The sequence below is a fragment of the Amblyomma americanum genome, chromosome 4 (genome assembly GCF_052857255.1).
Source record: "Amblyomma americanum isolate KBUSLIRL-KWMA chromosome 4, ASM5285725v1, whole genome shotgun sequence".
NCBI lineage: Eukaryota > Metazoa > Arthropoda > Arachnida > Ixodida > Ixodidae > Amblyomma > Amblyomma americanum.
Window position 1 is genome coordinate 125,694,058 of NC_135500.1, and position 144,179 is coordinate 125,838,236.

The 144,179-nt window shown below is 49.9% G+C and overlaps 1 protein-coding gene across 1 annotated transcript; it reads right to left on the reverse strand.

Annotated features, from left to right (window-relative positions):
- Positions 1-8,442: 8,442 nt before the first annotated feature.
- On the reverse strand, positions 8,443-105,546 carry Sdc (Syndecan). The gene is made up of 6 exons (XM_077661643.1): positions 105,230-105,546; positions 30,215-30,274; positions 27,875-28,010; positions 26,489-26,565; positions 21,818-22,004; positions 8,443-11,934 (listed from the first exon to the last, which is right to left on the reverse strand). The coding sequence occupies exons 1-6, from the start codon at positions 105,293-105,295 to the stop codon at positions 11,765-11,767; spliced, it is 696 nt and encodes a 231-aa protein (XP_077517769.1). The 5' UTR covers positions 105,296-105,546; the 3' UTR covers positions 8,443-11,764.
- Between the last annotated feature and the right edge of the window lie 38,633 nt (positions 105,547-144,179).

The window sequence follows — 144,179 nt, forward strand, 5'->3', positions numbered from 1 at the left end:
ACACGCGGGGATGATCCTCATCCCGAAATCCGGGAACAACCATATAGTATAGAGGCTTTCAGATCGATATCACTGACATCTTGCGTACGTAAGCTCTTCGAAAGAGTCGTACAAACGAGGCTGAAAAAGCACATTGAAGAACAAGACCTAATGCCTCACACGATGTTCGGGTTCAGAAAAGCCCTATCCACGCAGGACATCACTTTTCTGTTAAATGAAGAGGAAGAGGCCGTCACAAACTTAGAGGATGGACGAGCGATTTATTCGCAAAATCGACCTGAAGGGTGCGTTCGATGGAATTTCGCACGAATCCATCATGAAAGGCCTAAACCAGTTGAGCTAGAGGTAACCGCATCTTCAACTACGTGAAGGCCTTTCTTACAGACCGTACAGCCACGATCGGTTTCGGCGAAACACGATCAGATGCGATACAAATGCAAAACAAAGGAACTCCTCAAGGATCGATAGTCTCGTTGCTTTTATTCCACATAGATATGATGTGTTTAGCAAAAAGACTAGGTCAAATCCCGGGAGTCGGTATTCGCTATACGCGGATGATATAACGATCTGGGTCACCCAAGGGTCCCTAGGCGAAAAAGAAGAAACACTTCAGCATGCGGCCTCGTGTGTGCAGGAGTACGCGAGGAACGCAAGGTCGAAGCGCGCTCCAGGAAACCCAGAGCCCCTGAGAGTTTAGGGACCCTGCTACAAGTATGACAAGCACATCGAAGTGCTAATTTATGGGCACAAAGTACAAAAGTTGGATAAGATGAGGGTGCTAGGCATGTGGCCGCAGGGGGATCGAAAAGCAACCCGTTGCATCCAGATCCTATGAAACCAGGCGGCACAAATATTTAGATATTTGTTTCATAGGATCTGGATGCAACGGGTTGCTTTTCGATCCCCCTGCAGCTATGAAACCAGGCGGCACAAACCAGGCGGCACACCCAGGTGGTCGAAATTTCCGGAGCCCTTCACTACGGCGTCTCTCATAGCCTGAGTCGTTTTGGGACGTTAAACCCCCATAATCCGAGCCGAACCGACTAGGTATGGACCTCCTGCATGTTTGTAAACAAACGAGGTGGCGCTGCAGTCGCTAGCGAGCTCGTGGTAGGCAAAAGGTCGTGGAGTGGCGTCGCGGATAGGTGTTGAGCGCGGGTTTTCAAGGCTTGTAGGCGCATTTCCAGTTTCTGCGAATCATAGCAATGGTCGATGCTTCCAACTTAGTAATTTGTCGATGTACACGAGCTCGCGTTGTCCACGTGCGGCCTATAAAGAGAAATAGTTTGCCACTGTGTATTGTATATATGGTTAGTAGTAAACATGTAGAAAGCGTTCCTGCCGTTTATTTATGCGCTAGGCATTGAATAAAACAAGTTTGACACTCTGCACTAGCCGGAATGATTTTACTTCGGGACAGTAGTGAAGGGAAGTGCTGGCGTTGTTTCGTCGGAGCAGACATGCGCTCATCGTCTGCTGGCATACGTACGTGTCGCGCTGCGCGAAAAGTGGGGACAGCGTCGTGTCCCCGATCTCCTGTCTCGCTTAGCGCTGTTAGCCGCATGACCACGCACCAGCCAGGCCGACTTGTCCTCTTGTTAAGCTGGTCGATTTGGTGAAAATTTTTGATTTCTAGAATTATTTTCTTTCCTAGCCCTGAAGTCTAGTTTCGTGACGAAAAATTATAGCAAAATATTGAGTACAAATTTATAAATTACGCTTTTTAGAAGTGTGGTCGTCAAAAATTGTGAGGTAATTTCTTTGATTTCAGTGCCGCATTTCTTTGACCAAAGCGAAAGCGAAGATGCCATAAACGAGGGAATAAACTTTAAGGTTCGTTTTCTGACCTCTTACATTTTCTGCGACTGGATCACTCACCTTCGTAATTCGCATGAAAATCAAATGATTCCATTTGTCGCAAACTATTCCTGAGACGTTGAGGAGCGTAATAAATCTCTCGATTTTTTTTCCTACACGTGCAGTATTGTGTTAGTTATTTTTTGTAAGAAACGTTTTCATTTAACTATGCATGCATAAGTACTGATCATATAGAAAAAGAACTAATCGCGTCATCATATAGAACAGGGCTTTATGTACATGCTGGCATAAAAAAACTGCGCACTATCTACTCAATTATTTGAGACCTTGGGGGGACTTGACGACGGTGTTAATTATAATTGCCCAGAACTGCACCAGGTATAGCTATAAATAAAAGGAATGACTGAAACTAGCGTAGGAATTTCATATTTGCACCAAGTTTAGTTACATATCGCATGCATGAATAACGAAAACACTTTTCATGCCGCGTCCCCTCTCAATCTCGCCACGTGTCTGTTAGTAGCACGCCTGCGGCTGCTTCTTTCCAAACAAGCTTCGCGATCATGTATTACCCCATAAAACATGACACATGCATGATACAATGAAAAAGCATATGGCGTTTAGCACACTTAAGGTAGGCTATTCTAAGCACACCAACGCGACCGCGCAAGATTGACACAACTTACCAGACTTCTTTCTACTCGAATGAAATAATTACGTCGTCATATCAAGAAACAGTTTCAAGTAAATATTAAATGTCACAAAACGCGCCATTAAAACATGGTGTGCTATTAACAAAAAAAAACGCATTCCTTGGGGGCGAGTGAACCTGTCGGCGCTCCGTGCACCCCGGCTCAAGGTGATAAGTATGTGTGCAACTACATATGTCTTTTTTTCCTTGAGCAATTATCAGCCTACTATCCTGAAGTTCAGGTGAATGAACGCAGTAACTTGCATGTTATTAAGTGCATTGAGTGGCAGTGCCTATCGACTCCCAGACTTCGCGCTTTACTACCGTGGCCCAATACCTGTTAGCCAGTTTCCGCGGCATTTATGCGCGAGAAACCTATCGAGGCAAATTTAATATTTTTTATGCTACTACGCGGATCCAGCAGTGACGCAGCTGGTCAATATATGCTGTTTCTGCAGTGCACAGGCTTGAAGCAGCCGCCGCTAACTGCGGCAGCTGCGGTAGGCACGGGCAAGCGGAACCTGTTTTGCCTACCATGCGAAAGTCGCTGCTAACTTCAGCGCCACCGCATCTTCGTGACGTCGCGGGGTGAAGGAGGTCCATAGGGAGGATTGCCACTGGTGCGAAGACTCGCAGTCCTCGCTAGTCAACATTACGTGGGGATGTTACGGCAAGTCGGATTTAAAAAAAAACGCATATGCACTTTTTGAGAGCAGTGGTAGTCCGTGCTGGCCAGTTCTGACCTCAACGAACAACCCGCCGCGGTGGCTCAGTGGTTAGGGCGCTCGACTACTGATCCGGAGTACCCGGGTTCAATCAAACCCGACCGCGGTGGCAGCGTTCCGATGAAGGCGAAACGCTAAGGCGCCCGTGTGCTGTGCGATGTCAGTGCCCGTTAAAAACCCCAGGTGGTCGAAACTATTCCGGAGCCCTCCACTACAGCACCTCTTTCTTCTTTCCTTCTCTCAGTCCGCCAATATGTGAGACATATACTGCACCATTTCCTTTCTCCAAAGACCAGTTTTCAAATTATTCCGGAGCCCTCCACTACGGCACCTCCTTCTTCCTCTCTTCTTTCACTCCCTTCCTTATCCCTTCCCTTACGGCGCGGTTCAGGTGTCCAACGATATATGAGACAGATACTGCGCCATTTCCTTTCCCCAAAAACCAATTATTATTATTAATTTTACCTCAACGAACAGCTTAAGCTGATTGGAGCGGTCGAGTAGGCTGCAAGGGACAGTGCAGTCCCGGACTAAGGACTTAACCCTGCTCCCTCATGAATACTTTTGCGATTTCCAATAAATGTTTTCAATCAATCAACCCTCTACTACGGCACCTCTTTCTTCCTTTCCTCTTTCAATCCCACCTTCTTCCTATCCATCATGGAGCGGTTGACATGTCCACCAAGAAGTCACACAGTTACTGTATCATTTCCTTCCTTCAAAAACCACTGAAAATAAATTCGCGTTGCAGAAAGGCCATGGCCCACGGATACAGCCGCGGCGGAGCGTTGTGCTCGGAACGCTGCATTTATGCGGGACACCAGAGCAACAAACTTGCGGCAGGCCAAACAAGACGAGCAATCTTGGGACGCTGCTCGCAAACGATCTGCGCAACAATATCCTAGAGATCTTCCTCAGCGTCCCAGGTGCGTGCTTCCTTGTCACCCGGTCGCATAATTGCGGACCCTCGCCTCATTCTCATGTGCTCCGTCCGGAAGGCGCTTCGAACATGGAGTTTCTCAATATTACATGAGGGAAAATGTTAAGGAGTTGCGGTAGTTCAACGGTTTAACTGTTCAATCATCGTGTAGAGGCGCAGCAATGCTGCAGCGCATAGACGTGGCTAGACACTGTTACTGTAACACTGTAGCAATGCCGGGATACGGCTTCATATTTGGCTTGACTTTTGATGGGCACAAAACGCGCATTCAGTTGACAAAACGGCTCTTCTCCAGGAAAAGCTCCGAGAAATGCGTAGTTTCCGCATGAACCTAACACCGAGCATTCATTTGCTTTAATTTTGATGGAGGCGAAATCTAGAGGCCCGTGTACTGTACGATGTCAGTGCACGTTAAAGAACCCCAAGTGGTCGAAATTTGCGGAGCCCGTCACTACGGCGTTCCTCATAGCCTTAGTCGCTTTGAGGCGTTAAGCCCCCAATAAACCATAAACCATAAACCATTTGGTTTCTATATTATGAAAGTGAATACAAGTTATACAATTGGATTGGAAAACATTTATTGTCAGCATTGAGCCCCATGTAGGCGTTATACTAGTCGGCCTCGAGCCCGTGGCTCTCGGCGATCTTGTGAGACCACTCAATGGCCCGGACTTGTGTAAACGGGTCTGAGCTGGCCAGTATAGCCTCCCACTGCTCTAGAGAAGGGACAGGTAGTAGGTCCGCCGGTGGCGGCGCCTTTTTGCAGCCCCATAAAATGTGATCGTATCCGGCTATTTCGCCACGCATTCTTTGCAAGTTGGATTGTATTGTGTTGGGTACACGTGAGCTAGTTTTGACGGGCTAAAGAAGGCTCGCGTCTGGAGCCGACGCCACGTTACCTTCTGCCTTTTGTCGAGCTTCTTGTCTGGTGGCGGATATATCCTCCTCTCCAGTTTAAAGTGATTAGTGTAGTCGTGAAAGGATATGAATGCATCTCTCGTGAAATTGTTTTTAGCCCAAAAAGACGGCAGACAGTCCAATCGAGGACGCATCGACCAGAACTTAACACCGAACAGTAAGCTTAGGTCGGACACGAACACGCTCATGAAGCAGGTTGACGCTCAAGACGCTAGAATAGGTGCCGTTATAGCTAGGGTTGACAAACTAACCGAACGTGTTGATAATCTGACGGCGAAATTCGTCATGGTCAGAGAACAAACCATGGCTTGCTTCCAGCAAATTATGGAACGACTAACAAACACTGATCCAAAGTTCCCGGGTTCGAACCCGACCGCGGCGGCTGCGTTTTTATGGAGGAAAAACGCTAAGGCGCCCGTGTGCTGTGCGAAGTCAGAGCACGTTAAAGATCCCCAGGTGGTCGAAATTATTCCGGAGCCCTCCACTACGCCACCTCTCTCTTCCTTTCACTCCCTCCTTTATCCCTTACCTTACGGCGCGGTTCAGGTGTCCAACGATAAATGAGACAGATACTGCGCAATTCCTTTCCCCAAAAGCCAATTATTATTACTAACAAACAAGGTATACAATAATTTGTGCACAGAGGCTTAACAGTAGCCAAGCCAAATATGAAATGCCCCTTCCCGGCGTTCCCTCAGATTACTCGGTTACCTGGGTTAGCGCGCCATACCTCGAGCGGTTAATTATCGAGTGCGGTGATGCCTATATTCTCTCTCGGTAAGTGTCAGCAACTGTACAGTAATACGACGCTCGCATTACCCGATGACTACTATAATGCTGCACGAGGCGATGGGCTGCGTGATGGGGTGTTCACGCGATCGCGGGTGGGGGCGCGTGCCCCACCAAAATACGACAAAGGCATGTACGTACGTGTGAGGTACGTGTGCGTGTTCACGTGTGCAGACAGACCGAAGCCACGTGGGCTGCAGCGGGAAAAGTACAAGTAGTAGCTATCTCTCACTGCAAACTACTTCGACAGCACGAGCATTCCTTTCGCCAGATTTCGATCTCTAAACACTTATCCTTCCTGAGCCAGGGGTGCGCTAATGGTTTGGTCCGGAAATTCTCTCATCGAGTTCCCATGCATTGAAGGGACAAATGGTGACAGCTACCCACGCGCAGACTGAACTTTTCTCTTTCATGGCATAAATGTGCTGATGCGGATGCGTTGTTAGACACGCCCATAAAAGGTGATAGATGGCCAGGCTCGCACCAGTGTCGCATATATAGAACAGGACACTTGTCACAAATATGAAGCATCATACGATGCCTCGCATTTACCACAAGTTCTGCATGCGACACAGGCGCGAGCACGACCATCTATCACCTTCTATGGGAGTGTGTCTGACTACAACACATCCAAGCCCAGCACATTACCTCGGATATTCTCTGCCCATAGGATTGGATTATGACCGGAACTTTGCTCGCAACAGACATGCTTCTAATCCTTGTGGGCGTTTGTGCGCGCTACCGGCGTCGAAAGCCGCTTGTGACATTCCTCCCAACTACCTTTGCCGATAACGCCACTGAGCCATCCCACACAAGATAATGGGTTTCAACCAAATCTACATGTGCAAGAAACCAGGCCTATACATCTGCCAGCCCACCCTTAGCTTTTGTATTATGATTCCATTCTTGCAACAGTACATTCCCACGGTTTCCGGTTAATTAAGCAACGACGCAAAGCACAAAATAAGAAATTTCATGAGAATGGATAGCAGCACAATTAAAGCATTAACAGGGTATGTTCTGAGTAGCAATAGATTAGTCCTGTTTTTCAACGTGTCAAACAGCAATCAAAGTATGCTTGATGCAAGCAGTTTATAATTCCACCTCGTTCCAGATCTTTAGTTCATTCATATCAGAAGCGAATGGGGATAAGGTGGTCGAGCTGGCACAAGACAAAGTTAATTAGGGGAGAATGGGAGAGGCATGGCCAGGAGAAAAAGGAAGTCTTTCAGCTGGAAAAAAATGCCACTTCCTGCCATATCATGGAACCCAAAATCATGTCTGGCTGGACCCTTTCTAGATTCAGGAGGAAAATTTTCACTTCCAGTTGGAATCGGAACTTTACTCCAGCTGGAAATGCAGCAGGAAAAGTGCTTTTCCAGCTGCAATGGGTACTCTGACCAAACTCTGCTGCCTTTCCAATTTCATTAGGCCTTTGTACTGAAGTGGACATAGACTAGTTCAGCTGCTGATGAATTCCAGCTGGAATAGCTAGCTGGAAATAGCATCATCCATGCGAGGAACTGCTCCGTTCTGCTGCCGCAGCTACAGAGGAACGGTATCGAGGTGGGTGCAACCTGTGCATATAAGCTGGGAATGTAGTGCATCAATAGTCATATGGTCAAGGCGGCTGTGCAAATAGCATGCACCTATAGGGGGGTGCAGGGGAGTGAGCTATCCCGTCACTACTTTGAGCACAAGAAAAGAAAAATCCTTCATTTCAGCTTTAGGGACTTCAGACTACTTTGAAAGCATGAACTGCATGCATTAACATTTGGGCTGCATCAAGAGGGTCAGGAAAATGTGCATGCTCTTGGTTCCAGAGCGATGCTTTACGCGTCAGACATAAAAGCACAAAGCTGCAACTTTGCTGGGTTTACATAAGAATGGCAGTTATAAAAAGCAACCGCCTTTATATACTGTTCATTTCCTTTACCATTTTGTGTGTGCATTGCTGTGCCAGTTTTAAAAAAGAATGTGCCCTTGCATTACAATGGAATGTCAAATTACCTAAACCAGTCCCCTGAACCTGAATTACCTGAACCTTAAATTACCTGTCCGATTACCTGAACTGATCTGAATTCTGCTCCACTGATGCACCTGGTGTTGCAAAGCCCGATCTCCGAGCAATTTTCCCCCCATTTAAGATTATGTGGTACTCCTCAGGTGCACATGCACTGGGGTACCAATGCGTAGCCTGTTGCTGAACACAAAGCGTGGAAGCATTTCCCGATTGCAGGTGAACACGAGCGATAGCCAGCACTCCCTCCATGCAAACAGCACAACAACAAGAATGTATGCTACTTGGACCCACCTCATCACTGACACCTCTCTTAAATTAAGAGAAATCAAGCACACAAGTCTTCACCAACTGTTGTAACTGAAAAGAGTGAAACTCTACACATCTGGAAGGTTATGAAAGTTTTGTAAACAAGTATAAAGGCCCCTCGACTTGGATGTATTCTGGCCCATAGCAAACCTTCAAAGATTTCTTTCCATTGTTCACAGCTGTTTTCAGAGCACTCTATAAACGACTTTTTGGTTCATGAACAACACCGAAGCATTCTTGTAAATCCATCAATTTATTGTATTGACAACTATGAAAAGTTCTGTACAAAAATGTTTTTGCAGCAGTACAAGGTAGACACCAGTGTCTTGAACTGTGCCACTCTCCAGAATCCTTTAGCCCGCATGCCAAAGGACCACCAAGATGACTAATGCAGACACACCACAGATTTGGTACATTTGGAAGCTACTGTTTGGTCTTGATGCAACGACGTCTTAAATTAAACATGTACAAAAAAAAATGCTTTGCAGCAGTTGCATGTGGATGTGAGAACACCTTACAACACTCACTCTTTGCATACAATATATTAAGATTCTAGCAGTGAGCGGGATAAAAAAAAAATGGTCTAAGAAACCGGAATCACGGTTATGCAAAGCAAAGTGTTGCATGCACAAAGACCACTGGTAACAGACCGTAAAAGAACCGCAATAGAACAGAAAGATAGAACAGCAGACTGGCTCTCAGAATATTGTTTAAAGGCAAAAGCAGAACCTTAAAAAGACGCAAGAATAAAACTTGCCTGCATACCTACCCAGCCCCATGCAAGAAAAAACTGGCATAATGAGAAAATGAAAGAAAAGCCTATGACTGCCAGGTGATAGGGGAGATAAAAATTTTAGACAGAGGTCATTCATTGCATGCTTTAAAAACAAACTGCTCGATGACCCCACTTTAATGAAGACATACAAACTGCTAGAACATCCAGTGGTCACACATACAAAAGTTTGATAAAAGAATACTACTCTCGCAATGTTCAAGACACAAGCTTGGGTACCTCTTAAGCAATTTCGGAGAAGTGTACAGTATTTACAGGCCTTTTTTTAAACACTACTTGCTAAAACTGACAACAGGCACAGCACATGAAAAGAAAGTGAAGAGGAAAACAATGAAGTCCAAAGCATTTCATCAAGGCAAAATATGCACGAGGCACGCTAGACTTCGTACCGGACACTCCCACGGCCGTTCAGTTCTTTGCATTCACTTCCTTCGGGACATGTAGGTGACTCGGCTCGCGTGAAGTATGTACAACAAACACAGGACAATAAAGAGCAATGAGGAGGAGGGGAAGACTGTTGCAGACTTACACACCTGAAGCGAGCAGTGCAAAGAAAAAAAAGCATCAGAATGAGAACTGCAAACAATACACGAGCAGCGGTGCTACAAACACAAGCTAGTAGACTCACAACTGCAGGCCCAGGCGGTAAAGACGGGTGGCAGGCTCCATTTGTAAATGGAAATTCTGTCCGCTCTAAGCACACTCCGACATTCCATTCTCCAGTCCCAGATTTTTCGCTACTAGCACAACAGTCTCTTACGAACATAGTGCCGCTTTCCAGTTTTTCAGGATTCATCTCTTATGTGTATAGTGTACACTGCATAGTAAAAAAAAAAGTAGGGGCGATATAAAAACACCACGCATGCATTCGGCGGCAGTCAACGTGAAGAAGGAAGTGACTCCACACCACAACTTGGGCAGCAGAAGAATGCAGATGTAAATGGTCGCGAACCTACAAGGCCCAGCCACCCTGAGCAGAACTGACTGACCGCTACGTTACCCGATCAGTCTCGTCTTCCAGCCCTGTGAGGGCCCGTATGCTTGGTAGTAAAAGGGGACACCAATGTTCCTTGCAATTTACTTGCTTAAATAGCTTTTAGAGACCGGGTTAAGCAAATGTAAAATGCCTCCTACCCTTACTACAGATTGTGTTATAAAACGAATGGAATCAAATTGGCCCATAGGTGACAGCAGTGAAGCTTTCCTTTTAACACCATTCCACAAGCTTTGTTAAGCAAGCACTTCATGTTGCAGGTAAAGAACAGCTCCTAGGTGCTAAACCCAGACAGATGTATGTCAGAACAGTTTCAGTCATTGGAGGCTGGAGGTCCCAGGCCTTCCTTCGGACAACACCACACGTGATACAAAGTTAGGTGGCAAGGAACAGCGAAAAAGAGGAACACTATAATATACTTTGCACTCTGTGGCACACACACCAAAACTTTACACACGCACGTACACTATTGGTCTGTGAACACGTGCAGAGCCACTGGGAGCTTGCCAACGTGCATCCTTGGCAGGGGAGCGAGCATTGGGGCCTTATCTAGAACTCGAGACGCAAAAGCACCAAGTGCTTTCACCAAAAGAAACCTCATGTTCTACACTGGAGTAGTTGGTTCGACAGAGATGAAACACTCTCGCAGATATGGAAAAAAATTGCACATAGGTCAATGACAACTTGCAGCAGCATGTCAGTGCCAGTTTGAGGCAAAAACACCAGAGTGACTGCACAGCTTTAGCTAGCATAAGAAAGGGAGTTGCCAAGAGATGATGGAGGAGATGCAATTCCAACAACGGCTGGAATGTGTACAAAACAGTTTTTCAGCAACGTTCAGAAAGAAAACAGCTGAAACCTGCCATGACAAATCTATTGCAAGAAGGTCAAGTTGGCTCCCATTGCATTGTTTTTTTCTTTCTCTCATCACAACAGGCTTGCTATACTGGGTTCTTCAAGCACCAGGTTTTTTTTTTTTCCCCGACCCCCTTTTGGACTACCCAACAGCTTGCAGCATGTCCAAGAACTCTCCTCATATGCACTAGTGCCTCCTGTCTTTTTACTGCTCAACAGCAGGCATGTGTGTATACAATTAAATAAACTGCAGCAAGGTGTCGGTCTAAGTAAGCCGGCATAAATAAATGGCACAAGAAGGAAGAAAGTCTTTTGCGAGTGCCGGACAAGCAAATGCTACAGCATGCCCAGACAGCCCTCCACCTTCGGCTTGCATTGCACTTCGTGCAATGCTGACTTTGGAGGAGCTGCTGGCTACGTTAGACCAAAAAGAAGTGGGTCGGGGGTGGGAATGGGAGGCATCCAGTGTTAAAAAGTCAACTAATGTAAGAAAAACGTCATTACATTAAGTGACAACTATATAAGGCACAGGAAACTCAACGCAATTAAAAACTTTTCTGGAAAAAACGAATGTTTGACACTAAAACTGTCAAGGAACACGATGTGAGGAATAATCCACGTTAAAATGTTACACTAGTCGGAAGGAGGAAACTAAAGAAAGCAACATGAGAACACGAGCACAAATTCCTCCTTATACATTCTTGTAGCAGCAGCAAGGGACGCTGCTGCTGTCGCTGCTGGTGCTCTTCGACAGTCGGGCGATTGTTTGCGCCTTGCCCTCTGGCGGCTGTGTTGCGCGAACTGTGTAGGTGAAGGGAAAGGCTGGGAAGGAAAGAGGTGGGGAGGGAGAGTTGGTGGAAGGAGGCATAGTATGTCTCGCGCGCACATCCCTAAGCAGTCTCTCGACTTCATCTAAGCGTAGAACTCCTTGTTGCTGCTACGCATGTAAGAGTTGGCCGTCGGTGACCGCTTGGGTTCGTCCAGGGCGTAGCTTCCTTCGTCCTTCTTGCGCATCCGGTAGACGATGAACATGACAAGCAGGATGGCACACAACAGGCCCACGACGGCACCACCGATCACCGCTGCATGGACAAAAAGAGAGAGGGGACACACATGAGACGAAACTGAAGAGGCATTGAAGGCAATGTGCGAACAAATCTGTGGCCTCACTGTAAGACCGCCCCTCTTTTCGAGCTGCATACTTTTGCAGAAAGCAGGACGCCGGCACACGCGGAAACCGCTCCCCAGTATAAGCGAGAGCCCCCGAGTACATACCGGGAAAAAAAATTGTCGCTTGACGCACGGACCCCCCCCACCCCACCCCCCCACCCCCACCCCCTTACGACGTGGGCTATCGCCGGGAAGGCACCCACAGCTTCCCGCCATGCCTCGTGAACAAAAGCGCACTCCCAGGAGGGCCGTGACGGACACCTGTCATGGCGGACAGGCAGTACTCGCCAAGAATGTGGAAAGACAGGCGCTAGTGAACAAAAGCGCATTCCCAGGATGGCCATGACGGACACCTGTCATGGCGGACAGGCAAGACTCGCCAAGAATGTGGGAAGACAGGGGCGACCCTTAATCTGGTTTCCCGGAGCGACAGACGAACCCCTTCATGCTTATTAGCTGTGTTCCGCCGTCGGTAGCGCGGCAGCATCGTGGGCCCTTTCGCCCCCTCCTCTGTTGCTGACGAGCGACGCGGACTGATGGTGGGTGGCGGTATGCATGCCTGAGGCAAGGATTAGCTCCGAAGGGAGAGCCTGTGGATACTCTCACTTGAGAGAGAGTGGTGGCGTTTTTGTTGTTTATTTTGTTTGTATTGTTAACAGACTGGGTTGGAGGCTAAGCCCAACCCAAGGGGTTGTCCCCATCTCGCATGTTATTTGATTGGAGAATTGATGCTTTGGGCGGGCCACTGAAAATGACCGCCCTTAGTCCTTTGTTAATCAAGTGCTTAAAAGCGCATGTAAACGGATGCAGTCGAGTCTAGTTTGAGCTGAGGCTCCATGCTTAGCATGTAATGTGATGCAACTTAGGCTCTAACCTGCCCGGTCGATGAGTAAAGTAGTGCAAAGTTTGTTCTTTTGTAAATGCAGTTCGGCTTTTTCCAGTTTAACTCTGTATATGTATGTTGTAAATATATGCTCTGCTGTCATCATCTACAAGCTCGCCTCCTGTTCATCTTCCAAGCCGAACGACACTAGAGGAAGGGTTTGTGAACCATCCTCAAAGAAACGAACGACCTTTTGAAATTCTACTCTCACAATACTACCTGCTCTTTCTGCTGTCACCATGATGATCATCATCATCATTCTCATCCGCCTGACTTGCTCTCTGCCGCCTCCTGCAACATCTGCCTTCTCTCAGGCAATTCCAGCTGTTGCCACAAGGGACCATCTAGACAAACGTCACTGCTCAATGAATCATAAAAGGAAAGAACTGTGAAAGCAGCTTGAAATCGCAGCCTGGACCACAAGGAATTTCAACTGTATGTATTGCAGCTGATCTACCCAAAACAACTGCTGACAAAAGAGAAACGTTCCTAGCTTTCGTTGGGATTTCCCCAGAAAGCACTGTACAGAAAATGGAGTTTAGAGTGCCCCATGGATCAGATGCAATACAGTGAAAAAGCGTGCGGAACAAGAGAGAAACAACTGCCACTGAACATTTCAACCAGGTGCCACATCAAGCTGAAGTTGCATTTAATTGCTACCAAACTCAGATTTGAAGCATTTTCAGGAGCACTCAAACATTTTGCAGCACTTTGGAGGAGCTGGGGAGCTACTTTGGAGCACTTCAGAGCAGTTAGGCACCACTTCTAGAAGAGACTTCTGGAGGTATGCGTGCTTGTACCTAGTGAATGTAGATGACTACAGATTCTGATGGTTACCCGATTACCTACAATGAGTGTGCTTATCAAAACCACATTCTGTGTTAGCCTTTCCATGTGGAGAGACCAACAGAGCACAAACCAGGGACCAGGGGTGCCACATGTTGTAATGGTTGCGACAAAATCCCAAGAACTCAAACATGCAGTTGTCTGATTCACCACCTTCAGTGGGTTACTACTGCGGGGAATGAGACTTGTCAACAAGATGCTTATTAATCACCCTTTATATTGGGGGGCAAACTGGCAGCCACATACTGCAAAACCTGACGGAGACACCAAGAGAAAATTGCAGAGAAAATTGGATATAAAGCTTGTGCCACTGTACTCAAACAAGACATCAAAACAAAAAAGCACAGGTGATCACCACTTTAAGATCAATATATAGTAGTGCAGCCTTGGACATTGGTGTGAAAAAAACTGAGGATGCTCAAACTTCACTAGAATGAGATAGTGTTGTCCGGTGCCCACAGCTTATCAGCCGCTATCAGCAGCCACCCGCTGGTAGGGGCATGCCGGTTCCATGTGGAGAGATCAAGAGAGCACAAACCAGCCAAGAGATCAGGGGTGCTACGCATTGCAATGAGGTGCCACTGGCGCTCCTGGTATTTATTAACCACGAACGACGCAATGGAACCACGGCAGCCCATGGTCAGCCACGGCAGCCTTAGACTGGCAACGCCGGCTTCCCCACCTTGTAGAGTTCCTTAACGCTGATTAAAACTTCGCACACAGCAGTTTGTTCTCAAAACAGCCAGTGATGGCGGTACCTGTATTTCTTTTCATGTAGCCTGTAAACCGTTCCTTTCAGTGAGAGCAGCATCAGTTGTTAGAATGCTGTACTCTTCACTAGAACGCGACAACTTCCATTTGTCCTCAGTGTCCCTTAAATAATTCATAACCGATTTATTTGAAATATCGGCTATTTAAAAAATTTCAGCAGTCCCAAAGTTTTATCACACCAATTTCACTGCAAAATTTAAGCGAGGAGTGCAATTGTTGATCAAATAGACCACTGCGTGTTTCCCGAATGAGGACTGTGCTGTCAACACAGTGGAAATTTTAAATTGTGGGGTGTAGCATCCCGAAGGGATACTTGGACTATGAGGGACGCCACAATGGAGGGCTCAGTATTAATTTAGACCACCTAGGGTTTTTCTAACGAGTGCTAACATCTCAGTGCATGGGAGCTTTTGCATTTTACCTCAATTAAAAAGAAAATGAACGATAACAAAGATGACCAGAATTCTCTGTCTTCGTGCCGCAGATGAAGTTGATAAAGAACGTACAATGCACAGCACAAGAGTGCGTTTGCAGTTTAACAAGAGGCATCCTCTGCTGCAGCACTAGCCTAGTGCTCTTGAGCACTGGCCAATGAAGCTGACCTGTTCATGCCGCGTTCATGCTGTTCAAACCACACACATCGCAAGATCTTGCTTGGGGTTTACCCATCAGAATACTGCTTTCACACTAATACAGCCGCCGCAGCGGGGATTGTATCTCGCGACCTTGAGACTGGTTCAAAAACCAACAAATTCATGCAGCATTACGACTAGAAATAAGGAACGTTGCACCTAAAAGTAGGCACAAAGCAGTGCCCGACTTTAGAGCTATGAAGTCTGTCTGAAAGCACATCCCTTTCAACGGCATGTTGCTCACATACATAAACCCATTGCACCTTGTGATGTCAAGCAGAGGGAGAAAGCTGGACAAGACCAAAAAAAGAATACAGGTGTCACCCTCACTGGTTGATTTTGCAAGTAAAGTGTGTGTATAGACAAATTTTCGTGTGCGGACCCTACAGAGTATACTAAACAGCCATTCACTTCGACATAGTGGCTACCTGCACTTTTTTGCAAGTTGGGATCGACTAATGGAAAGGTGGTTGAATCCAATTTTCTCACCAATATATGCATCTTTTGCTGCCAGAAAGATGTCAACATAGCCGGTAAGAGCCATGGAATAAATGTTTATCAAATAAAACAAGTGGAGGGAGTTGTCGTCAGCGTCCCTTTGGGACTACTATAATGAGGAGTTCTTGTAGTTGGCGTAAGAAATCCTGTATCTTTAATAGCTCCACAAAGACGCAGACATCTGGATGAGGAATACAATTATATATACAGTAAAAGCTCGTTAATTCAAATTCTACGGGGCCGCCAGGCCACTTCAATTAAACAAAATTTGAACTAATGAAAGTGAGCAAAAATGGACGCGTTTGATTCTCAGAGGGCACGAAAAACATTTATTTAGCAAAACAATCTTATCATCTTCTGCTTCTCTTCTCTCCGAGGGCTACTGTAGTCACTCGGTCTTCTAGAGTGCGAATGCGGCGCAGGGAGTCTTCTTCCCCCTCTTCAAAGCTGAAGAAAAGGCGCGCGACATTCAGCGCTCCCATAACTTCTGCCGCGGACAGACGCACGGGCTCTTGCTCCTCGTCGTCGTCCTCGTCTTCTGCCTCTTCTGGGACAGATTGCTCCCCAACAATTTGAAACACCGAGGCTTCTGTGCCTTTCCGACAACAAAAAGAGGGACCTTCTCCGTCCCGATAATATTAGCAGTGACCAGAACAGTAATCCGCTCTTTGCTTCGCTTGCCGCCAGCGTAGCTGTCCCCTTTAAATGTTACTGTTCTGTCGGGCTGGAGCTTATAAAACAAAGCCGTCTCATCAGCATTGAATATATCTTGTGCCGAGTAGCTTTCTAAGTACTGCTGCAGAGCACCGCTTTGCCACGTGGCACAAGTTTCTGCGTCCACTTCTTTGGCTTCTCCGGACAACACCCGGAAGACAAGATTATGTCTGTCTCGAAAGCAGTGAAATCATCCTTCGGAGGTGACAAAATCTTCCACATACATGCGCAGGACGAAATTGGCCGCCTTCGCCATGATAATTGGGCCGCTCAGTGGAATGTCTGCGCTTTTCATTTCCTTCACCCACGTGATCACAGCGGTTTCAATTTCTGGATACTTGGCTAATCGGAGCCTTTTTCTGTTGCTGGCGAAATCTTCCTACTTCGTAGGCATCCTCAATGGCCTTCCTATTTCGGACGTAGGTCGACAACGTGCTTAGTGGAATCCCGTACTTTTTCGCGATTTCCACTTTGCTGGCCTTCCGTTCGTCCACCTCGCGTAAAATCGCCACTTTCTCCTTCACCGTCTTGGCGCAGTATTTGCCACGTGAACACATCTCGCGGACACAAGCTTATAGCAAGCGGCGTGCAAAACGAGGGCTAAAACACTAAAACGTCGTTCCTCGAAGCAGTCGCGGCAGGAAAGACTGGTTAGTACTTGTTCCAGCACCCTAGCGGCGCCCCGATGGTTGTGCCATCTACCGGTTTGCCGTGAAAGCTTCCAACGATGGTTTTCAACAGTGGCGCTTGGCGGCGCGCAGTTCGAATTATGGGTGGCGGCGGCAATTTTTCGTGAATTAACGAGCTGTTACACGCATAGACTTCTATGCACTGCGGACCGGACCACGATGACTATTTCGAATTATCCAAAATTTCGAATTAACGAGTTATGAATTAACGAGCTTTCACTGTATTATAGCTATATCAGTGAGAGACTACTGAGCGTTGGCTTGAAGACTGAGCACTAGACCCTCTGTCTCGCAAGAGGAGCAGCAGTATGATAAGAGCTACCACCTTTTTATGTGCCAGCCAATCTGGAGTTTGCAAAGGGGTTCATGAACGATCACATTTACCGAGTGTGTGCTATGTGTTTAAAACTGTAGTTAGAGAAAGGCCAATGTGAAGTGACCAACTGCATCAAAACTTCTTCAATCTGGAAGAAGGAGAGATGACCTGCACATTCCCACTGTATACAATGTGTGGGCTGCCATTGACAGAAGGTGGAAAGTCTGCATCTTACAATGGTTTTAGACAGCCATCCAACAAATTCCCCTCTAGGCTGTACCAGTGCCCTCTGTACGATGTTGCCCAGAGTGCATATCATGCGACAAGTCACCACTGTCCACAACCATGTTTTGTTTTATAGGCAATCCCTCTTTTGAAGGTATTTGCAAGAAGTTTTTTCTCCCATTTAGAGTAATCATGAATACTGCATAATTTGAATATTTGTGGTGGAATTAAAGCAGGCTATTTACTGTGGCTTTCGTGCTTTGGCATTTCTTAAATTAGGTTGTCTCCGGAGACCTTACCAGTATCCTGTCCTGTCCAGACTAATATCTGTTCTGCAGCAAGATCAAGAATTTTTACACTTTTTCACTTATCACTAGCCCTTTGATAGCCTTCTATCTTGCTAGTTTTAACTGTTCCCTCTCTGACTCTAGACCAATTTAAGACCTTACTATCCTCTGGCCACTACATCTCATCTTGCTGATGCCAGGATGTGTGCACAATATTAAATTACGAAATATGAAGTACAATGTCACAGCATGAAAGCCTCTAACCTCATGCAGAATCGAATTGTCACAGCACTCAAAATTAATAAGCGTAAGGTAACAGACATAAGAAGCACAATGTGGAGAGAATTTATCATGCTCTAAAATATGGAGGTAGCCTATAAAGAGCAAGAGGAAATAAGCATAAACAAAAATCTGGCACAAAAATCAGACTTTACTGGTAATGGTGTCGACAGGCACTCCATTACTAGTCAAGTGAGGAGTTGTGCAGAGCTCCATACTTTGACCGGTCCTTTTCCTTCTGTATAAATGACCTGAATTGTGACATCAAATCATGCGTCAGACTATTTGTAGATGACCTATTTACTGTGGAATTATAAGCCCTCGTAACAATGACATGTTACAAGGGGTTTTAAATACTGTCTCAGTTTCGTGCAGCAAGTGAGAAATGAAAATTAATACTAGCAATACAAAAGCAATAACAGTCACTACAAAATTCGAGGTCGAGGTATTTAGTACAGCATACGTTTTTAATGGCATTATAATTGATGTATTTTGTATGTCTGAGTGTACCCAATGCTGGACCTAACATGGGACATCCACATTCAGTACATTATTAATAAAGCATCTAGAACCCTTGGTTTTAATGTGGCGGAGAGTTTTAAGGAAACCGAAACTAAACTTCTCATTCTCACTTCCACTAAGCTTGTAAGGTCTCAAATCAAGTACACATCCGTCTTTTGGCACCCCCATCAAACTTAACCATTCATCACTGCAATACAAAGCAGATTCACTGCCCATGAGTACTCACTTGTGTGTAGATTGACAAGCTTGGAATGCCATTAAGATTTATTACACCTTCATAGCAGGCAACATAATGAGCATCTCTTTTATGCACAAACTATTATCGCTCCTTTTCCTTTTGTAGAACTTTTCTTTGCCAAGCATACCATATATCTCCACATGTAAAACATTACAACAAGTTTCAATATTCACCACTATTACTTGCTATTTTAGACTGGAACAACTTGCCCAGTGACGTAGCTATGATCGTTGACCATTAGTCCTTTGTCAACACCACTGAAACACATTGCCATGTTAACAATTGTTTATTCATTGTGAGAATATTCTTAGTGCTACTGCATGTAGAATGTTGACTCCGGAACAATGGTTCTCTTCTTATACCATATTCAGGTACGCTGGTTGTTGACTGCAGTGAAGTATGTTGCGATGAACACAGATTGCGAGTCTAAATTTCTGCATCCCCTCTATGCAATACCCACTGAGGGCCTTTAGGGTACAAATATAAATAAATAAATTAAAGTTATTAGTAATATGGAAAAGGTTTATGGTTTTATGGTGGTTCAACATCCCAAAGCAACTCAGGTTATGCAGGGCACCGGAAATTTCGGCCACCTGGCGTTCTTTAACGTGTACTGATATCGCACAGCACACACCACTGCGGCCGGGATCGAACCTGCGTCTTTCGGGTTAGCAGCAGAGACCCATAACCACTGAGCTACCACGGCGGCTCCAGTAACGGAAGGGTAATGAAAGAAGAAGTAATGAAAACCTTAGGTGCAATGCAAAGAGGGAGAGCAGCTGATGAAGATCGGGTAACAGCAGGTCTGTTGAAGGGTGGTGGTGGTGAGGAGATTGTGCTATAAAAATTAGCCACCCTGTATATGCAATGCCTTGAGACCTTGAGCATACCAGAATCTTGGAAGAATGCTAACATTTTAAGCCATAAGAAAGCAGACGCCAAGTACTTAAAAAATTAGACCATTCAGCTTAGTGTCCGCTGTCTGTAAAGTATTTGATGATGGATTTTTATGGTGCAAGGGCAACTGTGGCCAACGAGTGTCATAGCACAAGGTGTTTTCGATTACTCAAGGTGGGGTCAAAGACCTATTTCCCTAGCATTTCAGAATAAAGAAGCTGAGCACCAGGCAGGGGAAAGCTTGTACCCACTGTATCACCGGTGAGTACCCAGCGGCACTGGGGATCGAACCCCGCACCTCCCGCATGCGAGGCGGATGCTCAAACAATTAGGCCACCACTGTGGTTCAGAGAATAGTGTCTACACAGCTACCATAATCCTTTCGAGGGAAAGTGAAAACACCAATCGGGAAGGGTGGTAGACAATCTGTCCAGTATTATTCACCATGTGCCTACAGATTGGAAGTAGTCCTAATGCTTGTGTAGCATTCTCAGTCCCCTAAGTTGGTGCATTTTGCTTTTTCCTGCTCTTTCTTTGGTTGAGGGAAAACTGTACAAGGTGTCTTTGTCAAACCAAGCTGCATGAATGCTGGCTTTAGTTAAACCAGCAGATGCATGAATGCTGAACTTCAGGGGTCTGCATATGGTCTAGCACTGGAGCAGGTGCGAGATTTTTAAACAATTCACCACTTAATACATATGCGAAGAGACTTGTGAACAAAGGCCACTGCAGAGGTGGCCAAGATTGTGCAAACTGTTTTAGGCTTTGCAAGCGAGCCTTCGTTTATGCTAGCATGTGAAGAACTGGTATTTATGGCACTAGCAACAGGCAAATAAGGAGACATTTCTTTGATAAGGGCTATATAGGGACGGGTGCTCGAACAGCTCCACTACACAACGGAGGCAAACCCCGCAGGCCCTACTTCTGACAAAGGCTGTAACTGCCCCCTCGTTAAATATTCATTTAGAAGTTTACGTCAGTCCACATCTCATCGTGTACTTTTTCTGATGTGCTATGATCAGTCTTCATAAATGGCAGTTATTACCAAAGGAGCATGTTTGGCTTCGTTGGTATTCATGTAGAGCCCCAGATACTACTAAGCACATTATCAGCTATAGAATAGCAGTTTCTTTTGTGTTGTGGAATGAGACATGGTCTAGTTTGCATGTAATGTTAGTGTATGAACAACAGCTGCAGGAAAATACATAAGCACGTGAATGAAATGAATTTTTTGTTAACTAGCCGACCAAGCTAGAGAGCTTCGTCACAACAGATTTTCTTATTCGGGGAAGATAGCCCCGACGAAGAGTAAACTCAGTTTGAGTCAGCTGCATCCCATCAGCGCAGATCATTAGTTTTCTGCATGCACATCCATGCAACAATATTAAGGTGATCCTCTCTATCCATATGCACAGGGCTGCCCACTCTTAGCTTAATTATACGTGTGCTTTGGTGCACACGTATAATGGACACAACTGCGCTCAGGGGAGTGCAACCATGCCACTTGCATGTTCAAGCTAGAAGTGGACGACCCTGTATTCATGTACACAACTTTCGGCAAGGCAAACTTTCATGTACATATATTTACTTAATCACGTACACGCATACGTTGGGGCACATTTTCACGTGTACAGCACACCAATTTGTATGCGGACAAATGGGCCTAAGGAGGATTTCTCACATTCTTACATTCAACTCAAGCACATGGTGTATAATTATCTCAGCACTTCTTTCCACTGTTCCGTCTTACTAGATAGAGGTTCTATAAATGGTGGTAGACTCCGTGCAGGAGGACCCTTACGGTGCAATTCTTCCTACGTTTCCTTTCTTGCTGTGCACAGAGTAGCATGTGCCTATTGGTGTGAAAAAACTTTTCTAAACCACAACCATACTTCTCTCCATGCCACGTCAGAAGTGACAAATTGGATAAAGCTGTACAGAGTGCACAGTGGTGCAGGTGTGCAAGTGTGTGAAACAACAGTGGCCTGCAGTACGCACCTGCCAAGATCCCAGGTTGAGCAAAAAAGGAGGACGGTCGGTCGTCCTGCTTGCGCTCCAAGTAGGGCCTGTTTGCACCCAGCTCGTTGTCTTCGTCATTGCCCGACGGCCCATGGCCCAGGTCAGTGCCAGGGCGCTTGGTTGACGTCGCCGGGGGAGATATGTCTGGAATTTCGTTGCCTTCCGTCTGCAATACATCGAAAGAAAGGTGGCGGCATGTGTTGGAGACAGCCTTTGATCACAGAAGCCGGCATACACAACATTCAAGTCTGGGGCGGTAAATCCCACCCACCATACGAATTGCCAAAGGTGCACACGGGCTACGACAAAAGTAGCGAAGGGCTTCAGATTAATTTTGAGCACATGGGGTTCTTTGACGTGCACCCACATTGTGCAGTAAACAGATTTTTGCATTTCGCCTCCATCAAAATGTGGTCACTGCAACCAGGATTCGATCCTGCATCCCTGTGCTGAGCACTGGAACTGCACAGTCACTAGCCATGATGGCGGATAACATTTAAAGGGGGACGCAGCTTTGAATCTGAAAAAGGGGCAAAAAATCATGAAAATCATTGAATACCATATGCCATGCTTTCTATGATCCCTGGAAGTTCTGTTGCTGAAATCCATTGGAGAAGTAATTGTGAACCGCAGCGGCACTGCATACCGAGGAAATTAAAAAATCTTTCCAATTTCGGACATGCTCACGTTTTTCGGAAGATTTCTTCCCGACTGTTCTGTCTATATTGACCCAGTTTGCTTTGTTGCACTCTCAGAACTCCGCTCAATGCGATGACATCCTTACTTTTTTATTTTGATGGATTGTAGATTTTTGGTGTATAGACATGTTTATACCTACTGCTAAAAACTGAACGTCACCACACGTGCCATATGCATTAAGAAATGCAGTGAATGTTGAACAGTCTTCTGCCACATTTTGTCTAGTCTACAAGATGTAGGAGAGAAAATATTTGTACAAACAAGTTTTCCATATGTGTAATGCTGAAATGTTGTGTACCTGTCCCTGTCTGTTCCCTTCTGCGTCCTCGGTGTTTTAGCGCTTCTGAAAATGTCAAATCTGCACCAACTAGCCCGATCCGCTACCCTTCTGAGTCTAAAAGCATTACTAGCATGCAAAATAAGAAATCAATGAAAAAATGAAGTTGGTGCTGAAAGCCACGTCCCCTTTTAAGTTCGACATTTATGGCCTTTGAAAAGCCCTTGATCTTCATCGCTGGTTTGAAACAACATGTTCGTGGCTGGCACACTGAAATGCAATAGTGCAAGTGCTGCTTGAGCAGTGGCAGATGCTGCAATTGCAATCGAGCTCTTTTACCTGCAATTTTATTGGCTGAACACCAACTGAAGGGTCTCCACGGGCAGGACTGGATCAGACAGGAATATGCTGCCCGACATATTGCCGACCACCAGAAGCTACCAACACTATAAAAACTCCCAAGGACAGAGTGTGCCCAGCCATAGTTGTCACTGGCCATGTGACACGGCTAGCCTCCCTGGCACCGATACTTTCATGTCAGTGGGCAAAAAAAAGAAAAAGCCACTTCCAGCTTCACTACAAAATGACACCAAAGTCTTTGGGAGTAGAGTATGTCGCACGCTCACCACACGGTATAATGACAACTACGGCCATGCTCACAACTTCCTCAAGTCTTTTGACACAAGCAAGTTTGAAAGATGAGAGCAAATCTCTCCCGATCTACAGATGAAACACTAGCACTGGCTGAAGATTGCAGATAAAGAAAATAAACCACATCACCAGCAACTGGGTGACACCAGATGCGCAGTGGGTAAACAAATTTATTTGGCCCAAACAAAACCACTACTGGCCTGCTTTAAACACTGTACAAAGAAGATTCATGGACACTTGATTTCCAAGGATTAAAACTGCCATGCTTTTCAGAGGAATGACATGTGCTATCTAACTGCACTGCAAAATGTTTAACATGCGTACCAGATAATTTATGCCAACTAAAACCACAGATCAATTAAGCCAAGGCATTACAAAAATTAAATCTTTGGCAGTTACAAATGTGAGCAGGCAGTCATTATGTGAACAAGTCGCTGGTGAGCGCCCGCGCAATAAAGTAAGTACATAGTGTCCCGAAGAAGTTGTCAAGTCTGTTCGCAACATGTCGCTGGATCACCGAACCATCAGAAGACCAACATCCACACCATTGACCTTCGATCACCAACACAGACACTTCAAAATTAAAGCACCCAGTACTTTCATAATCTCACTTCGCCAACTGGTTCCCAAAAGAATAGTGGGCATGTCCTGCAAGTTTTAGGCAAAAATAGAAGTACCACAATGCTGGATAGATTGGACGGTGCACACCACTGCATGCTGTGGCAGTGCCCCCAAGACCAGAGGTGGGCATTCGCATGAGGGAGCCCCCAACCTCACCTGAAGGGGATTTCCCTCGGTGAGTACAGGGTGAGGGAGGACGGGCGTATAAAAATTCGTGAGGACGAGGGCAAGGGAGGGAAGACATGATGAGGTGAGGGCAAGGGAGGACAAGATGCACTCTGAGGGCTAGGGTGGTGGTCCAAACCATACTCCAGGCTAACTTGTTTGTCTGTACAGCCAGTTACGAATTCCAGTTTTAGAGCACTAGTTCTTAGGGTGAAGGTTCCTGGGAAGACTTATTTTCTGCAGTCTGGGGGTACACGTGACAAACACGAAAGGCGTGGGAGCCGCACGCCTTCTTGTCAGCGGCGCAGTACATCGTAGCGATGGACTGCACCACTGACAATGGTATGCAGAAGAAGCATTCTAACTCAAAAAGCCCATTTGTAAAAACTGTGAAGTCTTAGGTGAAATACCCTGTATAGTGCGCTAACAAGGGGGCACTGGCCGGGCTGTGCGGGTGGCTGCCAGTTCAACGGGAACCATGGTAAAGCAGTCGACATTTTCATTATCAGCCCCGAGTCTGTCAGATGATCAGTAAAACATGTAGAAATCATACCATGTAAGGCTGTTGAATTCCCAAGTTCTAAGCTTTGTTTCCCGGAACGAAGTCAGATTTCAGTGCAGTGAGGTTTCAAAGAACCGGTTGCATTGCAAAAAATGCTTCTACAAAATTGTGCTGAAATCAAAGCCTGTTGGCTTTTTTCCATTTTGTAATAATTCTTGAGCTTGCACCTGGTGACTCACTTCCAACCATCGTCAGCAATGTGCCGAGTGTTTTTCATGACTGTGCCAATGCACTCAATTTTACCCATGAAATGCCTAGTGACAATGCCATTCGGTTCCTACACTTAACGAAGGCTACATCTGCTGGAGCTACTCACCCAGAACTAATAAAGCGCTATTGCCATATGTTTCATCGCACTCCAAACTGATAAAAAGAGCCATAGCTAGCCTTTGCCTAAGGAATGCCTCGCAGAAGAGCTGCCCACATGCAGTGAATGACTGCTTTCACCAGCAAGTCCGTCTCCTTAGTGACGCGGGTTTACCGGCTGAGGTGCACAGAAAAATGAGAACCACAACACACGAGATTCCGGATATGTTAGACTAGAGGGGAAGAAAGTTGAAGTGATGCCCTATCTTCATGGTGTCTCACATAACCTGAAGAAATGGCACAATGACACGGTGTGACGGCAGTCTTCTCTGCACCTTGTAAGCTGTCTGGTTTATGTTCACAAATCGCGAAGGCCAGTGAGGAGAGGAAGTCCAAGAGCTGCCCTGTGAAGCATGCCAACAAGTTCATTGCTTGTTCGACTCGTGTCGTTTACAAGTTACCCCTGTCATGTGGTGGGTGTACACGGACCAAACTGGCAGATGTGTTAATGACCGGGCACGCGAACATAATTCCCTGAAAAATTTCTGATCAAAATAATCTCGCACGTCACTGCAGGAGTTGTAAAAACTGCATTCCGGCTTTGAAGAACATTTCAGTGAACTGATGAAAGGTGGTAATTTGGGCCTGTCGATTCATCATAGAAAACGAAAATATGCAGCGCAACATTACAGTCATTGGAAAAGGTAAAAACAAGGAAGAGAGGGAAATCCTGGAGGCCTACCATATTAGGTTGCAAGGCAGTGACACATGCGTCAGTGCACAATCTTTGCATCTCACTAACAAGGAATTTAATTTCCTAAGCAGAAGTGTGCGCGTGCAAGTTTGATAGGCAAAGTATGTGTCTTTTGTTGGTTGACAGCTAAGAAGCGTGCATCCACTCCTTGGCGAATCGCCACTTATGTATTTGTTTTTTTAGTGTGATACACATGGGTCTTCTGGTGACCTAGGTTGGCCATTTCTTGATTAAACTTCAGTTGTTAGTCCAGCGTTGTCCTGTGTTCTCCTGGTGTCTCGTGCTTCCACTGGTGAAGTTACGTCTGCTTATAACGGTCTGTTTCACATTAAAGAAAAGATTTAAATCCTGTTCCGAGGGGCTAGATGCCTGCATGTTCTTTTTCGAGTGCAATTTAGTCAAGAAGGGACAAAAGTGAAGGCATGTCCAAGTTCCTCAGCATGTTTTGAGATGTTGGGAGTTGACAATGCCTGCTCTACTGAATGCAGGTCCTGAATGGCTTCACTGGCACGACACACCAACTTGTGATGAAAATACAAAGTGCTCTGCACTGAATTCATGCCAAAGTTTCTCCCAACAATAGAAAGCAGCCAGCCCCCTGATGAGCACACTCACCTCAATTGGAGGAAGAGGCTTCAACTTGACGTCTTGTGTTGTGTCTGTGACAATTCTGATTTTCGGCGTGACGAACTCTGCAACAAGAACAAAACTCAGCTGGGGTAAGAAACAATTAGCACACAGCAAGCGAATTCACGGGAGACAATCCATTTGAGCCATGTCAAGCCAACGGCTACAGGCCAAGACCGCGCTCACAGTGAGCACTAACAAACTTATCCATCATCCATTACACAACTGCTCCCACGTGATGGACGCAAAGCTTATAATGAGGAACTCAAGGTCGAAGTGTTTCATGCACTGCTGCCTCTCAAAGCATATTGTGCCAAAAAAGCATTGAAGGCTGCAGCACATGCACAGAAAAGCAGCTGTGCTAAACAGTTGAGCTGAAATCTGCAATTGCACAATCCCTGCAAATAGTAAAAAGAATATATATAGTGGTGGAAGGGCAAATATTTTTCCTTGTACTTATGCAAAGCATAGCAGCATATGTGAAGAATGATGCAAAAGTTAATTATAAGTTAATTTACATGCCTACATGATTATAAGTTAATTTACATGCTAAACGAAAGTTCAATGAGGCATACAGTAGTGAAGGACTTAACAGGGGCTTGAGCATGCACAAAAATGTCACTAGTCTTGTAAGCTATTCACCCATTGCACCCCTGCAGTACAAAGCAACTAATGATAGTTTATATATTCCGTTGAATAGGCATGATTCATTTCACGAGTCTGACCTGAGCAAACTCTCCATTGTCTATTCGCCAAGAATATTATAAGCTTGATTGACGAACAAAAACTCTGGGGCTCCACAAATGAATGTCTTCAAGATCACAAAAGGGTTTGCGGACATTATTTGAGAATCTCTAATCTGAAGCATTTGTCTGCTGGTTCACAGGCTTACATCACAGAGGAATGCCTTGAGAAGAAGTGGTAGAGAGTTCTTTCGTCATGCCAGAAACAGCTTGTCACTTCTACAAATGAGAGATAGTCGCCTGGTAAGGCAACTAACAAATCCTTATGATGAGAAATGTTTTAATTGTTTGAAGAAACCCGCACTCTGGCTATCCACGAACAGAACGCAATTCTGTAGGTATGCTATTCATGAAAAGGCCTTCATATTGACCGCTCAACTCTTTTCACTTGTGCCATTGTGAGGGCTCCTAGATCGAAAAAAATGTGTCCATCCTCACAAGCAATCACAAGGAACCTGCACACAACTATACACACACAGGCAATATACTGGGCACCTCTGCAAAGGTAACAGCTACAATGAAGTGCAGTTCAATTGTTGCAAGAAGGCTTTGTTTTCCCTGCGGAGGATAGATTAAATATGTGACAATGCCAGAAACACAGGAAGCAAAAAAATAAAGGCATTCCACTCACCTGGACCTGTTGTTCCAGACCCGAGCTCCACTTCATTTGCGGAATGCCCAGAACCCTCAGCATCTTCATCATCTTCTACCCCAGAAGACGAGTCCGTGTCGTCGAAGTCTGCACTGCCCTCCACAGTTTGGTCACTCTGCACCAGAGCAGATTCAAAAAAACACAAATGCCATTTCGAATTTCTCCACAGTTAAATGCAGCAGCAGCAGTAGCAGCAACTACAGCCTAGTAGAGCAGCCAGAACAGAAGTAAGTCTACAGAATGCTGATATAGTATTGTGAGTGACTCCATAATGGCTCACAAGCAACTACCAACGATCACAACAAATGGTCAGCACTTTGCAAGTCTGCAACAAGCAGCACAGATCCAAATCATAGCCAAGAGTGCATGTTTTGCCCATGACTGCAATGAGAAACTTTCATGGGAAGCCTTATTAGAAGCAAGTTATCAGAAATGACTGGGAGATTGGAGCTTTTCATTGCGATGAGAGTACACAAAGTTCAAGCTGTATCACTGGAAATCTCTTTGTAGTAGATACATTTATGCACCCTCAACAGAGCTGGAGCAATGCCACCTTTCACTTGAAATCAGAAATTTAAAACCGATGTGGCCCATTTTGAACAGAGAAAGTGCTTTTTTTTTGTAGTAATGAAGTCATTGCCTAAACTTGTAGCAGAATTGCAGAAGATCCTTATAACTGCTCAATGTACTGAACCATCAGTTCGTGACATTTGGTCATCATACGGGCTGCAAGCACTTTGCCAAAGAGACTGATTTTAAATACATGCTCTGCAGAGCTGCTTGATTACAAGGAATTATGCAGGCACTCAGCGACCCATTTTGGATATGGAAAAAAAGTTTTTGGTCTACTACCAGCACTTGACATATCCAAGAAAAGTTCATTTGGGGGGAAGAAGATAACAAGGGCCTGCATGAGTCAATTCCTTGTCTCATCACAAAAGAGGCACTGTTTTGCACACGAAATGTGTGGCTGTGGAGCGGATAATTTGGAGGTGAAAGGGCAAAACTGCTAGAAGTATATGCAGTTAAACATACATAAGGGAAGTCACTAGAAGCACCGCTCATTCTGGTACAAGTGAGGAAATGCAACAGCTATTTGCTGCAGTGCTGAAAGAAAAATTATAATTTGGGGCGTGCCTTCCATCAAGTTACGTTCGCCGGAACTTTTCATGAACAGGTAAGTAATGTGCACTACTCCACTATTTTGAAGCGTTCAAGGGCTTTTGGTCTGTAGGGTCAGCTGTGCGCAGTATTACATGAACTATGACACTATGAAGAAAAGTCAGGATGAACACGAGTTGGTGTTCGTCTTGTCTTTTCTTAGTGTCCCATACATTGCACGCTGCATAACATGATGCAAGGTCTTGCTCGTAAAATGAACTGCACCCTAATGCACCAGTGTGAGGATATGCAGACATGAAATAGCCACAGAGCTTCGCAGTAAGAGCAGCCACGCACAATTAGTCGCAACACAAATTTGATGCTACTCTCCCATAGGGGCTTGCTTGGGTAGTGGTAGGACGAAGTTAGACTCGGCACTGGAGGAGAAATAAGTTGCTGAAATCTTACACCACAAGTACCAGTGTGGTATGAACTGTAAACTGTATGTGGAGCGTAAAAGGAGGATACAGAGTACGCTCTTTTTTTTTCACTGACCGATCCTAGGTGTATGACAATGAGATGAAGTAAGCCCAATTACACGACTTAGAGGATAAAAGAGCAAACAGGAATCGAGTAGTAATATTTGATGGAGCTAGTTGCTATACTGCCTGAATGCAAAAATGCCTGTGCAAGCGAGGCCAGGAAAAATGACACTGAGGCTATTCAGTGGCAGTAAAAGTCTGGCAACAATAGCCAAGAATTGCTGTGTATTTGTGAAGTACTATCGCAATCAATATTACAGGACGCGTGCTCACAGAAAAAAAGTTTATTGAAGCTCTATCTCGCTACCCAGACACGTAGTATAGTCGCCAGTGGAGAGAGCATGCACATCTCATATCTTGGCACCTATCAGGTGATTTTTTCCGGCATACTCCCGTCCCGTAAACTTCTGATCACGATAGTACGAGTGGTGCAATAATCAAAAGCAAGTGTGCAACCTTCCCAGCCACTTGTGCGCCTTTTCTTTCATGTGCCACACGCCTGCCCTTGTTTTCCAATCGTGAACAGCCTCCATAAAACAGGAGAGGTTTAGCAGTCAAATCAACAGCACACGGGGCATTAATTAAAGCGCATGTGTACGCATTGGAATGGGGCGAAGCCCAAAGCACATGCGCTGCCCATTAAAAGGTTGAAGGTAAGGGTGTTAGAGGGTAGTACCTGGGGATCGTCAATGAAGAACATGCCATTATCGACATTCTTTGGAGACGTGCTTTGCACCTGCAAACAGAAAGAAGCAAAACCAAGTTTAGTCAACAGCCACATTGCAAACTACTTTAACAGATTTATTTAATAGTAAGAATAAACGCAGGACCCAAGAAGGGCTAAATAACATGCAATTTATTGTGCATCCATTCCTGCTAAATGCACCTGTGCTTCCTTTTCCCCACCAATTCCCTATAGCACAACAGAAATGAAGAGCTTTAAAGCAACAGTCTGCCGCTGAAGACTAAATATTAAGTACTAACATATGTATATCCTGCACTACAACAGCAAAAGAGTGCAGAACTAGTAGTTTCGTAGAGAATTTGTATTTTAGACTGGCAAATAGGCTCCGGAGTAGATGGTGGCGCAGTGCTGCTTTCAAACTTTGCGATTCTGAATGCGGTTTGGCTACGTTGCCTGAAGGGGATACACTACTGTACGAGTAAGACTGCAATACAGAGGCTTTTTGACAGAAGAAACATTTCTCTACAAACTTCACTTTTTTTCTGTTTAACACTGCTTTCTCATCGCTTTACGTGCTCTGGAAATGCAGGCTGCCACTTGCTGACAACGGCATTGCCAGTGCTGCTATCTGCAAGAACTTTTTGGCATTGGATTGATATTAGTGAGTGTTATATTAAGAATAGTGTACTTAAAACCACCCAAATACTATCAACTATGATTTTAATAAAACCTATCCATTGCAATTGCGTGCTACCTAGCTGGGCAATCATCACACCCAATGTCAGGGTTTGAAGACGAGAGTATCATGAGAGGTCAAAAATCATTCCCATGTTGAAAAATTGTGCTTTAAATTGTACTGCAGCTGGGCATATTGGGGCAAGAAGCTCTTGATTGCCTTAAAAAATATATTAGTCCGTAAAAGTGAGATGGATGCAACAGCCTTGCTATTGTATGAAATAAGGATGAAAATTTGACCCATTTTGTCACTCCAGCCATACAGGTTCTCAAATCTGCCTAGAGGGAAAAAGTGGTGGCACAGTCCAGCACTTATCCACCATGAGAATGCTGGAAAGATTGTTTTTTTATTTGGCTTTGCTACTGTTAGGCTGAGAACTTTGATCCTGCCTTGAAATCATTACCTGCACCACGATGTTCTCGTCGCTGCACAGATTAAATCAGTTTTATACTAAGTTGTTTGTACTTATAAATTTCATGCTCGTAAATGTTCAGTGTTAAACTGATATGAGAAGTGCACAGCACTTGTTAGAGGTTTGCCTGGATAATAATTATTTTTATGACCAACAATAGCCAAACCGGATACAAAACCACGTCTACCCAGAATTTCTGCACCTCTCCATGGTGGATGAACTATAGCAGTGCCATATTTCCCTCTAGGTATGATATTCAGAAACCAACTATCAAGACCACATGGGAGATGCTAAAACCAAGCTCTGGGAAGATGGTTGCTCCACCACGCTGCCATGCACGTGAGGAAACAATTTCATTTCCGTATGGTTCTCAAGTGTACGTGTCACTGACACTTGCGCAAGTTGCTTGTTGCTCCGAGTGTTAAGAATCGCCTCATGTACGTCGCGCCAATGATGTGTAATGCATCATGACTCGTACCAACGCATTTGTCCCAGGAATTTTAGTGCCAGCCTAATAGAAAAAGCTTGCATGGCCCGTCTTTGTCAGCCAACCAGGCCATCCATGGTCAGAGCTCGGCAAACCAGCTCGGGCCGTGGTTGGGGATTGACATTGGCCTTGCACGAGGCGATCACCGCTTGCCGACGCTGGGCCATGCTCAGCCCTACGATGGTCTAACAATAAATTACCTTTTATACTATAGAGTACACTACAATGACATCTGTACAAAAGACAAAAATATTCGCAAAGCTTAATTTGCATTTCCTGTAATTCCGACATGAAAAAGAAAGGTCTGCAGCTTATCGTGCATAATGGAGTAGTCATTTGGCCCAGTGCCGACATACTGGTAAAATCTGAATTGTAATATCACTCTACCACGAAGACCGATGCCTAACGACAAGCAGATGCGACTCAGATCAAACTATAGAAACACTATACAAAACAGAAAAGGTCATGTAGCATCAACATGCTGAGTATACATCTTCAAAACGAAGAATTTTCACGAGCTTATATACTCGAAATCCAAGACCCTGCTCTTGGAGCTATAGTGACTTGCATGTTAAGCAGGGACCCCGGAACAGGGCCCCCCCTCCCCCTTCCCAAAAAAATTTTTTTCGGAGGGGGCAGCGCCCGCAAGATAAGCCAGATCAGTTGTTATTCACAGATGGAATGCAAACTGCGAAATACACGTGAACACGAAGAACTCCTTCCGGAACGGCTCGGAAACGGGCGTCGCAAACTAAAATGGGACCGAATACACTGCACAGAACTACTCACAATGAGCATCCACAATACAGCACGCACGAGTACACGCACTGCGCAATTAGGGATAAAAGAAGCAAGCTCGTTAAGACTACAATAATGGATGGAAGCACGGGGCGCAGCGGGGGCGGTGCCCGGGCCTTTTTTACTGCACATTATTCTGCCGCCACTGGGAAAATCCACGGAAGCATGTTATGCTCAAGACATGGGGCAATTTCAATAACGATAATCTCGCGGCGCAGCGAGACTGGAGAAAACAAATAGAGGGAGACGTTTTCTAAAACCTGCGGAGTGACTCAATCCCGTTAATTTCAACGGACAGCACACCGCAGAGCAGACGCGTAGCGATCAGCGCGATTACGCATTGTTCGATCTAGAAGCGGCTAGCACACAAAGGCGAAGAGCGCCTAGCGAAGCGTGAAAAAAATTGATCGCGATCCAAAGTCGTAATTTAAATGCAGCTTAGGAAAAATTGGGACTAGGCTCACGATCGCAGAAGACAAAGACGTCGCACAACTAACACCGTTCGACACATCCGGTGCGCACCAACCCGCCACGAAGAAGTGCTTGTCACGTGCGCTTGAAGAACTATAGAGTAGAGGGAGTTTAATTTATTCAGCTTTCGAAAAGATCGTCCAAGATGGACCCGAAGAATAAAACCATAGGAAGCGCCAGTGTACCGCGAGGCCGGTATACCCTGGCGAAATCCTGCCAAAGTTTAACCAGAAGAGAAATCGGCGAGGGCCGTGCGAAAAGTTTAGCGATCTGCACCGCAAACGAGACAGATCCCATATTTCAAGCTACGCACGACAGAATGAAAACGCTTTACAATGACGTACGCATATATACATGAAAAAGTATAGTTTGGGCAGGGATGCTGCGCGGGAAATGATTGAGGAGGAGCTACGGGAGTGGGCGGGGAGGGGGAGAACCGTTTTTGCCGCGAAAAAGAGCCCACAGATCAGTGCACGTTAACGCACGGGGCGCGGAAAAATAAAGAAAAAGAGCGAAGGAACGAAAAGCACGACACGAGAGAAGAAAAGAACCCGGAGACTCCGTGGAAAAGGCAGGAAGAAGACCAAAAAAAAAAAAAAGAAACGAACACCGGAAGTGAAAGTACAAACTGACAACGACGCGCGGTTCTGAGGTGGCCGGGGGAGCGGGAACTGCGGCACGCACAAGAAACTTGGGGCTGGCGAAGAGAAGTAGAAAGGAAATAAAGCGAGACTACAACACACGCTAGATGATGCGGGGAACAAAGCGCGGCAACGGCCGAGTCCGATGCCCTCTGCCACCGCCACTGGGCGGGATGGTCGCAGGGTCGAGGGGGGGGGGGGGGGGGGGTATGGAGGGCAATAGCCGCGAGCCTCTTGCGTCGTCCGCACCCCCGGCTTGTTCCCCCGCCGCAATCGAGCCACTTCCTGCCCCAAAAACTGCCTCCCATCTGAGCAGAGGAGGACGGGGGTGGGGGCGATGAGAGACGAACCCTCAAGCTGCCGCTGTTGATGGCGCTTGCCTGTCCTCTCGTTGGCACGCCAGCCAAAACAACGCCACTGCCATGCGAGAGTGGAGGGTGGAGGGGGCGAAACAGACAGTGCCAAGCTGCTCAGCGCGCTTTGTGGCGTTGCCCGCTGCAAAAGCACGGAAAAAATGCATCGACCGCCAAAAGGCGAGACCGTTGACCGCTCGCTGCTCGACACGGAACCACCACTGAATGAGGTAGGCGTCGATAATGCCGGCGTCACTGTCATTGTTAGCACTGGGCGGGTCGCTCGGTACGAGCTATGATGGTTTGGTTTATGGGGGTTTAGCGTCCCAAAGCGACTCAGGCTATGAGAGACGCCGTAGTGAAGGGCTCCGGAAATTTAGACCACCTGGGGTTCTTTAACGTGCACTGACATCGCACAGTACACGGGCCTCTAGAATTTCGCCTCCATGGAAATTCGACCGCCGCGGCCGGGATCGAACCCGCGTCTTTCGGGCCGGCAGCCGAGCGCCGTAACCACTCGGCCACCGCGGCGGCGGCACGAGCTATATGAGGTATGCTGGATTCGCCCAGATAATTGTAAATAAGCTGTGGTTTGCGATTAACCAGAGAAGAATCACCAGCACACTTACCCGCAAACACCGATACAGCGGCTCCGAAGTAAAACTCATATGGCATGCGTCCAAAACGTGGTGGGTTAGAGTCACGCGCGGGACTTGTAATGTGCCCGGAAAATGATGCTGATTGGGGCGACGCCAGGGTCAAGGCGCTAACGAGCGAAATGAGGAAATGGCACGAAATGCGAGCCTCGTAAACAGCGAGCCTTTCGAGATAAGCGCTGGGGAAAAATAGATTACAGCTCCCATAGGCATTGTGCAACAGTGACAGCAGCGCAGTAATGCAAGGACCGCATGGGCTTAGCGCACCTCGACTGACCATCTGAATTGGCATTGTAAAGACCCCCTTCCCCCACAGCCCACTTGAATCAACAAACGCGGAGACTAGAGAAGCAGTGGCCCCCCTAAGTGGCATGGAGGAGGGGGCGAATACGCCCCCTACTCCTTGACCTTATTGAAATACCCGTGCACGCCTACGCGCAGACGATGTCATATGCAAAGGCTCTGATGTGTAAGAGACAGTGCTCAGTGCCGCTGACTAAGAAGTTTTCTCTGGTTAACCAGTACACGCGTTTCGTTTGCAGTGACGACAGGTGCGGCCGCAGTTACGCACGTTTGGCAGCGACATAGCCGATTGCCCACGTGAAAACCTTCGGCGAGAGCGGTTGAAGTGGTCGTCGTTGTACTGCGCCTCACTCCTCGCAATTGAGCAGGAAAAAAGTTGGCAGTGGTTTAGCTCCGGTTAAACCTAAAGTGACGCGATAGCTACAGCAGGCCGAGAGGAACTTGGTCACGTGACCAACCTCGTGACGAACCACGTGATCAGCCACGGCGCCGCGCCGCCGGCAGCTGCTCCGCACCACCGGCAGCTGCTCCGCACCACGTGACAGCGTGGCGGCACCGCCACGCTGAAGGCTCGAAATACTACCGTAATGTAGCTATCGCTACAATAAAAAAAATACCAATACTAGGTCCCTGAGGGGCGACACCTTGTACGGGCGCCCATGTCGAAGAAATATTACACGCGCATTTTATCGCCGAGACGCATTCCATCGGTATTCCGCAACAATGCAAGCTGACGCGTCAGTGACAGAGTCGCTCTGCCCCACAGGTGATAACGGCTCGGGAGGAGCTCCACTGTACAGGGAACGCTAGAAACGAACCCCGCCCCCAAAGGCGCCGAGTGCGAACAGGCGGCTGAATAGAATGGGTAGAAGAAAGGGGCACATCCAGGAGTCGACGCCAACTTTCAGCGCCTATCGGGTCGGGGGCATCGAGTGAGGAGCGACCGCCGTGCATGCACAACCGAAGAGAGGGCGAGACACCTCGGTGGGAGGGCCCCCAACATGGCCCCAAAGCCTAAAAGGCCGAGCAGCTTTTCGGCCCGCTCCTCCACCCCCTCACGACAGAGCGGAGTCAGGGTGTGATGAACAATGAAACTGAGGATGCGGGGGAGGGAGCCACCGGACGCAGGGCGTCCCTCGCAGGCGCCCCTCCCTTCGCCTTCCTGGATGCGACGAGCCGCAGTTGGTCCTGTGTTGTTTTTTTTAAGTCCTCGCACTGCCAAGCAACGCCCAACGACTGCCGAGGCGAGGTAAGCCATGGCAAGCGTGGTGCTCCGCAAGGCACTGAAAAAGCGGGTGGGGGTGGGGGGGGGGGGGGTACCATGAGCAGAGGCAGAGGACAAGAGCGAGGCAAAAGCACGAAGAAGGCACCGACACAAAGGAAAAGCCCCGCGGCTTTTTCGACGCAGCCAGTGTTTGTTGTCGGTGCGACAGGAGGTGGCCTGCCGCCGCGACGGAGCCAATATAGCGGGATTCCAGGAGCCGCAACGCCACAGCGCCGACGCGACGCGCGCCCGCGTAGTGAAAGCGCGGGAGCTAGACGCGTGTCACCAAGAGGGCGTGGCTCGCGTCAGCAGCCGTGAGCTTCTTTGGCTTTGCTTGCGACCCCCCCCCCCCCCCCCCCTCCTTTCTCCGCGTTAAGGAGAGACAAAAGGCTGCCGCGCTCAGGTTGTCTTTTCTCTGGGCCCTCAGTCGGTACAGGATAAAGAAAAAGTTGGGTTTTGCGTAATACCGTACGGACAGGCAGCAGCAGCTGCTGGTACCAAAGGGTTGTAAGCGTGCGGAAGAAAGAGCGGAGAGGTCGGGGCCTGGAATGCCTCGACGAAGGATCAGAAAACGAACAAAGGCAAGGCTATAACGCTAACCGTTCGACGACTAACAAGCAGCCAGACAGCCACCGCCGCAGCAACAGCAGCAGCAGGAAGAGGAGACAGCTGCTCGCGAATATTCCAGAGGGGAACAAAGGAGGGCCCGAGGTTAAGGCTAACGAGGCCAGAAGCCTCGGGACAGCAATATCGGCCCGTGCCCGGGGCTGACAAGAACCAACGGTGCCCGCTGGGCTTGGCTTGTTTTCGCTGTCACCAGCAGGAGCAGTCACGGCTAATCTCGTATAAGCGTTGCGGGACGCCGGTGTCGTCTCAAAAACACGCCTTGTGCTATAAACGCTGCCTAGGAAAGCAGCGACGGTTTATACGGCGGTGCAAATTTGCCAATTATCGGAGTCCCGCATTAGCAGCAGTAGCAGCGCGCCTCCTACTCCTCGGGGTTTATCGTCTTTGCATCTGCGCCTCCTCCGCTCAATGGTTGAACGTCGTTAAGCAGCTTAACAAATCCTGCTGCTTTCTTTTTAACGTCAAGCGACACGCCACTAAGGAGCGCCCGGCTTGCGACAGAAATCTGTGCAATGCAGGAGGAAGCGCGCTTCTCAGGAAAGCTCATTTCCGAAACTGCGCTGAGCAAGCCATTAGACGCTCTTGCAATCGCCTCATTTGTGGCCCCTCCGGCGCGTCCCGTTTACGCAATCATAATCGCGAGAGCTCGCGGAGCTCAAGGGCACCCGAAATCGATCGAGATCGCTCTCCGCGAAAGAAATAGAGACTAACCTTAAACGCCACTAAATTGGGCTCCCTTGCTTGCCCCGCTGCAGTGCCCGATTCGGAGCGGGCAGTTACATCGCGCACACCGATCAGGAGCTAGGGATACGCCCGCCCGCTGACTCGTCGTCGAAGAACGCTAGGAGAGGAAGGATGGACTCCATGGTCGGGCCGTGCCCTCAGCCACCACTGCAGCGGCGTTGCCCAAGCGCGGCTGACGTCAGCTTCCCCGCGGCACGCAAGGAGGTCGTTGAAGAGCCGATATATAGCGCCGCCTTTGAATCGAGCCGGCGGAGCTAACTTGGTCCTCGGGATGGGCTTCTCTATCACCACTGCGGGACACGTTGCTAGCGGCTCCGTCACGACGACACACCCACGCATGCAGGGCCCACGGTAGCCGAGTGCCATGACCAATCGATATCTATAGAGACGGGCTGTGTGTGCGTGCGCGCGCTCTCGCCACGACCTTCCTCGATCCTTGGGGCACGTATACAACGCACGGTGGACGCTGCATGACACGGGCCCCAAGGCTGCGTGCGGCGGCATGCCGCCGCAACGTGACAGACGCGCTGCGGCCGGCGGCAGACGTCCAGTACCTTGTGGCTGACCGACGCTAGCCTGAGGACAGCTCCAGAAATAGCGCGCAAATCAGCTGAAGAGGTTCTCCAGCTTCGGAATCTGGAAGCCCAGCGCAATGGCGTTACCGTAGCGTGGGATTCAGAAATCACGATTACATCGGTGCACACAAAAGGGTACTTGGTGTATTTTTTAGGGGGGGGGGGGGGGCGTGGGGAGGGGGATGAATCGCGCTTTGCCAGTGCCTTGACCCAAGGCAGGGCGACCAAAGCAATGACAATTTGTGGCGTCTCATCGCGCTGCACCGACACTGCCAGAATACCAGCAGAAAAATATCGCGAACGAGAACGACGCAAATCGCACGTGAAGTGAAAAGTAGAACGCGGACCTCAACACTCCAAGTTGCGCAGCGCTGCAACGCGTCATCGGCCCAGCCAGAGGGCGCCAACGCACGACCGCCAGAGTCCGGCCGTCTCGCGTACACGCGCTCACTGTGTGAGTGATGGATCGGCTGCGCGTGGCAGCCAGCAAATCGGCAGGCAGGCAGGCTCGACGAGCCTGTCTGCCCGCCGGGAACGCATAACGACCGGATGAATTGGCCACAAATTCCCGGCCACGCAACGAGGCACCGAAGCGCGCCGGGAATGACGGGCTCAGCGAACACCCGACGACTCAGCCCGTACGGACGCGAGCGAACGGAGCGTGTAAACACGCGGAGACAGCGACGGTGGCATCTGCGACTCGTCAAGAACCGCGCCGCACAGCGCTACGGCGGGCGGGACGGACTGGCTGGCGGGGGGAGGAGGCAAGGCGTATGTTATTCCTTTTTTAAACACGGCCTGCCACTGACTCGGACGCCGTCGTCGAAGTCTGCGACACGACCGTAGAAATTGTGTAAAATGAAAACGCCCGAAAAGGAGAACAGCCCTCTATACTAACTGACGTATGTATAATATACCAGCTGGTTTTGCACATTACCGAAAGGAGCTAGAAGAGATCGGAAAAATGGTGAATGGAATTGCGCGCACAGGTGGAGCTAACTATAGCTCTGCACCACTGGCGACGCTTAGTAGAGTAGGGAGTAACAACGAAATTAGAGCGTTCTGAGGTTAACAGGCGCGAACACGGGAACGTTAGAACGCAGCAGCAGCAAGAAAACTCGCTTAGTGTTGAGGAATTGTACGTTAAAGTGGCAAGCGAAAAGTGACGTTGGCGCAGCGCCTCGCAATATTCATACATCTCATGGGCTCCATCTGTCTACCGTGATCTGCCGGGTGCATGCCTATGATGTCTTTATGACGGGTCGGCACAAATTCAACTGGCGCCCTTCCCCGTTTACTTCAGAAGGTGTGCATGCGCAATGCCTTGGGTGTAGGTATACGGAAGGAGCGATTTATGCAAAGCTATTGGTACTGTTGAAAAAAATAGACAAAAGGAGACGGGATTACGGGAAAGTGACAAATTAGAATCAATCATGATTAATGCTGCTATATAGATACGAGGCTGGTGACAGCCAACTAAAAAGACAAAAAAAAGATCTACGTGAAATAATAATTGGTTTTTTGGGAAAGGAAATTGCGGAGTATCTGTGTCATATATCGTTGGACACCTGAACCGCGCCGTAAGGGAAGGGATAAAGGAGGGAGTGAAAGAAGAAAGGAAGAATTAGGTACCGTAGTGGAGGGCTCCGGAATAATTTCGACCACCTGGGGATCTTTAACGTGCACTGACATCGCACAGCACACAGGCAGCCGCCGCGGTCGGGTTCGAACCCGGGAACTCCGGATCAGTAGTCGAGCGCCCTAACCACTGAGCCACCGCGGCGGGTCTACGTGAAACTGCCAGGTCTGAATTTCGTACATGCTGCAACTGGGTCATAAGTGCGTAGAATAGCCACTGCTCACGAAGAAACCCAACTTGCAGCAACGCCGGGAAATGCATAATCTGCAGTTTCATGTTAACTCTGCCCACTTGCATAAAAATAGAGTGCACGGCTAAAGGCACGGTTATAGTACAGCATTAAAACCTGGCGCTGTAGTCTGTGTATACGGTCAACATTACAAGGTGTTAACAAATAAGCGTGGGCGAGGCGAGGCGCGGCTCAACCTTTACTTCGAAAGCCAGGCGCCTGTATGTGCGCTAGCGAAGCAGCAGCGTTCCGCGGCCATGCGCTCACCCTGTTTATAGAAGGGCTTCGGGGAAGCCAAGTGCGTCAAGCTTATCTACTCCTGGAAAATGCCCTTGGCGCAGCACGCCGCTCGCAAGCACCGCGTGCTTGCTTGCTAGCCGCTGTGCAACATCGTTTATTTTCTCTTGGTCAGCGGAGTCCGAGCACCGCCACCGTGCTTTGATCAATCCAAACTTTCTGCAAACCCCGAAATCACTAAAGCTTCTTACGAGGAAATCGCGGTTCAATGCATCCGCTAGCGGCCTTGAAACAACGACCCTCGCAGCGTATGCCGTAACTGGCTACTGCATTCAGTGAGCGGACAGCTCACTGATTACATAATAATAATAATAATTGGTTTTGGGGGGAAAGGAAATGGCGCAGTATCTGTCTCATATCGTTGTACACCTGAACCGCGCCGTAAGGGAAGGGTAACGGAGGGAGTGAAAGAAGAAAGGAAGAATTAGGTACCGTAGTGGAGGGCTCCGGAATAATTTCGACCACCTGGGGATCTGTAACGTGCACCGACAACGCACAGTACACGGGCGCCTTAGCGTTTTTCCTCCATAAAAACGCAGCCATAATGGCGAAGTTAATTTTCTGAGGCCGCTAGGAAAAGAAAGCCTGGGTGCCGCCGACAGGGTCGGACACTTCAGGCACACTTGAACATCGCGCAGTAGTGTTGCAACACTGCGTGAATAACGGCGAAACGCGCATAATCACGAGCGGCATATTTTCGTTTCATCTACGCATAACAAGGAGTGTTCAATGAAGCTATATAGTAAACAGAGCGTAACGCCGTACGAACAGCGGCGTCATAAGCGCTGCGCTCTCCTCCGGTGCGGTCATCAGGTGAACTGCGTCCCCTGCAGGACAGCGCTCTTCCACGCATCCCAGTCATGTCCTGCGCCAACCGCTGTCACCATATCCCCGCAAACTTCGAATCTCATCCAAACCCGAGTCGACGACGCCCCCCGCTGCGCCTGCCTTCTCTTGGAATCCACTCTGTTACATTTAACGACCATCGCTCACCTGCTGTCCGCATGTCTGCTTGCAGCTAACGCTGGTTAGATGCTAACACTCTTCCCGTCTCAATCGTCATCCCTAATAATTTGCTTTCTATAGGCCGCTGGTATAGTATTTGTTTAGCATCTAAATAAAGCTGCATATGCATGACTGAGGGACGCCGTAGTGGGGGGGGGGGGGGGGGGGGGGGGGGTCGGATTAATTTTCATTTGCACTACCCGGGATTTTTTAACGCGGATTGACAGCGCGCAGCACACGGGCGTTTTTTTTTATTTCGCTTCCATCGAAATGCGGGCGCCGCAGCCGGGATTCGATCCAGCGACCTTGGGCTGTGCGCTATGTATAGCAGAGTCGCTCCACGTGTAGTGGGCGGGGGCGGTGCCAGGGCGATACAACTTCCGACAACAAGGAGCGAATAACCAGGCGTGTATCCGCCACCGAACGATCCGAAGCTGCGGCAAGCTTCCACGGGCGCAGCCAAGAGTGCCGCCAAGGACGACCTAATCAGGGCGGGCCGCGCAGAGCGGTGGTGCCAAGTCGTGGCACGGAGCGCGATTAGAAGGGCCAGTCTCTTCTCGCCTTTCTCGTGCCGTATACTACGTACGCCGTATATTTACGAGGAAGGAGCGCGAGTTAATCGCGCACTGTCTTGTCTCGAGACGCGACGAACGCCGTACGTGAGAAGGCCGAAAACACCGGGTCGAGTTCCGTACACCGATACTCAACACAGCATCCCATTAATCTACTCTTCACGTTCACAGACGAGTGCACCCAGACGAGTGCACCGAGCTTTCGCTCCGCTTTAAAGAAACCGAACGCGAGCAGCCGCAGAAGACAGCCGAAATCGGACGCGAAGTAAGCAGACAGATTTGAAGCACTTTTCCATCGCAAAGCGGAAGTGCCTATACCGGCATGACAAATGGCGCTCCCGAACAATGGGGAGGCAGAATACGCATCTGCACAGGTGTATTTATGCCGACAGGTAACAGGTGCCGAAGGGTAACGGAGTGGGTTCCAAAAGAAAGTAAGCGTATAGCAGGGGGCGGCAGAAGGTTAGGTGGGCGGATGAGATTAAGAAGTTTGCAGGAAAAGGGTGGATGCAGCTGGCAAAGGACAGGGTTAATTGGAGAGACATGGGAGAGGCCTTTGCCCTGCAGTGGGTGTAGTAAGGCTGATGATGATGATTTATGCCGACAACGTCGGGAGTCGCACCGAGCACTATGCCGGCGAGTGCTTACGGCTATGAAAACGTGAACCGATGCATATGGAGCGAGTAAAGCGTGAAGGCGTGCAAGCGCAAAAGGTAAATCACAGCACTTGTGATAGCGATTTGGCATTGCTGCATTGCTGCCGTGCGGTATATAGCGCTGGGCCCAATTGCGCGGAGTGCAGAAATCAGGTCTCGGACACGTGCTTCCGAGCCCCCCGGCGATTGGCTGCAGCCACAGATTACGCTAGTCTAAAGGTCAGCGACCACAGAGGGGCTCCTTGAGTAAGAAAAGCACTCTCACCGGAAGACGATCAACGAGCCACCTCGAAATTAATTTGAAGTAATCGCACACAATCGCCGCTACAACTCTTTCGGCAGTGAATACAGTCTAATTTGCACAGCCGTAGACAATATATGACCGTAAGGGGAACACTCCTATATTATCTATTACCCCCTGCAAACGCACGAACCTTTCTTTGCTTTCGCCTCCACACCACAGAAGAGCCCTGAAACCTGACTGACCTTCAAGCAACCCCCGGCTGAACCTGATAAGTACCCATCCGGTCTGCTTCGATCAGCGATACGGCGCCGGGAAAAGGCGTCGATCGTCGCCTCTTTCTCGAGGCGGACTAATCGCATCTTCCGGGAACCACTCTTTGGGAGCGCTCAAAGCGAGCCGACGAATTCCAGCGCCGCCAACGAACACTATTAGCCGCGAAGTCCCCTCAAGGAGGATCCAGTGCCTGCAGCTACAAGCCGCGAGCGCAGTGACGCTAACCGCGCAAGGCAATGGCGAGGATAAAATAACAGCGAAACCAGCAACACAGAAGCGCGGCCAATGTGGGATTAGGCTATGGAGCTCGTTAACTTCCTGCCGTCGCCAATAGCAGTTCGTCAACAGCCTGACGCCTTCAAGACGACCGCTTTCCGTATACTATATACAGTGGTAAGAAGCGGCCCGCGCAGCATAAAATATCCATCCCCTAAACTGTGCACGCGACATCGCATCTGACGCTAACGCGCAGACAAAAGGGGTTGAAAAGGAGAGGAGCCCGAAGAATGCTCGGAGTACAACCTTGACTCGGGACGGAACCACGGCATGGCGCACAAGGCGGAGCAGCCCACGAAGGACATTCAAATCGCGCTGAGGCACGAGCAACGCGGCAGCAGACTTCATTCACATACGGCAGGGACGACGGGAAAAAAAGGCCGCCAGGGCGCCGACCGACGGCAATCGATGCAAATAAACGCGAATGACCACCGGAGGACGTGCAGAGAGGTAGGCGGAGGAGAGGATGACGACAAAGGGGGAAACCGTCGAAACACCGCCCGCCTCGTTAGGCAACAAACGCCCACAACTTTACATAAATAAAGACCAGGTCGAGGGCAGATAGAGAGAAGGAATGAATGAGCGTGTTGTGCAGTGAAGGAAGGCAGGCAGGCAGCAGAACAAAGTGGCCGGAAACCGGCACTCTGCGGACTGCACGGGCCAGGGAGAAAAAGGCGCGCCCTTCCATGCGCGAACCAGTCCGATGGCTCGGCCCACTCGAACCTTCCAAGTCGCACCGCACTCGGACGGAGGAGCTCGCGACGCGTGGGACGACGGTGGCGTCCGATAACGAGCGGAGAAAGATGTGCGCGCGCGCGGAGGTCGCGAGAGCGAGACGTTGCTGAATGACCGCGCGCGGGCCGACTGTTCAAGCGCACAGTATACGGGGACGAGCGCGGCGCAGAGATAATGGACGCGCCGCTTTATGCAGGTCCTCTCGGACGAAGAGGAGGGGTCACTGGTCACTGTACCCGCCGTCGCGTGAAAGACTGCGCGGGGGAGGAAAGCGTATAGAAGAGCGGAGCGCGCCACATCCATGAAAGTTAAGAGGGTCGCGGACTTTAGTAAAAGGAAGCATGCACGGCGCGGCCATGCGTGAACCACCGTGTCTTGAGGAAAGGGTGGAAAGAGCGATGATGCGCATAACAAGGAGTCTGGAGATGGCACCGCTCAGTGCTGGTATACTTGCAATACTACGTGCCACCTTCTCTAGAACAACCGCAGCCCTTGCGAGAACGCCGCGATGCGATAGGTAATGACGCGAATCGGCGCAGGAAAGAGGCGAGACAATCAGTTGCGGGAGTGGGAACGTGGGCTTTACGCGGAAGGATTCGCGAAGCGCGACGTTCCTCAACTCTTTAAGTGGAACTCTCCCTGACCGTGACGATTACGCATGCTAAGATTAAACGCAGAGTGGCCACGACGGGACGACGCACATAATAGAGTTGCGGGCATTTATTGTCCAGTGTTAGCGCGATGTTGAATCTTCGGACCGGTATTGGACGAACATATCACTGTTTTGCAAATGGTGCCTCTATAGTGCAGCGGACAGCAATGCGTAGAGCATCCGCGTGTGGATTGCTTTCATAGCCCAATGAAACGTTTCGCGAACGCTTCGCCGTCTGCAACAGCCGCATCTCAAAGCGACTGCATTGAAGCCGATGCGTCAGGTACTGCAGCTACATATTTGAGCGCACTGGATGTCTACAGGACATACAGAGGCTTGATCGTGTCGGTTAAACGTAGCGGAAATTCGAATAGTTTCAAGCGCAGACGACAGCACGGCAAGATATTTATTCTCTTGCTATAGCCTACAACTTTAGCTCTCCTACATTCCGTTGGAGCGAGGCCGGTGAACAGCGGCACGACTAGCGTACGACCGAATTTCCTCCAAACAGATTTGAATGCAACGTACAGCACTAATGGAATTGGGAATGTACTGCATACAACAACAACTGGGTCTGAATGTCCGAACACATTTAACAGTGTAAACCCTTTAAGATAAGCAATGGCGGCTGCAGTGATGCCATGTAAGGTACGCGGTACCTTTAAACATTTCAGGGCACACAGGTGCTGCGCAAGCGATGTAATGAGTGCTGCGGAGAAGGTAAGCACACTATTTTCACTCGTAATACCTGCAACGCAAAAATAAAGCAGCGCGTCTCCAACATCCTGGTAAATACTCCGCACCAAATGGAAGGTTAAGAAAAAGAAAGAACCCTAGTAGTTGTAGTAAAGGAAAGGTCACGGCAGGCCCGGGCACGGGTTATCATTTGCCGGCAGACTGGTTTAACAGTGGGTCTCATCTGCCGCGGAGTTTACAGGCGAAAACAAATTTAAAAAAGGTGGTAACCACCGTCCGTGACGAGGACTTCGCGAAAGGGGCCCGCCGCGTACGGGGTGCGTCCCTAAACGCACATTTCGCGTAATCGCCGCAGGCGTCGAGTTCCTTGAAAACAGCGTCGCCTCTCCGCCCACGCACTACGAGACAGTTAAGCGGCGGAGTTCCGCGCAGTAGCACCGAGGGCCAGGTAGGGGGCGATGACACCGACACAGGGAGACTGAGCATGCGCGTGCAGCAACAACTACCAGTTGCTAAGCAAACTGCCAAATCCGCGGGGGTGCAGGCGTACGAACCATGCCACGCAGCGGAAAATGGAACACTAATCGATCGACGGAGGAATGCAAATGACGTTTCTTTGCCGCTCGATACGCGGAAGCCAGGTAACAGGTCACTGCAGCGAGCAGTGGCGAATGGCGGCGAAGATTTGCAAGGCGCTTCCTTCGCTGGCCTGTAACTGTTGCGCGCGAAAACCCCGTGCTACACGAAACAAAGCCAAGCCAAGCCAAGCGGAATATAATCTACAGTCGGTCACAGCGACAGGGAGAAATTCCCGCAGAACGAGAAATCTGCATCGATCGCAACTGCAAACCGTTATAAGATGCCGACGCAAGGCGCGAAACTGCACGGTACTGGAAGGCACCACCGCAGCGCACCCACCCAGAACGGCCGAGACCGCGCGCCGCGGCGCGAGCCATCGTCGCCCCCTCAGCGGTGGTCTGCTCCGCAGGCCTGGGCAGAGAGAAAGCCACGTCCTCGGAGGGCCATTATCCTCGCATTAAGCCTGTCGCGCTCGCGCGGGTAGCACGGTGACGTCACCAGATGAGTTCCAGGAAGAACGAACACGCAGCTTTTAGTAGGAAAAAAAGCGCACATTTATACTTCGCCGCTGCGCGACGTTATGTGGACACGAGCCGAGCCCGAGCCGCCACCCGGTCCATACGCGACGAAAGAAGCGACCAGCGCGCTTATACTTACACGGCACATCCCGGGATAGTTCCGTGCAGCACCGCCTAAGCTCGAGTGGGCGTGCGGGGGCTCTCCGTTACACGGTATAGACTTACGGGTATAGATACTCGCTAATAGGCGAACGTCCATAACGGGACCTGTCAGCAGCAGCGACTCCGAAGAAACCTGCCGTCAGCTGTGCAGGATTACACGGCAGCTCCGAGCGGATTAAGGAAGAGAGTCGTTCAAAGAATTCGCTCGTGTGTCGCATACTAATCCGTTCCCAGCGTGGATACAGTCACAAGCCGCGAAGCCTCCAAGCGGAACACTGCAAGGAATTATCCGGACAATAGCGAGGAAGGAAAAAGTACGGCGGGGCTCATCGATCGGCTGAGAGCGTATATGCGCGGGTCTTCTGCGTAGCGTCGTAATGGAAGGTTTTTCCCCCGAAGCGCCGCGAATAATTCAGGCTCAAGCGCGGCGGCTGCGGTGAACGCGGCGAAACAAGGCGCGTGCGGACGCTCGCCTGACCGGGCGTCACTGCGCGTTAAACGAGCGTTAAACGACTGCGCAGTTATCTTCGCCGACCTACGCTGCGTTTGCAGAGGATACAGAGCGCTGTTGGTGGGGCTAAATTGGTCATTTCACTTCGCTGCAAGAAACTCATCGAGCACAGCAGAGGGATGACCTTAAGTACAGTACGACAATGTTTCCCAAAGCGTCCGCGTGTTCTCGTCTGCGCACGAGGAATTCGCTAGGCGAACACGAGATCTCGTGCAGATGATCTTGGGAAGAAGTCGGGCGGGATACAGGTCACGATAGGGATAAGTGGAGTCTGCTCATCGGGAACAGCCGCCCCACGCAGAAAAGTAGGATAAGCTGATAAAGGGGAGGGGCAGTGTAAAAAAATGGGTAGATTGAAAACGCAGGAATAAATACACGAGGCGGGTAAGGAGGAGCCGGACGGACGTTCATATTTTAAATTAACCACAGCCCGCCGAACTTGCAACGCAATCGGAGGAAAACGTTCACGGTCACTGCACCTAAACAAATCGAAACTACAGAAAGCCGGGCCCCTGGTGCCATCGAGCATCGCATAATTCAAACGGTTAGCCGCTGACAGCCGGCCAGCCCGCTACGAGGTCACAGCTAGGCAGCCGATACGGCTCTCACGGATGCCTAAACTTGGCTCAGTTGAAAGATTTCTATCGCTGGCCATTCCGGTCGGTGCGCTGCATTACCCAGTGATCGAAGGCATGCGTCTGCCGAAAAAGAAAAGAAAAATCAAAACAAAAGACCGCACGAAATGACACGACCGAAACGAGCTCGCGACCGGTGAAACGGGACTCTGAACTCGGTGCGTGCGCCTGGCACGGACGGGTTGCAAAGGCAGGACACCGAAGCGACGTCAGATAGGCGAAAATTAATCGCGCCAGTGCCGGCGCGCAATCGCGCTCCCCATCGCCGAGCAGCCCGCGCCGCAGGGGAGAAGACGCACAGCCGGACACCCCGGAATGTTTTCCTACGGGTTGGTATATCGCGATGAACCAGGCCACGCCGCAGCAAGAAGCAGCCGCCAGTGGCCCGGAGATGTATAGATTTGCCATTCCGATGCTGCAGGCGAACAGTTTGGGCGAAAAAGAGTTTCGTCCCGGCCGCATATTGGATGACATCGGTTCAGTTTTCCAGTCGATTGGCGTGGACGTGTGTGAGCGCTGGTTTCGCTAACGAATATTCGCCCGCTGCGTTACCCTTTGGCGGGACAGAAGCGCTGTCATAATGCGGCAAGACGGATGAAATCGAACTGCGGCTCCCCATGTCAACCGGCTGGGCATATCAGTTCGTTCCGAGAAAGGCTTCATATATCAATTTAACGTTGGGCATGGAGACTACATTTCATTTCAATTACTAAAATATGTATGATATGCTGGGATAAAGGTCAGGCGCAGGGCTCCGGGCTAATTTGAACAGTCTGAGGATTTTTTTTTTTATCCGCGCCGGCCTCGCACAACACACGGGTATCGGCCGCGATGTATAACACGTCCGAAACAACGTATACGGCAATGGACTGATGTGCTCGCCTCCGAGGCATGCGTTCCGAACGGGCGCGTGCGTTAAAATGAAAACTTCGATAGTACAGACATCCTTTTTGTACCGGGCTATGCGCGACACGAAATAGCGCTCGATATAGTTCCCCTTTCGAAGCTCGGTTGGCTTGCCTTTCCTTCCGACTGTGGAGTTATTTGGTGCATATCGCAAATATACAAACAGGCAATGAGGGACAGCACACAGAAAAGACACGACACAAAGCTGACGCGAAAGTGTTCTTGCCCTGCACTGTGCAGTAGAGCGATCAGAAAACATGGAAGGTGGGGGTTAACGAGTAGACAGGAACAAGACATCGCGAAATCAAAACTAGACTTGATTTCTATTATTATTAATTATTGATTTCTGAATTTTGATTTCGCCCCAGAACGGAATATCTTGCACAGAATAATATAGCGTAGAACGCCATCCTGGTAAATGCAACGTCAGTACGGCGCATCAGATAGCACTGTGCTCTGACCAGACAGCTTACCCCCTTTTTACTCCCATTAGGCGTATTTGTGTTTAGAATGTACACACACACAGTTTAACCTCGTTATAATGAAAGTCAAGGAGCCTGGAAATCACTTCGTTATTGCCGTAAGTTCGTTACAGCCAGTGTTGACCAAGCTTTCAAGATGACTCGTCATTCTTTCGTTATATCCATTATTTTGTTATAACGAGGTTCGAGTAGATACAGGAGGCCACCGCCTTACTGCGAACTTTAAGGTCGAGCTTACCGATCACACGAGGTTCCTTAACGCACGCACATTTAAACCGCACTAACGCAAGCCGGCGCCTTGGCAAGCCCGTCCGCATACGACAGACGACACTGCCAAAAATGGAATTCCACGAGCTCGAGCTCATATGCAAGCAGTATGAACAGGAACGCGCGCGGCCCTACCCGCTGGGTCATATACTTACGGGGCGTGTGCTGCATAACGCCAGTGCGCGCGAAGCTTCAGTATACGCAAGCAAGCATCGACAAGACGTGCACTCGAGCGGACGCGTGGCGCAACATCTTGGCTCGCACGCGCAGACATGCAGGGTCGCAAGATGCAAGCACCTCAACCCCGCGCAGAGGCGGTCGTAACGCGGTTGGCGTCATCGAACTATTGCGATTGCATGGCGAAGAGCTCTTTGCTAATGGGCGAAGCCGCGGAGGATGCTCCGGCTTCCGGTGAAAGCGCGGGACGTCACCCGCGCCCTCCCGTGGCGACAGCCGGCACGCGAGGATTATTAATTAATTGGTTTTTGGGGGAAAGGAAATGGCGCAGTATCCGTCTCATATATCGCTGGACACCTGAACCGCGCCGTAAGGGAAGGGATAAGAGAGGGAGTGAAAGAAGAAAGGAAGTAATAGGCGCCGTAGTGGAGGGCTCCGGATTAATTTCGACCACCTGGGGATCTTTAACGTGCACTGACATCGCACAGCACACGCGCGCCTTAGCGTTTTTCCTCCATAAAAACGCAGCCGCCGCTGTCGGGTTCGAACCCGGGAACTCCGCCGGCACGCGAGGATCGAATACAGATTGGCGACACGCGCCAATGGCGACGCCAGAGAGCGCCGAATAGAAATTTTAATAATAATAATAATAATTGGTTTTCGGGGAAAAGAAATGGCGCAGTATCTGTCTCATATATCGTTGGACACCTGAACCGCGCCGTAAGGGAAGGGATGAGGGAGGGAGTGAAAGAAGAAAGGAAGAAATAGGTGCCGTAGTGGAGGGCTCCGGAATAATTTCGACCACCTGGGGATCTTTAACGTGCACTGACATCGCACAGCACACGGGCGCCTTAGCGTTTTTCCTCCATAAAAACGCAGCCGCCGCGGTCGGGTTCGAACCCGGGAACTCCGGCTCAGTAGTCGAGCGCCCTAACCACTGAGCCACCGCGGCGCCCTGGTGTGCATGCATGGTGTGCAACTCTTGTATGCATGCATGCACGGAGGTGAGGATTGCTGAATAAAGTAGGTCAAAAGCTCACAATCAGTCTGAATAAACGAAATCTGAACATGAGCGAATAACCTTTTTTTCACCATACCATGCCATACTATAACTTCAGTCAAGTATACCATGCACACCTGGAGGTTTAGTTTTTACTGCGTCCGCTACCGGCGCCTTCCCTTCATAATTTAGCCGGGCTCGGAATGCCATGCCGGCGCGAATTACGTGCCACTGCAATTTACAAGTCCTTTCACCGCCAAAAATAAGCTATGTCAATGCCGGATGGAGCAAGTAGCATCGCATCCTCCGAACTGCGACCAGAGCTGCAAGCTCGCCTGTTGCGAAGCAGCCGTTACATTATTGCAACGGTCGGCCCCGAAATGAGTGGTTTATCCCACATGACTCGCTCCAGAGAGTCACCACTGCGTGCAGGCCAGGTAAGAGATGAAAACATCCGCCCAGCACGACCTATAACATAACAGTATGCCCCTTTTGCCACCGTGGATACCGTCTTCATGCACATCCAAGCCACCCGAGCACGGTGAGGCGCAGTTTCAACTCCGCCTGTAGGGTGAGGCAATGAGGAAAGGAAAGACTGCGCAACTCTCGCTCCGGATCGCAGCTATAGCAATTGGGATAGGAGACGACAGCATGACGACATTATAATTTAAGTTGATTAGAGCACTTTGCATGCGGCGTCATTGTAGTCGTCCTGCAGACAGTACAGTTTATCAATATTTAAACATCGTTCAGTTTCGTGTTCCGAGAAGCCTCTAGCAGCGACAGAAAACCTCCAAGACTCCTCCCCGCTTCACAACGATAGCAACGAGAGAAGCCAACAATTAGGAAAACACGAAGGCAACTGGTGATTAGCAGACAATCACACGTGGCAGTCTGCTATGCTACCATCGCATCGGGCCCTGAATATTGGCACATGCCTTATAGACTACAGCCAGCGCCATCTTCCATTTGTCCACACTGCCATGGCCTCGGCGCTTACAGGTCGTCGCTAAGGGACATAAAACATCGTGCTAACGACAGAACTTTGCGCACAATCCGAACATTTCGAGCATGAAAAAAAAGAAAAAAATGTTGCGTGTATGATTACGGAAGAGTCGGGGTTGCACGCGACCAAAGAACCGTAAAAGAAGACCGGAAGGCATGAAAAGGCTGGGCTCGCCTTGGTCGGCGAACTGCGCAACGGACTTGACAATGGACTTCCCCGTACCGAAGGGGAAAAAAAAATCTTCGAACAAAAAGCCAGCTGATGAAATGTCTGCGGCAGTCGGGACGAAAAAAGAAAAAGAAACCACTGATCACGGACGATGCTGCCCGTTGCGGGTCTCCGTCCGAAGCAGCAGACCGCGAAGGCCTGCCCCTGTCTCTCCAACGATACGGCGCAGCATGCAGTCAGTCTCGAGGGGTGCCAGCCAGAAAAGGGAAGGGGGCAGGGAGCGCTGTGCCGCAGCCCTGGAGAGACGCAATCACGACCGCGTGAAAGGGGCAATTCTGACGCGTAAACGACGTCGACCGACGACCATTTGGGCGACGGCGATATATACCAGCAGGGGGGCGAAGATAGTGAGGAGGGATGTTGGAACGGGATGAAGAAAAAAAACACGAAAAGTATGCTCGAGGACAGACTTCGCGCTAGGGCGACGGCTCGCAGTCCGGCCGAACTACCGGCAACTGGTGGGAATAGACAGCACAGACCAGACCGTGCAAGTAAAGGCTGCAGTGGAGACGATGTCAAGGCAACGGCATAAAATAGAAATCGCCGCGAGAGCAAGGAGAGGAGGGGTCGGTTTGGTACGCGTGAAACCACCGTATTTTCGGGCTAGACGTGCGATGTTCTACACGAGAAAGACAGACCACGAAACACCACGGTGCGAGCCGTGTGCGTGCAATGCGACGGAATGCAGGGAAAAAAGATGGAGATTCGGGGGCGGTGGTACGAGATAGCGGCGTGTCGGCAGAGTCGGCCGCCGCAACCGCGGGCTTCCGAATTCAATTCCCTGCTGTGTGAAGGCGCAGTTTCCATGGCGACGAAATGGGGAACCGCCCTCGTTCAGAGATTTATGTACGCGTTGAAAAAACTGCGGGTTACGGTACGGCGCCTGGACTTTCCGTAGCCCGGCAACGGGTAGCGGTGACACTGCACCGTGTACTGGTATGGAGCTTTGAGTTTTGGTTCAATGAAGCACGACCGTCGAGACGAGATATATGCAAGCGACTGTACTTCAGCATCGAGGCAGCTTGGAGGTCAAGTTGCAAGAACGAAGTCGTTCCGACAGACCCAATTAATTTGAAGCGTCGGTCGTGTGTACCTTCTCTCGTGAACGTAGTCCTTTGGCGCTAGCTTTATTATTTTTTCTTTTGCAGCCAAGCATGCATCAAAGGGTCCACCTAGCCACGTTTCTTTAATACCATGTTTGAATTGCTCCAGCCGACTAAAACATGGGGGTTCAGTGAAAAAAGAAAAATTAAACGACGGCCTGAAGCGTACAGGTGTCCGTTCCAAGAACGAAATCTAAGAAAGCAATATGGGAAGGTTGAAGGGAAAAATCACCAGAGAAGAAAACACGAAGAGTGTGCAAAGCGATGAAGAGTTGTGCTCCCGTGCTATATAGCACCGCATGAATATGGACGGACGTTCCGACTACTTCCAGTCGAACTCTACCGGCAGCGTGCGAAAAAAAAAAAATTGCCGCAAGACGTGGCACCCTGCTGAAACGCCCGTGTACGAGGACATCGTCACCCACGTCTGCTGTACTTCGGATATATTTTTTTTTCGCCACTACGAAACCAACCCATGGGTAAATACCTTCCCGCCGAAGTTGATGTCTGGAAAGCAGCACAGCTAACTCTGGAGGAAGTACGATAGCGTACACTAAACGAGAATATGCCTACATGGGATTAAAACGGAACTAAGCTGTCTTCTATAGCGCACTCCCTTTTATAAAATTGGGCGCGCTATAGAAGACTGCTTACTCTCTTCCACTTTCCGTTTAATGTGTACCGCTCGCCGTCGCGAAGCAACATCGCCCGCCGACGCAATGCTTGAATGAGGGGACCGCAGACTTGTGTTAGGTCTTGTTAGTGTTAGGTGGTAACATCGACAGACACGCCTAGCGAACTGTGTTGGCAGGTGAAGTTCTAGTCTATTCGAATTTTAAGAAATCGTGATGCACTCAGGCTCTGTCGTCAACGACCGCGGTGTGGCGCCACTGGTTGAATACGCGATAAGCCGCCGAAGAAGACGCCGAATTAAGTGCCCACGCGCTATATAGGCTTTATATATAAAGCGAACTGCGGCAAAGCCACGCATTTCGAACACTTGGGCTCTTCCCAGCACAACAGTAATGACAGAATCCGTTCAGCCGATAAACTTGGTTTCAGGTGAGCCGTAACTCGAAGATTTCTCATCAAGCTGCGGATGGGGTTGTTAGCAGCTTTCTTGCGCCTATCAGAAAGCCTCCCATCCGCGGTGGGTAGCAGATGATGTCGTAGCGACCACCGAATTAAATTGGAGGGAGTGCTTAACCTATGCCGTATAAGGATATGACGCGACAGCTTTAATGGGTTAAACCTCATATGCAGAGTTGGTCATTGTGTACTGAACATTAAAAGATCCCTGGGAGTCCTCATGCAACTCCTGTTGCAGCGGTTAAAGTCACGTGCAACTGCCCTGCAATAGGTGCTGCCACAGGTGGGGTGTACGAGACTTCCCTTACAAAAATTTCAGTTGAGAAGTAATTGAAACGTTATTGGTCAATGTTGAGAAATTCACTTTGAAATAACGCTTTTCTGATGGGAATACATCGAGGGTCTCTGCGATGCCTTAAATATTGACCACTCAAATACCATTAAAGTTATGTTGACTACTGTTGTTTTGAAACTTTGTCGCTGCAAAGAATTGAAAAAAAAAAATCATATGCATGCCTTCCTATTACGCCGGAAGGCCCATGCAGATGCAACTCGCGGGGCATATCTCCAAGAAGAAATGCAGACAACCAGTGCTCACTTCGTATTCCAAACACATGTTGATGTGGTGCTGCAGCAAATACACAGAAAAGGATATGCGCACGCAAACACAAGAACGGAAAAGTTAAGCCCCCCAAGTTCCCGAAGCCAAAAGTACGAGCCGTTTTTGCATGAGCGCACATACAGACCTCCACGAAAAGTAGGCCTGAGGGTGCACTGTAGCATCGGCATTTTCTTTCCTGGGAAAGGGGGACTTTGAGCTACTTGCAAGGGTCTTTAGAGGTGCTGCGGTCTCACCGAGCATAACGCGCATGGTAAGATTGAGGTATATCAGGAGTAACGATTAGGCCTACGTTACTTAAATTAGGCTTAGCCACATCGCCGCCTTCAGAACTATCTCAACAACATGCACTCAACACATGCTAGGTTGTGAAATAATCAACGAAAATTTCATTGAGGCTTGCTGAATAAACTCAATGACTGTCGAACTAGCATTTAAGAACTGTTGAGTCAACAAAACCTCAACCGAATATAGACGGAAACTGAATGGTCATTTTTGTAACGGATATTAGCTTGTCCTTCCCAAGAAACCTCTCGCGACCAATCATTCTTACTACCGCTTGCCACGGTGGGTAGTTTGCTCACAATCCGGTGGGCACGTTGTTACGACGCCACAATGTCACGTGACATAAGTGGCCCATATCGCGTTATTAAGAGGGCGCTTGTTTATACTTCTGAATGAGGGACCGATATTGCCAGTTCGTTTAAAAGGGACCACGGCGACAGTGACTCGCACCCGCTGCTTTGTGTAAAGAATCACCGGGTAGCATTTTTTTCTTTTTTTTTTTGGAGGGGGGGCTGCAGAACAATAGCAGCGCAATAAAACTGAACCAAACAATGAACACGTGCGTAACGTACAGTGCACGTGCTTACATTAAAGGAAGTAGAAAGTAGCTCCTATTGCGTCCCCCTGAACCACTCCCCCCTCGGGAGCTGTTTTAGGAACGAGCGGCACGGGTGCCCTCGAAGGGGGGCGGATGTACAACAGAGTTCATCACATCGTTCCATTGAACAAAAAAAAGTTTATCGACAAACACTCGCCACGCACGGCACTCCGTGCCCAGACAAGGCACCAACGCTCGGGGGACCATAAAACAGCTGTGGCAACAAGCCAGTCCGCGCCGCTCCTCGGAGGTCGCAAGCAAAAAAAAAAAACAAATAGCAATAGAGGAAGGTACTGAAAGAGGGACAAGAAGAATGGCGCGGAGAAGGGAGTGGCCCTGTGTTTCCAGTACAAACAGGGCCGCCTCAGCGGGATACCGAACAGTGCGCCGGGATGGTCAGAAAAGCGACGGTTAGGAGCAGCGCAGACCTGCGGCCGAGAAGAGGCGGCCGTACCGTGCGGCATCGACGAGCGGCGGTCCGGGATTTATTTGACGGAACGAGGCGGAGGTCACAACGCAACTGGGACAAGGCTCCCTCCACTCCACCCCCCCCCCCTCCCCCTTTCATAAAGACTGCACACGGGAGTCGGGTGTGCTACGAGCCGGTCTTTTCTGCAAGGAGGGAGGGACGCTCCTTTTCCCTCCATCTTTTCACACAGATATGGAGGGTGCTAACGAAGCCAGGGACGAAGAAAGCGAAGCGGAGCAGGAGAGGATGACTAAGCGCGCTGCGCCAGAAGTTGAAGGGAAGAGGGGGGGGGGGGGGGGGATACACGAAGTTCAAGGTTGGGAAAACACGTTTTGGCGGGCTAGTTGGTTGAGCATCTTGAACAAACAGCGCCGTGTCGTTCGCTTTCTTGTCTTTTGTGCTCGTCCTTGTTCGCGCTGTTTGTTCAACAAGGTTGGGAAACTTCCGGCCCTGGCACCGAGGAAAGCGGGTGCGGAGAGTTAAGGCGAGAGCGGCCGCGTCATCAAAGCCGGGGGCGCGAGCGAGCAGTGAAATAAAAAAAAAAAAAGACGGAACGGCAGGAGTCCGGAGAGGAAGGCGGTTGCAGCTCCGATGGCTCATTCCGCACCGCGGAACATTGCCCGACGGCGCGAGTGGCACGACACGAGACGGGGTGGTGACGAAGTGGACGCACATGTATGCGCGCTCATCAACTGCGGCACGTGGTTTCGGCCGGTGGACACGTGGGGCACGGGTGACGACGCCGGATGGTACTCTGTCAAAGATCTTCTCAGGCCCCTCTCCCCCACCCGTGTGGCTCACTAGGCTACGATCCCTAGGCGCTGCCCTGGCACTTATATTTAGTTGATTACCCTATTCTATTCTTTGTACGCTTTTGAAAGGTCATCGAGTTTGCTTTCCTGCCTTTCACCTCCGTATAATGGCGCCGCTGGGCGTGGTATCGTCGCCGAAGTGGCAGTAACTTGTGTATCTTAAAACACATCAACTGCATCTGCATAATAAATGCGAGCGAAGCCTTCATTATAAATGTGCAAGGCGGGAAAAACAAACTCAACGACCTTTCAAGAAACTTATTTTTGAGGCTCAATATTTCGAATCGGAAAGCCGATTCCGAGAATTTAATAACCGAGCTCGCCTTCGACGGCCTTCAATTTCCCACTGGAATCTCGCGCCCTAAAGTTAACTTTTAGTTGATTTTAGGTACCTTGTATTGAGGTCTATCACGCACTAATGTCAGCCTTGCTGTACAATCCACATGGACAAACCGCATCCACGTATCTGTTTTTGAAAGAAAAATCTAAACAGTAAATGTAATCACTGTGTGCACAGTCGTGCGCGGCAGAGAGCCGTGGGTGGAAGACATCTGACACGCGATGAAGGTTGCGGGCTAAAAACGTGCATACCGCTACTAATACAGCTTGTTTCTCATGAACGGCTGCACACGCGCCGTAACGCCAATACAGTGCAGCAGGGGCATGCGGCCCGTTCCATCGATTAAGTGCGAGACACTAATTCCACCCAGGTCAATGTCGATTACAAGGATGTGGATGCACTACAGTGGAGCTTCGGCAGCGCAAAGTCGAGGGAGGCCGGAATAAGCCAAGCTCGAAACGAGGGAACCCTTCAATACACTTGACACCGACGAGTGCGAAGCGACACTTCGGATAAACCGGAAATTCGAATTAAGCGAGTTCCAATGAACCAGGCTGCACTGCAGTATTACGACAGCAGGAAAAAACGGTAAAAACCATGGGGACCAGAACTTGGAATGGCAAGGTAACTGCAACGAAGAAACAGCAATGCCGAGGATAGAGCGAGAACTGCTTTGGATCCCAATAACGACAGGCAAGCTCTACAGCAAGGGCTCGCCTCTCGCACGTCACGCGAAACCACGTGGACAGCGTAGCTAGCTAGGCGATCGCCTTCACGAAGCGAAATGATCCATGTGGTAGCACTGGTTACCGTATCCACCATGCGCATCACAGCAGACCGTCCAGGTGTGCTTACGGCTGTGTGATGGGGGCTATTCAGCAGATTTGACTCCTTAAAGGGCAACAACACGACTTCGAGAATTCCGCAGTATTCAAGGATTCAATTCTATATAGGCCGTAGGTAAATCATGCCAGGTGTTCTCGCGCTAGCATTTAAAACAGTGGCGTAATCAACGACCGAGTTTTAGGCTTCTCCTCATAGCACCGGAGATGTGCGAGCAAGTTCGCTGCGACGTCGCGGAAGGTGAGATTTCAAATTACCGCTCCCGTCACCTACACGTTGCTGTGCCTCGTTTGATGCTGCTATACCACTCTCGGCACGCTTTGCCTTCGGTAGCGTTCGTTTTCTTCCTTCGAAGCAAATTTTATGTATTGTAAATGTACCGGCATCTTCGATGACGTCATCATGCGCCTCCCACTTGGCGGCGTGTACTGCTAAGAAGCTTGAAAACCACCGCGATTTCAAATGGTAGCCCAAAAGAACTTCACACGATTTACCTGAAGTTTCGCACATTCGACCTGTTTAAGCTCGTCGATTTCCAAAACCAATGCAGTTGCCCTTCAACGGTAACAGCCGTGTATGTAAAATGGAGAGGCATCGAATAAAAAAGAACAAGAAATTTGCACTCCCGGGATAGAGGCACACGACTTGCAAGTATAATACCGAAAACGTGTGGCAGGAGCAGAAGTAGTTTTCACTGTATAAACCAGCTGTTTACAGTCAGACTGCCTGCACGCAACTATACACTGAAGCTGGCCAATCACAGGCGGCAAGCGCGCAGACGACATACCGGAGAACGCCGCACATACCCGGGCGTTGTCACGGCTGTTGAGAGGTATGCCTGCACGGAAGATTCGGACGCGGAGAGCTGCGCTCATTACACAGACGTTTCCCGTTAATGCCACGCGCAACGCGGAAATGAAGCAGCGTGCATTCATCAGCCACACGGCTCGAGCAGAGCTGGAGTAATTAGCGCGGAGCGACCGAGTTTGTGTTGAGGACGTACGCGATTGTTGGTTGGCGCTTGTAAAGGTCGGTTGGGGGGATGTCTAGCACGTCGCGCCGCTTTCGGACGCGGTACGTAACGGGAACGTACACAGAAATCCCATTTGGCCGCGACGATTAGGCAACGCTTGGGCGAATGCGTGCGGAGGAAAGTTGTGACGCAACAGACATCAGAACTCGCACTAAAACTGCGCAGCAGAAAGAAAGCATCGGTGTGAACTTCTTCAGAAGTGCCACAGTGCCCCAGGGACGATGAACGAAAGAAGAATGCAAAGTGCAATATGTAAAGTACTGAAGAGTAACCAAGGAGATAGGCAACTAACGACGGCCTCGATTGGCCATAGGTGTAGCACGAGAGGTTTCTCGCACAGCTCGCGTCCTCACCGGTCGACCATGCACGTAACTCGCGGTAATACAGGACGTACTACGTCCGCCGCTATGGATGAGGGTGGCGCTAGTGAACACTCAGGGCTCTGTTACACAACAGATAAATGATCCGGAAAGCTGAAGATTGGACAACCGCCGCCCGCTGTAGCTCAGTTTGTAGAGCACTGGACGCAAAAATCGGATGTTCGTGGGTTCGGATCCTACCAGCGGCACGTGGTCTTACCTTGTGTTCTCTAATCATTTACCTTTAAAATAGGAAAAATTGCCCTATTCAGATTTCACTGACGAACTAAAAAAAAACATCCCCTGTGCTCCTTTCCTACTGGGACTGTTGGAGTCTGACATGTGAACAAACGAGATCCAGGTCAGGAAAAGCTACACAGGCATTAGTTCGCTGAACGAAAACGCCACAGGAATGCGCCCCCAAAACTAGCAGCAGGCCCGCTGCAGAGTTCAACCATGCCCCAAGGGTGAAAGTACTATTATAACGACTCGCACAGGCAGCGAGGCGCAAGAAACGACCATGTCAACTAACTGAACCGCACGCATAAACGGGACGTAATTACGTTGTGCCGGGCTCGCATCTATACATATCTATATTCGATATCTATCTATATTCGATATCTATCTATATTCGATATCTATCTATATTCGATATCTATCTATATTCGATATCTATCTATATTCGTTATCTATCTATATTCGTTATCTATCTATATTCGTTATCTATCTATATTCGTTATCTATCTTCTATATATATGCCAGGGCAGACGCAGCATGCAATTCGCGATTCCGCGATGCTCCTACCGAATGTAGGCACGGTGTAAAAAAAAAAAAAAGGAAAACGGGTGAACGAGTTTGCGACGGACGCAGGCACACGTCGAGACGCGAGGAACCTTTCTCGCATCGATTCTAAAGCCACGACGGCGTGCAGCAGCTCGTCAGGGGAGCAGACAGACGCTTGAGCAAACGAGCCAGACTGGCGCTGCGCCTGCCGCCCTCGCTCTTGACATGCCTTGCACAACGCCGAGCCGCTCTTCCAGCTCCAAACGGAACGAAGGTAAACGGACCTACTGTGCCTCCAAACTCGCAGCATTCGCCGTCCACGACACTGTTGGCGTCCCCGTGCCGAGACGAAGTCGCCCATTCCCCCAGCGAAAGAATTTGCCGAAGGGCAGAGCAAGAAGTGTACAGGCGCAAGAACGAGGCGACGAAAGGGAACTCAGCAGTTGTTTTGAGAACCCGGGGGTCAATATTAGCGGTGGCTGCGAGCAGGTCGCCATGCGAAGTCACGGAGGGCGCGCACGCGCGCAGTGCGGAATGACGAAGACGAGCAGCTCACTGGAATGGGTAAAGCGAGCCGCTGTTGTCTTGCCCTGTACCGTTCGCAAGCCACCGCCGGTTGGTGTGCGGGGGGCGCCGACGAGGTGGGTAAACACGCATCCGGCGCATAGGACACGGCCGGTCGGGTGCCACGAATCGCAGGGGAAAAACAGCGGCTTCGCGTGTACGGGCAGAGCATTCGAATTTCTGTTGGGGCTTTGCCCACATCCCTGAACCTGCCCGGCAAACAGCGTAGTTAGAGCATGAAAAAGAAACCGTTGAAGAGCCCTGCGTAGTCGGGTTCAGGAACGCAGAACGAACGGGTAAGGAATTCATGCGGGGTTCGTGGCTGAAGACTCGTTCCGTGTCGTTTTGTTTGCCGAGTCAGACATTGCGCGGATGTGAAGTGCCTTGAGAAGCAGTCAGGCCCAGGCTACGGCCAATAATGAAAGAATCGGGCAAAGCAGTATTTGCTGCCAGCGCGCAGACTACACGCGCACAGCCATTACTTACAAAACGGAAGTTACACGCAGTGTACGTGTGTATGCGGTGGTCAACGACACAGCACCAAGACTGCAGCTGAAAACGACAACTGGTTTAGCCTGTATGCGGCTAATACAACGCGTGCGCAATTCGCGAAGCAGTCGCCCATGCAAATGCAGGAGAGGGAACTGCCTGCTGTGGAGATAGGTACTTCAAGGTGCACAAACCACTAAAGCGCGAACAGGGTTTAAGACACAAACTAAACAGAACAACCGGCCCGTGGCGGCGCAGACACCTGTTATCTAATGCCAAACGCGGATAAATCTGCGGCGCACGCGTCTCGCCGTAAGCAGGAAGAGTAGAAAATAAACACGCGAGCAAAAGCAACACGCGACGCATCTACGTTGGAAGCACAGATGCAGCAAAGCAGCAGCACAGCGTCGCCACGAACCAACCAAGAAAAGTCCGAGCAGCACGCGCCTTCCAGCGGCGCTGCATATTCCGAGTTTTGCAGACAAGGTGGGGGAGGCATAAACTGCAAAACGCGAAACAGCGAAAACGCCTTCGCGGTGCAGCGATCGTCAATATTTCAAAGCGCAAGCCAGTCAACCAGCGGCGCATGCAGCTGCAAACCGCATAACATTCGCGTGCGCGCTGGTGCCGACGGGAGAGTGCGTTGAGCCCCATCCCAGCAGCAGCAATAGCGCGGTGGAGGTGCCCCCGGGTGGAGCATTTCGACCGGTCCATATATAGACGCCAGCGGCGTATACCTACTCGAGCGAGTGAGCACGCGCGCTACACGGCCTCTCCGACTACTCCAGCGCTGCATGAATTCACGCGGTGTAGAGGCGAACCGGGCGGAAATGCAAGCCGCCGGCAGTGGTGGGCGAACCTGACTGGGAGAGACCACGCAAGCGGATAACGCAGGCTTGGCTTGCTTGCCCTGCCTTGCTTCTGCCTGCCTGCACCCATCGCACGTAGTGTATAGGTGCAACAGCCCGTGCGTGTGTGTGTGCGCGCACTCTCCGCAAGAAGTGTGTGCATGCGTGAGCGTGTGTCCGCTTGGCGGAGTCCATCCGGTCTGCGCGCGCGGTGCGCCAGGCTGGAAAAAGGCAACGAAATCGGCGCATACGCGGATTCGGAGGCAGACTTATGGGTCCGCCCGCGTGCGAATGTGTATAGGGAGGTGTGACCGCGAAGAAGCCGCACTGAAGCACACAGAGGGCTCAGATTGCGAAAGAAAAAATTTATGGAAATGGACGGGGCCTTCTTTGCAGCGAGGAGAGTGAAAGCTGGAAGTGGCGTACGTGACAGAAATGCGCGCGTACTGGGTTCGGTTTGTACACAAGGGAGGCGAAATCCAGCTGAGCAGTCGAAAAAGGGGGGGGGGGGGGGGTGAAAGGTAGCTAGCTCGTTAAGTCTAGACTTCATTTCACTCCACTTTATTAACTTAAAGATCCTCGTTAGAGGGTGTTACGTCCCCTTAAGCTTTGATAGTAGGAGTAGAGGAAGATCGTTAGGAAGCTACGTTACGAGCGACGAATTCACAGCGATCCAGGGAGGTCCAGCAAGCGACTGTTTTTCAAATTCCCCGACTCTGCCACGTTTTTCCGGATATGTCGGTCAAAACTGCCTGACCACTGGCACGGCTGCCTGAAGCGAGATGCTGCAAACCTTCCCAAGCACAATTCTCTTGACAGGGCATTTCAGTAATAATTCAATAAACGTACCCTACGCGCCCGGTTGCTAAGTCTGCTAAGCCCTAGCGTACTGGTTTTGCCGAAATTGCAAGCCTCGGTGGTAGCTAACCTATGAGTGATAACGCACTTTAACTGCTAATCAACACAGAGATTTGGGCAGCGCTGTGTTCATTCTCAGCACAGGAACAGAGCCTCAGTGATATGAGCGCTTAGACTGAGGAGTTTGAAAATTACGCACAAATTTTGGTGCTGCTTGACTTCACAAGAGCGGTGGCATCCGACATTACACGAGCTTTAAGAACAGCGAGAGAGCTTCAGTTGAAACTTTAAGAAATTCCCTAAATGATATTCCGCATGCGCTTAAGGGCGTCATACAATATTGTACTGCCAGAAAATTTGCATTCAGGCTTTCAACACCCTTCAGGAAGGCTGGCACGGGCTGACTAGTTTATAAGTGAACGTATCTGGAGAAGGTCAATCTCTACATTTGTAGACCCCTGGAAGTCTTCATACCCCTCCTGGCGCGGCGGTGCAGCGGTTAAACGACGCGACACCGCCCTTTAATGGCAGGTGCTCCGAGCGACGGGCCTTGTGCGACCCGGGTCTCTCTTAGCGAGCGACCAATCATTAATTTAACTGCAGTTCGCGCACAATCCGGTGAGCAGGTTGTGATGACGCAGCAAGGTCACGTGACCTGGGTGGCCCACCTGCCTCCTAGTTTGCTCTCTGCATGGGGACCACCCCTGCCAGAGCTATGCTCGTGACTTTTCCCTCACAACGGCGGCACCGGATTTTCTGGGGAAGGGGCCCTTAAGTTGTCATGCCGGTGCGAACAGAACATGTATCGGGCCATTGAAGTTCTGTTGCAATTCACGGCACGCCAGCGTGATAACCCGAGTCGCTCAGTTTCCCTAAAGCGGCCAATTCTTGACGGTATCGACACATTTCCCCCATTTTTTCTAAGTGCACAAAATGTCCCTGACACTCCCACGTCGCTGGACATCCTGTTAACCGACGGAACTGCGTTCGCGTGGAAGGGGGGGGGGGGGGGGGGGGGGCGTGTACTTCCGTTCCTTCACATTTCCGCCCGTGAAGTGCTTTACCGAGCTCCGTGGTTGCTGTTTTCCGTCGGCGCAGCTGGCGCAAACGGAGATCGGAACCACGATTTCCGTAATGAACGCCGGCGATGAGGACCCAATTGCAGCGAAACTGCAGGACATTAAGCAAGCGCCCGGGAAGCGTGTAGCGATCACTCCCCGCACCACCACTGCCTGCCTAACCCTTCATATCTCTCCGGCCCGTTGCACAGATGTGCAAAGCGCTACAAGGAACTCCTCACACACAAGGGTGCGGCCAACCGCCGATAAAGCCAAGTCCCCTAGTGATAACCCCAAATCAGCGCCACGGATGTGACAGCAGGCAGGCGGCTCCGGATGCAACTGCAAGCACCCAAGATGCGACTTAGCAACACGGCCGAACAGCGCTCGCGGCAGAAATCTGGCGACGTCAAGGCGATTGCGGATCGGTTCGCGCAGCAATGGTGACAAATAGCCAGAGGAAGTGCATCCGGCGGAGAACGCGCGCGCAATTGGGCAAGGACGGATCCTTCTCTGCGAGCGAGTGCGCACGCTCCGGAGGCCGCTGAGACAAGACGCGCGGCGAGACGCGCCTTGAGCGTGGCGCGTGCCACAGCGGACTTGGAAACCAGAGGAGGAGGAGGAGGAGGAGGAAGGGAAGACGCAGTTTCATAAATAAGCGCAACGCGCGCGCGCACGTCGCGCTGTCAGGCTTGCCGTGCAGCAACGCAAGCGATGGAGACGTGAGCTGTGCACAGTTGCGTGCAGTTCGGAGACTAAGCGACGTATCGGGACGCTTGTTAATAGCCCCGAAACAAGTTTGGGCGGTTGACACGCGTCGACCGCGAGTGCTCGCCTGGTCGCACACGGCACGCAATTCGGCCTGCCTGTAGGAAGCTGCAGGCACGCTCTAAAGACAACCGACAGCCGCTCAATTCGGAGTGCGCGAGACGCTGACACCAGCAATAACTTTGTACACTGCGCTACGGCAAATAACGATTGGAGCGGAGGATGCGACACAGAGGAGGAAGGGGTGAAGACGCTGGTGTGGGTCGCTAGTTTTTTGGAAACGGCAACTCGGTCAGTGCCTACTTGCGCACTATGGTGGAGGCAACCAACACGTGCGGGAAAGTGGCAGCTTTAACGTGAGCCTGGAATGTGGAGCTTTGACAGTTTGCACGTCAAATGCGTAAACGCAATTCGAGAATGGCTGCGGTTGCCCCTTTAGCCGCCCAGCGGTCGTCTTCGACAAATACCGTCCTATAGCTACCGAGACGTGGCATCGCGGCGCCACACGCTGTTATCAGGGGCTTTTGGAACAGGGTGACCCTATCGGTTAGGGCGTAGGGGAACAGCGGGACGCCAGAGAGCATGCGCAGGACAGTAACTGGAGAGGCATTATTGTCGATCTTTCGCACCACCCCACGACCCCTGCGTTGCCCGCGACTCCTATCCCGCAGAGGCGGAATCTCCCCTCTTGCATCCAACGGGCTCTTTTGTATTACTGCATGTTGGAACGACTGTGCCCTTGCGGAAGTGATAAGAAACCCCGAAATGTCGGCGTTGGACCTCGATTCAAAGGACCTATCGTTGGAGGAAGGCTTAAGCTCTCTTCGGATAAAGCCCTGCACCGAACTAGCGGCAGAAGGATTGAGACAGGGCGGCGCGTATCGGCCCGCCGGCGGATGTCGCGACGTCGATAAGGCACGCGCTGATGCCCTTTCCTGGCCGTAAACAGCTGCGGCAAAGCAGCGTCTCCGTCCTCGGAAGGCCTCCGGCCAACTGGGAACGCAAGCAGCTTTTAACGAGAACAGATGACTGCATGGATCGGAGATGATACGTTACATGGGTTGAAGCCTCTTCTGGCAGACACAGGAAACAGATATTGGCTTGAAACCTGCGGCGGTTCGGAGAACGATTAAGGGAGCGTGAATAGTAGGGCTTAATCGGAGCTAACGTAGCCGACACGCACCCAGAGCAGAGACGCGCTTCGTAACATCACAGCTAAAGCGTGCCTATAGACTGTAAAACAAAGGAACTTCCGTCATAACGAAGTACGAGCGCTGTTAAGAAGAGCCGCTTGGTCACAAAGCACGTGTTGTCTTCAAGCGCCACCGTCAGCTGTCCCGAGCCGGTCACGCAGGGAAGCGCGGTGAATTATAATGTATTCCATTCTAGTAAGAGGTTTAATGCCCCAAAGTTGCGCATAGGACACGAGAGAGAGCGTAGCGGATTGTTCCGGATTAATCTTGACCCGAGTTTCTGTGTACTACGCAGGGGTGGGAACAGTTCGGGACTGGAGTCGCGTCCAGAGAGTCTATAGACATTATATATAATTTTTTTTTACGAAGACACTACAAAAACAAGCCGACTTGCATACAAAAAAAGTGCGCCCGCTCGGCAGAGAGTACGCTCATCGCAGTTGAAACGCGCTTCAAAAGAGAAAGAACGGGAGCACCGAGAGTTTGCCGCGGAGCGCAGCGCCCCCACGGGGGAGTGAACTCTCCTCCCTCTGGAGTTTGTCGCCGACGCCACAGACAAAAGCAAGGAAACAATCACGCGGCGCGCGCAAGCATCTCATCTGCATGCGCAGCATACGTTAACGTACGGCGCGGGACCCAGAGCTCGCTCTGTTGGAGAGAACACTCTTCCCGAGACATTCGAACAGACTTTGCAGCGCACTCTGTCAAGCGAACCGGAGACGAAACAAGACGAACACCTAAAACACCCAGAAGTTAAGAACAGCAAGAGGAGTCTACACGTCGCGTGGACTGAAACACGGAAGGAAGGCCATTGTCCGAGTAAGCATATGCAGCGCGGTGTGTTGTATACGCGCCATAAAACGCGGCGGCGATGAGAAGCGATACAAATGAACAGGAGGAGCGACGCGAAGGATGGCGGGCCTTTCGCAACGCGTAGTATATATCAGCGCGCGGTGTATAGCGTACGGTGCTTTTCTATAGACACGCACTTCGCCGCAGAAATGCCGGAGAAACAATTTGCCCGAGTGCTGCCGCGTGTCTGGCCTGTAAGAGCCGTCGCGACGAGGAGGCGGTAGACGCGTAAAAGAAATAAAAGCAAAGACTTCCTCGTAGGAAGGCGAGACAGGCGAGAGGGGGATTGAGTCAAGGACTAAACAACGAAAGGAGGAAGAGCTATGGGATGAGAAATGGCTGCCGGCTGCACGCGGGGAAAAAAAAAAAGGCACGACAGCGATCTTGTGTCGACGAACGTCGAGTGAAAATAACATGGTGTGAAGAAAAGGAGGATCAAAAGGTAATGCAAAGGAAAATAATGGTAGGAAGAAAAACGCGCTTGCGAACGAACTATTCGGGAATTAAGGACGACATTTGCAACCATGGAGGACTGGGCCAGGATAATAGAAAAAGGGGAATACGACCGAAAGTGGGCGCGGCGCGGCACCGTTGGCTTTTCGAGTAGGAAAAAGCGGGGGAAAAAATTTTCATTTCTTCCGCTACAGGTCCTGGGGGAACGAAGTCGGCATACCAGAAGCCGGCTATTACCAAAACTCGAGCGCAGTCTTTTCAGGACGCGCGTCCAGCCTTCTTGCCGCAGAGAAAAAAATAAAAAAACTCAAGATGAAAACATTGAGGCGCCGGGGACGGAACAAAAAGTTTGGGTGAAACAGGAGGCGCGGACGTAGAGCGAAACTGGAGACAACCGAGAAAGACGAGAGCTAGGCGTGTAGCGGGAGGCACGTGGAGGCTTATAATCGAAACACGGTATAACCCATCAAGAGGCAAAACAGCGGATGCACACTCAAAGCAGTCGCCTCCCCTGAACCGACAGCTGTAGTTTCATGTGTGACGCAATCTGTACCACACGTCGGGCCGGAACAAAGGGAAATTCAACATCATGAGGTGCTGTGTTCGTGGCCCGCGTGGCCCGGCTCCGTGTTTACGAGGCGGCGCTCGGGCGCAAGGTGTCACCTTCGCTATGCCGCGTGTGGTTGCATGCTGCGCACAAGCGTGAATTGAACTGTGCCTTTTTTTGGGGGGGGTGGGGGGGAGAGGGGAGGAAATTGCGCAGTATCTGTCTCATATATCATACGACACCTCAACCGCGCCGTAAGGGAAGGGATAAAGGAGGGAGTGAAAGAAGAAAGCAAGAAAGAGGTGCCGTAGTGGAGGGCTCCGGAATAATTTCGACCACCTGGGGATCTCTAACTTGCACTGGCATCGCACAGCACACGGGCGCCTTTGCGTTTCGCCTCCATCGAAACGCGACCTCTGCGGTCGGGTTCGAACCGGGGTACTCCGGATCAGTAGCCGAGCGGCCTAACCACCGAACCACCGCGGCGGGGAGCTGTGCTGCGCATGGAGCGTTTTACTGCATGTAATGCCGTTCCCAACCGAGTACGCTTGCAGACAAGCATTCACTGAAAGCGGGCTGCGTCCCTGTACACAACCTAGCGGGTGTTGAATAGAAAACAGAAAATATTCCGCCAAGCAAGGCATACATGCACGAACCGACCATTCTTCCTTTAACTGCTTTTGGAGCTCGACATGCCCAAATAAAAAGAATTTCTCATCATTTTATCTTAATACGGGAGTAATTAGTAATTGACATCCACCCGAGCGCAATCATACGGGTACAAAGGAAAGCTATACAGCCTTCACAGAAACCTCTCGGTTAAAAATTCGTCCCAGTCCGGGGTTCGAACCAGGGACCACCACTTCACCGGAGCAGTCACTCTACCGACTGAGCTAACCGGGACGGCAAGCTTATGGCAGGGCGAGAGCGAATTGATCAAAAACTCCATTGCCACACTAATGTGGCAAGTACAATTAACTCCATGCGCTTATAATCTCGTGTTTATGGACACGGGAAAAGCGGCTGTCCAGTGCGGATGGCAGGTTTGGCTAAACTCAGTGTTGTTTGGAATCCGAAGACCTTTACCGCGAAGTTCGTCACAGTGCGGTACAGCTTAGGACGAGAACACACTTCTTCACTGCGTCTCCGTCAGCTGGCACCAGGCGCCGAATCGCAAACACGCCTCACTGCCAATGAGAACAGCTCCTTGCGGCCGTTCCGTCTCTGACGAAGTGCCCGTCAGAGTCGGGGGTGTATAAACATCGCTCACTCGCAAAACAGCTCTCCAGAAACTGCACACACCGCTTTACACAAGGAAGAAAAGCCCAAACAACGCTCGTTCGGACGGGCATCGGAGGGAGCCCGAGGGGGTGGACATCGCTCGAAAGAAGTGCGCGCCACCAATGCACGCGCTCCGAAAGAACTGAGGGAAGCCGTAATGACGCCGCCACGCGTGTGACAAACATCCCCGTTCACATAATACACGACGCCAAAACGGCAGACACACCCGGCAACACAAGCACGGCGCGAAGATTAGTCCCTGAAAGCAATTCATGCCAGGACGAATATGGAGGACAAGCCGGAGATGTCCGGATGCGGGACGAGAAGAGAGGAGAAGAGAGAAGGCAGGGCACAGATGCAGTGGGAACAGGAAGTGCGAAAAACTGCGAGGCCAAAATAAAAAGAAATTAGAGAAAAAACGTCAGGGAGCGTGAATTTCCGCGAGAAAGAGCGAAAAAGAAAGCAGTGAAGGAGAGAAGGGCGCACCTCCAGGGGAGAAAGAGGGTACGAACGCAAGGGTGGCCAGAAATAGCGCGTCACTTTAGAAGTCCCCCTCAAAATTAAGCCCGCAACAGGCACGCAGACTGAAAGCGTATACCGCGCGCAACAGCAACAAACTCGGCAAAGCAGAGCGGCAGTAAACAAGCGCGCAGGAAAGCCACACGCGGCGAAAAAAAAAAAAAACACGCGTTGGGCACATAAATGCGGTAAGGGAGGGACGCCGTCCCGGTGAAAAATGAATCCGAGGGCTTTCCCCACGGTCTAATTCGCCCGGTGACCCGGGCAGGCGGCCCGCATCGTTTCTCGACAACAACACGCCATTATCACGCATACAGGAGGAGATCTAAAGCGGATCGAGTGCAAGAGGAGCCACAGAGAGCGTCAAAAGCCCTGCACAACAACGAGCTTAGGATGCATGTCCAGGCTCCCCCACAGTGACATCGCGGAAACCCCCCCCCCCCCCCCCCCCCCCCCGAGTGAGTCCCGGAAGTTGAAGGGAGAAGGAACCGAGAAAAGCCCGACAGGCAGAAAAGCTGTAAAGAAAAAGGCGTTCTCTTCCGTTTTCTTTTTCCAGACATCTCCGTTTGCTGCATGGGTGTCGGAGAGTGAAAGGACCTGCTGCTGCTCCTGCAGCCGCCGACGCAGCAGAGGGGAAGGTCACACGCGGCAATACCGAATCTGCGGCCCGCGCCGTTTTGAGAGGCGAGGGCGGCGGACCCGCGGCAGCTCTACCGGGGTCGTCCTCAGCCCCCGCCCGACTTCCGCCGGCATCCCTTTGAGGGGGCTTTCTCGCAGCGCCGCTGCAGAGCGTACAGCATGCGCCGACGAGAGGGCACAGCATGAGCGATGACAACGGCGTTGATGTCGGGAGAACTTATCTACGGCACGCCACGGGGGTGCTCGAAACGCGAGTAGGGACTTGGGGACTCCGCCGAGGGACGGTGCTTGGGAGGAACTATTGCTCGACGCCGCGCAAGCATGTCGGAATTGTGTTCGATGTCTGCCCGACACGGTGGTCCGCGGACACTCTGGACAGACCGAAAAGAGGGCAACGAGAAACCGGTGGCTCGCGCGCTTCTGACGCAGCGTACACAGCGTGGCCGGCTGCCTGCCAATTCCCATAACCCCACCCACATTTCCCATATCCCATCATAACCTGCTATTTCCTAGGGGAGATCAGGGGAGTCTTCCCGGGTCCGCTCCTACGACTGTGGGTCGCTTTAGGAGCCATTCCCAGATTGATTTCTATCCACCTTCGGGTGGCAAAATCCAAGGACCACAACCAAGGACCACAACTTGTCCAAGGACCACAACTTTTATATTACTATTCGTGATTTTACCCGCGATACATTAGTGCTGCGGGAGAGGCTTGTTTTTCTAATACATTTTTATGCCGCAACCTGCATTGCGTCCCTTTCGGCCTGCGTGGACACGAAAAGGACGGTCACCGCCGCTGCGCCGGCAGGAAGGGAAATGCGCATTTCGAGAGAGCACTCCCGTCGGCGACGAGAGATAGGGGATATCCACGGTAGCGGCGGCGGCGACAGTTCGTGCGCACGTAAAAGGAGACGCCAGCTCTCGGCGGGATACGCACGCGCCGCTATAACAATGCGCCGTCAAAGACAGCGAAGAGAGGAGACGCGTCGGAAAAAGACTGATCGCAGTCTCCGGTAACGCTGCCAAGGCGCTGTCAGCAGCGACAGGAAAAGAGCAGTCGGCCAAGCCACACGACAACCTTATCCCTCTACGCCTCTCCTCCACGAATTCCGAACCAGCCAAGCAGTGCAGGACGACGAAGACGCTGCGTCCTGCGGGACATGAAGTCCGTACTCCCCTCGCCCATGCGACGTTACATGTGCTTCGCTTCACTGAAGGGGGTTGGCGGAAGGAGGGACCGAGACGACGGTGGCAGACCGGAAAGTTTTACGCGAGCTGAGAACATTGCGAGACAGCACACAAGGCACGGACGCCAAGGCAGCGCAGCGCACGTTGAAATAACGCCCAGGAAATCTGGACAAGCGCTCCTTGTTACCCGCCGCGGTAGCTCAGTGGTTAGGGCGCTCGACTACTGATCCGGAGTTCCCGGGTTCGAACCCGACCGCGGTGGCTGCGTTTTTATGGAGGAAAAACGCTAAGGCGCCCGTGTGCTGTGCGATGTCAGTGCACGTTAAAGATCCCCAGGTGGTCGAAATTATTCGGAAGCCCTCCAGTACGGCACCACTTTCTTCCTTTCTTCTTTCACTCCCTCCTTTATCCCTTCCTTTACGGCTCGGTTCAGGTGTCGGAACGACATGCGAGACATACTGCGCCATTTCCTCCCCCCCCCCCCCCCAAAAAAAAAAACAATTTAACACTTTGTTTGTACGGCTGTCACCAAGTGCCACGTGGCAATGAACGCTCACAATTACCGCGGGGATTTCGAATGTTCGGTACACCCCGTTGATTTTATAAGTTTGGCGCACACTTTGGTATGTTTGTTTGTAATGAATCCGGCCACTTCACTGCTAACATGGCGCAGTCAACAGGATTCCAAAACCACTGCCAACAGCAGGAAGCATTTTATAGGTCAGAGTTTGCAGCGAGGAGTAAAATTCGACTATGCTAATCAAAATGCCCGCGCATAATCTCTCGCGACTCTAAGTTTTTAGGTACGAAAGTTTAAAACACGGCCGCTTAGTCTTGCGGTGTTCGCTACTGGCCGCCAATAGATGGCGCCAGTTGCCGCGTCTCCACAGGTCTCGGGAGAGCCGGGCACGGCACTGAGGCGTCGTTGCAGACACGCTGCTGCTAAACGGCGCTGTCGAGACATACGCAGGAATTGCTGGGCGAATTGGTACATAACGGTCACTAGACAGGCGCTGAATTGATTCGAACTGTGTTGCGTAAATGACAGGACAGCGCTAAAACAAACGATCAAAAAGATTGACGCATTAAACCGCTTCCACGAACCATGTTAGGCATCGCGGACGCCTAATATGTCACCAACTTCAGTGCATTTATTTACACTGAAAGCGCTAATAATTTTATTGCGGCTCGTCGCTAGACGTCAGTGCAGCTCTTCTAGTCTTTCTGCATACGGCTGCAAATGTGCAGCGATGTTCCGTCAAAGCAATACACGACCGGTCTGCAACGCGCACTCCATTTCGAAACGAACGACGCGTGCGATACGCGAACGTCAACGGCACGGGGAGGGCGCTGACGCGGCCTCATTCAAGGGTGTCCGAACCAATCAACCAACCGAAGCCCGCCTTCGACACCGGCAGCACGGCTCCGCATTGTAAGCATGCTCTTCACACGCAGCAACGACACTGCATCAGCAGTGAAGCTACAGCGAAGCAAGCACGCTACGCGCAGCAAGGGCGTATAGTGCATGCAAGCTGGCAAGGGCGAGACACTCATGCAGCGTGCGCAGAAACGCCCCGCTCGTTCGTGCCCTTGCACAGGCCGCGGCGAGACCTTCACGGGGGTCGAGAGTGAAAGAGTAATGCGCGTCGCAGTGCGCCGACTCCGGCCGGCACGGAAGAAGAGTGGAGAAGGGGTATGCCCGATAGGGTTGTGTAAAGCCGGCGAAAAAGAAAAACAAGAAAAACTGGTCCAACTTCGCGCCACGCGTAGCCGACGGACGCTGAAATTTTTTTTAGTCTACGTGGCTAACGCCAAGCAGGATGGCGTTCCGTGGAGGGGCGCCCCAGCTTAACGGGATGGTTTGGTTCATGGTCTGGTTAGTGGGAAGGCCGTATGCGGCGCAGGCAGGCAACGCTTTAAACCAGCCTCGTTCTTGCCTACGGTGCCTCTAAGTGTGCATGTGACGTGCCGTTCGCATTTGGAGGTAATGGAAAAAACGTACTGGCGCCGCGACCGGGAAAGCTCGCAGAGAGCATTGTAATGCTCTCCTCGAGCGGAACAGGCTGGCTACGGCCGCTCCAATTTTGTTCTCCGAAATCAGGCTAAAGAAGAGAAAAAAAAAAGCGTTCTCTCGCACACGAGGAGGGCAGAGAAGCCCATCACGCGCTACCCGCCGGGAGGAGTACGTGCTCGGCTCTTTTGTGTTAAGATTTCTTACCGCCCGGGGGAAAGGCGTCGCCTGCGGAGGTAGAAAAGCCCGCGAGATTGCACGCTGCAAGTCAGCGCAGCCTGACTGCGCATCTCGATGAAATCGAGTCTTCTGAGGTAATAAAAACCGACTGCTATGTCGTCTGAATTCAAATGGCAGAAAGTCCCCTTCAGCCCTGAAGACGTGCGAATGACGTGGCCTCGCCCACTGAAACGACACGTAACGAAAAGCTAAGGTTTCCTGGTGGGCGCTATCCTCGCGGAAACGCTGCGTAAGGATATGCTCCTGCAAGAGACGAAAAGAGCACCGAAACATGCTCTCGCGTACCACTGAAGTGTCACGGGAAAAGGGGCTCCCTTCCCGACATCTGATCTGCCAAAATGCAGAACTCGTACACGGGAAGGGGGGGGATTCGAAATGAGAAGCGTGAGAAAAGAAGGAAACAAACCTAGAAAAGGATAACGCGCACACAAAGGTACGCACTCCGACGACTTCCCTCGGAGCCCTTGAGCTCCGACCCTCCTTTGAGTTCCTGCTAGGCAGAACCGGGGGCTAAACACGACTAGGAGGAGAGGGGTGTCTCGAAATAGGATTAGCGAGGTCCAGGCGCGAGCACTCGCTTCCCAAGGGGGAGGACGACGAAGCGCAAGAGAGTCGAGGCTGGGGGAGGGGGGGGGGGTGGAATCACCATTCAGAGAGAAGCGGCACCCCGCTCAGAACGCTCTTCATCAAAACTGCAAGGCCACGCTGAAGCAGGGCGTCTCTGCTTCAGTCCCCGCACCAGGCAAGTCTTCTCCGCCCACCCAGTACAGTAGACACGGGCACGCATAACCATACAAAACGAAGGCCCGCAATAGACGCTGCGGCTCAGTTTAATAAATCAGGCCGCGATGTGAACGCGCACTACCGGCAGGCTGCGTTAAGCACCAACTAAGCAAGGGGGGAGACAAGAGGGAGAGGATGAAAAAAGATGCCCAGGAAACGCGGGTCGACGTAGACCGCGGATAACGCGCGCGCCGGAGATTTAGGAGCAAACAATTCGATAACGAATAGTACACCCCCTACTTTTTGACTGGCCCGTACGATAAACTCGAAGGGTCAGGCACAGATTCAGGCGCGCTAGAAAAAAAAAAAAAACACGCCGCTGAACCGCGAGCTGACCAGGAGCGTGCAAGCAGAGAGACTTTACGGGACGCGCAGATGACCAGTAACGGGGCAAAATAAAAAAAAAGACGATGAACAGCTCGAAGAAAAACGCGTTGGGCAAGCCGGCAGGGAAGGCCGGTTTACCCAGCGGCCACTGCGGCACGCGCCGCCCAGCCAGTTTTCGCGTCGAACCAATCGATCCTCATGCTGTAGGGCGCAGAAAAAAAAGCGAAGAAAAAAATAAGCGGGCGCCATATGTCATACGTGAAGCGGCTCCACGCGAGCGCGAAACGGAGGTTGTTTTGCCGAGCAATAAGTAATGAAAGGACATATTAAGCTCTACCGCGGAAGCTGCAGGCAAGCGGCAGCGAATGGAGCCATTAGGGATGCAGAAGAGGACAGGAGAGCACCTGAATGGCCGCTCCGCCGCGGCTCACTGGGCGCCTAGGGCTGATCAAGCCCCAATGTTTCGCATTTCGGTTCTGCGAAGTGCCGTCCTCCCCAGCCTCCCCTTTAACTAAGCCCGCAGGTAGGGGGGGGGGGGGGGGTGCAAAGCGAAACTACGGCGTGCGCCTCGTTAGCGTAATGAGGACTGCTGCTGAGACAGCGAATGCAGGTCACGCAGTCGGCGCTTAACGAAAAAAAGGCGGGGGAAAAATCGGAGTAACCGTACAACGGAGATTACTAGCGCCGACTGGGGAAATACAACGGGCGAGGAGTGTACCATGTTTATTTCCCGGGCTGGTTTGTCGCGGGTCCGTCATAAGCGGAGCACACGTTAAGCGGTGTGCGCCGAGCACGTCATAAAGCAGGGTCGGAGTGGCGCGCACTTGGAAACTGCATCGTCGGAAGGAATAGAATCGGGGCGCTTTCTCCCGACCCAACAACGTCAAAGGGGGCCCAACGCTTCACGAGCGATTCCCACGGGGCTTGAAAAAGATCTCCCAGAAGATCACGATCGCCATCACGACACCGAGCCCCACGGCAGCGGCGGTACCGCCTTTTCCCGTTCAAACGCACACAAGCAGGCAAAAGAAACGTGTAACAAAGTATCTTCTACATACGAGGAAGCCGGCAACAACAGCAACAGAGAGGAAAATAGTGCTACCCTCCTTCCCACCGCGGTGTGGCTACCCGTCCCCGTCCTTCCCAACAGGAGCGGCGCTCGCGAGAGAGATTGCTTTCATTCAAACCCTCCCTCCTCGCAGCATGCTATTCGCATTCCTCTCTCAAGTCGCCGATGCGGCAAAGGGAAAAAGGAAGACGACTGGCGGTAGAAGAGCGAAGCGCGGCGCAGCGCCCCGAAAGACCTCACACACCGGAGGGGGCCCCCCGAAGCCGACACCTACCAATTAAAAGCGCTCCGAAACGGCGGCGCGAACGCCTCGAGCGGAGTGAGAATGGGAAGGATGCTTGCCGATGCGTCCCCCTTCCCCCCTTCGAGTTCCTTATCCTCCTCCTCACTGGCCCATCCATTGTTCTGCAAAAACTGCCCTCTCCGGACTATCCTCGCTTCGCGCCAAGTAGCCGTCATTATGGTTCCCCGGTGTCGGCAGACGAAGGACAGAGAGCGCCCCCTCGCCACCTAGGGAACTAACTAAAGAACATGAACGGGGCCACTTTCCACCGCAAGCAGCAGCAGCGCTGCAGCGAAGCCACCCCGCGGGCCCCCGGCTCGCATCCGCATGCGGAGAAGCACAAACGGGTGGAGAGGTCACTAAAGCAAGCCGCCGCGGTAGCCGGGGATCAAGAGGCGCCTGGGAGGGGGCGGGGAAGAAGCGGGGGGGGGGGAGGCAATGTCTTCCAGCGGCCGAAACTGGGATGGTCCGCACCCGCATCGCCGCACTGCGGATCACGACGCGCTCGGCAACTAAGCCGCATTCCTGCGTGCGCGCGGTGGTGTGTGCAAGAATATGTGTGTGTGTGCAGCTGTATGCGGCTGCGTAGGATGCGAGAAAACGTGCTCGCGATGGGTGGCGGGAGAACGCGCAGGACCGAGATAGAGGAAGGGAGAGGGCGAAGAGTATGACGACCACCAGGAAACGAACGAGGGCGTTAACGTACGAGCAACTTGTTGCACAGAACCCCGGTGTGGCGGCCAAAAACATGGAACATGGAGCGACGAGAGAAGGGGGAGGGGGGGGGGGAAGGACAGACGGTTCTGTTTGAGTCATTTGTCAGCAGAAAAGTGTGAAACGAGCGGTGCCGAGTGAAAAATGCACCAAACTGCTTCGTTTTAGCAGCAGAAATGTCAGGTCGCGAGCCGCAGAAGCGACTCCTGCGTTACGGAACGAGCTACACTGTTACCGGAGGGCTTTGAAAAAAAAAAAAAGCTACATTGGGGGCAGCGACCTTTCCAACCTGCTAAGAATGGCCGTTCTTTTTCTGGACCCAGGCGAAAACAGCTTGCCTTCACAGCGTTTCAGAGCACGCAGGAGAATGTTCATTCCTGCCACTAAGGAACTCGCCGAAGTGTGACGGCATAGTAAGCACAATAGACAACGTTAAATACGTAACAGATGGACCGATCTGCAGTAAGCAGATAGCGGTAACGATTTTTTTTTTTTGTGTGGGCGAACCCATGCTGGTAGGGGGGAGAGGACTGTTGGACTGCCAGGAGTTTTGGCCGCGTCCTGCATGCGCTGACTAGCAGTAAAAAGGAAAGCCAGAAGCACGAATGGGCTGCGAGGACAGAACGCAGTCAGGCCTCGTCAAAGCGGTTCTCTGAAATTCCCGAACGGATGGGGAAGGGCGGAAGCGAGTCGCTGCAGGGACACTTCAAAGAACCGGCGGAACAACAGGGAACAGGCACAGTTTGCGAACACGTTTGGCGCAGCGGGAGAGCAGACCAGGCGGAACGTCCCGTCCATCTTCCAAGCTGTGAACTAAAAACGAGCCGGCGGGGACGGTGGGAGGAGTCTGGGAAAGGGTGCTGGTGGCAGAAGTGACAGCGAATGCCGCCGCGGCTCGAATCGCTTGGCCCCGTTCGGGTCGGGCTGATGTTACTCGAGCGGGGGGACAAGGGCTGCGCTGGCTGAATAGCTGAATGACAGCAGGCAGAAGAGATGTGGAGCAGACGAAGGCGTACGAGCGGCTGAAACTCAAAAGCTCCTACGGCGCTGGCTACGGTAGCAAACTGGCCCGGACTGTCCACGAAGTGAGTGAACATGCGTAGGCGCGGACTGAAGAGCGCGCGCGTGGACGCAATGGTCGTGTCGTCACGCGTTTGCAAGTAAGATGAATATGAAAAAAAAAGTTCATGCCAAGGCAGATTCGCGTCACGAACGTGCAAAGGCATCAAAATGGGTGATGCGTCTAGGAGAGTGCTGCTCAAAAATGAAAAAAAAAAAGCGAAAAGGTGAAGGAACCGTTGAGCGTATCCACTTCCTACTGTTCCGGCGCGTAAAGAAAGCCGCCGGGGAATTTGCTTTTTCTTTTCTGTAGCGGTCAGTACTGAGCGACAAGGAACCGTGCAAGACAGGGTCTCGCACTCGCATTACAATAACGCTGTTCAACTGAAAAGCGCACTCTGCCGTTGACTGGTTACATTTGTATCGTTCGCCGTTCAGGTGTTATTTGACGCTCTCAGTGCGTGCAAAAGATGTAATCATTAGCGGTGTACTCGAAGGCGAAACAAGGTTTGCGGTCGTTCAGCAGCATGATATTCATTGCGTTCCACTTCGCCTGAAAAAGGGAAACAGAAGCAGGACGAGCGCTGGCCTTCCCGTCAACTCTTACCATTTACCTTGTTTTATTCGCGTCGTGCACTGCTGCTCCAGGGTCCCAGAAATGGAAGCGGAGAAGCTAGTTCCCCCCTGTTATAAGGAATGCGCGTACGCTTTACGTCCGTTAGCTCTAGAAAAAAAAATTGCCACTTCGGTTGCCACTTCGATAAAGCTCCAGGCTTCGTCGGACGTAACTGCCGCGCACAAACGCGGGACGCATCTCTCCAGACGTAAGCCCATGTCTGCGACACTTCGCGCAGCACCGCCTTTGCGACCAGTCCCGCCCGTACAGATTTTTATTTTTTTATCTCGATGTGGCGTTGACGGAGGGCTTAGCCCACCCAGGCAGATAGGCAAGAGGGAACAGCCAAACGCGAATAGAAAGAAACGCGGCCGCCAAAGAATGGGCCGCTGACACCGCGGTGGTGGGGGCAGGAGGAGTTACGGTAAGCGGTTACGGCTTCACGCTTTCGCCATTCCGAAGTCGTGTAGACGTGCCGCCAGGGGGAAACACATCGACGAGCGCAGACTACAACGAGGGAGCGAAGCCCGGGGGAGGAGGAGAGGCAGCGGCAGGAGGGCCGAGGAGAAAGTGAAGTGGAAGGAAATGAGCAACCAGGCACGGAAGAGAGAGTTGCTCGCGGCAATGGGAAGGAGGGTCGGAGCATAGAGGTAGGACGAAGGAAGGGAGGGGGTGGAAATCGTGGCTTTGCAGCCGGGCACTCCCACGTCGGAGCAACTGCGCCGCCCCGGTCGAACATTGCGACAGATTAAATGCTCGCGAACAGTTCCCGGTTGTTGCAACAACGAAACCAGGAACAGGACTAGGGCGACATCCCCGCTCCTTGGGTAGCGCATTGTACGCGTTTTTTTTTTTTTCCTAGAGCCTCAAATGTGCAAAGATCCTGACGCACGGGAATAAACTCCTCAAACGCAACAGACAAAGATTTCGTTGGACTCCGCGTCATTAGTGCTTCTGGTCTCGACTGCGTGACATGATTCTGCAGCATAAAAAAGAAAGTTCTTCGACAGCGGAACTTCTGTTCGATGCGGGGAGATTTTTTATTTTTATGCGCCAAAAGAAATTGAGTGTTCGCGCCGTGTTGGTCAGACGGAAGAAAGTCTTCAGAAGAAAATTTCGGTGAAAAGCGAGTCTTCGAGAGACTCGAAATGAGCATGATCGTGGTGATGCTGCAAAGCTTGGCTCTATCTGGAGTCCGCCACTGACGTCCGAAGGCAGATAGCCGTCTGTAGCAGATTTTTGGAATACTGTTTCGCTCCAGGCCAAGGACGTAAAATGCGCGAGTACACAAGTTCCAGAAAGTGGACTCGCAGAAGCTGACCGGAAGGGACGAGAAAGTTGAGCGCGTATTATAGACTCCCGTTTCTCGCTAGCCACGTCACGCCGGTCCGCGCGTTGTGAAGGCGAACCAGACAGTACTGAAGCCCTCCAGTGTACAGTCGAGAGCAATACGAAGAGGAACTCGCTTTTTGCACGAAACTGCAAATTTCTGGATAGTTTACTCAATTTGGTAATGACTTTAGGATAGCATACGCCAGAATGAGTCGAACTTGGTTATAACGAAATAACGGATATAACGAAGGAATGAAGATTCCCCTTGAAAGCTCGGTCAACACGGGCTATAACGAAGCGACGACTATAACGAAGTAATCGCCAGGACCCTTCAACTTCGTTATAAACGCGGGTCAACTGTAATTACAAAAAGAAAATGAGCTTGTCCCACAAAATAACAGTGAAATGAGAAAATGAATGCTGGAACTTTGTTCCGGTTCACACTGTTCACGACTATACGTCGCCCGAAACACGTGACCAGTCGCTGCAACCCGGCACCGTTATTTTCTTGCCCTCGCGGGCAACGAGCCAACCGCGCAGGTATGCATCGCCTGCTATGGCTGGCAGAATAAATAAAAAACATCCTCGCGAGTCATGTTCCGACAAAAGCACCCACAGCGCTCGCCTTTAACGACGGCCTCCGCGAAACGAAACCTGAGGATATCCAGAAGCCCACCCGATTTTGGAGCGATGAGGCACACCCGAGCGCCACCGAGGAGAGGAGAACGCGCGCAACGGAAGCGAAGAGTGACGCGTTTGTTTACGAAAGGCTAATGGCCGCGCCGCTTCCAAATCTCGAGTGCATAAAAGCTGCCCACCCTCAGGCGTAGCATGCGACCTAACTGCAAAAAAAAAAAAATCTCGTGAGTGTGCAGGGCGCGCGAAAGAAGCGGACGAGGGACGAGCAACCACGATACAGGAGCGAGCCCCAGTCGGTCCAAGAGCGCCAGGCAGGCCAGAGAGATATGGCGGAAGACAAACATACAGGTGACTGGCTTTCTCGTCGACCGGGGAGAGGTAGAGCGATAAACACTAACATTTTGGCAAACGGCCCCTTATAACGGAAGAAAGCATTGGGCATAGTACGCGGGTAGGAGGAATGGTCGGTGCAGTCGGGCTATCCCGCTGAAGACATCGTGCGGTTCTTTCCAAAGCCGCCGGAGGCATCACTTCGGGCACAGCATCGAGAAGATATCGCCGACGCGTCGTCGAGTGCGTGCGTGTGTTCCGTCTGGAAACTGAGCATGGCGTCCCGCATCGCGGATTCTCACCACGCACGCGCATAACCGCCCGCGACGCAAGCAGTCGCGTGGATGGCAAGCAAGTCACGTGCAAGCAGCCGTCTGGGGGCGCGCAGAGCGCATGTCGTGCTGCTTGTAAAAAGCGTCGCCGCCTGCAATGACGGGAGAAAGTTGGGCGAAAGCATGCGTGCGTGCGCGTGTGTAGGTAGAGAGGGAGAGGGGGGGGGGGGGGGGGTGCCCCCGCGGAATCGTGAGGGTCAGGACGACGACGTCTTCGGATCGTGGTCGTCTCGAGCCAGCGGAGGAGGCAGCGACGTTGGAAGAAAACCACAAGCGCGATCGCGACACTCATTCGAGACCGCGCGTGGTGAGATGTGGTGAAGAGATGGCTACCGTGGTCGTAAGAAGCCGCTGGAAGCAACTGGAAGCCACGTACAAATTTAAGCGCCACTTTTCGTCCTAAAACTGAAGAGCCTGAGATTAAGCGAAGCTTACCGAAGTGCATTTCAGTTCGATATTTGTTTTTATGAAATGACCCGGTTCAAAGACTGGAAGCTCAGAATCGCGCGGTAGTAGTCGAGCCACGTTATAACGAAACTGTTTATAACGATGGAATGACGATTCCCCTTGGAAGGTAGGTCAACACGGGGCTATAACGAAGTAAACGCCGCGCCCCTTCGTTATAGCGAGGGTCAACCGATTCGATTCGCACAGTACAGAATGCACTCCCTAAAAAAGCGGCGTAACCAATCGGTAAGTTACACCGAAGCTTACATTCCACGTACACGGAATGACGCTAACAGAGCGTGTGCTCTGCGACTTTACCCTGCAGGTCAGCGCGAATAAGCCAGATATCGTAGCTGAAACTGAAAACTGGCTGCGACCAATTTTGCTCGAACGTAACCGTCCAATAAGTGTAGGGGCCGACAGCGCATCAGTCCGAAATAAATCCCCGAGAAGGAGAGAAATCCGAGAGCGCTGTACTGATGTCCTGCCCGAAGCAGTACACTGGGAGTTCCAGCCCCGGCATACATCTTTTCCCCGTGGCACCTACAGCGACAGAAACCACGCCGCGGCCTAGACGACGCCGCAGACAACGGCACGAGCACCGACTCGACGATAAGCCGACGCGTCGGTAGCCCGCGCGAAAGTTTAGGGGTCAAGGAGCTCAGAACGGGAACACGTATACAGCGACAGTGAAGGAGATAAGCACACCTCCACAGCGTTTTTTTTGTTTGTTTTCTGGCGACGAGGAAGAGGCGAGAAGTGAGACTTCGGTCGTCGCGTCGATCAGCAGCCTTATCGGCGAACCTGCATCGTCAAGAATGTGCGCATGCGTGAAAAAACCCCACTTAAACGGCGATACGAGCACCCACGAAGGTTGCGATGAGAGTTATCTGAACCGTGTAGTCCGGATGACGAGAGTGGAAAAAAGAGGCGCTGTATCACTTTCAAGACCCCTCCCGAGGCCCATCATTGTCCTAAACCAGGTGCAATACCTTACATGTGCAGGAAAGTATTCCCTCAGGATCAGTATTCACCCAATTGGAAGCCAATTCAGAGAGCGGCGGCTCAAAATTTGCCAACTTCTTTCCGACCGACATCTTAGTGCTGCTAAAGGAGAGGAACACTCCATGGTTCATCTAAAAGACCCACCTAACATATAAGACTTCAACACCAAAGCGCTTAGGGTGGGGACCCGTGCACCGACTGATAGTTACACCGAACACTAAGTGAAGTGGGCGTCCCCCTGCACGTTGATCACAGGCCGCGGGCTCTAGTGCAATGGCACACGCACGCAACCCCAAGCACGGATAGATCGGGGCACGCAGGATAGCGTGGCACGGGAACACACTGCACAACAGCGATTATTTGCCGCAACAACTGCGTTACTTATATACTGCACTTCGACGAGCACATACGCACGGCAACCTCACACAGCCGGCGGTGTGCTTTCCCAGGGTGGACATGCATAAGTCGGCCCCCCCGCGCACGGAGGCGAGACCACGGGATGCGCTCAGTCGGCCCAAGCGGGCACCACCACCGGAAGCAGGACGAACCCGGCTTTTTGCTTTTTTTTTTGTTTTCTCCATCGAGCGACGAGCATATGTGCACGGCCGGCACAACCTGCGCCCGGTGGCCCCCTCTGTCCGACGTCATTAATTAGAGGGGGGGGGGGGGGGGGAGAGGGGGAAGGTTGCCGCGGGTTCTCACTTCGATCTCTTTCCGGCTCGAAAGCGGGCCGGCCGTTGCACCCGGGCCTGAGCGCGGGGCGCTGAGGGCTCTCCCTCACTCTCGTGCCTCGACGTGTAGGGTGGTGACAACCATGCGCCATTTTGAGCCACAGGCAATACTCTAGCGGGTACCGCTCCGAAAGGCCACGCCTTCAGCGTTTGGGACAAGAGATCGCCCAATGTATGGCTGCCAGGCATATAGAAGGCGCATCTTTCAGGGAAAAGTTTTGAATTTAAATGCGTGCCCACAGCCGAGCTCTAAGCAATGCTTGTGAAACAAAATGGCGTCTCCCAAACGAACAATGGTTGTCAGCACCCTAGAGAAAGGAGCCTGGCAAAGAGGGACCCTCGTCCCCTTGTTTCCATCGGTCCACACCCTGCAGAAACTCGTTACGAAGCGGTGTGCTTCCGCAACCCACCCTACCACCCCCCCGACCGAACCTTGACGCCATCTCTCCGAAACCACGGCCATGCCGACGAGGATGACACCAGCAGTATCGCAAATGCAGAGGAAATGAGCCCACGCCATTCAGCGGCGCCTCCGTCATGCTGCCTGGAATTGCGTCCGTCTGGTGCGCAGTTCAGCACATAGAAGGGGGAATTCTATTCATCTCGCGTAATGTGTATCAACGCAGACGGTAGCTGCCCACTCCGACAGGGATATGACGCTGCCTCCTTCTCCTGATGATGAGCACAAGGGCCACAGCGGTATTTGCGCGTAACAGCCTCAACAGTTGAATGCAGCGCCGATGCTGCCTATATGCCTCGGGTGAATTCTTGGAAGGGCCCTCATCACCTGCGTCTGTCGACTGTTCCTCGTATGTTACGCTTTGTGCTATCTAGCGAGATTCGGTTGTTTTTCCGTTAAAAGCGTAAATAAAGGTGCCATTGGGCGGTATCCGCATTACTGAATAAAGAATAAATAAAGAAGACAGAAGGATGCAGCGAGTATGCGGCCCTAATCCCTGGCAACCACGTACCCTCTAATCAGAACTGGTAAAAACCGCCGCCGAATGGTGGCGCTGTATGTAGGGAGCTTGGCATCGCGATATATTAAAGAAAAAAAAAACTGCTCAATATCGTGTTCGCACTCGACGCAATTCCAAGAGACAACGCGCGTGCTCAGTTTGTCGCACGGTGTCCGCTCGTGGACTCGCCGCGGTGGCTCAGTGGTTAGGGCGCTCGACTACTGATCCGGAGTTCCCGGGTTCGAACCCGACCGCGGCGGCTACGTCTTTATGGAGGAAAAACGCTAAGGCGCCCGTGTGCTGTGCGATGTCAGTGCACGTTAAAGATCCCCAGGTGATCGAAATTATTCCGGAGCCCTCCACTACGGCACCTCTCACTTCCTTTCTTTCACTCCCTCCCTTATCCCTTCCCTTACGGTGCGGTTCAGGTGTCCAACGATGTATGAGACAGATACTGCGCCATTTCCTTTCCAGAAAATCCAATTATTATTATTATTACTATTACTATTATTATTATTGTCCGCTCGTGGAACGTTCCAGGAATGGGGTACAACGAAGGGCGCACGAGCTCTGTTCAGTCGCTTTCTACTGGCGGAAAGAAACGAAGTTGGGGAAGGTAGGGGATAACGAAAGTGGAAGCCTGATGAACAGAAGCGGGAACGCTGCGTGCGACGTTGCGAATGGCTGTGCGCACAGCGTACTCGCTCCAAACCAGGGAGCTGCACGCTCAGCGCACCTTCCCCTCCGACCGCACTAACAGCAACGATCGGCCAAACGGGGTGCGCTCAAGTTGCTCGCGGAGGAGCGCGAGATTAGAGAAGCCCCCCGAAGCCTCAGCCACACCCCCCCGTTCTGCATACCTCGCGCCCACCGCCCGCCTCAAAATGGCGCTAACGCAGCCGCGGCGCACGCGCTCTGTATAAACAATGGTCAGGGAGCGCGGGGCTCAAATCCCCAACTTCCCCACAGACGCAAGCAAGAGCGTGGGGAGTGCCGGGACGCCGACAGAATTTGGGGAACAAACGGAGCGCTCCGAAAGCAAGGCGCGTTTGTAATTGTTCGGCGGAAATGAAAATCCGAGTACTTGCAACCTGAAATCGAAAGCCGAAAGAAACTTGAACCGCGCTGTCAATTGACACGTGGCGCTGGGTCGAACACTGCTACAGCGATTCCGACAGGCACAGAAAAAGCGTCCGGATACTGTTCCGCGAAATCCCGAAGGGAGAGAATGAACGCGAACAGAAACGATAGAGGCAAATGCGGTCACGAACAAAAGTAGGGATTCGGTGCGAGACGCAGCGTGTAAAAAAGATGGCCTGCAATCGCGGCGAGACATGGTAATGGCGCGCCTTGCGTTCGTCGAAGTCTGTGGCCAAGTTCATAACCAAGGCAGCGCAGACAACAGCCAACATGTCAGAATGGTTGGAGGCTCCGACACATTACTTGGCCTGCTGCTTATTTAATATCTGCCTGCGAATGAACGAAGAGCAGGTCTTATTGTTATGGTGGGAGATACAAACACCATCATAATTGCACGTAAGAAGTATAAGTATACGACTAGCTTCGACAGAAGCGGAGACTTACTAAAAAGCACGGCCATGCGGAACTAGCTCCCAAGCGTAAAGGAAAACAGGGAACAGAACAGTTGGGCTAGTCGCTGCCACAATAAGAGAGCTGGGGAGAAAGAACTGCAGCCCAGCTGGTGCGAGATCGTCTCGGGGCAGTTCTTCGCAACACAAGCAAGGCTGCACATTTCCGCTCGCACTGGACGCGATGGCCAAGAAGGGCAAATGCACAGGCAGGAAGGAACCCAGACAGGTTCCCGCCCGAGTTCGGAACTCGCCAGGGCGCGAAGCAAGACCGACATCGGCAGCGCTCGTCTATCGCAGAAAAGGCCTGCCGCGCCGCACAGCCGGCAGGCTTCTTTCGCGTAGGAGCAGCAGGCTTCCGGTCGGGAGAGCTGGCCGGCCGCTCGAGTAGCAGCAGCAGCGGCACAAAACGAACAGAAAGCAACCGGCGCAGCAGCAATCGGCGCGAGATATTTACGACCCGGCAAGCGTCCAGGCGGGCACTTGAATGAAGGGAAGAGGCGGCCCAGAAGAATAAGAAGGGCGTGTGCGTGGAGGGTGTAGTCGGCATCGCCTCAGCCGATAGTGGCGCTGGGAAGTCGGCGGCGCCTTCGTAACGGCCAGGAACAGCCGCCGTTGCCGAGGGGGGTGGGCTTAGTCGACCGATGCGCGAGGAGCTCCGAGAAAGCTGGGACACGACGCCGGCAGGGAAGAACCAAATACAAGAAGCATGACAAGTAGAACTGCAGTTACAGGCTTCAACGTCGTCGGTAGAGGTGCGGGCCCAGTTGAAGGACGCCCAAGGACGGCTCTTCGCCGTAAGACGATGAGTCTGAGTACGCGGGGAGTTTGGGCCAACGAATAGTGCAGTACCAGTGGAGCGCAAGCAGCAGTCGCGTCTACTGAGGACGTGGGTACACTGCGAAGTGTCCAGAGGATTGCAGACACTTCCGCAGTGCCCGACAGGACTAGGCCATGGAACCTGACGCAACGGATCACATGACTTGCGCTTATGGAATCAGCGAACATGACAGCTGGTCAAGACTACAAGCATAGACCAACAGAGGCACCACAGCTACGACCGGGATTTTGGCGCGACACCTTGCCACCCAACTGGACCCTGAGGTGATGGACGCTAACTGCGTCAGCGACCCGCAGATTCCGCGAATCTCGCCGTAACACGAAGCCATATAATACGGAATCTCGAGCCAATTTTCCGGCAAAACTTGTAGTGCGGGGAGCTATGAAACATTGAACCTGGCACAGAACACCGCCGCCTGTTCAAGAACAGCCTCTGCTCTGTAGCACGCCATTACATAGAGCCAACAAATACGCCAACATAATGACGGGATATACGCGCAGTGAGTGAGCGCGCACACATACTCCCCCTGGAAACCTCTGCACGCACACATTTGCTCACAGAGTGCATTGCCGGGTTGGCGGAGCCGACAAGGACGGCGACCTTGAGAAGCGGCAACGCTACAACAACCCCGGCCTGTATCGGCACCAGAATCGATACGACGTGGCCATAATTCACGTCGACACCCGCAGACGGACAGGCAGGTGGCGGCGCAGTGCAGCGAATGAAAGGAACGCAACAAACAAAGCAGAAGCGGGAGAACCCGTAAGGACGTCCAAGGTCGGCCGGCCGCCGGGCTTTGCTCCGGAGACTTGCATGGCCCGCGCTAACAGCGGCGGCGGAGTTACTATACGAACTCAATTAAGAAGAAACAGAACGCATTGCGCAATAAAAAGGAAAGCCGCCACATCCGCAGCGCAGACGGGGAGGCGTGCGCCAGCACACGCACGCACGCGTCTAAAGTTACGCGCCCGCCACCATCGCCGAGGTCGGCAGAGGAAGCGAACAGTGAATGACACGCACAGCTGGCGCGCGGCGGGAAAGGGGTGAACCAGGGCAGCGCGAATGGCCAGGCCAGCCTTCGCCGGCCGTCGCATGTCGTTGTCGTCGGGGCTCTCCCTTTGGCGACGTGCGCCCAGGGCTCCGCAGGGAGCAGATTGACGTTCGCGAGAGACTACGGGGTGCCCCGCCCGTCGGCTAGTCAGCGCGGTGGGTGTAGTAGACACCGCGCCGATCAAACATGCATGAGACGGGGGAATGGGTCGACGTGTGCGGGGTGCGTGTTGGCCCAGATCGAGGGAGCGGGATTGGGAAGAGTTGGGCAACGGCTCGGGCAGCTGATGTAGGTATGTAGGGTGGAAGGAGCGTCATCGCGGTCAAGGGAGAGAGAGGGACTTGCCCTTTTGAGGTTAATTTGGTCCACCACACCTTGCGATGCTTTTTTTTGCCAGACAGCCCTAAACCGACCGCCGTTTTAAATGGTCCTCGGGGCGATGTCGCTTTGGGGCGGTGATTGCGATGCAGTCTCGAATGTGGCGAAGATGTTCGCCCTTAATCTCACTGTCGCTATAGCCTGAGGGCAAATTTTTACTCGTCCCCGGTATCGATCATGTAGCTGCCAGGCGGTAAAGGGGGAAAAAAAGTCGGAGAAAGATCGCTGCGGAACACGTGCCCAACCCGATGTTTGAGTGTAACGTGGACACTGAGTTCGGAACAAGGTCAAAGTACAAGCTGCCCGAATGACAGTACGGGCGGGTCGTGCATACGGAAATCAGGCGTGTTGGGTTCAGGACATTGTTACCCCTCGTTGTCTGCAGTGTACCGTGACACCGACAAGATTTATGCGTCGAGGAATAAAGGTCATGCGACTATTCGACATCGATATACAGATTCACGCCTGTGTTCGTATCCACAACGGCGTTCCGTTCGTACTGATACCTTTTCACGTCTCAGCCATGTTCTCGTTCAATATATTACTGACGTGTTGTGTATTCACATGTCTAGTTAAAACTAATTCGTTATTGTCCCGACAGGAGGGGAACATAATACATGCTGGAATGTTTTCACCTTTGCGTAATCATATGAAGGCGCTTTCAAAACTACCAGCTGGCTTGTTACCAGCAGTGCCTCTTTCAAGAAGGAAATAATGCCAACGGGCGGCGCGATAACTCAATAACGGGAATGAAGTCGCAAAACCTGCACGAAACAACTCGGCCACCGTGATATGAAATCGAAAAGAAAAGAGAATCTCTTTTAAGCTGCAACGCTACAAGAAACAACGGATTCAGTTTGCGACACTTCTGCTGCGGCCACTCATTAATAATAATAATAATAATAATTGGTTTTGGCCGGAAAGGAAATGGCGCAGTATCTGTCTCATATATCGTTGGACACCTGAACCGCGCCGTAAGGGAAGGGTAAAGGTGGGAGTGAAAGAAGAAAGGAAGAGAGGTGCCGTAGTGGAGGGCTCCGGAATAATTTCGACCACCTGGGGATCTTTAACGTGCACTGACATCGCACAGCACACGGGCGCCTTAGCGTTTTTCCTCCATAAAAACGCAGCCGCCGCGGTCGGGTTCGAACCCGGGAACTCCGGATCAGTAGTCGAGCGCCCTAACCACTGAGCCACCGCGGCGGGGCCCCACTCATTAGGCGACGAAACAAAGTCGAGCAGTACGGCAGAGTTTATCGCCACTGACTGCGCCCTAAACGCATACACGGCATAAAATACTGCGCCGTGAAGGCCGCTTCAGTGTCGCCCAGCAGTGGCGCAACATTAAAGAGGATGACATATCACTAGAAGGCAAGAACACCTCGGCGCACGACAGGGCGTTTCTGCCGTCATTTGATACTGGCGACGCTCCAATGACCCCGTTCAAAGTGCTCAAGTAACGGTGTTTCGACCGGATTCACGGCCACGCGCATAGACGACGTAAAAACGACCCGGATTCGAGAGTGATGCTTTTAAAAAGGCTTACGAAACTGCGTCCGGCTCGTGTTTCCTCCCCGATGATTGCCAGGAGAAGCTGAAAAGAGACACCCGGCGGACGTCCACAAAGCTTCTCTCGTTGCAACCCCGATACAGGGTCGGCGAAAAGCTTGCGCGCGGATAAGCCAGGCGGTCAGCTCTCTAGTCTGACCAGCCCTTGGCGTTGTACACGAAGGCAGCAGCGTCCAGACGCCACCTAGTGCTGTTGGCTGGTTTCAAGTTGACGGGTGCGGTTCAGCGAATGACGAAACGCCCGCGCTCAGCCGTCATGCATATACAGAACTACAGAATATAGGGAACCCGACCGCGGCGGCTGCGTTTTTATGGAGGAAAAACGCTAAGGCGCCCGTGTGCTGTGCGATCTCAGTGCACGTTAAAGATCCCCAGGTGGTCGAAATTATTCCGGAGCCCTCCACTACCGCACCTCTTCCTTCCTTTCTGCTTTCACTCCTTCCTTTATCCCTTCCCTTACGGCGCGGTTCAGGTGTCGAACGATATACGAGACAGATACTGCGCCATTTCCTTTCCCCCCAAAACCAATTATTATTAATATACAGAATTAGCGTTAGATTCGAAAGGGGAAGTCACCAATCAAAAGCTTCGACGGTGTTCGACAGGTTTTTCTGGCTTCGTGGTTTTTAAATCAAATCAGCAGGTGTCCTTGTTAGGAACAGCCTGAATCGCATCCTCTCGCCTGTGCCGACTACTCCAGTTTCTGTTAAGACAGCTTGTAACGTGCAGCAGGATCCCCTTTAATCGACGGCAAGGCAAGAGCCATGACGTCCGCGCCGGCAACGAGCATGAACACGAAGCAGTGTTGCTTGGGGCCATCCGCGCTGCGACGAATTTACTGCGTGCTTGTTGGACTGAACTTATTTGTTTGCGGCCCGAAACAAAGCTACCGCGGGTATACGTGTAGTACGTGCTTTGCGCGCTCCCGGGAGTTTGAGCCGACCGGCAGGCAGCTACGGGTGCTACGCCAGCGGGGCAAGGGGGAGGGAGAGTGGCGTGCTGTGAAAGTTCTGGGAAGATCAGAGGGGTGCGTCTTCCTGTAGGCTCGGACTGAACGGACATTACAGCGCAGCACCGGAAGCTAAGAGCGGACTGCGGCATCCGATTGTCCAAACAGGGGAACCGAACACCAAGCGTCATTGCATGAACATTGCGGTGATGCGCTGCAACTCCGCATCGGAAGCGGCACTCATCGGAGTAAGACGTGGCAACTGAAAACAGTCTCGACTTCAAAATTTCGTCCTCACTGAATGACCACCCCACTCACCCTAACCTCCCGACGTAAGGTTGAGGTCATTTTGAGGTTGAGGTCGACCTCATGAGGTCGAAACCTCATGAGGTTGAAACTTCATGAGGTTGGCCACATCTGTATATGACGGCCGCCGTCAAGAGTTCATGGAACGCGACTCTGGGAAGGCAGTTTAATTTGTTTGCATATGGAGCGCACTGCTTGTTTTAACGGTGAACAGCGCAATAGTCTGAACTAGTCTAAGTCGCCGAATAAATTAAATTTCTCCTATACTTAGCGTGTACGATGTGGCTGGCTCAGCGAGCGGTCTGAAACAACGTACGAGGTATCGTCACATGCGTTACAAGATGCACCGGAGACAGAAGTCTTGTAACCATGCCTACACGCGGGGTGTTTGTGACTGCCCCTGGGCCGCCTATAGGCAGGCGGGAGGCAACTGACCAAGGATCCCCAGCGGATAAACTAATTTGCCAAGTCGTCCGGGGCTTAACCTCTTTATGCAGTGGAAGAGATCTTCCCGCTATGAATAGGCTCCTTCTTGTCCATCGGTCTTGACACTATGCGACAGCTTCTCCACAGCCCCGAAAAGGAGCCTGCGGAGACTTCCACGTCAGGTTGGCGAAAAAGGCGGGAAAAGAGGACCGTAATGAGCCAGACTAGTTTGACGTTGTGAAGAGAGATGTGCAGCACAAGTTACGTCAGATCCATATAGCTGTCGCTTTTCCGTAATACGCCCTCCCTCTCAGGAGTAACTTAAAATTAACGAATGAGTAAGCAGGCCTTATTGCCCGAATTAATGCAGCCACGATTCCAGAGTACCCCACACACATCTGACACGGTTGCGGGCAATTGCAGAGACTGGTCACCACACGGTCCGCGACAACAGCGAACGAAGAGCGGAAAGTTCGATCATGCAAGCGCGTGGATAAAGGGAACACCATCGACTCGGCCGCCGAGGGGTGTTCAGCGAGTGACCAGCGAGGGACGATTCGTTGCCACGGGGAACTGGTGCGGCGGTATACCGGACATGGCTGCAGTGGCACACACGCACGCACACCATGCGTAGCGCGCGCCACGAAACGCGAGTAAAAAGCATCGCCAGTCGTACTCATGCGCCGAGAAAGGAGCCAGAATAATGGGAAGGGGGGGGGGGGGGGAGTACAGTTCTTTTACCCCTGCTTCCGATTCGCTCCTTCGATGATTCACTGTTGGCTGCCTGGCTTCTCCCATGCTGTCTGCGTTCGCTTTTTTTTTTTTTTTTTGGCGCGGCGCGCTCGGAAGCAGCCCGGAACGTCGACCGGCGGTCGATGCCGCCCGCTTTTGTTCGCGAGGAAGCGTGAAAGGAGGGAAGGGGAAGGAACTGGCCAGTTGGGTGCATAACGGACTGCCCTCCCTTGCATCTCCGCTCGTTTGTTTCTTGGGTACTAATCCGAGAAGACCTGCAGCAGCCAAGGAAAGCGACTCAATGAAGAGAGGAAAAGCTGGAAGCCCTATAGGAGAGGCCAAGTCATGAAGGGTCACTAAATAGCTGCCGTGATGTATGCGCGCAATATGCAGCATGCGCCAGCGGCGATTTGTGTCGAGAGAAACGTAAGGAAGAAAGGAGAGGAAATAAAGGAGAAAGAAAAAAGGAAACGGACAGAGCGGAAAAACATAAGAGCAGCAAAGCGCTGCAGTACCTTCCCACTTAACGGGCATAAGACTTCATTGGCCTTTCCAAACCCTCAGGGCTATATATTCCAGGACGGGTCGCCAGCGCTGTTTGCAGAATTCAAATAAAAACGAAAAGCAGCAGGGCATGTCGGGATCGCCCCGCGGCCATGTGCTTCGGCTGATTATATATACCTGAGGACTGCGTCAACACGCTTTATGTTAGCGAACGGAAATGATGGCTGTTCCAATATGGACCGCTGGCTTCATGGCACAAATCTCGCAGGAAACACTTTAACTCTTAAAGCAGAAGAAGCAGAAGAAGAAGCAGAAAAAGAAGCAGAGAAAGAAGCAGAAAAAGAAGCAGAAGAAGAAGCAGAAGAACGTGTTCTTTTCTCCCTCCTACGGAGATGGCACTTAAAGTTCAGGAAACAATTTTCCCTCCGTGCACGCCAAACGAAAAACGACGAAAACGCTGCGACTCGCTCAGCTAGAGGAACAGTTCGCACACGACGTCAGAGAGACTGCTTATGAGAACCTGGCTATATGTATATGACACGCTCCCGATCGAGATTAATTGTAATTAATGACTGAATTGACGCGTACCAAGGGGCGCTCAGAGGGTATGCATTAGTCCGGCTTCGCGCCGGAACGCCAGAATTGCCTCGGCCGTGCACAAAGCAAAGGCGGCACACCGAGTCGATCACGAGCCAATGCAGAGTCGTCAGAATTTGAACTTCGGGTTGCGAGACTGCGCACGGGTGTAGTTTGCACTTAAACCCGAGAATTGACGGGCGAGCCGATCGAGGGCTCAGAAAGGAGCGACATCATGCTGGCGTCTAAAAGGTTTCTGTATACTAAGCGGAGCGGTGTCGCAATTGGTCGAATTCCGCCGAACTGACCGGTCAGGGAGCAGGAAAAAACGTTCGCTGGAACCCTCTCTCCAAGGGCAGCGTGTTGCCAAAACATGCACAACTACGCCGTACTTCAACAACGCCATTCGCAAGCCCCTTTCGCGATAGAGGCTCTCATTGTTACGCCGATAGAAAGAGTTCCAGATGCGCACGCACGCACGTGGAAGATAGCACAGCGCACACTATACAGACGATAACGGCAAGAGAAACAAATACGTCAGTGCATAGCTTGCCATAAGTGCACGCATCTCATGGACAAATACAGGAAGGGTAGAAGATGAACAGACAAGTGCGAAAACAAATCTCTCGCACAATGAAGAGACAAGGTTGCACAGGGTTGATGCACATATTTTAACCTACATGCTGCACAGGACGAAAGCCGCTCGATTTCAGCGACAAGAGAGGGCGAATAATAATTAATTTTGGGGGAAAGGAAAAGGCGCAGTATCTGTCTCATATCGTTGGACACCTGAACCGCGCCGTATGGGAAGGGATAAGGGAGGGAGTGAAAGAAGAAAGGAAGAAATAGGTGCCGTAGTGGAGGGCTCCGGAATAATTTCGACCACCTGGGGATCTTTAACGAGCACTGACATCGCACAGCACACGGGCGCCTTAGCGTTTTTCCTCCACAAAAACGCAGCCGCCGCGGTCGGGTTAGAACCCGGGAACTCCGGCTCAGCGTCAGACCGCGGTAACGAGAAGCCGGTAAATCCGACCAGCGACACTGCAACTACAGCCAAAGCTATTGATTCGGGACGCATTTTGAAATGTCGGAAACACTGCACAATATACACAATTACACACAGCGCGACGGCGGAACACGCCCATGTTGGCGAGACGCAAGCGCAGCTATTCTCGGCTCAGTGCCGAGCGTGTATAATCGACGTGAAGACCATGTCAGCCGCGGAGTTGACAGGCTTTATCAGAAGAGGGGACCGCACAATTAATGGCGAGAAGACGAGATAGCGCGCGCGCGGAAACGAATGAGACGTGGCATCCAATACACACACACAACAGTATACACGAAGCAGGGTGACAGACTTGCGAGAGAGTTGTGGTGAAATTTTTTTTTTTCCCCTCGCTGTCGAAATCCGCGCTCGGCCGACTTGAGATCTTCCTCCGCTAAGGGGAAAGACCAGACGGTAGCAAAGACAGCAGAAGGCCGCGCATGCGGCTTGTCAATAAACAAGCCACGCCAGCGAGTGCCGAGAGTCGGATTTCGTGTCGGGCTTCAGCCAAATCGCGCGCGTGCGCCGTCGACTCAGCAGCGAGAGCGACAGCAAATGGCGAGGATGTGTCAGCCGACGCGCATTAATGCGGGCGTTTTTTGGGCGGCAGACGATTCAGGCGACGCTACCCGTACATCATTCCCGATTTGACGCGAAGGTGTTTACGCGGGCCACACACGCGCAAGTTACAGCCATCACAACTGCGGCGCACTATATGGGTGTAAAAAAAAGGAGCAAGCTGTCCTCCAGCGCACACCCTTTTATTGCTTTCTGTTTAGAGAGTCGCAACGACCTGCGAAGCATCTACGTGCAGAGAGAAGACGCTATGACGTCATTGTCTGTAACAGGGCTGGAAGTGGGCACCCTGGACTCGAGCATGCACTCAAATACAGAAATATAAAACTCGACACGGACATGCGCGTGTGAGTGTGCAATGTGCGAGAGCGGGAGTGCGAAAACTGAGGAGGAAGTTGAGTAATACGCGGAGCTATGAACAGAGGGAGGTTTGCGCGCGACGCTGCAGGGAAGTGGGAGTGAGCGATTGCTACCAAGCTATATTACGAGTGAATACTGCTTTGTTATACATGTGCGGCGAGTGAACAGCGAAGTTATGAAAACAAAAGTAAACACCACCCTTGGACAACAACTTGATTTAAAGGGGTACAGCCACAAAGTTTCTGGGAGTCTTTTTTCCCTTGAAAGAAGCCTATGGGCCTAATGAGCAATACAATGAGCTCAAATCATTTTACCGACCGTTTCTCTCGGTTAGCGGCAGCGCTAGAGTGCACCTTGACGTCACGGTCGACCGGCCAACCTGGACTATACCACAATACTGATGACGGCGCTGCCGGCACGCACTGGTTGACGTCACAGTTGGGGCAAGTGCACCATGACACTGTGGGTGTAAATGCCTCGGAGAACACTGAAAATAGTATTAAATTATGTAATTTGTTTTAGGGAAGGCCAGCACTGAAACATCCTAGAAACATGCGCGCACCCCTAATTGTTCAGGATGTGGTCTCTCCTTTGTCGCAACCCGTGCGGCTGACGGGGCGCAGTTTTTAGGCACGCAGTGGAACAATAGCGAGCGACCAACCCAGCTAATCTACGGGTGTGTTGGCATGTACCCAAAGCACAATAGACATTTAGACGCTTTTCCTTTCGGCTGACAAGCATGGCGGATGGTATACAAAACGGAAACGGCATTCAGGCGTAGCAAACACATTCACCCATACGATTCATTTTTCTTCCCAGCTAGCGCGCGTGTATCCCAAACACGCATTACAATAGGTTAGGTTAAGGTACACTACGAAAAAAGGAAATTAGAGACAGCCGTCCCACCGCGACAGTGGGCGAGGCTCTCGCTTCGACAAAGGCGTGTTCACAGCGTCGCCGCGGAAAACAAGGGTGGCGTGAAAGTTCCCGAATAGACCACGAGGACGGGAGCAGCCCTGTTTTCGACGCGGGACAAAACGAGCTGGAAAACTCGCGAGCTTTTTTTCGGCGAGGGGGGAAAGAAACGCGCGCAGCGCAACCTATAGCGGGACCAAAAAAGTAAAGGGGGTGAAGGGTGGGCGGGCAGAAACATCGGAGCGGAGCTGTGTTCGCGACGTCCGCGCCACCGAAAGCGGCGGGGCCCGTGGATGAGCACGCTCGCCACGCTAATGAAACCCTCATTCCCTCCCTCCTGATCGACGCTAACCTGTTTCGGGCAGCTGAAGCGCGCCACCGCCGCCACGGCAACTGTGCACAGTGGCGCAAAGCGGCATATAGTTAGACTTTACTCCACACGGCCAATGTACAGAGGAGAAGCCTCGAGCTCCAACCATTCTTTTTTGCGCAGCACAGAACGGTCGCTAAGCTGCAACCGCTGGCGACAAAGCCGCACGTTGCGTTAATACACATATGCCGCACTATTGATCGCCTAGCGGTCTGACATTCTTGCAATCGCGCCGATTCGATAACTAGCAGCTAACCCACGCAAAGCCAAGCCATCTAAGCAAAAAGCGCGCGATCAATGCGCCATTTCGTGGCAGCAACATGTATACAACAGCGCAAGCAAATTTTAAGTACACGGGGGAACATCCCCCATGTTCGCGCGAACTGAAGTGGGCTCGCTCGGGCAGTTCGAAAAAACCGAGAAAAAAAAAGGCCTGGGTGAAGCAATCACACCGAAGCGAATACAAAGAAGAACTGCAATGAGCCGTCGAGGCGTTAAGCCTCGAAGAAGAAATCTGCCCGTACATGCGCTCAGTCAATGCTGCCCTGCCCGTCCAACATCTCAATGTGTCAATAGGCGGGGCACGAAAAGACGAACTATAAAACGCGAGGACGCGAACACGCGAGTGAGGAAGCCATCAGTACGCCCGCTAGAAGCGTGCTGCATTGGAGAAGCTAAAGAGCACACAGCAGAAAACTTTACGCAGCCGGTCGTGCGCAGGAGCGCGCCGGCGGGCTGTGATGGCCGCCTCTGTGATGGCCATTACACGAACAGACAGCTAAGGCTCCCGCCAAGGCAATCAATGGTGTCTCAACAGCACTGAGGAACTTCTCAGCGCTTGCGAGGCTCGCTGTCATCTGCGCTACGTAGCTCTAAACCTTGCAGAACGCTGCACCGTTTCTGGTCAGGAAAGCAGCTGTTATACTAGGCATGACACACTATGCCTCGCGTTATCGCTGGCCGGGGCAGCCAGGCCGGAAAGCGATCAGCGAACACGCTGGAAACGCATCAGCCCCGAGGTCGGCCGACGACGGAGCGATTGCGCCGACAAGCGTACCATTCTACCCTTTCCTCGCAGTTGAGGCCAGAAGCATCAGAATCCGCGCGCGCCGGAAACGCGCTGCGCCGAAGAGGAACGGCGATAAGGCCATCAAGAAAACTGGACGAAGACGACGAAGCGGGGAGAGAGGGAGAGAAAAAGGGGAACAAGCCAAGCCGAGCGACCGAACGTCAAACCCAAAGAGCAAACAGAAGTGTGGAAGAAGCCGCGGCGGCGCTGCTGGCGGATGAGACGGCCGTACGAACAAGCCTCCCCTTTCCCTAAACGAGGAATCTCATCGGAGCGAGCTCGAACTGATTGGATTGGACTGTCAGATAACGGCTCGGCGGAGGCCATCTTCGAAAGCGGGGGGTGAAAATAAATAAAATGAGAGGGCGCATAAACGCGCGCGCGCACACAAATAAGACGAGCGATGGATTTAATGAGAACGTCGCCGGCGGCGGCGGTCCCGGTCAATGCAGCGCCCGGGCCACCAAGAGTGTCGCGGCTGCAGGACGATCCCCAACGTGTACCGGCTGCTCGCGGGCCGGCGCCCCAATAAGGAGGCTCCTTGCACTAAGAGATTACCATTTACTCGGCCGGGACATGGGGGTCGGCGAGGAAGGCGGCCGACCTTGTTCCGCCAACTACTGTTTATAGGAAACAAAAAAAAAAATAACGTAGCCCAGTCGCGTCACGATCGCGGCTCTCAATCAACGGCGTAATCCAATTAACGCCGTCCGAGAAAAAAATTCTAGCAACGGCGCAGTTCGCAATACCCTGGCACTGCAGTAAGAAAATAAGCCGAAACTCCAGAAGACAAAACGACAACGCCTCCGAGAAAATTGGCTCGGAATGAAGACTCTGCCCCCGATGAACGTTCCGGGGGTATAGAACGTATAGAAAGAAAAGTTTTGAAAAGTTTCGTTCGCCGAGACGGCTTGGCTCATGTGGGCGATCAGTTAATTGGCAGAGGAAGTAATTACCTCCATGATGCAGGCTGCAACACATCGATCGATTACTGTTCGGTAGCCTAGGCGGGTAGATTAAGACAAATGTCAAGGGACACGCTTGTACCGCCTCCGCGACACCTTTTTCTCTTTGTCAACGGACAGCGAACAACTTGAGCGATTCTAAGCGACCGTCTATACAGCGGTAGGAGATCGGCGGAACACGAACAGAACCGGATTTATCTCGAACAACGCCGGGCACAACCGCAACATAAATCCGTTTCCACCGACTGCCCACGCAAGCCCCGGAACCCTATAGAGGCTCCATTCGTCTACTACTCGGTCCTCACAGTCAAATTATTCGAAGTTGACTAAAAACGCGGTCATGTGTGCGTTGTGCCTTATACAGGGCCATGTATCAGTGTATGCTCTTAGGACATCGGTGGCGTTTATTATTCAGCAGAGCTCAAGTGCGGACGTAGAAGCGGGTGAAGATACCACCCACTAGACCTAAGACGGATTTGAGCATTCAACACTTCTGTGCAGAGTATCATGACGCGCATGCAACAGGAATAAATATTACAGTAAAAGCCCCTGTGCAAACCAATCAGCCGGCTTATCTATACAGAGCTTATCTACATATTTGTCCTTTAGAGCGTGCAAAAAAAAAAAAGGCCCGCTGCGGTGCCCAGCGGCGACATTTAAGAAGCACCGAGGACAACGCCACCGAATTATTATTGAGTAGAACTGAGTATCCGGCCATTTCTCCTTTAAGCTAACGTTTCGTCCGGCAGAAAAAAAAAAACTCATTTATGGCTGACAAAACCGCGAGTTAACTATCCCACAATTCAAGTGTGTGGAGCCCTTATTGCAATGGGCGAGTTGCTACCGTTTTGAAGCTAATGACTGTAGCATTGCCTCCGGGATCAGCGCGTAAAAATGAGCGTCTACGCACGCAGTTTATTTGCGAAATGTTTGTAAGATTGTCGTAAAGTACAGCTACAGCCGCCGATATCGATAAAGATGTCGAACGCACGCCGGATAAAAAACTCGTACCGAGTACGGAGTCTGACAGATCGAAAGAGGAAATAAGGGAATAACGGCAGCGCTAGCGCGAAGGCATGCGAGGGGCTTGTGCGTGTGAATGCACGGCACGCAGGAGTGCAAGTGGCCGCTGATCAGATAGTCTAGAAATGACTTGAGAAAGGGTACTAGCTACTAGAAGAAGCTAGAAGGAACTAGAAGGGTAGTAGATTGATCACGGTTAACGTGAACACCGGAACGTATGGCCTCACGGCGACCCCACTAAACGCGCTGGCGATAGGCAATGCCACGCGCTGCAGTATATATTCCCGCTAACAGTGACTGAAATAGTACGGCGAAAAATTTTCCCGAGACGACGTCTCCTGTCGGGAACAGCCCAGCAGCGCTGCATGAAGCCCGTAATGAGAGGGAAAGGAGGAGGGGAAGAGGAAAGACAACCAAGGGCGTGCGAAGGTGAAAGCGGTCCGTACGGACGACGCCTATAGTCGAAGAGGGGGAAGATTGGGCGCGTGCAGCGCAGTCACGACCGTGGTCACGACATTAGAATTCCGGCCCCACAAAAGTCTTCAAGGTTTGTCGACAGACACGGCTGCGGCCAAAGCTAGGCCGGCCGCAGGAATTTACTGCTATGGCTGTATACAAGGGGCAGATTAGGGGGGCTTAAAGCATTGTTTCGCTATTCATCGTTGGTACACTGTAACGGAACAAGCCGTGGCGCTGAAAAGAACGATGGAACACGCCGTCTTACCCGCCGCGGTGGCTCAGTGGTTAAGGCGCTCGACTACTGGTCTGGAGTTCCATGGGAGGAATGGGAGGCCCTCATTGCGTCGCAGGACCCGGACACGCAACTTCGCTGTGTGAACCGGGGTGCCAGTGCCATGGCCCTACGTGGCCTGGACACATGCGCGTAATGTGAGGGCTGTGCGGTGGCCCTGAGACCTTGCACGGTCCAAACTCGCTTGCTTAATAAAGTTTTCCATCCATCCATCCATCCCGGGTTCGAACCCGCCCGCGGCGGCTGCGTTTTTATGGAGGAAAAACGCTAAGGCGCCCGTGCGCTGTGCGATGTCAGTGTACGTTAAAGATCCCCAGGTGGTCGAAATTATTCCGGAGCCCTCCACTACGGCGCCTATTACTTCCTTTCTTCTTTCACTCCCTCCTTTATCCCTTCCCTTACGGCGCGGCTCAGGTGTCCAACGATATATGAGACAGATACTGCGCCATTTCCTTTCCTCAAAAAAAAAAAAAACTTATTATTAAACCATCACGCCGTCTAAGGCCCGTTTCACATGCATGAGATTTTCGCCTGCGACGCTGCGAATTCTGTCGGTCTGCGAGTGGGTAGGGCTGCCGGCCTAGTCACAGAAGGCTTGCGATCGAATCCCGCCCGGTTGGTATTCAGTTGCAGCGTCGGTGTGTTCGCTCTGCGACTGAGACTGACCAATGGGGAGCGCCGAGACTGCGTGCGACGTGGGGTCACGTGGGAGCTGTTCCCGCGGTGGAAGCAAAACTGTTTATTCTAATCAAAACATCCGAAATATTGCCTTGAATCTAAAAATAGGCTGGTCATAAAATGAACACATTCAGTGTCACGTATCTGTCGCGTTTAATAATGGGTTGCCTTGCGAACCTTGCCTGTCCCTCCGACCAAATCCGCTTTGTCGGTGTTGCATGTGAAAGCAGTGGCCGAAAATCGGACTGCGGCCTCACCGAAACACCAAATATTTTCGGTTCAGTCGCAGCATGCGAAACGGGCCCAACAGCTCGAAAACGAATCGCCGAACTACGGGCATCACCGAATCGAGCAACTACGCCCGAGGGTGCCACCATGCCACGTTACCGTTGAGTGTACAACTATCACTGTTCCGTCAGGACCCATTTTCCTTCGCCTGATATGCACAGACCACTTTCATGAGTATGGAAGCTACAAATTTCCGATAGAAATAAGACGCCCATGCCAGGCAGCTGCATTGACGACCCATCGTCATAGATAGCCGAAAATAAGACACTTCGGAGCACTTGTTCGCCAAAGAACGGAGCGAGTCAAATTGGATCAGTTGACACCCCCGAACAGTGAGGCTGGAGAGAGGCGCGCGCGGACTGCCCTACCTGCAAAGCGTCCGAGGTGACGTCTGTGTACACACTGATGGTCTGACAAATAAGCTTCCAGGGATTACGACACGGGACCACAGTTTTATTAGGTCCAGAAAAATGGCGTAGCTTGGCGGACTCTGTCAATTGGAGACGCTGGCTTCGCAGGCAAATATTGCCGCCGCTAAAGTGATGTGAAACATGCACAGGGTGTTTATTCATACTGCACCAAGGGCTTGAACTTCCCAAAGCTTAATTTTGTGCACATGCTAGCCAGTCTACCCTTTGCGGGACTAGCGAAGTTCGCTGTCCAAAGTCACCGAATCTATCAGAACTGTGTCATGTGTGTCAGTGTTAAATGTGACGGTAGTTACACTACTTCCTCGGCAGCTGCCAAGGAGCTGGGCACAGGAAGGAGGGAAAGATCAGGGCCCAGATTTTGGAAGTGTCCACTGAGTGCGCATGTTCACATGGAATGCTTATAGTGGGCGCTTTCTCATGGTTTAGAAAACTTCTAACGCCGGCGCCGCCATTTTGGAACGGGTACAGTTGAGTGGCTTAGGAGCCAGCGCCGCCTTTACATCGAACACAGCCTGCTTTCCGGCACGTTAATATAAATCGTACGCATTTAAAGCACAAGCTTTGCAACAGTAACACCTCGGCATAATCAGTGTGCAATGAAAACTCCACCTTCAGCAAAGATGAACTAAAAGGAGAGATCGGTCAGGTGACGTCACGCGGCCAAGGCCATCGCACTTGAGTATCCACCAAATCGGCGCGGACGGAGATGGACATGTAGCCGTGAATGGAAGCTTCTAGGATAAGGGCCCAGCCATCACTGTCACGTAATTTGCAAGGTGTGGCTAATAGCCTTGGCGGTTATTACAGCAACACCGGTACGACGGACACATGACAGAATTTATGCTCTTCATGGTTCGTGACACGGCAAGCCGAAGAACTTAGGGTGCGGTCTTCCAAGGCGCAGTTAGTGCCACGAGGGGTGATCATTTCACGTACGCGTCAAGCAGTCGCGGGAGTTTTTATGGACAGAAATATAATGGCGCTGAAAGCGAATGAAAGAGCAAGCACATCACGTCTCTGCCGATAGGAGAAGCAAGCTCTACAACTAAGGAAACAGGCAGTGAAATGACCGAGACGCCGTCTCTGGCGAAAATAAGCTCCAGTTTTTATTTTTAGATTATCTTCGTGTGGACTGACCTTTAATTATCAAGGCACTTACGTGGGGAGAAAACCTCTGCGCGTAATTTCAGCCAAACAGCGTCAATTCTGGAGCAAAAGCTAATAAGAAATTTCCATTTCGATGACAATCTGAAAAATGCGGCCCATAGCGTCCACGCTCTAGTAAAACTACCCAGCACTGCGCGGGGAGCGAGATGAAAATCACGTTCAGCTCGAGAACTAGAAGGCAGTAAGTGCTTTGTGTTGAATGCTATGCCAACAAGCTGCCGGACAGTAAGCGAACCCTAGCGCAAAGCGATGTGCCACGCCCCCTTCGTACTGCAAGTGGGAATGGTGCTGCTGAGAGTACGGGGAATACCACGTCTCGTCGGCCTTTATGTTGCCTGCTGTCCTGCTCTCGCGCCAAAAAATGAAAAGGTGAGAATTTACAAGCGTGTGCCGTGCTTTCTGACTGACTGTGCTGCCTTACCGCCAAGAAGAAAAGAAACGTCCTTAGATTTGCACATAAATCCACTGGAAGTGAACCATAGACGTGAAAGTGAATTGAAAGGATGGAAAACACCTAGCTTGCAGTACAGCGGATAGCGGGCACGCATACTGAGAACACCTAAGGCGAAACGCAGGGCAATGCACGAGAACTTAGCGGAGGTGAGGCTTCGAACTGTAGGGAAAAAGCAGGCCAGTCAGGGGACTGCTAACCTTCAGCGCACTACACCATTACACAACTCACGCTCAAATGTTGCGTCCGTCGGTGCAGACCTTTTTAAATAATCAGCAGGACATAAGAGTTACTATGAAATGAACGACTACTCGCTAGAGCTCCAACAAACTATCCGGTAGCCGCCAGCATCACGTCGGCTGCGTCTTAGACACGAAAGGAACCTAACAGGATGAAGCTGAAGTGCCGGCCGGCGCGACATTGCGTAGCCAACAAAACACTGCAGAAATGCCCGGAGCCCCGCAGCCAAAGGCAACAAAAGCGCTGCGCGGCGACCCAGTGCACCCAATTTGATCAGTTCCGAGAGCGCTTCGCTCCATTTAGGGGACCCGGCCGGAATAACGTGGTCCAGCGGCTCCGCCCTCGCTGCAGCACCCTAGCAGTAACACCCATCAGCTCGTACGCGAACGATACACACGCTCGCTTGTGGGGCAGACCGCACACATGGAGCGCATGTGTTGATGAGGACACGGAACAAGACGCGAACAGCACGTGCGGCGAGAACGCTAGGCCGGAAGGCAGCGCTGGTTGTACGACAGCTACACAGACGCGCGAAGCGAACAGTACTTAACTAGAGCACATCTGCAGCGTTCGGCAACGTTACGGGTACAAAGGCAACTCAGAATATTGTTCTATGAAATGGCACTGCCTAGGAACATACAACACAAGGGAATGCATGCAACAAAGCAGGGGCGCACGGCTTCATTCAAATCGATAAGAAAGCAGGCATTAGGCTTAGGCAGCGGTATTCCCCGTTATTGTCACGTTCGAAGGATGCCGGTTACATAAACGAGGAACTCGGAAGTTACGTGGCGAATGTCAGACTGCAGGCGCCGAGCGAGCGCTCCAACGCTAAAGGAAAGACCGCTTTTAGCGGCGTTACAAGCACGCTTATGTCACGTCAACTAGCAAAACGACTGCCGGCAGGACGCCAGTCTCGTCTAGCGAGCGCTGTCCGCACGGCAGTTCGAGCAAACGTGGAACCCGAAAATTCGTGGGTGTGTCGGAGGCACCGAGCACGCCGTATACTCGAAGCAGCTTGAGGAGCCTAGACTCGCTCTTATCAGCGACGAAGTGAAGCTGCAAGGGGACAACTCGAGCAAGGAGTGCGCCCGATAACGCCTCGAAGCCAACAAACCGGCAGTTTCGAGTGCTTGGGCAGAACTGAGAACCGCAAACAGCGTCGGTTAACCGACGCGCAAGACCAGAAATCCCGGGTGGGAGGCTGTCAAAAACCCATACCCCCGCACTCGTACGCGCAAGCTCGACAGCTCTTCAAAACTGTAGCGCGCTTGTCAGAAGCCCTGCCTTCGTCGGTCACTAACCTTGGCAAAGCATTAGAGAAAGAACTGCGCCAAGCGCAGCTGTTGCTTCTAAGTAGGCACAACCCGGCTTCGAGCAAAAGTAGCCGGCGCTACTGCAAAACAGACGCGGCTACGCCGAGCGAATATGCAAACGCCAGCTGCAAGAAAGCGTCGAAACAAGGGCACAATACCTTTTCCGCTGAGAGTAGTACTCCATTCACGGCGAGCAGTAGGATAACAAGCGTCGCTTTCCACATTCCTCCGTCTAGGCGTAGAGATAATCCGTGTATTACGGGCCTCAAAAGTTCCCCCGGCGAACAGCGAGCTACGAAGGCGAGTTTCCCTAGGAATCGAGTATCCACCTCCGCCCTCCGCTTGCGACCATAAGCAACAACACAGCACCCGCACAACGAGCAAACTATTCAGTCACCATTGCCGCTTCTTGATATTTCAACCGCGCCACTAAGAGGCCTAGCCGCCTAGCGGATGTTTGCGCGCGGAGGGACGCCTCCGCCAACTCGCGCTCCGCGGGCACACGCCTCGCTCCGCCTGTCGGCATCTCAAAGAGACCGATACAGTTTTTAAATACAAGGTTGCTCGACTGCGCGTTGGGAGTTTCGGTTTCGCTTTCGTGGTGCGAGGTGTGCATGCGTTTTTAGGATTGTGTTAGGTTTGTGTTAAACGTTCAGGGAGAGACGTCAAGGATTTAATAGTGCTTTATGCAGTTGTGTTAATATTTGGAGGACGGTTTGTAGTTCCATACTTCTATTCCAAGCAGGCACAGGTGGTATCTCCGGTACCAAAGAGAAGTCAAGGACCAACTGGCATCGTACGCCGTTTTTAGCGTACTTGTTTCGGCGGCTAGCGTCTTCTACTCCTCCACTTGACGATTACTGATATTAATTTTTTTAATGAAAAGTGAACCGAAAGGGTTCTGCACATGCCACAGGTATTTATCATGTTCCATTGGCAGCTGTAACAGCCACCACGCCCAGTCCTTTCTTTATCACAAGGAAAAAAAAAGAAATAGCTCAACACGCAGCGTTGAATACCGAGTCACAGATAAGCTCCTTCCAATAAGATAGATCAGACCAGCCTGGAAAGTAATAAGAAAAAATAAGAAGGCAGTGCTGGCCTATCATTCCCGGTTACAAAAGACATTCAAGCATGTTCGCTAGTAGCCATGAATTAATAACGAACCGTGGCATGCGCGGAAAGCGTTGGTGCCTGACACAGCAAAATATTTTTTTAGCCGTTCCGAGTGTCATTTGATTTTTCTTCATGAAAGCATAGCCTCGTCGAAGGGTGGACTTTTTACCGTTCCGAAAGAGCGCGGGGAGGAATAATTAGCACATAGGTTTTTGCTCCGTTGCCAGTGCGACAGCAGGTATGAATTGCAGGCGTAAGGCATCAATGAAAAAAGGAAAAACTCTAACGATGACAACTATCAAAGCCAGGCGATGTGATTGCCTTCTACTTGACCCTGTGCCTGCTTGTGAGAGCGCTCATAGGCGCATACGTACGCACATAAAAAAGTCACCAAAGAAGACGAAAGAGAGCGAAGGGCAACACAGAGAGAAATGACACGTGACAGCGATGCCATTGCGCGACATCTCATGTGCCAGCCTGTTGTTTAATTTATCCGCTGCCTCTGATGTTTTGAAGTGTACAGCTTTCATCTCCTGCGGCTTTGGGGTTCATTTTCTACCGATCCGGAGCCAGACGATGGCGCGCAAAATATGTTGCCACTTAACAACTGTACGTACACTAGTAAAAAAAAATTAGCTGTAGTCCAACTACTACCAAAACTGGTTAGCGAGCGAAAGCTGTGGTGTATCGGGCAACTAACTAGTCGCGGCTTGGCGTCTGCAACCTGGAGTGCGTTCCACACACGGGATGGGCAGAGCGCCGGCCCTGCCACCCTGGCAGGTGGTAGTATCTGTCTCACATCTCGGCGGACACCTGTACCGCGCCGTAAGGGAAGGGATAACGGAGGGACTGAGAGAAGAAAGGAAGAAAGAGGTGCCGTAGTAGAGGGCGCCGAAATAATTTCTACCTCCTGGGGATCTTTAACGTGCACTGACATCACACAGCACACGGGCGCCTTTGCTTTTCGCCTCCATCGAAACGCGGCCTCGGGTTCGCACCCGGGTACTACGGATCAGTGGTTAGGGCGCTCGGCTACTGGCTTGCACGCATGCGCAGTTCGATCCGTGCACCGATGTTCAGCCGCGTGTATGCGAAGTCAGCGTCAAATGAAACGCGAAAAAGGCTAGAGTAGCGGGAACAGCAAAACAAGATTTTACTTGAGGAAGCTGATGTTTGCTGGGCGAGTTGGTCGTCCATAACTGCTAAACATGTAGTGTGAAACCAACACGGGACAAGAAAGTGTACACAACGACTCGAGCTTTGTTTAACAGACTTGAGAGAGACTGAGTACTAGCGGATATGTGAATTTTCAATACGATGACGCGAAGATCGCTGCGTCAAAGTAATAATCGGCCCCGCCTATATTTCCTCGATAGCCGCACATAGTTCTTTTCTTGCGTTCTCCTTAGTTATACAGTTGAACCTCGTTATAACGAAGTTGAAGGGGCCCGGCGATTACTTCGTTATAGCCGTAGCTTCGTTATAACCCGTTCTGACCGAGCTACCAAGTGGAATCATAGCTCCTTCCTTACATCCGATATTTCGTTATAAACAGTTTCTTTATAATAAGGTTCGACTGTATATCCTGTTCGTGTTTCATTTGACGCTGATGGTGTGACTTTGCTCAGCGCTAAGTCCTCGAGTAGTAGAGCCGCACCTGTATCTGACGCGTCATTGGCTGCGCCAGGTAGCCCGTTTTAGTTCAGTTGTTTCTTTCTGATGACTCAGCCTGCAAAAAGTGCTAGCTGCATGCATGGTGCACGTGTCCGGTCACATTTGGCTGCTTTGCTCAAACTACCACAACTAATTGTCACAAAGACTCGCCAAAACACTGAGACACACACAACGCTCTCTGCAGGATCTGTGTTTTCATTCTTATACTGAATTACTGGGTGGGACGCATGAAGTGTGGACTCAACGCACTTGGGAAGAGGTATACACTGTAAGTAAAGTGGTTGAAAAGTGTTCCCGGTTCTTGTAATTTAGACTGGACAACAGGCTTTTTCGCAATTGCATTTTTCCCCCTTTTGCTACGCGCTTTGCTTACTTAATTTTTATCACTGTTTCCTTCAGGCGTTTGGTGCGGGCATCTATAAAAAAAGTTTACTAAAAGTGTATGGCTATGAATCTATAGATTTCTCTAGACTGTCTGTATACGATTTGTCTATGACAGTCTGTACACTGTATAGACACAGCTTATGGACAGTCTGTAGAAATTTTTGTAAGAGTTAACCGCTATTATGCGGTCAGCCGTCTTCAAGCATAGTTTATTCCCGTAAGCGCGTTTTCTGACACCCAAAATAAGCTCTCATCCGCCGAGGGAATTTGCTCGTTTTGACGCTGATCGGCTCTCCGCGATCTGTCCTTCTCGGCGAAAGGTGAAATGGATCCCCACTATTGCTGTTGCTGTATGAAAAGTGAGGCAACTGCTCGGTAAAATGACCGACCGCAGATACGTCGCGGTGTTGCATGTGCGCGACTTTGGCCCCTTTCCGCTCTCGTATTTGTGTGATCTTTGCTGTGTTCTTGAAGTTTCGAATTTCCCGTTGCAGGAACGCATCAGCGTGGGCCGTAACACCCCTGACATCCATTTGGAGAGGCGTACACGTGCACAGAACTTGCTGAACGCCCGCTGTATGCCCAGGCCGCAAAGGGGTACACGCAGAAGTATGGCCTGGATGGAGGGGGGGCATTGCGTTCTGATCAATATTGAGACACGGGATAAAGAAGCAGACCATATATTGACGAAAGGACGGGGGGCTTTACTCGAGTTTTAACTGTGCTTGCAAGGCGCGGCCGGCTTTTTATTATATTCGACGGGTTTGCAAAGGTTGATCCTATCATGCATATATATAGCAGACAAGGAAAGGGATTATGAGAGGCTCATTTGACATACATTTGAAGGAAGCCACCAGCCACCGAAACCGCGTCATGGTTGTTTGTTCTTCTGCTTTATTATCATTCGTCTTTAAGTGACAGATTAATCACAGCATTATTCTCCTACTGATGAACACCATAAACTAAAAAAATAGTAACATTCCCCTGTGCACATTGGTTTCGGTGGCTGGTGGCTTCTTTCAGAGTGGTTAAGGTGCTAGGCTGCTGGCCCAAAAGACGCAGGTTCGATCCCGGCCGCGGCGGTCGAATTTCGATGGAGGCGAAATTCTAGAGGCCCGTGTGCTGTGCGATGTCAGTACACGTGAAAGAACCGCAGGTGGTCGAAATTTACGGAGCCCTTCACTACGGCGTCTCTCATAGCCTGAGTCGCTTTGGGACGTTAAACCCCCATAAACCATATATATATATATATATATATATATATATATATATATATATATATATATATATATATATATATATATATATATATATATATATATATATATATATATATATATATATATATATATATATATATATATATATATATAAAGAGAGAGAGATAGATACTGGAATCCTACACGAGATTTTAGCAGGGTGGGTTATAGAAATGCAAAAAAAAAGAAAATTACAAGTACAAGAGTGAAAAGCTCAGGCAGAAAGCTCAGATATAAAAGTCACAGTAATGAACTAATGAACAGCCGCTCATCGGCAATAAACAAAGAAAATAATACGTATCACAGGTGTCAAAAGTTGAGGAAACAAGCTCAGACATAAAAGTAACAATATTAATCAACCGCTCATCGGCAGTAAACAAAGAAAATACGGAAATGCTGTAATAATACTGTAACTTAATGTACGTGGCAACTTGCACAAGTTAGTTATTGGCCGTGTGCCTATGCATCGTTGGTGTTTCAAGGAAGGTCGTACTGCACCCTCATAAGATGGAGCAATCTGTATGCTGGCTCGTTTCGTCGGCTTCGGTCCTACCTTTTGGTAAATGATTGATCGCTTTTGCGGACCTAGTTGGCATTACGAGAAATGATGTATACACCGTCGGGGCGGGCACTGGACGAGTTTCAACCACTGCGTGTTCTCCGATTAGTATCGAAATCCCAGTGCAGGGGGGTTTTGCATTTCGCCTTTTTCAGCAGCCGCTATACACACGAACTGTGATTCGTGCTGAGGATATAGCAGAGCGCTCGAGATACTGGCTTGACTCTTTCGGTTTCTAAGCGTTTGTTTAGAAGAGCTGCCGGTCATCCATATAACACTACACAGTGGAAGCCACTGCGGCGCTCTTTAAACTTCCTTTTCAAAAGCAATAAGGCTTAGGTTTTGTCCTTTCGTCTCAATCCATTTGAAAACGGTGACCTAATGGCAGTTTAAAAAAGAAATGCTTAAGGAGGAAGCAGGCGAAACGGGGATGTGTGTTTGGGGGGGGGGGGGGGGGGGGTTGCGATGTAGCTGTATCATGTGTCTGGAGGTAGTGCTATAAAAAAAAAAAAACGCAGTTTCCAGCCGCCGCTGTGGCTCAGTACATGGTTATGATACTCGGCTACTGACCCAAAAGGCGTCGGTTCGATCCCGGCCGCAGCGGTCGCATTTCGATGGAGGGGAAATGCTATTGAGGCCCGTGTACTGTGCGATGTCAGTGCACGTTAAAGAACCCCAGGTGGTCCAAATTATCCGGAGCCTTCGGCTAGTGCTCCCCTTATAGCCTGGGTCGCTTTGAAACGATAAACCTCGCAAAAAACCAAACCAGTTGGGATTGGATACCTTCCAGATTTTTTTTTCCACACTGTTCTTACTTTACGTCGGCGCAAAGAACTGATGGGCGTAGACGCGTCTTTTTACACCACTGTACGATGAAAACGCAAGGAAACAAGGCAAAGGCTACAGTGCTGATGAGGTGATCTCTGATGACGCATCCGACGCCCGTCCCAGTCGGTCACGAGCCATGCGCCCCCTTGTCGCTGCTGCACGCGCAAAACAAGGCAAGGTGCACGCAAGGTAGACGCGCCAACTAATTAGGGATAAGATGTCGGTCACACAGAAGAACGGGCCAGGAGACTCTGGCTCTCCCGCTGTGCGGCAGCACACGTCATGCCAAGAAGGTGTCGTCGACACGCAAGCGCAGCTAGTGTTCTCTGCCCATTGTTTTTTGCGCTGACAGCCATCCGGCGAAACGCAGCTACAAGTGCGCCCAGACAATGGCAGTGCTAGTCGAGATGAAACGGATGGGGGCTGCACGCGGAGCTGACACGAGATAGCGGAAAGGCTGGCGATAGCGCGCGCGCTCGGATGTGAGGCATGCCGCCGGCTGTGCAATCGATAGCGAATGGCAGAAGCCCAGAAGGCGACAAAGTCGCTGACTGTACAGTACGTCTCTACGAAAGGCTGTGTGTTGCCAATGCCGCGTCGTTGACTGAGCGGGATCAAAGAGCGAAAACTTACGAGCAAGAAACTTGACTGCGCGTGACTGTCAACGACCAACGCTAAGATCAGAAAGACAGATACGCTGTACACCAGTACTGTTCTACGTCATTTGCATATACGTTTGGCCATGTGCGTTTCCATAACAGCACCGTTCTTTGCTTGAATGCGCTTGCGAAACATGAGTGACTAATTCGTTAAAAAAGTGACGATCTTTCGAGCTATTCCGAGAGTAAAGTTAGAAAAGATGCGGTGCTTAGGAGCACACTCAGACACTGCCCAAAGCGATGAAACAGCTCTGCCCATTGTATTCTTTCATGAACAACCTTGCCCGGAAGGCGTTTTTTTTTTCTTCGGGCACGTGAGGTAAGTTGTACCTCTGTCGTCAGCATCACAATGGTTCTCGTTAACGTGGCCATTAGGAGCTGCTAATGACCGTCGTGATGAACTAAGAGGTTATAAGTGTTTTTGTTCTTATATGTTTTATACAATGCAGTTCTAATACGAGACAGCTGAGACAAAAAAAATAATTTATCTCTGGATTAATGCAGTGCACTTTTCATGATGTGGGTCATTGTGATTATCATGATGGCGAGGTTAGAAACTAGTGCGCGTTGAAGATACTTTTCTCTGTGGCTCAATGATGAGGCCTTCGCAAGCCTAGCAATTCTAGCAATATAGACAGAACCTATTCGCGAGTGAAGTTATAATCAACGCATAAAATGTCAGGTATTCGAAGGAGATGTTTAAGTTAATGCACTGAAGTATGTATATTTTTGCCGTCTGGAACATGGCGCTACCTAAGCGTGAAAGTAACTTCCAGAGGCATAAAATTTCCTCTGTGACGTGTTTCCTTTGCCTTCCGTCTTCGTTGTTCGCGCTGTTTGTCAATAAGAAATGTATCACAAACTAGCCCGTTTGGCCATATATCAAATGACCACGTATGTCGTTGCTTTTCTTTCTAAAAAGGAATTTTGAATGTTGTGTGGTTCTGCTTCTTTTTTGTGTCCAGATTTAATGAGTGGTTAAGGACAGGTGCAAAACTGATGCAAAATAATTATTCAGTGAATTGGTTATCTCAAGGCTTTTTTGTTGAAGCTTGGTTTTCAGTCTGTCTTTCCGGATTTAGGAAACTCCGAAAATTTTATGGGGACGTTCTTACAAAATTATTGAGGGTGTTATTAAAGTAGTGCGATTTAGAAGCCTTTATTCGATGTTTCATGCTTTGCATTGCAAGGGTAAGATTGGTCCTTGTTTTCACGTAAGATTTCAACTCGAGAGATTTTTTGCAGCGATTAACTACGTTTGGCAGGTGTGACGTCGCGAGTGATCCAAGGGGTTGCATCTTTTTATTATATTCCTCCTACATGGGATGAACTTATGTATGTAATGTGAAGGAGTCGTTTTAAAGCTGTGCCTTAATGATTCAATGCTTACAAGAGGCATCGCTTGCAAGTTTTCCGAATAAGTCAAACTCGAAGAAAAGATGATCTAGAATACTATTATCGTCGGCTTTAGTGAAATCAAGAACAATAGCTTGCAGTCGTGGGGAATAAATTGTGGTACTAACAGGGACACTACACGTGATTAGTTTGTGATCAGAGATTCCATCTAGTATTTCTATATTAGTTTTATAGAGAGGAAAGTGGTGATTCAGAAATTCGAGACCAAGCGTGTTATTCGAAGAACCTTGTGCACGTGTTGGTTAATTTACAATCTGAGTGAGATTAAACTGTACCACAATATCTAAAGGAGAGTCTGAAGAAGCGAAGCGCTGTTGCATTGTGGGCCAGTTAATATCCGGGAGGTTAAAGTCACCAAGCATGTTTAATCGGGTGCCTAGAAGATGAGATTGCATATAGCGATGTACAGAGATGGGCAACCTCATGAGGTCGACCTCAACCTCAAAATGACCTCAACCTCACGTCGTGAGGTGAGGTTGAGGTGAGGTCGGCAACGGCTCGAAATTTTGTGAGTGAGGTCAGCAAATCAGACCTCAACCCCACGCGTGAGTTTGAGGTTGAGTGAGGTCATCATTCAGTGAGGTCGAGACTTTTTGCAGTTGCCACGTCTTACTCCGACGAGTTCCGCTTCCGAAGGGGAGTTGCAGCGAATCACCGCAGTGCTCATGCAATGACGCTTGGTGTTCGGTTTCCCTGTTTGGAAAACCAGATGCCACAGTTCCCTCTTAGCTTCCGGTGCTGCGACGTAATGTCCGTTCACCCCGAGCCTACAGAAAGACGCACCCATCTGGTCTTGCCGGAAGCAGTGTTACTGTCACAGTACGCCACTCTCCCTCCCCCTTGCCCCGCTGGCGTAGCACCCATAGGTGCCTGCCGTTTGGCTCAGACTCCCGGGAGCGCGCAAAGCACGTAACACACGTTTACCCGCGGTAGCTTTGTTTCATGCCGCAAAACAAATAAGTTCAGTCCAACAAGCACGCAATAAATTCGTCGCAGCGCGGATGGTCCCAAGCAAGACTGCTTCGTGTTCATTCTCGTTGCCGGCGCTGGCGTCATGGCTCTTGCCTTGCCTTCGAATAAAGGGGATCCTGCTGTACGTTGCAAGCTGACTTAACAGAAACTGGAGTAGTCGGCACAGGCGCGAGAACGTGATTTAGGTGGTTCCTAAAAAGGACACCCGCTGATTTGATTTAAAAAGCGCGAAGCCAGAAAAACCTGTATAACACCGTCGAAGCTTATGATCGGTGACTTCCCCTTTCAAATCTAACACTAATTCCGTATATACCCGTTCCGTAATGCAAGCAGATGCAAATATTATTTCACTTTCTTATCCTTCCGAATAAAGCTTCTAGACCTAATAAACCTACACATTCCTCGTAAAACTATAGTTACTAATCGGCATGCCCCGTGGTACAACCATACGCTTAAACGTCTCGCAAACAGAAAGAGATGGCTTTTCTCGAAAATAAAATCTTCCAAAAGGCAGGAGCTGTGGCCAGCTCTAAAGTCAGCCGTCTGTACTTATAAAAAAGCACTGAAGGAGGCGAAACAAATTTTTTAACGTAACACTGCCATCGATTCTATCAAACCATCCCAAAAAATTCTGGAGAATTATCAAAGAACCACACAACTCGGCAATATCACTCCTCGACTCTCAGTCAAAAATTGTGTCTATCAATGAATGCGCCAACATTCTAAATGAGACTTCCGCCGAAGCCTTTTCTTGTGACACTAATTCCCCTCTTCCCATCTACAACGGCGCTTCTAAATTTCCGATGGATCCAATAATATTTTACTATGATGGTTTGTTGAACAAAATAGATCGCTTAAAATTGTCCTCTTCCGGTGGCCCAGACAAGACTAGTAGCAAAGTGCTAAAAAGCATTATACCAAGATATTTGAACAGTCGCTACTGCTTGGGACGTTGCCTGACGACTGGAAGATTGGCAGCGTTGTTCCACTTCATAAATCCGGTGACAAACACGTGGAAACTAACTATCGACCAATATCTTTAACTTCTAATTCTTGCACATTCATGGAACACGTCATCTTCTTTCACTTAGCAAGCTTTCTATAATCGACGTCATTCTTCTCTTCCTGTCATCAAGGTTTTAGGAAATATTTCTCATGCGAAACTCAATTAGTTGCGTTTACAATCGATATTCATTATTTACTTGATGAGGGGTTCGAAATTGATTGCATATATATGGATTTTCGGCTAGCTTTTGATAAAGCGTTCCACAGACTTCTTCTTTATAAACTGAGTAAACTGAATATTGACCAGTATGTACTAGCCTGGATTGCATGCTTTTTAACAAACCGCTCCCAGTTCGTGCGCGCTAACGGTTACATGTCGTCCTCCCTCCCTGTAACATCAGGTGTCCCACAGGGGTCCGTGCTCGGCCCTCTTTTATTTATAATCTACATTCACGATCTACCAAACAATCTTAAATCTTCAGTCAGACTTTTTGCTGATGATTGTGTCGTCTACCGGGCAATAAGGACTACTAACGATATAGCTGTACTTCAAGGTGTTCTTAATTTTATTTCCGATTGGTGCTCGACATGTAATATAACACTTAACACGACAAAATGTAAACTAATGCGTTTTTCACGCCGCAGAATTACATGCCTCCCCCCTGTTACTGCCTTAATCGTGGTCCACTAACATCAGTAAGATCTTATAAATACCTCGGCGTTATTCTAACATCGAACCTGACCTGGAATGAACACATTGTTTCTATTATCACAAACGCTAACCGCATGCTAGGCTATATTAAACGCAACTTTTCTATCGCACCGTCCTCTGAGAAACTAATTCTTTATAAAACACTTCTTCGCTCTAAACTCGTGTACGCCTCATCAGTATGGGGCCCACATACCGACGAATTAACCAATGCCCTTGAAGCAGTAAAATATCGCTCCGCAGGTTTTATTCTTGGTGACTATGGTCGTCTATCAAGCGTCACACTCATGAAAGAAACTTCATCAATAGCACCCTTGTCGATGCGCAGAAAAATTTCCCGTTTGTGCCTTTTCTTTAAAATTTACCACAGCAATCCAATTCTAAAAAATGAACTGATCACGTCACCCACATATGTATCGTCGCGCGTCGATAATCCGTGCAAAGTAGGCATCCCCCACTTCCGCGCTACATCCTACAAATATTCATTCATTCCTAAAACAGCAACAGAGTGGAATCGTCTAACTGCCGCACTGGTGCATAATAACAATATTGAAGTGTTCAGGAAAAACCTATGCTTGCATTATAACGCATAGAAGTTTCTTTATTCTAACTCCTTTAGTTTGACAGTTTTCAGTCATATTGTTGTGTGTTTTATGTGGTTTCATATTGTGTTCTACTCTATTCGTTTTTAACGACAAATATTGACGAGTGTTGCCACTTATTAGCTGTGTTTTCCATGCGATATTAGTAGTGTGTTTTATGTGGTTTCATATTGTGTTCTACTCTCACCGTTTTTAACGACAAACATTGACGAGTGTTGCCACTTATTAGCTATGTTTTCTATGCGATATTAGTACTTCTTGTTACCCCGCGTTACTGTGTGCTTTTCAGACTTGATTAGTCCCCAGTTCACTCCTGTATTCCAATTTGCCTACTCCTTTCTTCTTTTTTTGTTGTTTTGTACTGTATCACTCCCCTCTATAATGACCTCTGGGCCAAGAGCGTAACTGAAATAAATAAATAAATAAATAAATAAATAAATAAATAAATAAATAAATAAATAAATAAATAAATAAAACCTCTCTTTTGGCCTCCGGTTCGTTGTTCCTTCTCAGAAATGCACATATTACGCCGAAATACCGCAGCAAGGGGCGAACGTACCAGCAAAGCGGTGTGACAGCGGTAAAATATGCAAAACTATAATGGTTTGGTTTATGGGGGTTTAACGTCCCAAAGCGACTCAGGCTGTGAGGGACGCCGTAGCGGAGGGCTCTGGAAATTTCTACCACCTGGGGTTCTTTAACGTGCACTGACATCGCACAGTACACGGACCTCTAGAATTTCGCCTCCATCGAAATTCGACCGCCGCGGCCGGGATCGAACCCGCATCTTGCAAAACTATAATGAATGTATGGTGAAGTGGTAGCTGATTCCTTTTCCTTTTTTTTTTTAATGAAGATGTGTGAATGGAACTGATTACATGCTCGCGCTGTGCTGCTAATTCGCTGTTTCAAAATTTCTAATATGGCGTTCCATGGGGAACACTTGTTCGCTTCTGTTTTTAGTGTGAGATTTTTGTTTGTATGTTTGTAATCATTCACTTTTTCTTCTTTTCTCGTATGGGATCAGTTAGGTTGACGGCCTGCCTTGCAGACGACCAGGCACTACACGTTATGTTTCCTTTAACTATTTTGCAGATACCCATCGTTTACCTTAAACGGCTTCGCAGAATTCCCGCGCGGTGCTCGTGGGTAAAAAACGTCGAGGATTCTGGCGTACCATTGATTAGTTCAGTTTTGAAGGAAAACAAGTGATTGACTTAAAGCAGCTTGTCTCAGACTGGTTGACGAAATGGAACCCAGAATTCTGTTGAGGCGTATGAGTACTTAGGGTTTTTTTTTCTCCCCGGGGTGGGGAAGGGGGGGATAGGGGGGGGGAGGCTCGAAAAAATATTTTGCTGCGGGGAAATTTTAGCGGAGAGCCATGGTGCTCTTGACAGAGAGAGCGGTTCACGCTTCCCACTCTAGGCTAGTTGTTTTGACCCGTGTGATTTTTATAGTTGGCGCACTGTTCGAAGACGTAATCTAGCCCTTTCTTTCAAAATGCCGCGGGTTCACCGAGTCATCGGAGAATTCCCAAGCTTTCGAAACCATTACCATCGCCACCTGGAGGGAAGTGGTGGAAACGGGGGAGGTTCTTGACCTCCCAGGGACATCAACATCATCATCCTTAATTATTAGCAGCAGGTATTGCTATTTTCCCGCACAATAATTGTCTTCGGTTGCTGGGTAATGTACAATATGTAGTCAATATTCTGCCAACATTTAATTTGTAGTGGTATATCAGACTTCCCCGGGCTCATAAGGATACACTGTTAGCATCAACATCATCGCCATCATCTCGAGAGTAAAAAGTTTGTGTCGTTGCATGATCTTTGCAGTATGTCATACATGACAACTGGCGCGTTTACCTGGTGGACAATCCGAATGTCATTAATGTGGACCGGGTTGTGGGCACGATTTGTAATGCGTCATGCGCGCATATGTAGTAATGTGGGATCCATATGGATCTTGACATGGGCGTGGAAGGGGCCGGATGGGGGCCTGGTATGACGAGAAATTACATCGTTGTCAAATGAGCAGGTGTGATGTCATATAACAGCGTCGTCACGTGACTAGGTTTGATGGCACACTACATCGCTGTCACGGGACCTGGTATGACATCACACTAACATGATGGCATCACTAATAATACTAATTAGTCTTAGCGTCACATAATTTTATTAATTAGCATTAATTATTTTTGTGACGTCATCATCTTCGTCGCGTGACTCGTCGGCTCGTGACGTCGGATGGTGCCGTTTCTTGCGGACACTTTTTTGCCGATATGACCTTGAAAGTGAGCCATCCAATGCTTTCTCATTAATAAAAGAAGCCGCTCGCTTCTGCACATACATAAATACAACTTGCCTCTGTTTGTGTACTACGGTCGCAGCTTGTTAAGTGTTTTCGAAGGCAACATATAGAGGATTATATATAGAAGACTATATATAGAGGACTATTCTGGATAGAGCTAGAAAATCCAAATATACTGATAACAATCGCTTTGGAAAGTACATCGACGACCGGTTTCTTTATATTCGGCAACTATTCTCAAGCCTGAAAGGAGTATCATGAATACCTCGCCCCTCCTCCCAATTTCTCGTAGAAGGTGTAGAAAAGCTGTGTTTGTCAATTGCCGCTTCGTGCGTGAATGAGCGAGAGGCTTCCAATACGAACAAGTATACACGAAGCAGGTTTCCAAATATTGACAGATATAAAGTACTCACCGACGTACTGGTGGTAACAGCGTATGGGACACCCTGCCCGCAGGCCATGTACTCTATGAGGGTTCATCCCAGATTATACGCTTCTCCTATTGCGTGCACATGAATAGTGTCTGTACACACCATATTAAATAATATCATCATCATTTTGGCTTTACTGTCTCACAGGATACTCAGAATTGTTTTTAGCTGAAAAAATTCTTAATCGCATTTTGTTTTGTTTTTAGTTTGTTTTCTGAGGTCGAGCAGCCGACCTCAGCCTCACAGTTTCAGGTTGAGGTGAGTTGGAATGAGGTTAGCAGTGGCCTCAGCAAAAGTGAGGTGAGGGCGTCTAAGGAGACCTCAACCTCAACTGATGAGTTTGGGGTTGAGTGAGGTCGGCAAATTCTTTTTGAGGTTGAGATGAGGTCCAGATTTTTTAGGTCAAATGCCCACGTCTGGCGATGTAGTGCAAGCATGAAGTCATTAACACTTAAGGGCCTGCGATAAACGCAGCCTAGCGCTACAGAACATGAATCAAGTATCAGTTTTGTGATTAAATCGTTAGGAGCTTCAGAGCTCTTGCGCTAGGCTATGAGTTACAGTGCTGCAATCAGCATGGGAAAATGCTTTGCAGGCTGAGAAAATATGAGAAAATATGTTATTACCTTTTGATAACAGGTTGTGGGTAAGGCTGCGGAACAATGCCTGTCTCGCTGTCTTAATAGCTTAGACGGCCACATGCACATCGGCGCATATAAAAAACGAGGGGAGCAAGGGGGGGTGGGGGGGGGGGGGTGCGTAAACCCTTCTCACTAGTTTCACAGCGCCTTAAACGCTGAAATCCACAACGAGAGTCTGAAAAAGATCGACATTTCTCTGCAAGAACAATATTAGTTTGATGTTGGTTCATGGGTTTGTATAAACATCGCATCTTTTTTGAGAACTTCTTAAAACGCTCTACTCAAAATAAGGGCGCTGTTTTGCTGCCTCAACAAGAAGCGTAAAACGCGGCGCGTCCTGATGTAGTGTGGCTATCAAACGTGAGGTGGCGCTACCGGTACTAATGAAGTTCGTTTCCCGGTCTGAAGTGGTCGGGATCGACGGCTCAGCTGAACAGTGATGCGAAGCGGTTGCGAGGTAGCAGTACAATATCTTCAGTAAAAGTATCTTCAGTATCTTCGCATTCTATAAATGATTAGCCAAGCGTTTTATGTTTTTTTTTTACTGCGCCACTGAGCGATTTTTATCGGCAGTATTGATGAGCAGTGGCAATGTCGTGTGTGTGTGTGTGTGGGGGGGGGGGGTCAGACTGTTGTATGCAGCTCTGCAAGTTTAAGCATGGTTTGTTTTTAGGGAGGACTGCACTGCGTAAATGGCGAGCACAAGCATGCTTTTCAGGGGTTGAACGGGAGAAACATTTATAGCATTGTGTCCTAATGTAACAAATAAATGCATCTGCATAACAAAAAGTCATTTAATCTGTAATAATAAGTGAGTACGTTGAAATGCAACAGCGGCGCGATCCAGCTCCTCCAAGGAAAAGGTGCTTCAATAGCGCGTTTTTGGTCTAAAATGTGCCTACTCTGTAAATTTTGCGAATACTACATACGTATACATGTGAATGCCGGTAAAGTAAATTTATCGCTTATGGCTCGCATGATGTTGCTTTTTGTATTGTCATATGCTACAGTTTGTGTTTATGTTGCGACTTTGTGTTTTATCCCGTACAATGCTGAATCTGCACTGGCTGTGTGGACATCTGTTAGGCTTTCTTTCGGCCTTTCGTCCCTGCCTCTTGTTCACTAAAGGAGAAACCAACAGACCAATTTTAATTATTGACTGATCAAAAAACTATAATCTTATTTGGCTTTGAAGTGAAGATCCTGAAGGTCGAGGCTGCGGCGTTCTACTGCTGGGCCTGCGATTATTACACAGGGAAAGTGAAGCAATTTTGCCTAATTTAGTTATGAAAAAGTAGGGGTGTGCGAATATTCGAAATTTCGAATACGAATCGAATATGTTTGATATTCGATTCGTATTCGTATTCGAAAATTGATATTCGTGAATTTCCGAATATTCGAAAATTCCCGAATACTCGCCAGCGATCGTATAATGCGCATACTTTCATAAATTCGACCGTGGCAAAACAACAATATCTGGGCAAATTAGCCGATAATCGAGTTAAAAATTCTAGGAAAACAATACAGAGGTCCTATCCCCTTCCTTCGCCATTTATCACGCGGACCTATCGTATCCGGACGCCGCAAAGCTTCACCTCGTGAGAATTTCCCCAAGTGGGCTTCTCCACATAGCACCCATGCTGCGAACGAGATGGCCGACGGCCCTCTTCGAGCAATCGCAACGCGAAATCGCGCTTTTTTTTTAATCCTTCGGTAATAGGTTACATACTTAATGTCCACATCCGAAGAATGCGTCCTGTCGCCTTCATAACTCTCCGAGCGGGACTTCCGCCATCCCGTTTTGTAAACTACGCTATGCGGGAAAGCCTACTTGCGGAATGCCGTGGGAGCCTCCTGAACGAGCGCGTCGAGTAGTCACAATAGGGCAAGCGATCCTGTCAAAATCTCGCCTATTGAATGGTGCATTGTAACTTGCACACCTCTTTAGCGGGCGTAACTGCAGGCGTGACGACAATCGGAAGGCCTCTGTCACTAGGGCAAAAAATAACCTGGCTGCGTAGTTTCGGTTTCTTAGCTCCATCGCTGCCCGCGGCAACTTCAAATGTCGGCCCGCGCATTCGCCGATAGTCCAATCCCAGCTCCGCGCGGCTTATTTCTTTTTCCTTTTTGAGAAACCGTCTCGCCGCTTCGACGCCAGTGTGTGTTCCCCGGCCCCTTGCTTGCATTTGTGTTGTTCTTCCAGCACTCCAAAACGGGTGGCTCGTCACGGGCTTACAGGTGTTAGCGCGATGGAGCTGCCTCATAAGGCCTTACGGCATGTTCAGCATTTTCGGCAGCATTTTTTTTTCGGAGGGGCGCGGGCAACTTTACCAACAGAGGCCTTCGGATGAACCGGGCATTTCTTCCGGTCCCTTGAACTCCGAATAAATGAGGTTTAATAGTCATCATGCTATTTTTTTGTTGTTGCCAGTCTTGTCATTTTATGGATTTTGTTTTCCATGGCCTCATTATAGATTGGATACAGTTATGCTGTCTAACCAAGTTGTATACATTTCTGTGCACACTATGTTTTTTATATGGTACTGAGGCAGTCTAGTTTTGTTTATTTTAGTTGCAAAGACCATACACTATTTTGCAAAAAAAAATAAGGGCAGCAACGTTTGCTTGCTCAACGTTTTCTAAATTTTTTTTTATGTACTGAACAGATACTCCATATTCGATTCGATATTCGAAGCCATTTTTTCTTCATATTCGTATTCGATTCGTATTCGAAAATTTCAATATTCGCACACCCCTATGAAACCGATGGAAACCGATGCGCAATCAGGATCTACGGCTGACTTGGCGCAATGAAGATCAGCAGGATATTTTTGTTTCAGCCGGTAAACACAACTTCTTCATTATTTTGTTTTTGTTTTTTTTTTCAGGAAAAGCGGATCCGAAGCGGATCAGAAGCGGTTTTGAAGCCATTATTCCAATCCGACTGAATCGGCTTTCGAAGCTGCATCGCAATATCATTTCTTTTACAGGTGCAACAACCAGTTACCTAACTGAAACCATATCAACGAACTTGAACATGTCCGTGCTCCTAATGCTTACCGAAACGCAACCGAAGCGCAACTACCGCCATTAACCCGCCGCGGTGGCTCAGTGGTTAGGGCGCTCGGCTACTGATCCAGAGTACCCGGGTTCGAACCCGACCGCGGCGGCCGCGTTTCGATGGAGGTGAAACGCTAAGGCGCCCGTGTTCTGTGCGATGTCAATGCACGTTAAAGATCTCCAGGTGGTAGAAATTATTCCGGAGCCCTCCACTACGGTACCTCTTTCCTCCTTTCTTCTTTCACTCCATCCGTTATTCCTTCCCTTACGGCGCGGTTCAGGTGTCCGCCGATATGTGAGGCAGATACTGCGCCATTTCCTTTCCTTAAAAACGAATTTTCCTCTTCAGCTACCGCCATAAGTGAAAACTGGTTGGTTTTGAAGGAAAGGAAATGACACTCAATCTATTTTTACTGCAGGCGCAGTAACCATCCGTGTATGACTGGAGGTTTGCGAACATTTGGAACCACTAACCCTAACTGAAAAAGGCATGGTCTTTTAAGATAATTTTATTTTTCCGAAAATATCTACAGTGCTAAGGACTTTTTACACAAGTGGTCTTGTTTCCAAGGACATCACAATGAGCCATTGTTGTACAGTTATCACATATATGCAAATGACATTTAATAATAATAATAATAATAATAATAACTTTATTTGCATCACACGTACATGATGCCGGAGGCCAGCAGAAAAAGCTGTCATTAAGGCAGCTTGACAAGGTTGCAGGCCCCCACATTGGCAACTACAGGTAGCGGTCAGCAACCTGTCAGCGGTCAGCGGTCAGTGAACAATTCGTGGTTTCTACACGAGTTGGCTTAAAGCAGCTTCATTACGCGCTTAAGTGGAATACAACGAAGGAAAAAATGAGCAACACTCGCCAAACTTCCTAATACGGAAGGATGGGCATGGACATACCTCTATCGCTAACAACAATGAACCTTGTTCATTGTTCAATGCCTCCTCACCCAACACGACGAGTTCTTCATTCAAGTGTTTCAGCATCAAAGTTCTAAAGGCGGTACAGTAAAGGGAACATTGCGGGCGTCCCCGCAAGACAGCAAGTCCCCTCCTTTTCCAGAATACATAAGCACCCACACACATTATTAATTCAACAAAGAAATCGCGACTGCGACTCTGCCACCGCATGCGCACCTGGGACATGCGCGCTACGAAGCGCCAGAAATGTCGCGCGACTGGGCATTCAAAAACGGCATGGTTCAGAGTTTCAGTTCGACCGCATCGCGGACATGAGGCGGAGGGCGCCACGTGCCACGCCGCAATGAATGAATGAATGAATGAATGAATGAATGAATGAATGAATGAATGAATGAATGAATGAATGAATGAATGAATGAACTTTATTCCAGTCCTCATGGGTCCTCACGGTCGGGGCGCAGCAATTAGGACGGGGTGCCTCCCGGCCGGCTCTAAGCACTGAAGACCGCGGAGATCTGTTGTAGTAAGCTGACTCCGCCTGACGGATGAGCAGTCTTTGTTGATTCGGATCGTGGCTCCGGATCAGCTCTTCCCAGGTGGCAAGGTCTGGGATGCTTTGTGATTTAACCCCAGGAGAATCCTGACACTCCCAAATTAAGTGATTTTGCGAAGTCATTCTGTGGCAGCTACTGCAGTGCTCAGGCCCCCCAGTGTCTTCATCGTGTAGTATAGAGTACGGAAAGAATCTGTTGATCTGAAGCCTCCTCCAGGCCCTGCATTCCTTTGGAGTGAGTGACCTATCCGGAAGAATAAGTGTTCTCCGAGAGTGTACTCAGAAGAGAGAGTGGTCTACGCATCAAATTAAGCCTCAAAAAGTCGGCAGTGTGTGCCTTATGATGACCAATATCTTCCGTAAGAAATATCAAGGATTAGTGGCTAAGGTTCTGTACGTAACCTTGAACATCACTTTCAAAAGCAATTATTGCATTTTCTCTGCTTAACGCTTTGAAGATTCGCTCGCCATTTATCTTCAAACAAATTTAAGACTAAATTGCTTATATAGCCTAAATAGCCTTAATAAAAGCACTTAGCCATATTTTCAGTGGAGAACACCAAAAGGCATTTTTGATAGACGTTGGATAAATTTTGCACAAAGTTCCCATATGGCTGGATACTGCAAAACCGAAACACCTGGACTTGTCGAATGAGCACTCAGGGGATCGGGGGATAATGGGGGATGTGTTACTTTTATGGCGGTTGTAATTTCTGAAGTGTTTTTTCGATGAGTGACGTCTCAGTGCTGTTTAATTATTTGTGTGGGAGGGGGAAGACCGCCGACACTGGGTCAGGCACTGATTTGCCCCTTAGGCAACTGTATGATGCCTAAAAATGATGTGACTTTGACATATATATTTTTGAAAGATGCACATGATTCTGCATACACGGCAAAAAGGTATGTTACTGCGGGTGACAAAAATACTAACTAGCTCATGGTTATGAAAACAAAAACAATATTACTAGCTGCGTTCGCTAGCGAACTCGAAAAAGCCCTCGAGTTGCGATGTTCAGGGGCCATATTCTTCTGATGTAAAGAAGTAACTGCTTGCAATAGCACACATCCAGAAAAAGGCACCAATTCGCAGCTGTGTTCATAGCGTCGGAAACGGTTAAAGAATCCTTGCTCGCTAATCCGAGCGTATGGTTTTCAAGAGACTACAGAGATATTTGGACGTCTCTGATCAGGTGCCACTGACCATGTATCGATTCCGGACGCACCTGAGCACGCATGACGTCTTGGTGCAACTACACGAGCTGGTTATCAACCAAGCGAAGTCTCCTACGTCGAAAGCTATCCTGGCGCTCGATATCAAGGGGGCCTTCGATAACGTCACACACGAAAGTATTCTCCGTAACCAGCGCCAAACGAGGTGCGGAAAGCGAACATTCAAGTTTGCGCAGGATTTAGTAAGCAATAGAACGGCAACGGTCAAAATTGGAGAAGGGAAATCGAAACCGACAGCCCTGGGAGACAGAGGCATCCCGCGATGGTCGGTTCTTTCGCCGCTTCTCTTCAACCTGGCACTCCTTCCTCTGCCGGCCTTGCTTCAAGACATAGAGGGCATAGATCACGCTCTCTACGCAGACGATATCACTGTGTGGACGTCGAGGGCAGGGTCGGAGAGTTAGATGGAGGAGGCCTTCAGAGAGTGGCAAAGACGTTGCACGAGTTCGCTAAATCGTGGGGCCTCAGTTGCTCGCCACAGAAGTCGGACTTGCTCGTCATCAAGCAAAGAAGAAGGAAGGGAAACCAAGAGAACGTTCGCATCACCATCGACGGGACGACCATAACGCCAACCACGCAAGCACGTATCCTGGGTGTCATCTTCCAGAACAACGGCAAGGCTGGGGCGTCGACCAACAAGATCAACGTTTCAACGGAACAAATTTCGAACATTATCAGAAGTGTCAGGAACAGAAAAAGAGGATTGAAGGAGGACGATGCACTTACGCTCGTCCAGGCCTTCGGGACGTCGTGCATCGTTTATGCGGTGCCGTACCTCGAGTTGCTCAAGAAAGACAGGGACCAGTTCAACGTAATTATACGCAAGGCAACCATGATGGCGCTGGGCATGCCTAAGCATTCTTCGACCAACAAGCTTCTCGGCATGCATGGCCAAGCACAACGTCGTTGAAGAGTTAATAGAAGCTCATCTGTCTAATCAAACAGTTCGGCTCAGTCAAACTTCGGTAGGACGTCGCATTCTTGCCAAGTTAGGCTGGCAAGAGGCAGACCGGAAGGAATTGGGGCCGTTACCCAGGTTGTGGAAGCATAAAATCGACAGTAAGTCGCTGCCTCGAAACATAAGTAACGACGGCCGCAGAGCGGATCGTATAGCGGCCTTGACTTAGACATTAGATCAAATGTCTCTTCACAGACGCTTCGTTATCCAAGTTTTCATCGAAAGCCACGCTGGCAGTTACGACGCGGGATGTGCTCGTAACCTGCGCCTCCACCGAGACGTCTTTTCCGGAGGTGGCAGAAGAGGCCGCGATAGCGCTAGCACTCGCGCAGCCCAAAGTGGGAAGAATTAATTGTCACTGACTCGCAAAAGGCGTATAACAGCCACAGAAACAGCTACAGCTACAGGGTGGGTGTCTCTTGCGGCACTAGATATTCTCAAGAGTAAACGCGACGTACCTGAAAGGAAAGTTGAGTTGATATGGACACCGGATCACTCCGGGCTGGAGGGCAACGAACTTGCACACCAGTTCGCCCGAGAGATGGAGCAAGGGGTAGAGAAAGGTGAGCCACAGTCCATAATTAGTTATAGGAACATTACGAACCATTACAAGACGGAGAGGCGACGTTACCCCGATCCTCACAAATCGCTTAGCAGAGAAAAGCAAGCGATCTACAGGTAGATACAGGCAGGATCCTTCTTGCACCCTTACCTTCAAAACAGGATGTACCCGGAACGGTACGAGAAGGAATGTAATTTCTGCAAGACTCAGTTAGGCACGCTCCAACACGTCATTGGAGTATGCGATTTCATCAAGGCAATCCCCCAACCTCTCACCAGCCCCACTACCCCACCCCATCTCTCATCCTCCCTTACCGAGCGATGGGAGACCTTGCTAATCAACCCCGCACTGGAAGACCAGCTCGTCCTGATCTCCAGGGGCCAGACGGCTAAGGCAGCATATGGGTCCCGTGAAGGGGGAACCCCTTCCATCGACGGCGTCTAAGAAGACGTCGTAGTTAGCTCGGCTCAATAAAGTTGGTTCTCTCTCTCTCTCTTTCTCGCTAATCCGGAAACGAATGTTGCGCTATCTAAAACAGGCCTATATCCCTAACACGTGTGTACACCGTCTTAAAAGTTGTCCTTCTTCATCCATTACGAACAGAACACTAGCTGAGACTATCTCTATAAACCCCAGCTACCCTTATTACTGTCAGCAGGAAACAACCCTTTTCATAGTGGACTTTTTGAAAGGTTTTCATCTTATCTCAGACAAAATGTCTATTATAAGACCCGAAGCCATTTAACGTTCTGGTCCGATTTTAGAATTATAAAACATTACCTTATTAACGGTAAACATTACCTTCATCATCGGTCTTCTGAGGCAGCACGTGTGGCACACGGCATACCTAAGGCTTGAGTCCGGGCTCCTATTTTACTATTTTTGAATGAATACCCATGAACGCCGGCGTTACGCTTCTACTTCTTTCTAGCAACTGTGTTTGTTATATCGAATAAAAATACCTCAGTACGCCTAAAGACTATTAAAATACCTCAGTACGCCTAAAGACTATTAAACAATATACGAATCCTTAGATTCTTTATATCTGTGTCGTCTCAGTTCAATCAGTGGTGCGTAGGTTAAAATACCTTATGTGTAGACTACCGTAGTTTCCGCAACAGTACTCGGACAATAGATATTTAGAAGTTGAAATTTTCCGATTTACGTACTACCCACTAGTTGCTGACTATCCATCGTTTTTTTTAAATGTCGCCTTATATAGCATAAAATTCACAAAACTGATTATTACCGCTTTTTTTTGTAACTTTCGCTGTGCATGCATATACATTGTTATGCGCTGGTTGAACACATTTGATCCTGCCGGCTATGTAGCGAGGGCGGACATTGTATTAAAATAAACTTTATTTAAGTAAAAATTGAGCCCTACGGACAATACACTGCGTGCGGACTGTACGCTGCAAATTACGGGAATTAGCGTTGCCATAACTGCATCTGGCTGGAGCTAAGTAACTTAGGGTTACAAACGGCGAACTCGATCGCGCGTATAAGGTGTTTTCCTTCCTTTTTATTACTATTTTAATAAAAATCACTCACTACTTACTACTATAAGGTGTCACAACACAATTTGCTCATCTTGTATATTTCCCTTTCTTTCTTTAGATTTCTCTCTCATCAGAAGGTAAACAATGCAGATAATAAAACAAACAAAACACTAGACAAAAGCCTCGCATTATGATCGTCGTCCGTAGAATGAGGTTCCCGCAGGGCTCTGATCTCTTTTAAAAATGGTCGTACGTACGATGAGCCAGGCGCAACCTAGCTGATTCCTTAGAAGGTCAAACGACTCGAAACGAATGTGTCCTTCATTTTCCTAAAAACCCGAAATTGTGCTGCAGTGCCAACACATGAAGAGGGCTGTGGTTAGATAACTTCTTGTTTTTGGTTTTTGCGCCGTCTCCTTATTCACCTACTAAAAATTCATGCAGGTCTGCGGCTGGCTACACAAGTGATGGTTTGATGGTTTGATCTCTTTATCGTGAGTGACTCTAAATCAGCTATTATAAACTTTGACGCGGGCTGCATTTCAGCTACAGCAGCACGAGTGTTGGCCGGCAGTCCACCACCGGCAGAACAGGTAGCTCTCATTTGGACACCCGCACACCAAGAGTTGAGGGGAAACGAGAAAGCGCACGCACTGGCCCGAGGATTAGCTACCTTCCGTGATCCCAGTGGCGTCTTGTGCACAACCCCGTCCCCCTCGCGCAATGAGGAGCTCCTACAGTTCGATGACGATCTTAACACCTATCAGGAAATCCTAAACCATTACAAATTAGGCCGAGCGGTACTTCCAAAAGCAAGTAAGCAGCTAACCAAAAACGAAGAGGTTGCGTGGCGCAAGCTCCAAACCGGAGTATTCCCTAACCCTCAGCTCTATAGCAAGTGGCACCCTAGGATTTTCAGCCCCAGGTGCAAACGTTGCGAGGGCATAGCGGACATGATCCATATGGTATGGACATGTCCGAGCTTTGGACAACTTGACAGAACGGATGAGTCCTGGGAGGCACTGCTTCACAACGAGGACTACAGTCAACAACGTGAGGTCATCCGCCTCGCCCTTGCCGCTGCTGAGATCCAAGAGATCCCGGTCGACGGCTGAGGGGGAGGACATGGCTGGGACCGAGCGGCGCCTCGGATACCCATCATCCTTTTGACGGGCGCTAATAAATGTTATTTCTCTCTCTTTCACGCAGGCCCAACTTGGTCAAACAGCGCCTTGGAAGAAGTGTTCTGAACCTTCTCGAACTGGGGACTAAGACCCAGTTTCCGAAAAATTAAACCCCATAAAAGCTGAGCACCAGGCCGAGGGAAAGCTTGTGCGATTTACTCATTGGAAAACCGGTCGGCATCCGACAGCATTGGGGACGAAACCTCGCATCTCTTGCATAGGAGGCCTGTGGAAAACAAATAAATACAGCTCCAACCTTGAGGCCCTTGCTCTGTGAAACATGAGTAGAAGTTCTATTCCCCTGAAATGCTGTCTTGTTACACTAGAAAGCTGAAGAAAAAAGCCTTGGACTTCTTGTTTCAATTCAAGACTTCGTTTCCGTGGCGAGCGACTTCAAGAATGTAGTTCACGGATGCGACTGCAAAATAGCTAGGTGTCGCACTTGGAAGCAAGAATAATGCTATGGCAGAAATTGTGATGCGCTTATCCCATATATATATATGCAGTTTCTTTCTTCAGACTTTGCATAGATTTCCGAGGTTGTTAGACTGATGAAGCCAAGCATTCTTGAATCAGGACATGGGGAACACCATATGCTGCCAGTACCAGCTTCAGACCCATCGAGGAGGAAAACAAGTTATTGGTTCTTTATATGCAAAGTTATCGGGCCACTTCAGTTGGGTATCGCTTGTATCGGCCTTTTATCGTCGATTATTGAAGAGGGCAGTTTGCATAATGCGGAGATTTTAATATACCTCCTCAGCGGTGGATGATAAGGATGATGCCTGGCATTGCACGCAGAACTTCGCTTCGCACCTGATGGAAAATATGATGCGTAAGCTGAATCGTTGGTTTTTGAGGAAAGGAAACGGCGCAGTATAACTGTCTCAATTATCTCGGTGGAGACCCAAACCGCGCCGTAACGGAAGAGATAAAAGTATTTGAATTTGAACATTTATTTATTCCACACAAAAAGTGAAAAGGGAGGGTGGAGAAAAAAGCTGTTTTAACACATCTTGACAGCGCTCCATCCCCCAAAGGCAAAGGCAACAGTAACAGCTTGCATATATCCCGTTACAAGATTACAGAAAAAGAAAGAATAAATACTGCATATAATACTACAAGTTTCAAAGCCTAGAAGCTTACAAAGGCACCAGGCAAAGGACAATCATTTTTTTTTCCTTTTTTATTACAGAGAAAAAAAAAGAAATATAAAAAAATGAAAGATTCGGACAAATATACATGGAAGAGAGACATACATACGCAACGCATCTGTCTGATGCGAAAACAGTAATAATTTCAATGAAATGAAAAACTTATCCACATTGATTATTTCTCTTGACATCGCAAATGTTCACTATGACATGATAATATCAGTGAAATGCGGTTGTTTTTAAGCCTTTCCACATCCACGCCTTCCGAGTGGAAGCGGTTAAGAATGCTTGGCAGCGTGTGCGCAATTCTTTGTTGGCCATAGCATGTACGCGAAAAAGGAACGTTCCAGGGTACCTGATGACGATTGGGATAGACGCTGTGTGTGCTCTCTAAGTTTGCCTGTGTTAGGAATGTCTCAAGTTTCCCCTTAATTGCTCGCTTGTAGCATCTAATAACTCGCCGCGGTGGCTCAGCAGCTCGGGCGCTCGGCAACTGAGCCGGTGCACCCGGGTTCGAACCCGACCGCGGCGGCAGCGCTTCGATGTAGGCGAAACGCAAAAGGCGCCTGTGTGTTGTTCGATTTCAGTGCAGGCTAAAGATCCCTGGCTGGTCAAAATTATTCCGGAGACCTACACTAGAGCACCTCTTTCTTCTTACTTTCTTCATTCACTCCCTCCTTTATCCCTTTCCTTACGGTGCGTTTCGTGTGTCCACCGAGAAATGTTAGACAGTTGCTGCGTCATTCCGTTTCCTCAAAACCGATATTACAAGCCAATGCTCACTTACAACGTGCACCCGCCGCGGTGAATCAGTGGTTAGGGCTCTCGGCTACTGATCCGGAGAACCCGGGTTCGAACCCGACCGCGGCGGCAACGTTTCGATGGAGGCGAAACGCAAAGGCGCCCCCGTGTGCTGTGCGATGTCAGTGCACGTTAAAGATCCCCAGGTGGTCGAAATTATTCTGAAGCGCTCTTCCTCGGCCCACAAAAGAGACAAACAAAGCCCCATGAACATGGGATAACGCTAACGGTAAACGGGGACAAAATACCATCAGTGGAGATGATTAGAGTACTGGGTCTTAGGATACAGACAAACGGTAAGAACACCGAAACGATACGAAAACTCGAATCGAGTGTAAGCCAGACGTGTAGGCTACTCAAAAGAATAGCAAATAAACACGCGGGAATGAAGGAGACGAACCTCTTAAGACTAGTTCAGTCATTTGTAATCGGCAGAATCACATACGTGGCACCATACTTACGGCTAGCCAAAGCAGAAAAAAACAAGATTGAAATCCTAATTAGGAAGGGCGTCAAAACCGCTCTGGGCCTCCCCCCGTACACATCCACCCAGAAAATTCTGAACATGGGGATTTCAAACACCCTAGACGAGCTCATTGAGGCTACCAGAGTAGCGCAACAACAACGACTTCTACGCAGCCATTCGGGGCTAAAAATACTAGAAAAGCTAGGCTTCGAACCTCGAGCGCGGCTCAAACACACGGAGAATATCCCAACAGACATAAGGAACAAAATCAGAATCCCACCACTCCCAAGGAATATGCATCCGGTACACCATGAGGGTAGGCGAAAGGACAGAGCGAAAGCTCTGCAGAAAAAATTAGCCAATAGACAGGACGTGGTTTACACGGACGCGGCGGAATATGAAGGCAGAACGGGTTTCGTAGCCCTGGCGACCAGGGAGGGCGGAGACCGAGTCTCGTGCTGCAGCACCCAACAGAGTGATGCAACAGCGGCTGAGGAGGTAGCCATTGCGCTGGCTTTAACTCAACGGAATGTTAGGGTGATTATAACAGATTCCAAATCGGCTATCCGCAACTACAACGCAGGCAGGGTATCTGTCGAAGCAGTCAAAATTCTCACAGCCGGCCCGACACCGGCAGAACTAATTAACCTTGTTTGGACTCCGGCCCACGAGGGCCTCCGGGGAAACGAGACAGCGCACGCATTGGCCCGAGGACTCACACACCGGGACCCCAATGCGGTCTCGTCGAGTAGAGAGTCCCTTCAGACGAGCGAGGAGCTGAACACGTACCAAGATATTCTTAACCATTACAGATTAGGAAGACAGACATTACCTGGAGCATGCAAGGGCCTCAGCAAAAAGGAAGAGGTCATATGGAGAAAGTTACAGGCGGGAGTTTTTCCGAACCCACTCGCACTAAGCAGATGGCATCCGGCGATCCAAGACCCCAGGTGTAAACAGTGTAATGAAATAGCAGACATGATCCACATGGTGTGGACATGCCCTAGCCACAACGAACCAGACAGGAATATAGAGTCCTGGGAGGCTTTAATGGCCAGCCAGAAAGAAGAAGAACAAAAAGAAGTCATCCGTCTGGCCCTGGACACCGCTGAATCCCAAGGGATCCCAGCCTGCTGAAAGGGGAGGAAGATGACGGCGGTCAAGACTCGTCTTTTTCGCCCTCTGATTCCTTGACGGGTGCAAATAAAGTTATTTCATCATCATCATCCGGAGCCTTCCACTACGGTGCCTCTTCCTTTTTTCTTTTAGTCCCTCCCTTATCTCCCTGACGGCGCGGTTCCGGTGTCCGCCGTGATGTGAGACAGATACTGCACCAGTTCCTTTCCCCCAAACCTATTATTATTATTATTATTATTATTATTATTATTATTATTATTATTATTATTATTATTAATATTATTATTATTATTATTATTATTATTATTATTATTATTATTATTATTATTATTATTATTTAATGTTGCGCTGTGATGATGGTCTCCCGCATACTGTTTGCGGAATTTCTGTTACGTGGGCCTGGCCCCACCAAACTACCAGTGCCCGTTTTGAGGCATAGCGGGCTCTCAGGAGTTCGGCCCTCGCCCTTTAGTTCTGTTTCTCGACCTACACCTTCGTCCCGTATGTTCGGCTGCTTCTTCAGGGAAAGCACTTCGTCCCCAGGAACAGGTGTCTGCCTCCACCGCTAACTTTCCTCCTCCTCCTCCGCGGCTAACTCGTAACATTATCCTTGTATGTCTTCACAGCAATGAGTCGAAGCAGTGGTTTCGAGTAGTATATCTTTTTTGGAGGGGTGGGATTACCTTTAGTTTAAAGTAGTAATAATAATAATAATTGGTTTTTGGGGAAATGAAATGGCGCAGTATCTGTCTCATATATCGGCGGACTTCTGAACCGCGCCGTAAAGGAAGGGATAAAGGAGGGAGTGAGAGATGAAATGAAGAAACAGGTGCCGTAGTGGAGGGCTCCGGAAGAATTTCGACCACCTGGTGATCTTTAACGTGCACTGACATCGCACAGCACACGGGAGCCTTACCGTTTTGCCTCCATAAAAACGCAGCCGCCATGGTCGGGTTCGAACCCGGGAACTCCGGATCAGTAGACGAGCGCCCTAACCACTGAGTCACCGCGTCGGGTTAAAGCCTTCCTACTCGAATGCCGACGATTTTATGTGTACGGGTATCAAGCAGCGTACGTTACCCTCCTGAACGACGCACTGTATAGTGCGTCTCGTCTACTTCGTCTGGCTTCGCCTTCTACTTCCGTGCAGTGCGGTACATTGAAGCTGGCTATGCTTAAGAACAGGCGCTAGGAAGCGTAGAAACGCTGGTGTGCTTATACGCATCTGGTCAAAGCAACCGCAACGCAGATATCTTGGCGTACTTTGACTGTACACGCTGCGTTACAACAGTAGATCGGCTGCAGCGACTTCGGCGCTAATGTTAACGACCCCAGTGCACGGTTTCCCACAATGCACGCAAAGAACCCTCGCCTCGTTATTAACGCGGCGTCGCCGACAACACACAATAGCACCACAAATGGCTGCGTCCTGGCGTGCGTGCCATGTTGATCGACTCTGGCACGTTGACTACGCCACGTGTTTTAGTGTTCCCAAATATTTTTTCTTTATTGAAATCAATGCAGCTATTAAAAATCACACTTATAGAGCAAATGCCAATATTACTGCTATATACTAAGAGAATCTCCCAGTATATTGCCGCTCTCTTCCTCGACGCAGAATAGAGAGCAATAGAGAGAGAGAGAGAGAGTTGTTCCCAGGAAGAAGGAAAAGGAAAGTGCACAGGCCTGCCCACTGGCTCAAGCCGGGCCACAATCGCTACCACGTGCAGATAGAAGGAGAGTTGAAAGATGGGATAGAAAGACAGGATAGGTGGTGGTAGTGGTTTTATTAAAAATAATAGTAAAAAGGAAGGAAAAGATTTTTGCTAGCCCCGGCATCTGCCATCGATACTGAAGCACCTGAGCTGGGGCAGCGGAAATAAAGGACAGCAGGCAGAATGGAGAAATGAAATGAAAGAGGTGAGGGGACAGGAATAGAGGATAGGGGGAGAAGTAATATGTACAAACTATTTACACAATAAGTAATGTGTCCAGGTTGTGCGCGTGATTAGTTCATTTTAGAGGAATTAAATCACACACGCGCACAGCACTGTGTAGGTTACAACTGGAGTGGGGCGTCCAGTTATTAATCGTGCAAGGTAGAACCCGCGGAGCGTTCGGTCACTGCGTGTAACTACCTGACGGAGAACAGACGGGACGTCAAGCCCGTGTGTTCGAGGAATGCACAGAGGCTCACCAAAGTTCGCTCACGAGTGCGCGCACTGCCCTGCGGCCACAATAGCGTCTTGATGGAGTCTGGTAGTATGCCCTGCGCCCTATAGGCCGCGAGCATATCGCGACGAGCATCGGCGAACGCGGAGCAGCGAAGGAGCAGATGTTCTAGTGTTTCCACTGCACCGCATCCGTCACACAAATCACTCGTCGCGATTCCGTGACGCACCCGTCGTTCCCCGGGCCACACGCAGCCAATGCGCGCGCGGAGGATCATTGCACGTTGCGACCGTGTAAGTGCGCGACAGCCGGTGACACTGTCGATGCGCTCACCTCCCGCGATGCGTGGGTCGGGGTGCTGCTTTCGGAGATGGTCGTGAATGGCCGCACGCACGTCCTCCAGCGCAAGGGGCAGATCGCTGGCAAGTAGTTGGTGTGCAGAGGTCGCGAGGTCGTCAGCTTCTTCGTTGCCGGCGATGCCGCAGTGACCGGGCACCCACTGTGCACGCACGGCACAACCTCTCTGCGCGAGGCGCTCGATGCGCGAGCGAATTTCCCGCACTAGTGGGGTACCGCGGCCGTTAGATTGCAGGCGGCTGAGGGCGGCGCGGGAGTCGCACAGCAGAGCACTCCTGGGCGGCGGAGGGCCGAGGGTGAGCAGCAGGTCCAGCCCGAGCCGGATCCCCATCAACTCCGCCGTGGTGGAGGAGCCCAGGAAGGTTGCGTGTTGCTGGCTGTGCAGTCGCAGGGCGGGGATGGTGGCCGCCGCAGCAAGGGAGCAGCTGTCGCGGGCCACTGAGCCGTCGGTGTACACGACAGGATAGTAAAGACGCGCTAAAGACAAGGCCGATCCCGGAGGCAGTGCAATACCGGGCCAACCGGTGGCGGGAGTGAAGCATCCTTCAAACTCTCCGCCACTTTTTCAAAAATAAGTCCAATTGGGACCCGTATCAGATACTCTACGGTGTCCGGACATTCTAGAGAGCAATAAATGCAGCTTCCGATTACAGGTTAGAGAAAGCTAGGTTTTGCTGCTCGGTAACAGAAACGATAACGTTGCAGAAACTCCTGTTCATCAGCGGACGAGAAGTGCAAACCGAACGAAATGCCGTTCTATAGCTGGTTACACCTTAAGAACCGCCAAACACATGTACTTCTCCGGACTAGATGAATCTATCAACACTAATCCTAAAGCATTTTGGAGCTGAGAAAGGCACGCAAGGAGAGAACAGGTATTTCGAGTATTTTTCATGATGGCATTCAGATATCTGAAAAAAAATTTCAAAGCTGACTGTTTTCATAATTAATTGAAAACGGTATTCCTAAAAAAGAAACAAATGAATACTTTTCCCAGCACTACTTCAAGTGTGCAAAAAGTAATGCCTTCAATCATTATAATACTTGGGGGTGTCATGAGGTGTCTAAACTCTATTAATGAAGCCAAAGCAACTCGTCCAGATGAAATCTGTCCTATATAGGATACTCAAAGTAAGTTCTTTGACTGTATCTCAATAAAAATAATTTTCTGCAAAACACTCGAAAGCGTCATACTTAAAAAAAAAAGAGCCGCCGTGGTGGCTGAGTGGTTATGGCGCTCGGCTGCCGGCCCGAAAGACGCGGGTTCGATCCCGGCCGCGGCGGTCGAATTTCGATGGAGGCGAAATTCTAGAGGCCCGTGTGCTGTGCGATGTCAGTGCACGTTAAAGAACCCCAGGTGGTCGAAATTTCCGGAGCCCTTCACTACAGCGCCTCTCATAGCCTCAGTCGCTTTGGGACGTTAAACCCCCACAAACCATAAACAAAACATAAAAAAGGCTACGTAGTACCAGTTTTTCGAAGTGGCTCAAAATCCGCTATAGGCCAATTTCATTGTGTTCTGTATGTTGTAAAGTGTTTGAGCAAACACTCTACAGCAATATAGTTAGCCACTTAGAAGAAAGCAGCTTATTCTTTCCCAATCAGCAATGGTTTCTGCAAAGACGCGTTCTGCACCACTCAGCTGGTTGAACTTTTTCATGAGCTGGCGGATACTGCTGAAGAAAGGTTGCGTACCGCTGCAGTTTTTCTCGACTATCGCAAAGCGTTTGATGCCGTCTCACAAGAACTAATAAAACATAAAAGGAGAAGTCTTAAATTGGATCACGAAGTGAAAAAAGTAAATGAAGACTACCTCAGCGATAGAATACAATGTGCAGTAATTGGGGGTAAAAATTCTTTTTTTGTTCGAGTCACTTCAGTAGTGCTGGAAGGATCGGCGCTGGACTACTTTTAATTCTATTTTGAATGATATCGCTTCAACAAACGTTTCCTCACAAAAAAGAATATTCGCAGACGACTGCGTTTTTAACAGATCAATATGTAATAAATATGAAGTAAATGCCCTCCAGCAGGACCTGAGCAGCATAGCCTCCTGGTGTCAAACATGAAAACTTGGCCTGAATATCAAAGCTACCAGGTAAGATTTACTGAATTTAAGATCACTGATGAATCCGCCTACAAACCAGGCGATGCCATTATCAGTACGGCAAATGAAGTTAAACATTTAGCTGTTCTACTATCTTCTGATCTGTCCTTTTCAAACCATATCGCAATGAGCCTAAAAAAAGCTGGGAAAATGCTTAGCCTATTTATACGTACCCTCGAGGCTTCTCCTCAGATTCTTAAAATACCACATACAAGTCAGTGGTGAGGCCTCAATCAGAATATGCGTCCGCAGTCTGGTATCCGCCTTAGCGATACCTGATTCATAAATTAGAAGCAATGCAAAACCGCTCAGCCTGAGTTATATCAAAGCAGTACTCCAGACATGTCAGCATAACCCACAAAAAGAACCACATTAAACTAGAACCGCTACAGATATGCCGCCAAAATCAAAGGCTAGAACTTCGGCACTCAATATACATCGACTCGAGAGGCATTGATAAGCAAAAATACCTCGAAGCACGCCTCTAATTTCTAACAGGATAGACGACAGTTTTAAAACACATGGAATTACCTGCAAAACAAACTACAAGTACTAATTTTCCTTTATCATTTCTGACTGGTATTTCTGAAGAGTACCTCTGAAGAAGATACAGACTTTAAATCTACAGTTATATACACTCCAGGAAACTCTGCGGATGTTGGGAACGAATATGCTCCCGCCACTGCCCGCGCGCTATGAACCCGGCTCCCCCAACATTCGCAGGAGCATAACTGTTAAGAACCGCTTTTAAGCTATAAAAATTTGTTCAAACATTTGAGATTAACGAGGAATGTATACTCCGAACCCCACAAAAATGTAAACAGGGATCAAAGGGTCATTCTTAGGAAATTGCAATCGAATACTTAAATAAATCCTGTCAAGTTCAGCTATATGTTTCCAAATTCGTACGATCCGCAATGCGCCTTGTGCGGTGAAGTGGCTAACCCATACCTTATGGTATGGACATTCCAGAAGTACCAAGCTATACCTATAATCAATGACCCAACAACTGAGGACTGGGAGGCGGCGCTGTCCAGCTCACATTCGGAGGACCAGCTTTCGCCGCTGAATCGCGCAAGATGACGGCAAAAGCCAATGGGATCCTGGAATGAGGGCCCGTCCAAACATTCTATGCATTAGTTGTTTTTATTTCTCACTCTCCCTCCACTGCGGAACCTCTTTCTCTCTTTCTTTCACTCCCACCTTCCTCCCTTTTCTTACGGCGCGGCTCGGGTTTTCGCCGAGATGTGAGACAATTTCTGCGCCGTTTCCTTTCCTAAAAAACCAAGTTTACAGGTCAGCGTTAATGGCTTAATGTCCATATATGCGGAATTAGTCAATCTCTACTTAACATTCATTGATCACTGGGAGTCCTCATACCATTCCTGGCGCAGGTACAGCGCTTAAGCGATACGCCGCTGCCCGGCGATGGCAGGTATTGCACTGCCTCCGGGATCGGCCCGGGGCATATTAGCGCGCGCCTTTTCTTTCTACGTTTGCTCTCTTATCCTTTAACTCTCCTACTTTAAGCACGCGGCAGCGAGCGTGGCTCGGCTTGAGCCAGTAGGCAGGCTCGCGCACTTTCCTTTTCTTTCTTCCTGTCAGCAACAGCAGTAGCAGCAGTAGGTTATGCCACCGGTGGGGCTTATGCGGCCCAGGTTGGCCTTCTCGAGCAATCTCTCACGACCAACCATTAATTTAAGTGCCACTTGTAACGGTGGTCAATCTAGCCCATCGGTCAGTGGCCCATCGTGGACAATGGTCCACTGCCAATAGTTAGACTGGCTCAGCAAAGGCCGACTCTTGGCATGAGTGACGGTCTATTGTTGGGAAAAAGTCTCGGATTCACCGAAAGCCGATATAGGACCGCTATTAATGCCAATTTTCGCAACCATTATGCCAGTCTCGAGCCATTGTTTTTGTGCTACTTTGGTCGTCGTGAGTAGGATTAAGCATGAATGCATTGTTAGCGCAGCGTAGCAAAAATGTAGCGAATTATAGGATGGCTCATTGAAGATGATCGCCGCACTCTAGTATCGGATAGTTGCTGTTGCTGTTATTGTCATACAATGGCACATGCCCACACAGGTGTATAGGCCAAGAATTCGGGCGCACAGAGAGTTTTTCAGATGAATTTTTTCATGGACAAAAATAATATGAATGCGGGGGAAGAGGGAAGTACACAAAATGAAGAAACACACAAATTAAACAGGAAATGCATAAAGCACACAAGAGATGGACACTTTTGGTTTTCTAGCCGAGTGATTAAAAAAAATGTTTTCTGACTGCTGAATGTGCACCGTCTTCTTCCGCTTCTCTTCTCACAAAGAAACAGTCAAATATTAGGAATACGTTCATTTTCAGCGAGAAGCTCGAAAAAAGGCTACGAGTTGGAATACGTTGCACGAGAGGCTGCATGGGGCAATGGACAATCGTTAACCAAGAGCTTACCAAACCTTCGTCCTGTCCTTTCCTAAGGTTTATGTCTTTTCCTGCGCGGTGTTTCACGATGTCTTACCAAACCTGTTACTGAGCGCAGCTATATGTGGTTTCTCCCTGGGTCTATGAGAGACAAAGAAATACCAAAGCCATCAGCTGGCGCCGGTTACAAACTTACACCTTTACAAACCCGGCCCTCTGGAGTCTTATGTGACCAGGGCAAATTTCAGAAAAAGTCGTAGACTGCGAACTTAGGGCCACCTTGGGCCACATACTATGGGAATGTCCTCATGCCCCCCGGGGACGAGATATAAAGAAGAAGGACCGATGGGAGACCTTACTGCTGTGCTCCGACCCGGCGACTCAGCAACAACTCGTCCAACTGGCCGAAGTCGCCGCCGAGAGTCAAGACGTTTCGGCCGTCGCCTAGGCGGGTAGCCCTCTGGCTACCCTCTTTCTGTTGGACAATAAAAGTTTCCCTATCTTACCCTATTAGCATACGGCGATGACGTCACTTTCTGTTCTTACAAAAGTAGTACTTGAGGTTTTGCATATTAGAGTTTTTGGAGGCTCTGAGTACAATTCCAACCAGTTGTGGTTCTCATTAAAAATTAATTCTGTGGCTACTTCTGGCTACTTTGATGTTTGGCCGGCTGCAACGGACCCATTGATCGGAAGAGGAAATTGGATTTGGAAATCTTCCCGCACGTAGACTTGAACTCATGACCTCTTTAACGAACAGGATGGGTTTCCACAGTTTTGAAGTGAATGGCAGGGTAACGTAGCCTCTTGGATCCGCCCAAGACAATTTGTGTCGACGCAAGCATTTCGCTTGCGAAATCTGCCGTCGATGGCGACCCTTGTATTTAGATTTTTGGTTTTTCTATTATAAAATCTTGGTTTGCACTTAGAGTAGACCCTTTGTGATCAGAACGCGGTGCGCTTTCGCTTCAGGCTAACTTCTACTTGTCCTCAGTACCAATCTAGATGGGATTTAGCTGGGTAAGTGGTGTTCGAAGCAAAGTCATTGTGAGGGAATAGGCTGAGAGTGCGGCACCCTTCAATACCTCGGTGTTCCCCAGCATCGGGTTCGCCACAGGGGTGCCTACTAGGATTAACAAATCTTGTTTGTGAAGCGAAAAACACAGGCTTCGATGAGCCAGGAACTCTTCGTGTTCCCTCGGCCACAGGTCTGCAGCATCTTCTTGTTTACGAAGCTTGTATACGTCTTGCAAATCCTGCATTGTGCGATCAAAACGGTATAGGCGCTGTATGGATTATTCGCAACCTCCGTGGGGCCCTCGCGACGCGAAGTCAATGCATCCCTACATTCTGTTCCTGTTGAGTCTGGTGGAGCAGGCCTTCCCACTTGTTCGTCCGCTAGCTTCATTCTGTTTTTTTTTTCAAATCGGTTAAATTACGTGGCAGTTGTGCTTAATAGGCGTCTTAGGGCTCACTTGCTTTTTCTGCTCGCACCGACTGGACACGCCCGTGAGATAACTGTTAGAGCATTCATTATAAAAGTTCTCGTCGCTTCTAATTTTGCCATGGTGCGTTTTTTCGTTAACTTAGCTCTACAGACTCTCGAGAAACATATGACTCAAGCTCTGACCAAGCCTTTAATCCCGTTGTCGTTTTACCGGCAGCCTTACCTCGGGTTTCATGACTGCAGGGTTTTATACGCTAAGCGAATGTGCATTCGATCAGCTGGTATTTCATAAACTGCTTGCGTCGGCATTGCTTCACGCTAAGAATATGCTTGTGCCATCGTCGGTGAATTGGTGAATTGCGGCTTATGTGATCAGCCAGAAAGCATTTATCATTGTTTTATTTTGTGTCGTTGTGGCTATATTCTTCTGGGGCTAACTACAGCGAGCTGAACTCTTAAGAAGGACATTCTAAAGGATCTATATAGGAACTCGCTAGCTATCGAGCCAGCTCATTAAAAAGTCAATTTATTGTTGAACGAGTCTTGAAAATAATGTTTAGCTATATTCAAGTCAAAACAATTCTACAGTAATTGGCTCGGTAATCACTTCATAATTACGGGTGAATTTATTTCTGACTAAGAGCGAGATTTTGTATGGAGAAACAACACTGAGACCCTTTTTTTCTCGATGAAAACTGTGCGAGAACTATATAGCTCGAACGGGACCCCTCCTCTCCCCCGTTCTCAAGCGCTTCCTCTAAGACTGACCAATAAATCCGGCCCCTGACCCGGATGCGTCGAATTATTGTGCATATCGAACAGTCAGGGCACCTCCTTGAACATCGTATGCAAATATATAGCAGTACTGCTCACGTTGATCGAACTCCCGTTCAGCGGAATATTGGATATATTGAACAGCGCGCCGAGCCCCCGCAAGTGGTGCTTCTCCTAACGGCGCCATGCATCCCTTTTCACGCTCGTAGACGGGTATGTTTCGCGGCCTTGGGCACCTTACGGTGGGGTACGGTACATCTGTGAACCGCATGACGAGCTTAACTTGGCGTGCTCTTGAGTGTGGGCTTCGGCCTCTTGTACGCCTTTTTCACGCCACATCACTGACACGCGATCAAGCCAACGTAACTAAAGCCTTACGACGGCCCTCGCCTGGCGTGCTTCACTTGCTTCGCTGCCGAATGCGTTGCGGAAACCAGGCCCTAATTGGTCCTAATATAGATAATGTTTTTCTTTTTTAGTTTTGACGGTAACCTTCCCTTTTTCGTGTTAATGATTGACGCTGACGGTACACTTTTCGTCAAAAGTCATCACGCCACATGGTTTGCTGTTCAGCCCTATGGTGGTTAGCTGGTGACAGCTCTTGAGATATAAGCATCCGCAGGATGACGAAAAATTCCCAAAATTATACTACGTTTTTGCTCTTAGGGGTACGCTAAGGGCTCCACAACAGGATCTAAAAGACAACAACATTGCCTGAAGAATTAAGACCAAGTTTGTACCTTCTAGCGTAGTAGATATGCCGACTATCGTTAAAACTAAAATAGGAGCCGCGAAAGAAAATTAGCTGTGTACCCTGCTCAAAGAACTTCTTACGAGAGAAACGCATAGAGGCGGGGTGTCTGTTCACAGGCACTGTGACCGAAAACAATAAACGACACATACCGGAACTTACGGAATTTTTCATGATTTGTCCACGTATTTCTTACTTCATCACTTTTCATCACCACTTCTGCCGCTACTGAAAATGATTGTTTTTCTCTTATTTGATTTCATGATGAACAACTAGTCTCTGCTTATTTAGTCGTCCGGTTTTCACGCTCCCAGAAAAGGAAGCGATAATCTTCAAAAGACTTGCACTGAACGATCTCGCATTCTCTACGGCTCTTGGGGCATACATCAGTTTATGCGGCCTAGGCACACAAATAAAATCGCCGTTGCGCCACGCGAAAATCAGCCAGACCAAGACGCTTACACACGAAAGCCATTAGACAATATTTGAATAAACAACTAAACCCACAACATGCTTCCGGCTATTACGCAGTGCTGCGTGCAATGGGACGCCGCACCGCAGAACCACGTGCTAGAGGAAGTGCGACGCGGCCCTGCAACTCTATATAATATGTTATCGTTAACACGACAAGCGAAATGATGCCCTTTTTGTACCTTACTATACGCATTTCTTTATCTTTAAATTCCCGTCCGTGTGTACGACTGATTCGAACGGGCACTGCCGTGGTCGCCGTCGACAACGAGGAAAGGCTACGGTGCGAAACGGTACCACTCCCCTGGGGTGCATCACGCTTACGGCGAGCCCGATTCATTAACAAAAGCGCGCGCCGTACGACAACACTATAGCGACGGTGAAAGGAAAACAAATGCAGTGAACACGGGAGCAAATGCAAACGGGAACCACTGAGAGACGAGTAAGAAAGTAGAGACCGAAACCAGAGAAACAAGCAAAAGAAGAAAGCGGGA

Coding starts and splice junctions, on each gene's coding strand:
- Sdc (XM_077661643.1), bottom strand. CDS start 105,295: ATGTGGAAAGCGACGCTTGTTATCCTACTGCTCGCCGTGAATGGAGTA. Junction 28,011..30,214: donor TCTTCATTGACGATCCCCAG/GTACTACCCTCT, acceptor GCTCTGGTGCAG/AGTGACCAAACTGTGGAGGG. Junction 22,005..26,488: donor AGCCTCTTCCTCCAATTGAG/GTGAGTGTGCTC, acceptor GATGTATTGCAG/ACGGAAGGCAACGAAATTCC.